The sequence below is a fragment of the Mobula hypostoma genome, chromosome 10, assembly GCF_963921235.1.
Source record: "Mobula hypostoma chromosome 10, sMobHyp1.1, whole genome shotgun sequence".
Lineage (NCBI taxonomy): Eukaryota > Metazoa > Chordata > Chondrichthyes > Myliobatiformes > Myliobatidae > Mobula > Mobula hypostoma.
Genome location: NC_086106.1, coordinates 78,176,320 through 78,298,215, shown reverse-complemented (window position 1 = coordinate 78,298,215; position 121,896 = coordinate 78,176,320). Strand labels below are relative to the sequence as shown.

Genomic DNA, 121,896 nt, shown 5'->3' with positions numbered 1-121,896 from the left:
ATGTATTCCTGCTGCTGCTAAGGCCACCTGTTTCAATTTTCTCACCATCATCAACTACACCTTTGCCTCAGCTCTTCCCTTGCTGAAGCTATCAATACAAGATGGTTATATTTCAACTAGTTTATTCCAATCCTTGACAATTTCCATTTTCTTACTCTCAGTCAGCTTGAATCCACCCACGCTGACCTGTATTGGATAAGCAATATTTTGTTTTTTTAAATTCTCATCTTTGATTTCAAATTCCTCCATGCATTCTCCTCTCCCTCTCTCTGATACCTCTTATAGTTGTGTAACGTTCTGACAACTTGCACTCTATGAGTTCTGTTCCCTTGAAGATCTCTGAATGTAATTATCTGGAATTCTCCCCCAAAAATCCCTCCACTAGTCATTTTACGTAAAGCCAATCTCTTTGACAAAGCATTTGGCCATTTGTGCCAAAGCCTCCTTACATGTTTCACTATCAGATAACGTTTGGAAATGCTCCTCTGCTTGTGATATTTAGGTACAATAAAGTCCATGCATTACTGATGACTGCAAAATCAAATTTGTTTTCATAGGGTGTTAGGTAGTGACTTTACACTATAATTTTACAAGTATATACAAGAACTGTTAAACAGCTGAGATTTGCATTTGGAACAGTACTATAGTAATTTTTGCAAACACATGAACTTTATTTCTCTCCAAAGAGTACAGTTAATGCTACTTGATCCACAGAGCATTTTCTGCTTTGTTTCAGAATGTTTCCATTTATTATCAGATCTTATTAATATTGGAGATTAAGGGAGCTAGGGCTTTACTCTTTGGAGAGAAGGAGGATGAGAGGAGACATGATAGAGGTGTACAAGATAATAAGAGGAATAGATAGAGTGGATAGCCAGCGCCTCTTCCCCAGGGCACCACTGCTCAACACAAGAGGACATGGCTTTAAGGTAAGGGGTGGGAAGTTCAAGGGGGATATTAGAGGAAGGTTTTTTACTCAGAGAGTGGTTGGTGCGTGGAATGCACTGCCTGAGTCAGTGGTGGAGGCAGATACACGAGTGAAGTTTAAGAGACTACTAGACAGGTATATGGAGGAATCTAAGGTGGGGGCTTATATGGCAGGCAGGGTTTGAGGGTCAGCACAACATTGTGGGCCGAAGGGCCTGTACTGTGCTGTACTATTCTATGTTCTATGTTCTATGTTCTGTGTTCTATGAAACACTAAAATGAAGTCTTCATAAAGAGACAATGAAGGCAAAACATATGCTGGAGACCTTCATGATATTAGTTGGAAAGCAAAATACCATGAGTCAAATTTTCTTAAAGCCAACCCCTTTAACCAAGCTTTTAGGCATCTGCTCCACAATCTCATACTGTGTTTCACTATCAAATAACATTCAAAAACACTCCTGATTTTATTCTCCACACTTTACCACAGCACAAGTGTACTTGCAATTTTAGACAATATATTGTGAGAAATGTACAACATCAGTTTAAATTCCTTATTGTTTAAGTCAAATCCAGTGTATTACTTTTAATTACAAAATGTAATATACTTATTTTGAACCAATGCCAAAATGCTGACCCAGTGTTCCTTAAGAGTTCCTGTCATTAACTGGTCTTCCTGGTGTTGTTTTGCTTTCTTCAAAAAAGGAGTTTAGCTTTCCGTAACCCATCCTAAATTCAATCGGCCGTGTTTGTAGACGGCAGGGAACCTGCAGTACTCACGGGACCATTTTGCAGGCATCAATTACCAAATGCAGAATGAAGGCACTGGCTTTCTATATGTTTTTAGTCTCTTGCCTGGTCAAAGACTCCTCAATGATAATTAGGAAGCACTACATTGCAGCAATGGAGTTTAACTGGGATTACAGGAGCAGCAATCTCCTATCATGGCTTGGAATTGGAAATATGAGGTAATCGATAAAATTTGTTTTCATGTGATTTTAATATGCTGTACCTATTACAATAGTGCCCAATACCACAGAACTACTACTTTAGATGGCAGTTGTCATTGTATTTAGAATTCTTCCCTCAGAGTTTAGGAATAGAATAAGAATAGTTCAATTTACAAATTGACGTTCTTTTTATATCCTTCCTCCCTTTACTGTTCTGTATAATTTATATTCTGTGTTTTGTCTGTACCTATGTGCCTGTGATGATGTTGCAAGTTTTTCGTTGTACCTGCAGTATACCTCACGCTAGTTGTGCATATGACAATAAACTTGACTTGACTTGACCTGACTTCATAACTTTTTACCGCAAGTGCTGTATTTTCTGTTCTGCCCATCCAAGGAGTGCTCGATAGGACAGTAAATTATTATATTAATTACTTAACCCATGCTCATACATCCCTCAATATTGTAGTAAATTGTTTGCTACACAGTCTATCCACAGGTAACAAAATGTGTTCTATTTTTACAGACGTTCACCTATCACCTTGTGTTTCATTTTGTTCATCAGTCGGAAAATACACAATAATTGCTCTAAATCATAACTATACCTCCACATATCATAATGAATGGCATCAAAAGCATATAATACTAATAATAAAGAAAGATAGTAGCTATTAAGGCAGGACAGAGTGAGGAAACTTGCTCTGATATTTGTAGGAATGAATGTATATACATCAAATTTTTGAATTTAATATTATGGAAGCGCTTTCATATGTAAGGGGTGTTCATAAGTCATGGCCTGTATCTAAGTATTGTTTTCTTAAAAGGCATGAAACAGCAGGTGAAACGCAGTTCCACAATCATACCATGAGCCCTGATAATGGTCAACCAACTGCGCGGAGAGACACATCAGGAAAGAAAATCTGACTGAAATGCCTATTCTATCTGTTTGGCTTTGAGGAGTTGTTTTTAGAGTCAGAGGTTTATCAGAAGTAATGAAGAATGCAGGATTACCAAACAAAGGATAAAGTAAATGAACGCTTACATTTGTTTTTATACAGACAAAAATTTACAACCAGATCCTTTCCTCAGTACAGAAAGGCTGTTTTTGTGGAATTCAAAGATTCTTCATTTCTCACACCGGAAGCAAAGCCCCTGTGGATGGGTAAGAAATATGTTTTCACTATAGGCCCAAGTACTTGTGGTACAACTCATTTGAAGAATCGTGCCTTTTCCTTTGATGGGCTTTTGTGTGCTACATTTTATACTGATTGCTAGAGGGTATAACTCCAAGCTCAGACCCATCCACCCTCTGATTTCTCACTCTGCTGTCATGGAATCATGCTTAAAAGTATAAATACTGGCAAGTTACATACATCAAACACATCATTTTTTATATTTATTTCATTTGAATTAAATTTATCTTCTTAACTAAAATATAGAAAGTGAAGAAAACCCATTTTATATTTCTTCTGATTTAGAAAAGGTTAATGTAAATAATTACAATGTAACAGCTACAGTGGTACTAGAAAGTTTGTGAACCCTGTAGAATTTTCTCTATTTTTGCATAAATATGACCTAAAATGTGATCAGATCTTCACAGAAGTTGTAAAACTAGATAAAGAGAACCCAATTAAATAAATAACACAAAAACATTATACTTGCTTATTTATTTATTGAGAAAAATGATCCAATATTACATGTATTTGTCAGAAAAATATATGTGAACCTTTGCTTTCAGTAACTGGTGTGACCCCCTTGTACAGCAATAACTTCAACCAAATGTTTCTGGTAACTGTTGATCAGTCCTGCACATGGGCTTGGAGGAATTTTAGGCCATTCCTCCTTACAAAACTGCTTCAACTCTGGGACGTCGGTAGGCTTCCTTGCATGTACTGCTTGCTTCAGTTCCTTCTACAACACTTCTATAGGATTAAGGTCAGGATTTTGACACGACCATTCCAAATGACAAATTTTCTTCTTTTTAGACCATTCTGTTGTTGCTTTACTCTTGTCTTTTGGATCATTGTCTTGTTGCATTATCCAACTTTTATTAAGCTTCAGGTGACAGGCCGCTACCCAGACATTCTCCTGTAAAATGTCTTGATACAATTTTGAATTCATTGTTCCCTCAACAATTGCGAGCTGTTCAGGCCCTGAGGCAGCAAAGCAGTCCCAAATCATAGTGCTCCTTCCACCATGCTTCACAGTTGGAGTGAGGTTTTGGTGTTGGTTTGCAGTGCCTTCTTTCCTCCAAACATAGCAATCTGCATTTCAAAGGTTTAAAGGTCAAATTTAATGTCAGAGAAATATATACAATATACATCCTGAAATGCTTTTTCTTCGCAAACATCCACGAAAACAGAGAAGTGCCCAAAAAGAATGAATGACAGTTAAATGTGAGAACTCCAAAGTACCTCCCCATCTCCTCCCTCCCATGTGTAAGTGGCAGCAAGCAATGACACCCCCCCCAGCAAAAAAAAACGTGCATCGGTACCATCACCAAGCCCAAGCGTGTGCTTAGCAATAGCAAAGACACAGATCAAAGTTACCCCGGAGGCTTCGCATTTCATCTGAAATTCGACAAACCACACGTTCTCTCTCTCCCTGGCAAGGGAGAGGGAGGTGTCCCTCATTTTCACATCGAGCGGGAGACATAACAACAACCCGCTGGTTTACAATGTTAAAAGTCTGTTTCATTACTTTTTTCGAACTCTGTGTCCAAAGTTCGCAAATTCCTCGGGTCTTTGGGACCACAGCAAAAGATTTTCCAGCCTCCCGACAACACACGAGTCTCCTGCCGTGACACCGACCCTTGATCCGCCATCTCCAGAGCCCTGAGGTCTTAGGCTTCCAAATACGAGCGAGACTCTCAGGCCAAACCCTTAGCATGTCAAATAACGGCCAGTCGTGGACCCCTGAGAACGGTTCCCATTCCCTCAAAGAACCGAAGCCTATGTGTCACTCCAGGTCAGGGTCTTCAAAAGAACCCTGAAAGGGAAAAATAAAGATATTAAAGTAGGAATAGAGCTGTTTCCGAAGATGCAAACAAAGGAGTCGCCGTTAGGCGCCATCACCTTTCTGCCAAAAAATTCAACTTTTGTCTCATTTGTCCACAGAACATTGTCCCAGAAGTGTAGAACATCCAGGTGGTCTTTTGCAAACATGGGACATGCAGCAATTTTTTTATTTGAAGAGCAGTAGTTTCCTCTGTGGTGTCCTTCCGAGAACGTCATTCTTGTTCAGTGATTTTCTTATAGTGGACATATGAACAGAGAGATTAGCAAGTACTAGAGATTTCTGCAGGTCTTTTGCTGTTACCCTTGGGTTATTTTTCACCTCCTTCAATATTGCACATTGTGTTCTTCGTGTGATCTTTGTAGGCTGCCCACTCCTAGGAAAAGTAGCTATAGTACTGAGTTTCCTCCATCCTTAAACAATTTCTTTCACTGTGGACTGATAAACTCTTAAGTCTTTAGAAATGCTTTTGTAGTCTTTTCCAGCTTCATGCATCTCTACAATTCTTCTAAGGTCCTCTGAAAAGTTGTTTTGATCAGGGCATGGTGCACATAAGCAGATTTTTCTTGAGAAGAGCAGGCTCTGTCAGTAACCTGACTTTGTGTGTCTTTTTTTATAGGGCAGGGCACCTCTGCAACCCACACCTCCAATCTCATCTCATTGATTGGAATATGTGACTCCAAATAGCTTTTTTAGAAGGCATTACCCCAGAAGTTCACATACTTTTTCCAACCAATACATGTAATATTGGATCATTTTTCTCAATAAATAAATGAACAAGTATATTGTTTAAAAACGCAAACATGAGGAAATCTGCAGATGCTGGAAATTCAAGCAACACACACAAAAAATGCTGGTGAACGCAGCAGGCCAGGCAGCATCTATAGACAGAGGTACAGTCGATGTTTCGACCCTTCGTCAGGACTCAGACAAAGGGTCTCGGCCTGAAACATCGACTGTACCTCTTCCTATAGATGCTGCCTGGCCTACTGCGTTCACCAGCATATTATATGTGTGTTGCAAGTATAATTTTTTTGTGTTATTTATTTAATTGGGTTCTCTTTATCTAGTTTTAGAACTTGTGTGAAGATCTGATCACATTTTAGGCCATATTTATGCAGAAATAGAGAAAAATCTACAGGTTTCACAAACTGTCCAGCACCGATGTTTAATACAATATCACTCTAAGGCATAAAGAAAACTTTGATTCCAGTTTAGCATATTTTTGTTTTTACAGAATTCTCTTTACTGTTTTGGTTTGATGCATTTATTGTCTTCTTCCCCACCTCCCCACATCACCAACCCTGATCACTGCCGTTTACACATTAAAGTTGAATAGATTTATCTAAATTTCGTAAACACTGAGCGTAACTTTCCTTCCAGTGTTTCCCACAATTCCTCTCACTCGTGGAAAAATGTCTGTGGTTACCACATCAGCTTCCTTACACATGTTTGACACAAGTAGCTGAGCTGAGAATACCAAACTGATATTGCTATACTGTAGTCAGAGGTACAAGCCAGACTTCTCTGCCGTTTGTAGGCTTCACAGAGTCTGCTCCTTTGCATTGATTCTCAATTTGGTTACAGAGTTTGCTATATAACTGGGTGGGGGGGTGGTGCCAGGTTGTGTGTGTGTGTGTGTGTGTGTGTGTGTGTGTGTGTGTGCAAGTAAGTTCATTCTTACACACAATGAAACATTGCCTTAGTGTGCTGAAATGTGTAATATAAACAGAACGTGATCTGAAATATTCAGTAGGTCAGGCAGCATCAGTGGAGAGAAGAACAGAGTTAGTTTCATTACAGAAATCCATGTAGTCCCGACCCATTACTTGCATTTAGAAATCTCCACCGAAGCTGACTCCAGTGTAACCTTGCATTGTTTCTCAGTATTTGGTTCAAGCTGACTCCCAAGTTGTCAAGGAAGCTACTGCCAAGCAAAATAAAGTCTTGTACAATTCAGTTAGTTACCATTTCAATCCATCAGATGAAAATGTTTCCTCTCAGAGCAGTCATAGAAAACAATCTAACAAAGAAACAAAAATGCTGTATTTGTTTTGGTCTTTGCTGAAAGTTCATAATGTTAACTGTGTTTTTGTTGATCGTTATTTATGTACTGCTGCCTAGAATTTATGTTTGAACCCTTTTATTTCCTCTCAGTTTTTGACCCTTACCCCATCACCTCCCACCAAATAGCCCCTGCAGTATGGTTTCCCTGTGCAACAATACCTTGCTTGACTGGCCAATCTCCAAATTTAGGCAGCAGTTATCTCTAGTCTCATAAAACAGAATGGATAATACAGAAGATCCCACAACCACTTAGACACACAGGAGTGGTCACCGAATATGAGTCAGGAGTGGAAATTATCTATCCACTAGTTTTGAGGAAACTTGAGATGCTCAAGCTGATACACTGGCTGACATTTGCTTGTTCAGAAGCAAATAATTTTATGAAATATGAAGTATTTCAGTTTGAAAATAGCAGTACACTAAGGTATCAGAATCATAATGTAATGTCTAGAAATAATAGAAGATAAGCTAATTTTCTCTGGAAGTTTTAGGTTTCATTTTTATTGCAATTGATCTATCATCACTGAAATGAAAAATGTATGCAAAAATGTCTTTCTCCTTGTCTGGTCTCTGGGTTACCTCCAAGATCCCTTATGAACCTTAGTCAAAACAGTAGACAGAAAAGATCCAGGTTGCACCCCTGTTTCTCCCATCAAGTGAAGTGTTAATATGCAGTACACCGAAGTGACTGGTGTCTCATAGGTTTGAGCCAAATGGACTGTCACTGCCTGAATTTTGAGAAGTAATCTCCCTTTGCCTTGAACTTAGACAATAAATCTATCATCCTGCATTTCCCCAGCTCCTTGCTGTTCCTGCAAATGATGAACAATTTTTCAAATAGCTACTGATCATATTCCAAAGGGAAGTTTTGAGGCAGAAAAATTAAATGACAATATATGGCAAATTCCCTTTGAAAATACAAGTATGACTTCAGAAATAAAGTCAGTTATTTTGGGTATTTGGAATGTACTTCACACCATTTCTAATTTTGCGTTGTTTACCTCTCTGGTTTTCTGATATCTTGATCCTTTGGGATGGCTCTTTTCTAGCAATACCAAGAGTTCATTTGACGTTAATTCTTTTAGTTGAAGCTCACAGGTAAATATTTGCCATATTAAAAGGTTTTCTTAGAGGGACTAAATGGTAAAACAGGGTCCTTTCTGTGTGCTGTTTTGACTCATGTTCATAAAGGGTATTGAATGCAATCTAGTGACCTGACAAAGCAAAGTAAATTGAAGTAATGTAGAAATTTTTCTCAGCATTCAGTAATTGTGAGGTGTTTGATTAAATTCTTACTATTCCGATAATGCTTCTTATTGTTCTGCTATAATACAAGCAAGTGGTTGTCATATTATTGTATTTTCTAGGGATTCTTGGTCCTACCATTCGAGCAGAAGTTAATGACAAAGTTGTAATCCACTTTAAGAATCTAGCATCACGGCCTTACAGCATTCATCCATTTGGGATCTCCTATTGGAAGATGTCTGAAGGTGAATCCAATTTTAGTTATGTGTTGAGATAATTGTCCTCTAATAGCACAAAGTATAAAAGAGGGTAAAAATAGTTCCCAGCAAAACCTACTGCTAGCATTTCAAGTATGATCAATCACCTTGGTCTGGAGTATGAATATTTGCATAATTTCAGATAGTACTTTATTTTATTATTTTTTACAACATAAAATGCTTTTTTCCACTTTAAATTTCTGGATATAGTGTTGAAGATTCTTATTCTAGGTATGATCATTCACCGTATGCCTCATCTGAAGATAAGTGATGAAAAAAAAGAACCAACTTAAAAGTTAATAAAGTCATAATGAGGTCCTTCTGAGCTACATTGTAAAGAATACAACAGCCTTTCACTGTATCATTTGAACTCCATCTAAAATGGACTCCATTTGTTAAGATTAACATAAAGGCTTCAGCCAATATATTCTTCACGTGAAATCCAGACAGGAGGTTTTGATTATGCAAGGCACCATTCCCCTAGGCTAACATTAAAGGCCACAACTGGAGATTGGCTCAATAGTTTACACCTTGTTGAAGAGTCTAGTATGCCATGCCCTTCACAATTTCTTAAGGAAAAATCGCTAATTTTAAAATGGCAAAACTCTGATGATCCACCTAATCATGTTTGGGGGTGTTAGTTGAAAGTGAAAGTCTATTCACAATGAGTTAATAGGTCGCTCTCCAAGTGGTACCATGACACCTTTCACAACCACAAATGATTGCAACAAACAAGGTGGCTACACCTTAAAGTTCCATCTAACATCGTATTCCTTGTTATGAAATGATCGTATTCATGTTTTGGAGTGGATTTTTTGAGAGCACAATCCTCTGAGCCTGAACTAGGCTCTCATTGTGCAGAAGTAACTTCAATGCGATGACTAAATAAATATCTTAATCAATTTAATAACAAAATGTACATATCTAAAACTGTGCATAATTTCTCACAAGGAACCAAGGAAACTTCCATTTTCCCCTCAGCAGAGTTGTCAACAGGTTTAAGATAAGGAGTAAGATATCTGAAGGGGTCAAGAAGAAGAATTTTTTTCACCCTGGGGCTGGTTGAAATCTGGAACACATTACCGGAGGATATGGTGAAGGTAGAAACTCCCACAAATTCAAAGAGTATTTAATGAGCACTTGAAATGACATTGCATAAGATTGATGGCTGGAAGCTGGAAAATGGGATTAGTATAGACATGAGAGATTCTGCAGATGCTGGAAATCCAGAGTAATACATACAAAATTCTGGAGGAACACAGTAGATCAGTAGGTAGCATCTGTGGAATATCAGTTGATATTTTGAGCCGAGACCCTTTATAAGAACTGGAGAGGCAGGAGCAAGAAGCTGAGGGGAGTGCAAAGGAGTACAAGGTGATAGGTGAAGCCGGGTGAGTGGGGGAGGGGAGGGATAGATGGAAAAGGTAAAGAAGAAGGAGTTTGGGAGGACTCATGGAGAGAAGCATTTAGTTACCTCGCCCCACTCTCAGCTTTTTCTGCAAGGAAAATACATCTTTACCTTCCCTCACTCTCTGCTTTCTGCAGGGCTCGCTCTCTCTGTGATTCCTTTGTTTATTCGTCCCTCCTCACTAATCTCCCTCCTGGCATTTATCCCTGCAAGCAGAAGAAGATCTATGCCTGTCCCTTCACCTCCTCCCTCACCTCTATTCAGGGCTCCAAACGGTCTTTCCAGATGAGACAGCTCTTCACCTGCAAATCCTTTGGGGTCATCTACTGTATCCACTGCTCCCAGTGTAGCCTCCGCTACATCATTGAGACCCGACATAGACAAGGGTGACTGCTTTGTCGAGCATCCTTGTTCCAGGATTTCCTGGTGGCCAATCTTTTTAATTCCAATACTCATTCCCATTCTGGCCTGCTGCCGTGGTGAGGCTACTGTCAGTATGGAGGAGCAACACCTCATATTGCATTTGCATAGCCTCCATCCTGATGGCATCAATGTCAATTTCTCTAACTTTTGATAATCTTTCCCTTTCCCCCTTCTCTCTTTATCCATTCCCCACTCTTGATCCCCTCCTACTTCCCTTCTCCTCACCTGCCTATCACCTCCTCCTTCCCTTTCTCCCGAGGTTCGCTCTCCTCTCCTACCACTTCTTCTTCAACCCTTTACCTTTACTACCTGTCACCTTCACCTTCCCCTCCTCCCAGTTCCTTATTCATTTCCATAGATGCTGCCTGACCTGCTCAATTCCTCCAGCAATTTGTATGGGATTAATACAGATATGGCCAGCATGGACACAGAGTGCTGAAGGATTGGCTACCACATTCCATGAGTCTATAGATGAAGAAGCAAGCACAGAGAAACTTTGATTCTCTGTAGTAATATATTAAATCATTGTAAATGAATCCCTGAACAGAGTAAATAACCAAGGACACACTTAGCTCAACAGAGTAAGGACTGTGAGAGTGTGAGAGGAGAGTTTGATGGCTTTAGGCCTGTACTCGCTGGAATTCAGAAGAATAATGAGGGGGCATCTCATTGAAACTTATCGAATGTTGAAGGCCTCAGTAGAGTGGATGTGGAGAGATACTTCCTATAGTGGAGGAGTCTAAGAGAACAGGACACAGCCTCAGAATAGTGGGACGTCCAGTTAGAACAGAGATGAGCAGGAATTTCTTTAGCCAGGGGCTGGTGAATCTGTGGAATTTGTTGCCACAGGTGGCTGTGGAGGCCAAGTTATTGGTTATATTTAAGGCAGAGGTTGATAGATTCTTGGTTAATCAGGGCATGAAATGATACGGGGAAAAGGCAGGAGATTGGGGCTGAGAGGGAAATGGATTCAAAGATTCACTGTATGTTTATTATCAAAGTATGTGTGCAGTATACAACCTTGAGATTTGTCCTCTCCATTGACAGACATAAACCAAAGAAAACTATGGATCTCATTCTAAGGAAAAACATCAACCTTCCCCCCCACCCCCCCACTTTGCAAAAAACAAATCAGCCATAATGAAATGGCAGAGCAGACTTGATGGCCAAATGGCCTAATTCAGCTCTTATATCTTATGGTCTGATGGGCTGCTAGGAAAGGGAATCATGCGGTGAAATGTGTGAAGCCGGAGTACAATGTTGCTGGGCCCATTGAAGCAAATGAATCACAGGAATTGACCAGCTGTTATTGTATTATAGGAATAATGACATAACTATTTATCACAACACTGCTTACTTTCAGATTAAGTGACCTGACAATATGAAAACAATCATTTCCCTTATTATTGTAATATTTAAAAAATCCAAATTTACACATTTCTTAAACAGTTAGAATACAAATATGCGCTAACACTTCTGGGCCAGTAAGAAGCAGATTCATCACAATTGTACACTGCTGAACAATTGGAGCTAATTATTTACCCCTTCCCAGTCCCACAGGAATAAATGGCAATAAAATTCAGTGTTGACAAACCTTGGTTGCAATGATGATGGAAGCTGGACTTATATTCAGATCAAGATTAAAACCAAAAGGAGTTGAAGGAAGATTACCCCATTAAGGCCATACAAAACAAATGGTAGGGCACTTATAAAAACACAGTGTTCAGATCCAAGGATCCCTGTAGGTGAAAAAAATTGGTGAAGAAGGCATACAGGATACTTGCCTTCAAACACCATAACCTAGAATATCAGAGCAGGGAGATTATGGTATAACTTTATAAAACTTAGTGTTTGGTCACAGCTGGAATACTGTGTTTCACTTCTGGTCACCATGTGATAGAAAGGTGCGATTGGTCTGGATATGATGCAGAGGAGATTCACCAGGATGTTGTCTGGAATGGCATATTTCAAGCTATGAGGACAGACAGGGTTTGTTTTCCTTGGAGTGAAGGAAGCTGAGGGGGGATGTGATGGAGGTAGATAAAATCAAGGAAGGGGCATAGACAGGGTAGATTGTAGGAAATATTTCCACATTAAATGGCATAAGCTTAGAATAAGGGACAAGAGATTTAAAGGAGATTTAGGTTCTTAATTTGGAGGTTAACTGGAATCTTAGAAGTACTGCCTGAGGGGTTAGTGGAAGTTAGCATTCTCTCAACATTTATGAAATATCCAAACAACCACAGGAATTACCAAAGCACAGAATGTTATGGACCAAATGTTGATAAATGGGATTAAGTTAAATAGATATATGATAGTTGGCATGAATGTAATGGGCCAATGAGACTGTTTCTGTGTTGTATGTGATTCTGAGGTTACATTTATTTATTTAATAAGTTCACAATATTCAGGAATAATTCTCACTACATTGTGCATGTTGCAAATACTTCAAATTTAAAATGATATTCAACATTTTAATAGTTTGGACACTTTAATGAACATCAGCACCAATTATTACAACTCCTTTGCTTTTCATTTCTCCCAAGCCTTTTTCTTTCTACTGTTACTAATAAAAACATTCTGTATTAAGGAGCGTCATACAATGATCATACTTCCACATATGAAAAGAAAGATGACTTTGTAGCACCCAATGAAGAATACGTATACGTCTGGGACATAAATTGGAACCTTGGTCCAATGAATGATGATGCTAACTGTCTCACCTACGCCTACGCTTCACGTGTGGACCCTGTGAGGGATTTCAACTCAGGTTTAGTTGGAGCAGTCCTTGTGTGTAAGCAAGGTGAGTGTGAGTGATAAGCAGGAGCAGTGTTCACATCGTAAACTGTTTAGCTGTACCTTCCATCGTTCTGAATTATGCTCTACAGTGTACTGTCCATTCTAAAATGTTATTAGATAAAATCGCTTCAGCAAAGATCACTTCTTTTCTCAGAACGAGACAGCTTTAGACTCTATTTCACTGAGTGACAAAACTAAAGTTATTTCTGGATTTATTCTACAGATATTAAAATGCACTAAGATGTTATTTAAAACAATTTTGGTAATTATATGTCACTTATGTAAAATTGAAATACTGCACTTTTAATTTGAAAATAAATATTTAAAAGTTATTATCTCTCTAGGAACTCTAGATCAACTTGGAAAGCAGATTGATCGACAAGAGTTTGTGCTTCTGTTCTCGACCATTGATGAAAGTAAAAGTATGTACCTTGAAACAGATAGAATTAAATATCGGATTTCTGGCGCTCTGAAGAATAAAGGGCTGATGTACACAATTAATGGCTATGTTAATGGTTCCTTACCAGGTGGGTACAAACACCTTCCATCAGCCACTGATGACAGCAGAATTTTGTGATAATAGAGTCAAACACAATTAAGTAAGCAAAGTCCAATGTCCTCTTATCTCTAAGGTGCTGGATATAAAAGTGATGAATAATTTGTCATTTGTTGTACAGACATTTGGCCGGAATATTACCAGTGCACTGCGACTTGGACGCCGTAGCTCTGGAAAAGATATTGACCTTGGCAGGGCTGTGAAACATGATCACCAGGATGTTATTGTTGTTAGGTTGTTTAAATTATGAGTCAGAGATATCCAATGTGAGGATTTGGTGTCCATAGCCACCAATGGTGAAAATCTAAGAGTCTTAATGTGAAAATGGAGAACCATGCAGATATTGCTGGTATGCAGGACTAGAGGAGATTACAGAGTCAAAGAATAATGTGTCTATGAAAGACTTTGAAAACAAGGAAGTGAATTTTAAAATTTAAGCATTGCTCCACCAAGAACTAATATAGTTTAGTAAAGAAACACATACAAAAAATGCTGGTGAACGCATTACAAGGATAAGTGCCGGGAGGGAGATCCCCGCCACCCCACTAGGAATAGGGTTCCCCTTGTCCTCACCTACCACCCCACCAGCTTCTGGGCCCAACAGATAATTCTCCGTAAATTCCGCCACCTCCAACGGGATCCCACCACTAAGCTCATCTTTCCCTCCCCTCACCTGTCTGCTTTCCGCAGGGATCGCTCCCTACGCGACTCTCTTGACCATTCATCCCCCCCATCCCTTCCCACCGATCTCCCTCCCGGCACTTATCTTTGTAAGCGGAACAAGTGCTACACATGCCCTTACACTTCCTCCCTCACCACCATTCAGGGCCCCAGACAGTCCTTCCAGGTGAGGCGATACTTCACCTGTGAGTCGGCTGGGGTGATATACTGCGTCTGGTGCTCCCGATGTGGCCTTCTATATATTGGCGAGACCCGACGCAGACTGGGAGACCGCTTTGCTGAACACCTACGCTCTGTCCGCCAGAGAAAGCAGGATCTCCCAGTGGCTACACATTTTAATTCCACATCCCATTCCCATTCTGACATGTCTATCCACGGCCTCCTCTACTGTAAAGATGAAGCCACACTCAGGTTGGAGGGACAACACTTTACATTCTGTCTGGGTAGCCTCCAACCTGATGGCATAAACATTGACTTCTCTAACTTTCGTTAATGCCCAACTCCCCTTCGTACCCCATTCGTTATTTGTTTGTTTATTTGTTTATTTATTTACTTTTCTTTTTCTCTTTCCTTTTTCTCCCTCTGTCCCTCTCACTCTACTCCTTGCCCATCCTCTGGGCTTCCCCCCTCCCCCTTTCTTTCTCCCTAGGCCTCCCGTCCCATGATCCTCTCCCTTCTCCAGCCTCATATCCCTTTTGCCAATCAACTTTCCAGCTCTTAGTTCCATCCCTCCCCCTCCTGTCTTCTCCTATCATTTCGGATCTCCCCCTCCCACTTTCAAATCTCTTACTATCTCTTCTTTCAGCTAGCCCTGACAAAGGGTCTCGGCCCCAAAATGTCGACTGTACCTCTTCCTATAGATGCTGCCTGGCCTGCTGCGTTCACCATTTTTTGTGTGTGTTGTTTGAAATTCCAGCATCTGCAGATTTCCTCATGTTTGCATAGTTTAGTAAAGAGGTGGGTTGATGAATAAAATTTAAATATCAGCAGCAGAGTTTCAGATGAGCTGATGTTTACAAAAGATGAAAATTCAAAAGCTGGCTTTCTGTGCATTGGAAAAGGTGTCAAAATGTTACGAATGTCTCCATTAAGAGCCTGTAGAGAGCCAGATGCTTTGAAGATTGTGGCAACTAGTTACCTTCACAGCCACTGGTAAGGCAGCCCTTGCCCTTCTCTGAAATTGAAGCTGTGGCTTCAGCAATGGTGTACAGTACATAGAGAGATACAGAACTCTCAGATACTTGTTGTCACTGAGAGTCATTTAGAGAATTTCTCCCTGGAAGTGCTGGATGGGAGTGGCTTTCTTTCAGAACGTCTTCCTCATCCTCCTCATCTTCCTCTTCCTGAAGCCATACTGCAGTTACTTACCTTGGTTTCTCTGAGAGCACCTCCCAAACTCGTGGCCTCTATCACCAAGCATGGCATGGGGAGCAGAGCATGGGAACACCACAGCTGTAAGCTCTCCTTAAAGTCACACATCACCTTAACTTAAAAATTTATTGCAGTTCGAATCTGGAAACTCTACCAAAATAATATTATGGGGGTTTCTTTACAAGAAGGGTAATAGTAGTTAAAGAAAATGGCTCAGCACTGAGGCAGTAAAGGATGGGCAACAAATATTGGCTTTCATTGTAATGCCCAGTTCAAACATAAATAAAGAACTTGTTCTGATAAATCGGGAATGGAAATCATCCTAGCTGTATTCAACAAGAAAAACCATTTGGAATATCCTGAGTGACTGTTTTATTTTTAGCCTTGAACCTAGAAGCTGCCAGCTCACTCCCTGTGACCTTGAAACAAAATAACTAAGGAAGGCCCCAATCCAGTCCTTGATCCAGAAGAAGGGTCTCAACCCAGAACATCATCTGTGCATTTCCCTCTACAGCTACTGCCTGACCTGCTGAGTTCCTTCAGCAGCTTGTAATTTCGCTCCTCGTTCTAACATCTGCAGTCGCTTTTGTCTCTAGAAATGTCCAGTTTTGTAACAAAGGAAAAATCAACCAATTAGCATATGGGTAGTTGGTGAAGAATTTAAACTGTATCATCGGAGATTTCTTCATGCCATTTTCTAAACAGTTCAGCTGTTTAAACGTAAGAGGGACTATAGTCAGAATTTAGAGTTCTAGAGTAGTAGTGTCCAACTTCTATCAGCATAAAATTGATTGACTTCATAGTCCATGCTACATAGATCAGCCTGCATACCTACGTTTGCTGGTCAGTGAGAGCATCCCACAGTATCAAAAGGATTCCCTGCTTGTTCTGCAGACTCTGGATTCCCAGAGTCCCTCTAGGTCAGAAAAGCATGATACTTTTACACATCATTGCTCAGCATCTATGAAATAGTTGACAGAAAATAGGGATTGTAACCTGGGAAAGATAGGGAGAATTTAGTAAATGCTTTGCCTTGTGGCATGGTTGCTGATTATGGCTGGAAAGCTTTGAAATTTCATGTTATGTTCAGTGCAATTTGACTTGGCTTCACTTGAATTTCAACTTTCAAACTTTCAGCATGGGATCAAAGGTTCAAAGTTCAAACCAAAGTAAATGTATTGTCAAAATACATACATGCCACCATATGTATTTAAAGTTGATGACCCTCTCCATTTCTGATCCCCTGATGAGGACTGGCTCATGGATACTGGTTTCCTCCTCCTGTAGTCAATAATCAGCTCTTTCTGATCTTCTTTAACAATTTGAGTAATTAAATCTTGATATTATAATCTGTCTAGTTCATGCCTGCCAATGTTATCGCTGTTTTTCAGATCTGAATATTTGCAAAAACAAATTTGTCAGCTGGCATTTATTAGCTATGGGCTCTACACCAGACCAGTACTCCATTTACTTTGGTGGATATGGCCTTCTACTGCACGACCACAGAGTTGTCTCCGTTGAACTGGCTCCAACTGCATTTGCAACAGCTGAGATGTTTCCCAGTTATGAGAATAAATGGTTACTGGGCTGTCAAAATCCAAACCATCAACAAGGTAAGAGGAACAGAAAGACCGTGCCATGTTGGCAGTGGCAATCTGTGTAATGTCTGGTCTGAAAAAGAAGGAACCTCGCCACCAGAACCCATTAACACATATGAGGAATTGCCAAGATTATAACTCTCCTTCATGTAAAAAGTACCTTGACTGTGTAATTGCACAGTGCCCCTCTGGTTTGGAGCAATTCAAATGTCATTTAAAATAGCTGAAAAAGATCTTACAGACACACTGACAACACAATGGTATATAGGCAGAAGGAAGAACTTGTGGGAGTCCTTGAATCGACTCCAGTATCTATGAAGTCTTGTGACATGAGGTAAAACTTGGCACGGAAACCCCTCCTTGTCAACCAGCTATCATCTTCCTGAACCTAGTGAATCAGTGCAGCCGCACTGGAAGGAAAGGGGTACAGAGTGTATCTAGGGACTTCAACGTCCATCACCAAATGATATTCGGTAGCATCACCCCTGACTGAACTAACGTGTCCTATGGATATAACTAGCTATCAGATGGAGTCTATAGCAGGAGGTGAGTGAAGAAACACGAGGCATGATCCTATTTCAGCTTGTTCTCACCTATCTGTCTGTGCTAATTGTGGTAGAATCAAAATAAATCTTGGCTATGATAATGCCATTGATTGCCAAAGTGTTCAAATCAAAATAGGTCTCGTCATCCCTGAGGACCTTTCCAAAAACCTTGGTAACGGAAGCCACACATATCCAAATGCAGCAAGAGCTGGACAGCATTCAGGTGTAGGTTGATAGGTGACAGATGCTGTTTGATATTTTCAACAGGAAAGAGTCCAACCACTTTACTTTGGTACTCCAGATATCCTTTGGATCACCACTGATCACAAATTCAACAGGACTAACCATAAAAACATTGTGTCTATACGAGAAAGGAAGAGGCATACTACCTTGCAGTGAGTGGCTCATTATTGGCCTTTCCACAGTCTTAAAGGTACTAGACAGGAGTGGGATGGAATATTCTCCACTTGCCTGGATCAGTGAAGCTCCACCAGCTCTCAAGAAATTAAACACCATCCAGGACAAAGCAGTTTGCTTGATTGATTCCCTGCACATCAACCTGATCTGGAAATGCTGATGCTCCATCATCTCTGGATCTCAATCCTGAAACTCCTTTCCTAATGGTGCTGTGGGACTGCATTCACCAGATCAATCACAACAATCAAGAATCTGGTTCATTACAGTGTCACAGAGGGGTGGACAATAAAAATGGGCCTTGTCAAAGATCCCAGGAAATGAATAGATAAAACAAACCCAGGTATTCTTACCAGTGATTTCACTCAAGCATCATTAAATTAGACAATTCAGGAAATAGAAACATTCTTTAAGGCAGGGAGTTTGTTTCTCTGGCTTTAATACTTTACTAAAAAGGATATAACAGGCCAGTACAAAAGAAACTAATGGGGAAATAAATTCCTGGATCCGGATTATTCAATGTGCTATCTAGAAGTGTCTGGGTTTTATGTTTGACTTCTGAAATTCATTGTTCCATTCATGTTTTTTGAATTCAAGACAGAATTTTGAAAGTGAAGTATATAGCTGCTACATTGCATGTTTAGCAGTTATATCCAAGGACAAATATATCTGGTATTTGGTCAAAATGCCAAACATAAATACATTTGGTCAGAAAATCAGGAAATATTCGATTGTCCAACACTTAGATTTCTCTTTGATGAGTATAATAGAATTTGAATGTGATGGAACTAAATCATTCTTGGAAAATCTAGTTTGTTCACCTAGTGAGAACAGATAAGGGATTGTTTTGCCGGTAAGAGCATACAAAGAAATTGAGGAGAAAATTTTGTGTCAAGCCTCAGACCTGCTTTGTGCTTTCAGCAGGGATTTAGGCATGGTCATGGGCTTAGACCATGTCTGATGCCAACTCTTTTAAGAACAAACACTGAGCCTTGACCTTAGCATTTTAAGATTGTAATTCTTTAAAAGACTTTATATAACCCTTGTGTACAACTGAACAACGTAGGCGAATTGATCTTTATTGAGTTAATAATTATTCTTGGACATTCATATAGCACAGAAATACTGTGTTGTAGGTATGAATCAGATGAAGTTTGCTTAATAGGGATGAGAGAAGGTTTTGTTCGCCCATCAAAGGATATGTGAAATATTTACAGTTTCCATCTTTATTTCCCCTCTGTTGTAACAGCTGGGATGACAGCCTACTTTAATATAGAGGGAATCTGTGAGGATGACATTGCATCCCTTCAGAAAATGGCTGAATCAGAAAAGGCAGAGGATGATTTTAATAATGAAACATATGACGACAAGGAAGACAATGAACAGGACTTTAAGATATCAATTAAATACATGTTACGGACAACTGTTACCAAAAGTAGGTCAATGGAATGGATTTACTTCATTGCTGCTGAGGAGTGTGATTGGGATTATGCTCCAACCATTCCAAGTGATGTGAGCAGGTACAGTCCTTCATGTGTTTTATATATTGATTGATGCATCTAAGGTGCCCAGTGATGTGACATTCTCTGAGGGAGTATTACTATTGGAGTTGAAAGCCAGGAGACACATCTTCTAGAATATTATCCTCAGCAATAGATTATTTTGCAGGAAGTCTTTGAGAGTGTGACAGAGCTTGTGAGTCAGATATACACACTGTTCAACTATGAGCACTGGAGTATCAATGGTCAGAGGAAATGGGAAGCAGCTGATGCTTCCTATTGGTCTATTCAATAAGTACATCCAGATTCAAGATTGTTTAATGTCATATCCAGTACACAAATGTAAAGGAGAATGAAATAATTGTTACTCCAGATCTGATGCAGCACAAAAACAACACAATAATAAAAAAACACAGTGAATGTAAATGCATAAGTTGGCTTATACACATAGGTTGATTGTATGTAAGCCCCATTCTTATTGGTTTTACACATAGGTTGACTGTACGTAAGCCCCATTCCTGTTGGTTATACACATAGGTTGACTGTATGTAAGCCCCATTGCTATTGGTTATACACATACGTTGATTGTATGTAAGCCCCATTCCTATTGGTTACTGCTGCCTCTGTCTCTAGAATTTTTCATTGAGCAAGTTGACAGAAAAAAAAGAATAGTCAACCATATTTGATCTTTGCCACTGAGCAAAGGATGCAATTAAACAAAAGCACCACAGGCAAAGTATTAAACAGAATGAAATTAAATATAAGGAAGTCTAAAGATCAGTGTCTGTGAGTGAAAATACCGCTTGATGTGAAACGTCATGCTATATATTTTCATGTTTCTTCTTACTTTCAGAAATTTAAGAGAAAAATATCTGGAAAAGGGGCCACACCGCATTGGAAAGAAGTATAAAAAAGCTGTTTACATTGAGTATACTGACCATACCTTTACAGTTGTTAAACATAAACCAGATGCAGGGTCATCAAAAGGGATTTTGGGCCCAGTTCTACGTGGAGAAGTTGGAGATCGCTTTAAGGTAGAATGCTGCTATATACTTGGAAAGATTTTACTGGTGGTCAAATGTGTATGGCGTGAAGAGCCCATCAATTATGAATGGGAAAAGAATATTTTTAAATTTGCATTTCTTAGAGATAGAATCTTATTTTTAAGGAATTAACTCAAGGTCATTCTTCTCATGAAAATTCTTTTGTCTACATGAGTTTATCTGCAAGATTTTCTTTCCGTTCCAGATATGAATTTATTTTGGCAGTAGTAGTCTGAAATGTCAATTGATTCGTCAGATAAGATGGCTGTCATTCAAAGAAGTTGTCAAGATACTTCTTATGAATAGATAAAGTTAATTAGCCACAGCTCATCAAAAACACAGCAGCTGATTAATCCCTGTTCTCTGCACCAAATCCAACATCCAGCCTGATGCTTTCATTGTTGCCTAAATTGTATCCGCAGCAAATAAAACTGCAGGATCACCATTAGCTATCAAAGTACTTAGCATTAACACCCATTATCTTACTGGCTTATTTACAGTAAATGCCTGTATAAATGATTAAACAGGCATGAGACCTAGGTCCACTCTTTAACCGCTGTCTTCCCTAGTAGTGCAGCCACACAGTTCCCCTTTGTGGCAGTACTTGCATTAGAGATATTAGAGGTATCTCACACAGCTCTTGGATCTCCATAGTAGCTAAAATCCCATGCCCTTGCCCTCATCCTCACCTCCATAGCTGGAGGTTGACTGGCCTGTATGTGGAGTGTAATTGGCTTACACTTAATAACTTAGTCAATTTATCAGCATTGGTGTGAGCATTGATTAGGGATAACAACAACACAGGTATGCTGTTGAAAGAGGTTAAAGTTTCATTGCATGACTCCCATTGTTACCAATATTCCGACTGTGATGTGCGAGGAAGAGCAGACTTCGGGGCACCTGTGAACCAATAGTTCTTATCTCATTGGTTTTTGAATCAGGCTTGGGGGTAAAGAACTTACCCAGAGCCGAATGTTCTGAGCATGCCCATGGTTGAGAGCTCATTATTGAGTGCAGTAGGTGTACCTTCATATAACTCATTGTGATGAATAACATACAAACAATTCCTCGCTGTAGAACTCTAATATATTCAGACCCATTACTACAGGGATGAATGTACACAGAAAGGACAAGGTCTTAGCCTTTCACTTTCATCACTCTCTAACTGAAGGACTTTCACCTTATCTCTGTCCTAAGTGCCGTACTCCATCGTCTGAGACTGTAAAGCCTGGTTCTAGACAGCCACCATCCACCTTCACCTCCCCAGGCAGAAGAAAAACCCTCCTGAGATCCTGGCATTCTTCTAAACTCTATTCCAATCATCTCAATCTCCCCTGTACTGTACTACAATCATGGTACCCAAGGAAGCAGTCCAGTAAACCTTCATTGCATTCCCTCAATGGCAAACACTTCAGATGTGCTCTCAATAAGGCTCTTAATATTTGTAGTTCGAGATCTTTGCTTCTGTACTCCAAGCCTCTTACAGTGAAGGCCAACATGCTGCTTGCCTTTTTAAATGCTTGTTGTTTATAGATGTTTGCTTTTGGTGATGGCTTATGGCCCAAGTACAGAAGGAGAAACACAGAAGTGGTTGAAGAGTTGACCGATTTTCAGTAAGAAACAGAATCAAAATTAGGTTTAATATCACCGGCATATGTCATGAAATGTGTTAACTTTGTGGTGAAAGTAATTATATTTATGTATATTAAGTAGTTAAGTCAAAATAAGTAGTGGAAAAACAGAAATAAGTTTCAAAAAGTAGTGAGGGATGAGAGAAGGTTTTGGTTGCCCTCGGTGCAGGTCCAGGAGTTGGTGAGCTGACTCCTGACCACATACTGGAAGATCAAACACTCTCTTGAACTCAACCATGAATTGTTTGAAGGACTGGGCTGTGGGGAACCTTGCTGAACAGGCTAAGTGGGTGCCTATCTAAGAGATTCACCATATAAGCCAGCTTACATGCATCATCACTGAATTGACTTGGCTGGGCTTGGAAATTCACCTCACATTGGGTAATAAAGTTCCTGCATCCTCCAGGTTTTACCAGAGTATCTGCCTGCTGGTGAAATACTTGGCTCTGATCCAGAAACTGCTCAGGGAATTGAGGAGTCAGTGGCTGAGGCTGATGAGACTGTTGCGAAGGAAAATGTGGGAGATGCCGGGAGTGGGACTGTCCTGGCTGAAGGCTGCTGCTGCTGAATTGTGACAGAGAGAGGGGTAATGGCTGCCTCCTGATTCTGGCTGTCGGCAGTGAGTTGCTGAACCATTGCTGTGGGTGCTGACATCTGTTCGTTGTGTTTGGATTGGGCTTGCTGGTCTGTAAACAATTGTTGTACTGTGTGCAAACAAGAGAAAATCCGCAGATGGCTGGAAATTGGAGCAACACACATAAAAAGCTGGAGGAACTCAGCAGGCCAGGCAGCATCTATGGGGAAAAAAAAGTATAGTTGACGTTTCAGGCCGAAACCCTTCATTTCATTTCAGCGAAGCGAGACCCCATTGACTTTAACTTCTCCTCCATCTGAGCAATGAACTTTGGTTTGGACGGGGCTTGCTACTCTGCGAGTAGCTGTCGCACCATACAAGCCACATCAGCCAAATCAGCCTCTACTGACCTTAGCTTCTCTCCTGTTTGCCCAATGGAATTCAGGGGCGCGATCAGCCGTTCTCTCTCCACTCAGGCCATCTTAGTGGGTAAGACTTGCTGACACAAATGTGTGGTTATGGTCCAGGAGACACAGAGCCGGTGAACAGTTCACTGACTTTTAATAACTTTGCAGAATTAAAGGAAAAACTATAAATGCTAGGCCAACAGAGCCATTAGCAAAATCTCTCAAACTGAAAGCTAATGTCAACGCCGCAGCTAGGAAGCAGTGCCTAAATATTAAAAGAATACTGCTCCTTTACAGCGTCATTCCTAAACAGTGGCTTTCTTTTCCGGAGCAAGGATGATCTTAAGTAGGGAATGTCGACATTGCTGTGCTTTTGGTCAAATCTTGACAAGACTGGAATGAGAAGGGTGTTAAATACCACCACACTGAAGCACTGATTGACTGGAACGTGCGTGGTTGCCAAACCTATTCCGTGTCCCACCTGGAAGGCTGCACAGACCCCACAGCAGAGTCTCTGGTTGCAACTGATGACTGACCTACAAGGACACCTGATCCTTTCAAACATTCAGATTTCCCAACATATCACCATTGAAGTAACACGTTGACTTTTTGTTTCTCACTCTATGTCCATGTAATTCTGCATCTGTCATGTACTTGCCACTCATCTTGCAGTTCAGTGCAGCCCTTCGCTAACCACAATTGCATACAGTTTTGTGTTGGTGGCAGACTGATTCCCTCATCCAAATCACTGATATAAATTGTGACTAGTAGATCCCAAGTACTAGTCCCCACTGTTGCTACAAGTCATTCTCTGCCAATTCAGTAAGACCCATTTGTTCCACAGATGCATTGCCAGTTCCCACAATTGGCAGCATGGAAGCCAGCACATACAATCTTTGCAGCTAGCCCTTAAAGGAATATATTACAATACAAGCAACACTTCTCTGGCTGCAGGGGAATGTTGTTATTTAATTAAGAGATGCTGCAATGATGGGAGGAGACATAAGAGTGCTCGCATGGTGAGTGGGACCTGGATGATTCAAAACACATTCAGTGACATCCACAGCATGCTTTGGGAGAGTATTTCACATTCACCACTCTCTAACTGAAGGAATTTCTCCTCATCCCTGGCTTAAGTAGGTTAATGGGAGCATTAAGAGTAAAGATCTTGTGAGTTTCAGGAGGGTGTGAACTAGAGCCATGGTGGGTTTAAAGTAAATTTGGTTACAGGACCATGGTGGGTTCAAAGGGACACAAAAGGTGGAACATTAGAGATTGGGCTAACGAGCCAGAGTCCCAGCCAACAAGATTCACAATCAATAGTTGATATTTTACTGTATGTTTGTGTATCTATAGTTTATATTATTTCTTATGACATAGGAAGCTATTCATCTCCACTGGATTCATGTCAGCTCCCAGAGCAATCCCACTAATGCCATGACATCCTCCTGCTTCTCCCCTCCAAAATGCTCAACTCCCTCTGATTTAGCCACATTCCACACACTCTGTTTGGACATTACAGTGTTCAGTTTGTTGCAATCCTTTTAAACTCACTGGAAATCTTATTATACTAAAGTACACCATCAGAAAAAAAGTGAATTAAAGGCATATCAGGGTAGTGATAGGAGTTATATTCAATAGTCCAGATTAATTGAGCTTTGCTTTGTTTACATATACTACAGCATTGAGATTTGAAACTCCACTGCAGGTTGTTTTGCATGTTCAGTTCTTTTGATGTAATTTGATGATGTTTTATGTTAAGTAAGGCATAGAAGTAAATTGACCTAATGCAGATTGGGATTTGTGTGGATAGGCAAAAGGGTCAGTATTGTCTTGATGGACCGAAGTGCCCATTTCTGTGCTGTACAACTCTGACTCTATCAAAAGAAATTCCACCCAGAAATGGAGAGACAAGGTTCTCAGGGCACGCAGACATCCAGTACTGCGCATAAAGTTCCTCTGTTCAGTTAAACCAGTTTTCAGTTGGACTATGTCATACTCCTGGAGGTGTAAACAGATTCTTAACCCATGATCTACAAGGCAGAACTTCCATTAACACTACTGATCCACACATCTGAATTCAGTGTCCTTCCCACTAAACTTCATGTCAGTAAGGAGAAATGAAGATATCCCAACCAATACATTAGTTAGGCTTTGAATCCTTAGTCTGAACTTCAGAAGCTTCCAGAATTTTACCCCATACTGTAGAAAACCTGTTGGCAAACTCACAGCTCTCATCTCCCAGAGATATTCATTTTGGCTAAACATTATTGATGCTTTCTGCTTCCTTAAATAAGGATCTATTTTCTTCTATACAGATCATCTTTAAGAATCTTGCCAGCAGAACATATAATATCGTTCCACATGGACTGACAAAATTAAGGATGGATGGTGCTGGAGGTAAGAAAGAAAAGATTAGAGTGTTCTAATCAAAGCAAAGTTTTTTACTCAAAAAACTACTGTACAGTTTCAGGTTTCCTTTGATCAGTAATAAACTGGTTTTGGCATGAATCTTTAAGCATTGTAAAAAGGTACATTTACTCCCCAACTGAGTCAAGCACTGAGAAACAAATTATCAAAAAACTTCAAATGTATATAAAATGACATGAGAAGAAGCAGCAACATCAGGTAAGAATTATAAGGATCTGAAATCAGTGCATGTACAATTGTCTGGTGACATTGTACAATTGCATGGGGCAGCAAGCCAGGCAGCAAAACTAATCACAGGGAAAATAGTTGCAGTGTGATTAAATGAAGTAGAGCGAATTAAAATTTGGACTCATGGAGCTGATTCTGTGAATTTGAATCCTTCTGTAGTGGCTATGTAATTTAATTGAAATAATTGAATAAAGTAGGAATAAAAAGCTTGCCTTAATAATGATAGCTATTAAATTATCAGGTTTTATTGTATTGTACAAAATAAAGAAAATTTGCCACTTTTACCTGGTTTGACTGACAAACAATCCCTAAGTCATAGTAATGTACAGTAAATTAATTCTTAATGTTTTTCTGAAATGGGCCAGCCAACTACGTGGTTTATATATTTAGAGACGGACAGGATATGCTGATGTAGCTGGTAACAAATAAATAAAATTCCCTCCTTCCATCTAACTGTGAATTGGCTTGCTTTATCAGTAACCATGGAAACACTATTCGGTAGCTCAGGTACCTCATCAGGTAACTGAAGAGAGCACTCCAGTGTATGGTGCAGGTATTACAGTGTGTTAAGTGACACGCATTATTGAAAAGCAGTCAGTCATTGACTGCCATGTTCCATTTGTCGAGATTATCCACAGAATCACACATGGGTAACAAGGAACTACTGTCAATCTGTTGGCAAAAACATTATTTTCGTTTCCCTCTACCTCAGATTAGAAACAAAGTGTGCACAAAAAGCCTGATTAACTGAGAAACATTGCTCAAGTGAGAGAAGAACCCACATTAACTCGAGTTGATGAAAATAGCCTTCTCCAAGGGTATAATTTCCTTTGTTATTGCTCAAACACTCACAGTTCCTCGTGATGATTGTGAAATACAGATTCGTCTCAGCATTATTTTCAAGAGAAAGAATAAAGATAATGCCACCTAATGGTGGACCTCTTTTTACACACACATGATCATGTCCTCTGAAATTTAAAAGTAATGTAGCTTGCATAATATTCTCTGAGAAACACTCATCTTCATGACGCTTTATTTATACTCAGGCTCTCTTCCCAGCCTCTCTTCCATACACAATTCCAAGATCTCATAGTCGAAATAAGCTTCATTTAAGTTAGGCTAGGTCATGTGTCCTGGTGACTATAGTAACTCGGTTTGTGGGTAAGGCTGTAAAGTAAGCAGAAGGGAAAGGGCTCAGGTGAGAAAAAAGATTGGAAAGTAAAAAAGTGAAAAGATAAGGCATAATGCAAGATAGGGGCATAAGAAATAATAAACAAAATGTGTCAGGAAAAGGCAGAGCATACATACGTGAGTAGATTTCCAATTAGGATAAGCTGACAGAAAAATGGTAACAAAGGATTAAACTGAAGAGTCTCTATGAATGCATGCAGTATTTTTAACATTCTCAAACTGATGAGAGAAGTAGAAACAAATGGATATAATCTAAGAGTTATTATAAAAACCTGATTCAAATTGGGAATCAAGTAGTCTTGGGTTCTTTTAGAATAAATAGGCAAAAAATGGAAAAAGAGGCAGGGTAGTCACCTTATTAAAGAAAGAGAGGAAGCTGTAGAGAGAAGCGATCTTAGTTAAGTTTATCAATAGAACTGATGTCGTTTGAGCTAAGAAACAGTTCACAGCAGAAAATTTGGTGCAACTTGTCCAAACAACAAAATAATATTGATCTTTTAGAGCATTAAATAAATTGGGAAATGTAAGAAACCCATGGCAAGAATAACACATAATCACTGGTGACTTTATGTGCAGGCAAATTAGTACTGATAATATGGAGGGCAACTTCATGAAGTGATTTTCTAGAACCGTACATTGAGAAACTTTTCAGGAAGCATCCTGATTGTGCAATAAGAAAGGATTAATTGATAACCATACAGTTAAGGAGCCTTTGTGGAAGAGTGATTATAATAAGAAAGAGGTTTATATTAAGACTGAACATGATTCAGTTCTATCCATAACCAGGACCTTGGATCAGACCAAAAATACAAAAGTCTGAAATGTAAGTTGCCATTGTCAATTGGGAAATTAGCCAAGCAATGGCTATCATTTAATGAACAAGAGTATATTACAACTAACATTCCTTTAAGACAGAATAACCCGATGGAAAATCTGTACCTTGAAGAAGGTATTACAACTAGTTCAAAGAAATACCTTCTATTATTGTCATGAGGAAGAGTAAGTCTCCTGAATGAGGGAAAAAATCACTGAAGTTAACACGGGTCTTTCAAAAGCAGGAGAAAATATTGGGGAACCAAGAAATGGCAGAAAAATTAAACAAATATATCTATTTTAATATGTGAAGATTAAAAAAAAACTCCCAGATGTATTGAAGAACAAAAAGCTGAGAGGAACTGGAAGAGATTAATAAAGGTAAATAATTGTATTAGAGAAATCAGTTACCCTTGTACTCCCTCCCTCTGTAGTCTGGGACTGTGTTCTCTTGAGTTCAGAAGAATGAGAGTGATTTCATTGGATGACACAAAACTCTAGCCGGACCTGACAGGATGGATACAGATATGATGTTTTCCCTTGTAGAATTGTCCAGAGTCATGAGTTAATCTCGAAGTAAGGGTACAAATTTTCTACCCATGAAGGTAGTGGAAGGTAGTTACTGAAGATATTCAGACAAAGGTTAATATACTGTATCTTAGATATTAAGACAATGAAAGGATATGGAGTTGGCCTAGGAAAACGACATTGAAGTAAAAGATCAGCCATAATTGTAATTGAATTGTGGACACAGTGAAGGATCTAAAATATTCGTCCTGCTTCAACTTCTTGCTTTTCCGAAGAGACAGCTAAATATTAAAATTGTGGATTAAGTCTTAAATCTTACAGTGAATAATTATAGCTGTTTTAAAAATGTTAAGCACCCTGGGTGCCTTTGCTCATATTCTATGTGTGCATTCTCTTTGGATTATCTCTTCAGATATCAATGTAAGAAATCATGCTGTTCAGCCCAATGAAACGGTTACTTATTTCTGGACCGTGGCACAAAGTGACGGACCCACCAGCTCAGATCTGGGCTGCCTGACCCGATTTTACTACAGCAATGTGGATATGGATCGCGATATAGCCTCCGGGCTCCTGGGACCTCTCCTGATCTGTGCCAAAAACATGATAGATTCCTATGCAAGGCCGGTGAGGAGAAACTCATTATTAATAATCAGACATTATCAACCTGTTGTTTGCAGTTGTGATGATATTATCAAAGATGTAGCTTCAATGACTGAGGAAACGATGGAGAGATAATAGACACAAGAAATTCTGCAAATGCTGGAAATCCAAAGCCACACACCAAAACTCAGCAGGTCAGGCAGCATCCATGGAAATGAGCGAAGAGTCAACGTTTCAGGTTGAGGCCTTTTTTTCAGGACTAGAAAGGATGGGGGAAGATGCCAGAGTGAAATGTTTGTGGAAGGGGAAGAGATAGAAGGTGATAGGTGAAGCCAGTTGGGTAGGAAAGGAAGGAATCTGATAAAAGAGGAGAATGAACCATAGGAGGAAGGGAAGAAGGAAGAAACACCAGCAGGAGGTGATAGGCAGGTGAAAAGAGGTAAGAGGCCAGAATGGGGAATAGAAGTAGAAGAGACGGAAATTTTTTTACTGGAGAGAGAAATTGATATTTGTGCCATCAGGTCAAAGGCTACCCAGATGTTGCTTTATAAGCTGTTGCTAGATAAGGTGGTGCTCTTCCACAATGAGTGTGGCCTCATTGTGGTACAAGATGAGGGCATGGACTGACATGTTGGAATGGGAATGAGAACTAGAATCAAAATGTTTGGGCACCAGGAGGTTCTGCTTTTGGCGAATGGCGCTGAGTTATTATGGGTCTCATCAGTGAGACTGCATCGGGAGCACTGGATACAATAGACAACCTCAGCAGATTCACTGGTGAAGTGTTGTCTCATCTGGAAGGACTGTCTGGGGTCCTGAATGGAGATGAGGCAGCAGGTGATTGGGCAAGTATAGCGCTTTGGCCACTTGCATGAATCAGTGCCTGGAAAGGGATTAGTGGGGAGGGACAAATGGAAAAGGGAATCATGAAGGGAGCAACTCCTGTCGAAAGCGGAGAGAATGGGTGCAGAAGTAAAGATGTGTTTGGTGGTAGGATCCCTTTTGAGATGGCGGAAGTTGCAGAGAACGGCGTGTTGGATGCAGAGGCTCATGGGGTGATGGGTAAGGACAAGAACTCTATCACTCTTAAGACTGCAAAAAGATGCAGATGTTAGGGAAATGGAGGAGATGTGGGTGAGGGCACCATCAATGGAGGAGGAAGGGAAACACCGTTCTTTGAAGGAGGACATTTCTAATGTCCTGCAATGGATGTGTTGGAGCCGAAGTGACTGAGAAAAGGGAACAGTATTTCTACATGAAACAGGGTGGTATGAGGTACAGTCAAGAGAGCCGTGGGAATTGGTAGTTTTGTAAAAGATGTCAGTCAGCAGTTTGTCTCCAGAGATGGAGAGAGAGAAATGGAGAAAAGGGAAAGAGATTTCAGAAATGGACCAACTAAACTTAAGGGCGAGGTAGAAGTTAGAGGCAAAGTTGATGAAATTGATGAGTTCAGCATGGGTGTAAGAAGCAGCACCAATGCAGTCGTAAATATAATGGGGAAGAGTTGGGGAGCATTACCAGGGAATTTACGTAGCCAATGAAGAGGCAGGCATAGCTGGGGCTCATGCGGGTGTCCATGGTTCACCCTCAAATCTGGAGATAGTGGGAGGAGCCAAAGGAAGAATTGTTGAGGGTGTGGACCAGTTCTGCCAGACGAAGGAGGGGAACTGGGTGGTTCTTTTATTGAGAAAGAAGTGGAGAGCTTTAAGGTCATATTGATGGGGGAATCGAAGTGTGTAGGGACCAGGCCCCACTCTGGAGCATCATAAAACTGTCTCCAACACCATCAATGATCCCATCAAATCTGAAGAACTCCCATCCACCACCTCCAAACTCATAGTCCCCTTACCCGCACGGATTGCTTCTACCTCCTACACAAGATCCACAAGCCTGACTGTATGGGTAGGCCTATTGTCTCTGCCTGCTCTTGCCCCACTGAACATGCTTCCTCATACTACAATTCCATTCTATCCCCCTTGGTTCAGCCCCTTCCCACCTATCCATGACATTTCTCACGCTCTTGATCTCCTCATTAATTTTTCAATTCCCTGGCTCTGGCCACCTCATTTTCACCATGTATGTCTAGTCCTTATACACTTCTATCTCACATCAAGAAGGCCTTAAAGCTCTCTGCTTCTTTCTAAATAAAAGAAGCAACCATTTCCCTTCTAAAACCACTCTCCTCTGTCTGGCAGAACTGATCCTCACCCTCAGCAATGTTTCCTACGGCTCCTCCCACTTTCTCTAGACTCAAGGAGTAGTCATGGGCACTTGCATGGCCCCAAGCTATGTTTGCCTTTTCATTGGCTATGTAGAGCAATCCATGTTCTAAGCCTTCCCTGATAATGCTCCCCAACTCTCACTCTACTACATTGACGACAACATTGGTACTGCTTCATGTAGTCATATTGAATTTGTCAACTTTATGAACTTTGCCTCTAACCTCCACCCTGCCCTTAAGTTCACTTGGTCCATCTCTGACACCTCCCTCCCCTTCCTTGATCTCTCTGTTCTCCATCTCTGGTGACAACTGTCGACCAACATTTTTATAAACCTTCCAATTCCCACAGCTATCTCGTTATCTCATACCATCCTGTCTCCTGTAAAAATACTACTCCCTTTTCTCAGTTCCTTCATCCCCACCACATCCGTTCCCAGGATGAGGCTTTCCTTTCCAGGACATCACCCTTTTTCAAAGAACGTGGTTTCTCTTCCTCCACCATCGACACTGCCCTCACTTGCATCTCCTCCATTTCCTGAATGTCTGTGCTCACCCCTTCTTCCTGCCGCCTTAGAATTCCTTTTGTCCTTACCTACCACCCCATGAGCCTCCACATCCAATAAATCATTCTGCGCAACTTCTGTGAACCCCAAAGGGATCCTACCTCCAAACCTACTTTACCTCCCCCCTCCCCATTCTCTGTTTCCACAGGGATTGCTCCCTCCATGATTCCCTTTTCCGTTCGTCCCTCCCTACTAATCTGTCTCCAGGCACTCATCCCTGCAAGTGGTCAAGGTGCGACACTTGCCCATTCAACTCCTCACTCAGGCAACACTTCATCTGCAAATCTGCCGGGGTCATCTATTGTGTCCAGGGCTCCCAATGTGGCCTCTTCCACATTGGTGAGACCCGTCGTCAATGAGGAACCACTTCACCTCCATTCCATCCGCCAAAAACAGAAATTCCTGGTGGCCAAACATTTTAATTTTGATTCCCATTCTCATTCCATGGCCTCCTCATGTGTCACAATGAGGCCACTTTCAGCGTAGAGGAGCAGCAGTTTATATTCTGTCTAGTTAGCCCCCAACCTGATGGCATGAATTTAAATTTCTCCCTTTGGTAAAAAAATTTTCCTTGCCCTTCTCTCTTCTTCAATTTCCGATTATGGTCTCTTATCTCTTCTCACCTCCCTATCATCTCCCTTTAATGCCTATCCTCCTTCCCTTTCTCATATAGTCCACTCGCCTCTCCTATCAGATTCCTTCCTCTCCAGCCCTTTACCTTTCTTAAACACCTGGCTTCATCTATCACTTTATCCTTCTCCCCCTCCCCCCTCCATTTTATTGTATTGTCTTCCCCCTTCCTTTCCAGTCCTGAAGAAGGGTCTCAGCCCAAAACATTGACCGTTTGTTCATGTCCGCAGATGCTGCCTAACCTATTGAGTTTCTCCAGCATTCTGTGAATGGAGGGATGACATTTGCAAAGTTGAATTGGGCTTATTTGTTTTATTTTCCATATACTGCATTGAAGTTTATTGCATTACATTGATGTTTCACTGATGATGAATGAGAGGGTAGAAGGGAGATAGGCGGTCAGTGTTGACAGAGGCATGACATATCCATACGTCTGATCAAGGAGCTGAGATTAGTCCTTAGAAGGCCAGTTCCTGATCCTTTGAGCAGCTGAGACACCTGACCTTCATGCAGCCCAGTTACAAACGGTAGAAACACTGAAAATCTCTATCTATTGATCAGTGCTGGATATTTATCCCTGGGGAGATTATCAGAATGTAATTAGTTGACATGATCAACATCAAGGAACTTCCCAGTATGTCACTGATGAAAAGGCATTAGCACCAACAGAACTGTGCACTCTATAAAGGGACAGTGTATTCATAAATGGAGAAACTTCAGAGGAAGAAAAATTCAAATTAAAAACTAAATAATAAAAAAAATTAAATATTAGAGTCCTGCATATAAATTTGATGCACTTTTTTCTTCTTTCCTTAATGCAAAATTTAAAATCCGGACTCTATATTGTATTCTTTCCTAATGGTCCTATTGTGGATGATACTTACAATGGACTTTAGTGGTTACACCAAATGCGATGTATTTTTGCAATGAGGAAACCATTTTAATATCCCTTGGGGAAAAAAATAAATGTGTCACTGGATTGCAATGTAGTAAAAATGTTTGTCATAGCTTTCCAGTAACTGCAATGTTGAAGCAATCAATGGAATAGGAATGCATTTCTCCTCAGGGAGTGAAATTTTACACAACACAATTGACTCACCCTGCACTTTAGAACTTCAAGTTATAAGCTCGTGTGCAAAGCAAAGTAGTGTTTCTTATTGATGACAACATTGGCCGCAATTATACTTCTATCTGGAGGCATATTGGTTTGGTATGACAACTACTTTGCATGAGCCCACAAGCAACTACAGAGAATTGTGTACATTGCTCAATAAATCACGGAGGACAGATGGACTCCGTCTATACTTCTCACTGCCTCAGGAAAGGAACAAGAATACTCAAGGACCCTATCCATTCAGAACATTCTCTCTTCTCCCTTCTTCTATCAGGCAGAAGATACAAAAGCCTGAAAGAACATACCACCAAGTTCTATCCCGCTGTTACAATAAGATTCCTAGTACGACAAGATGGGCTCTTGAAATAATTATATAGCTTGTTCGGATCTTGCACCTTTTGTTCACTTGCAGTGCACTTTCTCTAAAGCTGTTATACTTTATTTTGCATTCCATTATTGCTTTACCTCAATGTACTGCATAATGAATTGATCTGTATGAACCGTATGCGTCAAGCTTTTAACTGTATCTCAGTACATGTGACAATAATAAACCAATTGCAATTTTGTTTTAACCTACTTCACAGGTCAAGATTGACCAAGCTAAATATCTGTACTTTTCTCTGTTTGATGAGAATAAAAGTTGGTACATAAACGAAAATATTGAGAAATACTGTGAAGAACCTTTGCAAGTGAACCCGGATGATCCTGAATTTTACGCTTCCAATCTAATGTACAGTAAGTATTTGTAACATTTAAGTAACAACAGCTGTCCAGCCAAACCTCATTTAATTTGTATTACAAGAAATATTGGAAGCTTGCCTCTGACTTAAATCTCAGCAGTAATTTGGCATAACTGTATGTAAAACAACAAATCAGCAGCTCCTGGTTTGAAAAGGTCCTAATTAATGATAGACCAGTACTTAGGTTCTACTTTCAAAGTTCAAAGTACATTTATTTTCAAAGTATGTTTTTTGTATTCAATCTTGAGATTTGTCATCTTATAGGCATCCACAAAACAAAGAAATACAATAAAACTGTTGTGTCTTTGCAACTACATATCAATTAAATAAAAACACGCACACGGGAAGTGGCCTTAACTGGTGTGGAGGGGGAGGGGTGCATGCATACATAGACAACAGTCCATACATAGTGCTAAGCCGAGTCATTGCTCCAAAAGAAATGGATCCATACATTTCACTTCCTTCCCTTTTCCATTAATGTACCATAAAACTGTATATGTACAAAACATTCAATTCCCCTTTCAAAAACCATATTCCAAATAAAAATAATTTCACAATAATGGTCCATAACTAACTTCACTATACTAAAGGTCAGTCTTTTGGGTGGCACACTGATTCTTTCCAGGTAGCGCCTCGGGACCTGTGGAGAGCCATCAGGTTTGGCAGGGGTCTTGTCAATGATAATGTTCTCGTAGTGCCTCTGGACCTGTGGTGAGCCATCAGGTTTGGCAGGGGTCTTGTCAATGATAATGTTCTCATAGTGCCTCTGGACCTGTGGAGAGCCATCAGGTTTGGCAGGGGTCTTGTCAATGATAATGTTCTCGTAGTGCCTCTGGACCTGTGGTGAGCCATCAGGTTTGGCAGGGGTCTTGTCAATGATAATGTTCTCATAGTGCCTCTGGACCTGTGGTGAGCCATCAGGTTTGGCAGGGGTCTTGTCAATGATAATGTTCTCGTAGTGCCTCTGGACCTGTGGAGAGCCATCAGGTTTGGCAGGGGTCTTGTCAATGATAATGTTCTCGTAGTGCCTCTGGACCTGTGGAGTGCCATCAGGTTTGGCAGGGGTCTTGTCAATGATAATGTTCTCGTAGTGCCTCTGGACCTGTGGAGTGCCATCAGGTTTGGTAGGTGTCTTGTTTAAGACAACATTCTCAGTTGCCGGTGCTGAGTTGTTGTCAGTGACATGCTGATCACTGGGAGGTAAGTCCAGTGGCTGTAATGTGTCCACATTGTTGGATGCAATCAACCTTCAGCTGAGCATCCAGTATATTGTCCACATGACATCTCCATGTATGATCTCCAGCATCCGCTGTGTACATCTGTGATCCAGTTCTTCTAGCTATCCGATCAGGTGACTACTTGTCCTCTTGGTAATCGTGTGCTAGGACTTCCAGTCCAATCTCAAAGCTCCTTGCTGCTTCACTTAGCAACTGGCTGAACTGTTCGTTCTGCACATCCCTCCGTAGGTCTGGTTTTAGGAGGTCAATGCAAGATCTTAGATTCCTGCTCATGAACAACATTGCAAGTGTTTGATTTGTTGTTACATGAACAGAGCTCTGATACAGAAAAAGCAATTTGTCCACCTTGTGCTGTAGAGAAACATCCTCCTTGTCCTTTGCTTTAATGGACTTCCTGAAGGTTTGGATAAACCTTTCAGTCCACTCATTCATTGCTGGGTGATTGCTGACTTGAAATGTCTGATGCCATTTTTCTTCATGAACAGTTGGAATTCTTCTGACGTGTATTTTAGTCCGTTATCACTCACAATTTGTTCTGGTAAGCTGTCCCTGGCGAAGATAGTCCTCAGGTCTGCAAGAGTTTTTGCTGAGATGGTTGACTTCATTGGTAGGACCTCCGGCCACTTCAGATGAGCATCCACAGCAATCAGGAACATGGAGTCCATGAATAGCCTAGCAAAGTCAATCTGTACTATTTTCCATGGTGATGATGGCCATTCCCATGGCTGTAGCAGTGCCTGTGGGGTGCATTTTGAGCCCTTTGGCATCCTGAACAGCTTTTGGCCAAGTCTTCAGTCTGTTTATCTATTCCTGACTACCACACATAGCTTCGGGTGAGACTCTTCATCTTGACTGTACCCAGATGTCCTTCATGTAGATTTTCTAACACTCTGGTGTGCAGTTTAGAGAAACCACAACACGAGATCTACAACTCAGCGTTCTTTGACGTAGTGTCAGTTGGTCTCATCTCATTGAGAACTCTGGAAACAGGGTTACCATGAGCTGGCCATCATTGCATGGTGATTTCATAGACTTTTGACAATGTCGGGTCATTCCTTGTTTCTCTTTGTATTTTCAAATTTGTTACCAGAAATTGGTCCATCATTGCAGTGTGGAACACTTCTGATGGGTCACAGTATGAAGGGCTTTCTTCTTCAGTTGCTGACAGTGGAAGCCATGACAAGCTATCAGTGTTGCTGTGTTGTTTGGTACCTTGAACTCTATGTCATAAGAGTGAGCTCCTGGGAATAGTGCCCAACATTATAACCAGGTAGTAGTCATCACTGGAATTCCCTTCCTGGGATTGAAAATGGACACAAAGGGCTGGTGATCTGTATCTAGCATAAACTTTTGTCCATAAAGGTAGTGGTGGATCTTCTTTATTCCCCATACTAGACTAATGGCCTCTTGGTTGATCTGCATGTAGATGTGTTCTGCACTCACCAATGACCTTGAAGCAAACACAATCAGATGTTCAGATCCATTTTCATAGTGTGTGACAAAACAGCTCCAATGCCATAAGGAGATGCGTTACATATCAGTCTGATGGGCAGAGATGGGCCACAATGGGTGAGCATTTCATCTGATTATTAGTCTCTTTGTCTCCTTGAATGCTCTGTCACATCTTTTTGACCATTCTCACTTTGCTCCTATCTGCAACAGTGTGTTCAATGGGTGCAGCACTGTAGCAATGTTTGGGAGAAACTAGTGGTAGTAGTTTACAAGGCCCAAGTATGCCATGAGTTGTGACACATTTTTCAGTCTGGACGCCTGTAGCACTACTTCAGTCTTCTCTTGTGACTTACGCAAGCCATGCTTGTCAGTGACATGTCCACAATTTGAGATTTCATTCTTGAAAAACTCACATTTCTCTCTCTTTGTGCGCAGACCGTACTCACTCAACCTGGAAAGCACTTTACCAAGATTCTGGAGGTGCTCTTCATCATTCTTGCCAGTCATAATGATGTCATCATTGTGTTCCTGGGATATCCTGGAACATTTGGTCCATTGCTCTTTGCCAAATTGCTGGAGCTGATGCGATGCCAAAGACGAGACGATTATACTGGAACAGTCCCTTGTGAGTGTTGATTGTGAGGAACTTCCTGCTTGACTCCTCAATCGCCATTTGCAGATCGGCTTGTGACAAGTCAATGTTTGAAATCCTCTCCCCACCTGCCAAAGATGCAAAAGTGTCTTCTATTCATTGCAAGGGGTTACTGCACAGTACACAGCACTGAGTTGATGCTCACTTTGAAATCCCCACTTATGTGAACAGCTCTGACCTTCCCCTTCTTGATCACCAAGACAATGAACATGGCCCAATCGCTCCACTCAACCTTGGAAAGAGTTCCAGATGCCTCCAAGCTCTGAAGTTCAGCTTCCACTTTAGGATGTAGTGCATGAGGCACTGGACATGCTTTATAGAATCTTAGTGTTGCTGTTTCATCCAGTTCAATTCTGGTCTTCATGCCTTTGAGTTTACCAATCCCCTTCTCATTAGCATTAAGCAGCTGTGCCGGTCTCTGGTTAGTGCTTCCACTTGGGCTGCAGTTGCCTGTTGATGACACACTGAGAGCTTTGAATGTGTTTCAGTCTAGCTGGGATTTTTCTTAACCATTCACGCCTGAAAAGTTCTGACCATAGAAACCATAGAAAAACTACAGGACAGAAACAGGCCTTTTGATCCTTCTTGGCTGTGCCGAACTATTTTCTGCCTAGTCCCACTGACCAGCACACGGACCATATCCCTCCATACACCTCCCATCCATGTATCTGTCCAATTTATTCTTAAATGTTAAAAAAGAACCTGCATTTACCACCTCGTCTGGTAGCTTATTCCATACTCCCACCACTCTGTGAAGAAGCCCCCCCTAATGTTCCCTTTAAACTCCCCCCCCCACCCTTAACCCATGTCCTCTGGTTTTTTTTTCTCCTTGCCTCAGTGGAAAAAGCCTGCTTGCATTCACTCTATCTATACCCATCATAATTTTATATACCTCTATCAAATCTCCCCTCATACTTCTATGCTCCAGGGAATAAAGTCCTAACCTATTCAACCTTCCTCTGTAACTGAGTTTCTCAAGTCCCAGCAACATCCTTGTAAACCTTCTCTGCACTCTTTCAACCTTATTAATATCCTTCCTGTAATTTGGTGACCAAAACTGAACACAATACTCCAGATTTGGCCTCACCAATGCCTTATACAACCTCATCATAACATTCCAGCTCTTAATACTCAATACTTTGATTTATAAAGGCCAATGTACCAAAAGCTCTCTTTACAACCCTATCTACCTGTGACACCACTTTTAGGGAATTTTGTATCTGTATTCCCAGATCCCTCTGTTCTACTGTAGTCCTCAGTGCCTTACCATTTACCCTGTATGTGCTACCTTAGTTTGTCCTTCCAAAGTGCAATACCTCACACTTGTCTGTATTAAACTCCATCTGCCATTTTTCAGCCCATTTTTCCAGCTGGTCCAAGTCCCTCTGCAGGCTCTGAAAACCTTCCTCACTGTCCACTACACCTCCAACCTTTGTATCATCAGCAAATTTGCTGATCCAATTTACCACATTATCATCCAGATCATTGTTATAGATGACAAATAACAATAGACCCAGCATTGATCCCTGTGGCACACCACTAGTCACAGGCCTCCACTCTGAGAAGCAATTCTCTACTACCACTCTTTGGCTTTTTCCATTGAGCCAATGTCTAATCCAATTTACCACCTCTCCATGTATACCTAGCGACTGAATTTTCCTAACTAACCTCCCACGCGGGACCTTGTCAAAAGCCTTACTGAAGTCCATGTAGACAACATCCACTGCCTTCCCTTCATCCACTTTCCTGGTAACCTCCTCAAAAAACTCCAATAGATTGGTCAAACATGACCTACCACGCACAAAGCCATGTTGACTCTCCCTAATAAGTCCCTGTCTATCCAAATGCTTGTAAATTCTGTCTCTTAGTACTCCCTCCAATAACTTACCCACTACCGACGTCAAATTTACCGGCCTATAATTTCCCAGATTACTTTTCGATCCTTTTTTAAACAACGGAACAACATGAGCCACTCTCCAATCCTCCAGCACCTCACCTGTAGACAGCGACATTTTAAATATATCTGCCAGGGCCCCTGCAATTTCAACACTAGTCTCCTTCAACGTCTGAGGGAGTACCCTGTCAGGTCCTGGGGATTTATCCACTTTAATTTGCCTCAAGATAGCAAGCACCTCCTCCTTTTCAATCTGTACAGTTTCCATGATCTCACTACTTGTTTCCCTTAATTCCATAGACTTCATGCCAGTTTCCTTAGTAAATACAGACGCAAAAAACCCATTTAAGATCTCCCCCATTTCTTTTGGTTCCGCACATAGCTGACCACTCTGATCTTCAAGAGGACCAATTTTATCCCTTACAATCCTTTTACTCTTAATATACCTGTAAAAGCTCTTTGGATTATCTTTCACTTTGACTGCCAAGACAACCTCATGTCTTCTTTTAGCCCTCCTGATTTCTTTCTTAAGTATTTCCTTGAACTTTTTATACTCCTCAAGCACCTTATTTACTCCTGTTTTCCTATACATGTCATACAACTCTCTCTTCTTTATCAGAGTTGCAATATCCCTTGAGAACCAAGGTTCCTTATTCCTATTCACTTTGCCTTTAATCCTGACAGGAACATACAAGCTTTGCACTCTCAAAATTTCTCCTTTGAAGGCTTCCCACTTACCGATCACATCCTTGGCAGAGAACAACCTGTCCCAATCCACACTTTTTAGATCCTTTCTCATTTCTTCAAATTTGGCCTTCCTCCAGTTCAGAACCTCAACCCTAGGACCAGATCTATCCTTGTCCATGATCAAGTTGAAACTAATGGTGTTATGATCACTGGAACAAAAGTGCTCCCCTACACACACTTCCATCACTTGTCCTAACTCGTTTCCTAACAGGAGATCCAATATTGCATCCCCTCTAGCTGGTACCTCTATATATTGATTTAGAAAACTTTCCTGAACACATTTTACAAACTCTAAACCATCTAGACCCCTAACAGTATGGGAGTCCCAATCAATACATGGAAAAGTAAAATCCCCTACCACCACAACTTCATTTCCTGCAGTTGCCTGCTATCTCTCTGCAGATTTGCTCCTCCAATTCTCGCTGACTATTGGGTGGTCTATAATACAACCCCACTAATGTGGCCATACCTTTCCTGTTTCTCAGCTCCACCCACAAGAACTCAGTAGACAAGCCCTCTAATCTGTCCTGCCTGAGCACTGCTGTAACATTTTCCCTGCAAGCAATGCTACTCCCCCACCTTTCATTCCTCTGCCTCGATCACATCTGAAACATCAGAACCCTGGAATATTAAGCTGCCAGTCCTGCCCCTCCTGTAGCCAAGTTTCACTAATTCCACGTGTCAATCCACACCCTCAACTCATCCGCCTTCCCCGCAATACTCCTAGCATTAAAATATATACACCTCAAGATTTTTACCACCACTCACCTTTCTATTTGCGGCTTTACTTGAACTTTTAACATTTATTTTCACCCCAGCCACACTGTCAGCTCTGGCACTCTAGTTCCCATCCCCCTGCAAATCTAGTTTAAAGCCTCCCCAACAGCACTAACAAACCTCCCTGAAAGGATATTGGTCCCCTTGTAGTTCAAGTGTAACCCGTCTCTCTTGTACAGGTCCCACCTGCCCCAGAAGAGGTCCCAATGATCCTGAAATCTGAAACCCTGCCCTCTACACCAGTTCCTCAGCCACTTGTTCATCCTCCAGAGCATCTTATTCTTACCCTCACTGGCACGTAGCCCAGGTAGCAATCCTGAGATTACCACCCTCGAGGTCCTGCTTTTCAACTTCCTACCAAGCTCTCTATATTCACTCTCCAGGACCTCCTCACTCTTCCTTGCTATGTCATTGGTACCGATGTGCACCACGACACCTGGCTGATCACCCTCCCTCTTCAGAATGCCATGCAAGCGATCAGAGACATCCTTGACCTTGGCACCCAGGAGGCAACAAACCATCCTGGATTCTCTGTCATGACCACAGAACCTCCTATCTGTACCTCTAACTATCAAGTCCCCTATCACTACCACTCTCCTCTTTTTCCACCCTCCCTTCTGCACTGCAGAGCCAGACTCAGTGCCAGAGATCCGGCTACTGCAGCTTGTCCCAGGTAAGTCATCCCCCCCAACAGTATCCAATGCGGTATACTTGTTGTTGAGGGGAATGGCCACAGGGGAACCCTGCTCTACCTGCCCTTTCCTCTTCACTCGCCTGACAGTGACCCAATTTCCTGTCCTCTGCTCCTTTGGCGTAACTACCTCCCTGTAGCTACTATCTATAATCTCCTCATTCTCCCGAATGATCCGCAGGTCATCCAGCTCCTGCTCTAGTTCCCTAACGCTTTTTTTTTTAGGAGCTGCAGCTGGATGCACTTCTTGCAGGTGTCGTTGTCAAGGACACCAGAGGACTCCCTGACTTCCCACATCCTGCAAGAGGAGCATTCCAACATCCTGCCTGGCATTCTCTCTGCTCTAAACAATCTGGACAAAAAAACTTACCGGAACCTACCCTGACCTCTGCCTGTTCTCGCAGAAGCCTGTTGAGCCAAAGCCGTCCCACTCTGACTCAGTCCACTCCGACGATGGCCGCTGTATATGGTGGTCTGTTTTTAAACCTTGGTGCGCTACGTCACGCACCTGCGCAGTGCAGACCCTTCTCCCCAAGCAGTGTTTTGAAAAAAAGACTTTTTCTACCCGATTTCTCACACCCTTCTTCTCAGCTGCTTGCTTCGACTGAAACAAGAACCGTTGAAAATTCCTCTTTTTAAACCTTGGCGTGCTACTGCTCTACCTGCGCAGTGCAGACCCTTCTCCCCGAGCAGTGTTAAAAAAAAGACTTTTTCTACCCGATTTCTCACACACTTCTTCTCAGCTGCTTGCTTCGACCCTCCACTTTTCAATACATAAAGCTCTGACTGCTGTGCTTGGCCTCCATATGTCACATTCACCTTCAGTTTGCGTTTGCGCGACACTTTTTCACCTGTGTAGGTCTTTGGCATCACTGAGGTCTTCTCTAATGGTATTTTAGAAAACAGTCTGTTGTGGTCAGCCTCTGGAATTATGGACAAAGCAGACCCTGTATCCAGCTCCATTTTCAGTTTTGTACCGGACACATCTATTGAGATCCATATGACTTTGTGATCTGCTTCAGTTATACTATGCAGTTCTAGGCATGACAGCTCACCTTTGTCAGACTCTGTGTAGTCCGATTCTGTTTCACATTTGGTCATTTTATGCATTTGCTGAGTTTCGTGTTTGAAACTTTTCACTCAGTTGTGCTTTTTGTCTCCCTTCCACAGTCTCTCTTGGTGACCGTGTCAGTGGCACTTTCTGCAAACTTTTTCTTTGAACCAACAGTCATTTGCAATATGGAAGGATTTGCCACATCCATAACATTTCTGGCTTTTCGCACCATTCAGGGAAATTTAGTACATTTCACATTTCAAACTTTTTTTCATCGTTCTGCTGAATCCTTTGCTGCAGTCTCTATTGATATGGTAATGGTCAATGCCCATTCTAAGGTTAGGTCTCTTTCAGACAGTAGCCTCTTTTGAGTGCTTTGACTATGAGCCTATCCCTTAATACATCAGAAAGTCCATCTCTGAAATCACAATACTGGGAAAGTTTGCACAGTTCTGCAATGTATTCAGAAATGCTTTTATTCTTTGATTGGTTCCTTTTGTAAAATCTAAATCTTTCAGCTATTACCAGCAGTTCAGGGCTCAAGTAAAATTGTAACACTTTCATTGAATGTCTTGCTTACTGGTTTTTCATGGTTACTAAGTTTCATAAAAGACTGTACGCCCTTATACCCATTAAGCTAAGAAGAGTGCATACTTTTGTTTGCTCATCCACGTCATTCACCTTACAATACAGTTCAACCTCTCAATATATCACTCCCAGCCTTCATTAGCGCTATCAAATTTGTCAACTTTCTTGACTGAAGCCATCAGTAAAGTTTCACTTTAAATTTGCTAGTTGTGCCTTTCACTGTGTACTCATGTATCCCTTTGTTAGCGTCTGTGACGGCTTTCTCCGTACTGTTTAACTCTTTCCTCTCACTGTCTCGTCCTGTAACTGTCGGTGCAGTTCGTGATATTTTTTGACATTTAGGTTCATACTTGTCGCTAATTTGTCATGTGTTTACAACTACATATCAATTAAATAGAAACACGCACATGGGAGATGGCTGTAACTAGTGTATTCACATTGCAATGAGAGAGAGAGAGAGAGAGAACAATATACATGTGCAGACTGCAGATCAATATGCATGCGTAGACAACAGATCATATGTAGTGCTGAGGGGAATCATTGCTCTAAAAGACAGATACCCATACTTTACAGAAACCATTTTTAAAAAGCCACACAACAAAGACCATCAAACATCCAATGTGCAAGAAAAAGATCAGAAACAAACAATAAAAAAGTAAACAAAGTCACTTAGATCACATTTCTTCCCCATTCTGATGTTTGGTCTGAACTATTGAACCTGTTGACCATGTCTGCATGTTTTTATACATTGAGATGGTGCCACATGATTGGCTGATTAGATATTTGCATTTATGAGCAAGTGTACCTAATATAGTGGCCACAGAAGTTTATTGTTTTGCAGCAGCAGTACAGTACAATACATAAAAATATTATATAGTCATAGTCATAGTCATACTTTATTGATCCCGGGGGAAGTTGGTTTTCGTTACAGTTGCACCATAAATCGTTAAGTAGTAATATGTAAATTATGCCAGGAAATAAGTCCAGGACCAGCCTATTGGCTCAGGGCATCTGACCCTCCAAGGGAGGAGTTGTAAAGTTTGATGGCCACAGGCAGGAATGACTTCCTATGACGTTCTGTGTTGCATCTCGGTGGAATGAGTCTCTGGCTAAATGTACTCCTGTGCCCACCCAGTACATTATGTAGTGGATGGGAGACATTGACCAAGATGGCATGCAACTTAGACAGCATCCTCTTTTCAGACACCACCGTCAGAGAGTCCAGTTCCATCCCCACAACATCACTGGCCTTACGAATGAGTTTGTTGATTCTGTTGGTGTCTGCTACCCTCAGCCTGCTGCCCTAGCACACAACAGCAAACATGATAGCACTGGCCACCACAGACTCGTAGAACATCCTCAGCATCGTCCGGCAGATGTTAAAGGACCTCAGTCTCCTCAGGAAATAGAGACGGCTCTGACCCTTCTTGTAGACAGCCTCAGTGTTCTTTGACCAGTCCAGTTTATTGTCAATTCGTATCCCCAGGTATATGTAATCCTCCACCATGTCCACACTGACCCCCTGGATGGAAACAGGGGTCAACGGTACCTTAGCTCTCCTCAGGTCTACCACCAGCTCCTTAGTTCCAATTAAATACAATAAAATATTAAAAATATAAAATTCAAGTAAATTGTATTAAAAATATAAGTAAATAGTACAAAAAGAGAGCAAAATTGTGTTCATGGATTCATGGACTAGAAATCTGACGGGGGTGCTAAATCACTGTGTGCATCTTCAGGCTCCTGTACCCCCTCCCTGAATGTAGAAATGAGAAGAGGGCATGTCCTGAGTGGTGAAGGTCCTTAATGATAGATGCCACCTTTCTGAGGCATTGTCTTTTGTAGGTGTCCTTGGAGGGTTGTGCCCATGATAGAACTGGCAGAGCCTACAACCCTCTGCAGAGTTTTTCAACCCTCTGCAATGGAGTCTTTATGCCAGACAGTGATGTAACCATTTAGAGTCCCCTATGTTAAGCTGCTGTTTATTGATTACAGTTCAGTGTTCAATACCATCATTCGCTCAGAATTAATCAACATGCTTAAAAACCTGTACTTCCCTCTGCAATTGGATCTTTAACTTCCCCATCGTCACACCACAGTCAGTGCAGATTGGAAATAACATTTTCTTCTCAATGTCAGTCAATGCAGGCACACCTCAAGGTGCGTGCTTAGCCCATCTCTTCACTCTCGCTACACTCATGGCTGTGTGGCTAGGCACAGCTGAAACACCATCTGTAAGTTCATGGATGACACAACTGATTTTGGTGGAATTTCAGATAGTGACAAGGAAGCATACAGGAGTGAGATGATTAGCTGATTGGGTGGCTTTGCAACAACAACCTTGCACTCAGTGTCAGTAAGACCAGAGAATTGAAGGTGGACTTTATGAATGGGTAGACAAGGGAACACACAGCAGTCCTCATTGAGTGGTCAGCAGTGGAAATGGTGAGTAGCCTCATGATTCTGATTGTTGAACAGAGAGCCAGCAAGATTGCATTGCTGTACACCCGTTGTGGCGGTAGGCAAGTTGCAGCAAGTCCAGGCCCTTGCTTAGGCATGAGTTAATTCTAGCCATGGCCAGCCTTACGAAGCACTTAATTATGTTAGATGTGAGTGTTATCAGGCAATAGTCATTGAGGCAGCTCACCCTGCTCTTCTTGGGCACCAGAAAGATTGTTGCCCTTTTAAAGCAGATGGGAACCTCTGACTGCAACAGTGAGAGCTTGAAGACATGATGTGCTTCCATGAGCCATGATAGTGGCAGGAGAAACAGGCATGAGGAGAAATTTCTGCACCCAGACGTTAGGAACTCTTCCAAAATTTCCACCCAAGAGGGCTTAAGCCATTGAATATATTGAAGACAGAGATCAATAGGATATTAAATATTGAAGGAATCAGGAGATTTATGATTATGGCTGGAAATTGGCAATGTGGTAAAGATCAGCTATTATCTTACTGAATACTAGAGCAAGCATAAGGAGCCAAATTGCCAATTCTATTTCTTTTATTAACATACATACTTAGGGCATAATAAGTTTTGTGTTATTCAATACTATTCAAGTTTTCATATTTGTTATGCTTAAGATATTGACATATGTGTACCTTGCTATTTTGCAGGTATTAATGGGTTTGTATTTGAAAATGTCCCCAAATTGAAGTTTTGCTTGAATGAAGTGATTTTTTGGCATGTAATACTTGGCGCCCAAGAGAAGTTCCTTTCAATCTACTTCCATGGACAAACATTTAAATATGATGGTGTGTATGCAGATGTGTTAACTCTCTTCCCATTTTCCAGTGAAACAATCCATATGGACATGGATAACATGGGTAAGTAATGGAAATTCTAGTTCCACTTCTGCAGGAAAATGAGACAGTGAACACCCATGGATCACCGTGGATGTGATTCAAGCAGTTATGCCCTTTAGTGCTCCACTGGAGTTCATAGGAACAGCAATCTATTGTGTATAAAGCAGGAAGCACAAGTATTATTATGGTTGTGTCTCCAGGATTTATGTACCACACAAAGCCAGAAAATTCAGCAATGATCACAGAAAAGAGCCAATTATGGAAATCAACACTGTCACCTCAAGGCCTTTCTTTGGAGTGCAATTTGACCATATTAACTATCTAGCAGTTAGTATACCACATCCTGAGTCAACTAAGGCATTTCCCAAACTCTTTCCTGATGACAGATAACTATAAATTTGCTCTTTAGAAACCAAATCATCAATAAAAATAGAAATTGCTAAGATAATCACTAGGCCAGGCCTATCTGTGGAGACAGGGTTAATGTTTCATCAGAAACTAGTAATGAAGGATATATAATCTGAACTTCATTGGTACCCTCATAGTGAACATTAGTACAACCAGTAGGTTCTGCCATATTCTTGACCAGAGTTATGACTCTGGTCAAGAATATGGGTTATCATCCTCAGCTCAGATTTACGTAATATATCTATTAGTAAGTTGGTTTACATACAAGTACTTACAACATACAAGTACTTACATGGACTCTTTCTATGTTATTACTTCCTGCACAAACCATCCAAAATATTGTCATTTTTATTCTACAAGATTCAGTGCTATTTGTTGGGTTCATTTCAATTCATCTTCAGCAAGCATATTTTAGTCAATGGGGACTTTAATAAAAATCAGTCTTTATTGTATAAATTCATTGCTGAATTTGATATTCCTAGTTACTGGAAGTACTGAAAAATGGAAAACAAATATGAGAACGCAAGTCAGTGAAGGTGTTTACGGTAGCTTTATTCTGTCTGGAAAATGGCAAGGTTATATGAAGCTCCAATTATGTATACAGTTCATTGTCAGTTGCTCAGACAAGAACTTTGGAATTCCTATTAGATTATAGGAAATCTTAATTGGAGTCTGATATTCCAACATAACAGAGCAATAAATTAGTATCTCCATGGTTGCATTTAGATCAATTAATTTTAAGAAAAGATTTTTATGTGTTTATCATTTTATCAAGTTACCTCGTTATTAATCTCCCAATCTTTAGGTTTCTGGGTCCTGGAACCTCTCAATCATCATTACCAAATTCAAGGAATGAGGGCAAAATACAGTGTTCGTAACTGTGACAATGATCCAGATAACTCTGAAGAGTTTCTTATAGAAATTGATTCGGAAATAGATGATCTTGACTTGGCACATGGAAGTATACTTAGAGATGAAATAAGATACCCTTTTGCCGCACCACGTGGAATCAATGGATACAGCAATAATCTAACTGACTTTTATGAAGCAATTGATGTGGAGGAAAAAATTAATGTTACCGATGATGAACAAAACACAACTGAGATAGATCCAGTGTGGTCTCACTGCAAGCAATGGCAATATCCTGATTTAGAAGAACAGTTAAGGAAGGTAAAGAAAGACATTCAATTGCTAAATGATGGAATCGACAAACATATTTCCAAACACAACTATGATCTGAATCGAACAGTTAGAAAGGATTTCTATGCCCCGCCTAAAACTGGCGAAGATCCAGTCATAATAGAATCTGAAAAGATTTACAATAACTCTTTGTTCTCCAAGCTCAGCAGAATTAATAATGAGGATATTGATGAGTTAGTTAAAGTAAAATTCAGCTCAGATAGCCTTTTTCAGTCAAACAGAATGACAGAGATAACATTACATGACCTTCTAAAATCTAACCTGACCTCTGCTGGAGTTATAAGTAAAATAAATTTGCTCTTTGCAAATCAGACTCATGAAATGGAAGATGCTTTATCAAACAAACTGAAAACCAATGAAAGCCAGAAGCTGCTGGACAGGGTTACCATGGACACCAACCCTCTCAAAACTAGTACAATTGAACCTCTATTTAGCAATGAAACAGGGCGAATGAAATTCTTGGAGAATGAAACAGAAATAGAGTTTATGGAGTCTGCAGATATAAGACCAAACCAGACGTTACTAGACAAGAATTCAACCACAGAAGCTAAATTCAGTTCCATACTGGCTGAGGACACGTTATTTGATTATGATGACTATGAAGGAGAAGCAATCTACAGTGGAGAAGGTGATAAGTCCAACTATAATGATATGTATGATATCAGCATCAGAAAATACTCTAACAGAGAGCTATGCCTAGAAGAGGAGCCAAGGCATATTCTACGAACTTCCAATTCACAATCTAGATACTATTACATTGCAGCAGTAGAGATGGTTTGGGATTATGAAGGTGATAAAACAGATGGAGCTTCTGAGTACAGGTAAAGATAGATTTTGCATCTTTCCAGTGACAATGCTCTGTGTAGATGTGCTCGAGGGTGGGGAGTGCTTTACCCGTGATGGACTGGACCATATCCATTACTTTGTGCAGGATTTTCTGTTCAAGGGCATTGGTGTTTCCATACCAGGATGTGATGCAAACAGTCAATATAATCTTCACCATACATCTATAGGAGTTTGTCAAAGTTTTAAATGTCGTGCCAAATCTTTGCAAACTTCTATGGAAGTAGAGGCACTGCCGTGCTTTCTTCATAATTGCAGTTACGTGCTGGGCCCAGGACATGTCCTCCAAAATGATAAGACCGAAGAATTTAAATTTGCTGACCCTCTCCACCTCTGATCCCCCAATGAGGACTGGCTCATGGATGTCTGGTTTCCTTTTCCTTAAGTCAAATCATCTCCTTGGTCTTTCTAACATTGAGTGAGAAGTTGTTTTTGTGGCACTGCTCAGCCAAATTTTCAGTCTCCCTCCTATATGTTGATTCATCACTACCTTTGATTCAGCCAAGACAATTGTGTCAACATCAAACCTGAATATGGCATTGGAGCTGTGCTTAGCCACACAGTCATAAGTGAGTAAAGCAGGTACTAAGCACACAGCCTTGGGGTGCACCTGTACTGATGAAGATCGTGGAGGAGATATTGTTGCTGATCCGAACTGACTGGGTACTGCAAGTGAGAAAATCGTGGATCTAGTTGCACAAGGAGGTATTGAGGCCAAGGTCTTGAAGCTTATTGATTAGTTTTAGGGGGATGATAGTATTGAATGCTAAGCTGTAATCGATAATGAGCATTCTGATCATCTTTGCTGTCCTGATGTTCCAGGGTTGCAAAGTGGAGTGGATTGCAGTCACTTCTCCAGCAGGAGTTGATATGTTTCATCATCAACCTCTCAAAACACTCAACCACAGTAGATGTAAGTGCAACTGGGTGATGGTCATTCAGGCAGGCTATCATGTTCTTCTTAGGCACCAGTATAACTGAAGTCTGCTTGAAGCAGGTAGGTACGTCAGAATGCCAAAGCGAGAGGTTAAAGTTATCGGTGAACACTCCAGTCAGTTGATCAGCACAGGTCTTTAGTATTTAACCAGGTACCCCATCTGGGCTGGATGCTTTCCATGGGTTCACCCTCTTAAAGGATGCTCTCACATCAGCCTCAGAGACTGAAATCACAGGAACATCAGGGGCTGTTGGAGTTCGTGAAGGTTCCTCTATATTTTGATGGTCAAAGCAAACACAGGGGGGCTTTGAACTTATCTGCAAGTGAAGCCTTGTTGTCACCTATATCACTTAGTTTCACTTTGGAAGAGGTAATAACTTTCAAGCCTTGCCAAGCATCCCTCAGTGATTCAAGTTTAGTCTGGAAGTGCTACTTCTCCTGTGAGATGGCTTTCTGGAGATTGTACATGGACCTCTTGTATCTTACTTGGTCGGCAGACCTGAATGTCTCAGCAGATTGCAGATTTCATTAAACATCCAGGGCTTCTGCTTTGGGAAGAGTGAATGATTTTCTGGGGACACATTCACCTGTGACAGCTCTTATAGAGTCCAATGCAACTGTGGTATATTCATTCAGATCCCCTGATGGGTCCTTGAGCACGGCCTTGTCCACCAACTTGAACCAATCCTATACCTGCTCTTCTGCCTCCTGTGACCACCTTTTTGTAGTCCTTATCTCTGGAGCCTTGCCCTTTAGCCTCTGCCTGTATGCAGGTAGGAGAAGGAAAGCCTAGTGATCGGATTTTCTGAAATGTGGTCTAGGCATGGAATAGTATACATTCCTTATCATAGTACGGCAGTGGTCTAATGTGTTTGGAACCCTGGTGCTGCAGGTTATATGCTGATGATAATTGGGCAGAGGCTTCTTCAACCAAGCCTGATTGAGGTCCCCAACTATGATTTGAAATGGGTCGGGGTGGATTGTCAGTTGTTTGGTGATGGTGGCATTCAATCTCTCTCGTGTCTGATTACTGCTGGCTTTTGGCAGTATGTAAACTGTGATCAGGATCACGGAAGAGGACTCTTTTAGTAAGTAGAACGCTCAGCACTTCATCATTAGATTTTCCAGGTCGGGGAACAAGAGTATGGTAAAACCACCACTTCTGAACACCACAGAGAGTTTATCATGAAACACAGATCCCACCTTTTGCCTTCTCAGAATCAACAATTCGGTCCTTCCCATGTATTGACAAGCCCTTGGGTCTGACTGTCAAATCCGGCATGTTCAGAGTGAGCCATGTCTCTGTGAACACAGCAATTCCTCATTACCCTCCAATACAGCGATTTTGTCCTTAGGTCCTCAGTCTTGTTCTCTAGTGACTGTATATTTGCTGACAAGATGCTGGATAGAGGGGGCTCTCATCCTGCTGCTTTTCAGCCCGGCCTGGAGTACCCTCCCCCTCCCTCCCCTCCAGCCATGGCAGTATACCTTCATCTGCTTAAAGCTGCCGTACCTGCATGCCTGAGAGTTAAGTCCACAAAGTCCTTCAGAAGATTGTGAAATTGTTAGTTCATTAGGATGTTAAGAAGTATGTTGCCTAAAGGGAAATTACATGCTGCAGATTGCAGTGAGGGTAATTCAAGAGAGGTATATTTAGAAGTTTTATAAGCAGCCGACACCACGCCATTGCATTACACTGGTGCCATCGTGGCTTGTTAGATAAACCAATAATATAATTATTGATTTAAATCATATATAATTATATTATATTAAACATTGGAAAAAAGAGCAGGAATAGGTCGTTTGATTGTAAACAAATTCAATATCCTTTTGCAGAATTCTTCCCTTAGTCTTTGATCCCTCAAACCCATTGAAAAATACCTAACTCTTTCTTGAATATGTTTAATGCTTGGACTTAAGCTGCTTTCTGTGGCAAAGAATTCCACGGGTTCACTTCTCTGGGAGAGGAAACTTCTTTGCAACATAGTCTCAAATAGTTTACTCATGATGCTTCAACTGTGACACCCAGGCCTGAACCTCATGGCCATTAGAAACATCCTCCTGAATCCAAACCGTTCAGTCCTGTTGAATTAGGGTAGAAATACTAAATAAAGTAGCATATATTGTATATGTACCTAGCTATACATAGATTGCATATATAGTGTTCCTCCTTCAACTGTTCACCAAACAGATCTTTAGCAAAAATATGGTGTAGTCTGCTTTCACATTTATTGCTGCAAATCATTTGAATAAGATGCTAAATAGGTACTTGTCTTTCCTCCTGAATGGTCCTGTCATTTGCATCTATTGTTTGCATAACGTGTGTGTGTGTTTTTACCCTCTTTCTCTGCACTATGGTCTTTCCTTTTTTTAAAATCGGATTTTTCATGTTTCTTGCTTGATGGCTGCCTGTGAGCAAACAAATCTCAACATCCAATCTTTTACACATTCATTGATAATAAATGTACTTTGATTTGATGGTTAAACCACATTTGAAACGCCACCTTACAGAAGGAATGTGCAGGCTTTGGAGAGGGTGCAGAAGAGGTTCACCAGGATGCTGCCTGGATTAGAGGATACGATCTATGAAGAGAGATTGTATAAACTCCTTACCTGCCCATCACCTCCCTCTGGTGCTCCTCTCCCTTCCCTTTCTTCCAAGACCTTTTGTCCTCTCCTATCACGTTTTCTCTTCTCCAGACCCTTTTCCCATTTCACCAATCGATTTCCCAGCTCTTTACTTCACCTTTCCCCCTCTCCCAGTTTCACCTATCACCTACTACTTCTGTTTTGTCTTCCCCTCCCCCCACCTTCTTACTCTGACTTCTGATCTTTTTTTCTCCAGAGCTGATGGTCTTAGCCCAAAACATCTACTGGTTACTCCTTTCCATAGCTGCTGCCTGGCCTGCTGAGTTCTTCCAGCATTATGTGTGTGCTGCTTGGATAAACTTGGATCATTTTCTCTGGAACATTGAAGGCTGGGGAGACACCTGACAGAGGGTGATAAAATGATGAGAGGCATAGATCGTGTAGATAGAATACTTTTCCCAAGGTCAAATACTTGAAAATATAGTTTTAAGATGAGAGGGAAAAGTTTAAAGAAGTGGTGTGGGGTAGGGTTTTGTTCACACAGAGAGTGGTAGGTGCCTGGAACACAGTGGTAGGGTTTGTGGAGAAAACAGATAGACAGTGACATTTAAGAAGCATTTAATCACACACATGAATGTGCAGGGAATGAAGGAATATGAATCGCGTGCAAGAAGATGGGTTCAGTGCAATTTGGCATCATGGTCGACGCAGACATTGTGGGATGAAAGGAGTGATGCGTGCTATACTGCTCTATATTAGTTTCCTATGTTCTGAGAAACGTCGCTAAATACAGCAAACAAGTCAGTACAAGCTCCTGATCAGGAAACCTTACATGTAGTTATTGCAGTCAGTATCAGAACATGTGATTGCTACCCAATTCACTCAAATCCATTTAAAGAAAGGGATGGAATCAATAGATTCTGTGGCTAAATACAAGTTTTATACTTTTTTTTAGTGCTTCTTAATACTTTGCGTTTACGGAAGAGGATCATGGTTGTTTTTAAGAGAGCTTTGCAATGGATGATGATTAGGAATTTTGGCAGTGTACTAATGTACTGTATTTGAGGAATAGACGTACAATTTCATGACTTGATAGAAGTATATTGGGTGATTAGAGGCACTGATAGAGTGTAAAGCCTGTACCTTTTTCCCCAAGGCAGAAATGACAAACACAGGAGGGCACAATGTTAAGGTAATTGGAGGAAATTATAGGAGTATGTCAGAAGTAGGTTTTTAATACAGAGAATAGTTGGTGCATGGAACGTGCTACTGGGGTGATGGTAGAGGCATTAGAGAGACATTAGACTGCATAGGAGACATTTAAGAAGTTCTGAGAAAAATGGAGAGCTGTGCAGGAGGGAAGTGTTAGATTGATCTTGGAGTGGGTAAAAAGTCAGCCCAACATTGTGGGCTGAAGAATCTGCATTGTCCAGTACAGTTCTACATCCTATGTCAGTGTGGTCAGTATTGCAACGTGTGAAACGTGGCCACCAGTTATTACACTAGGAATTCCTCCCAACAACAAATTGAAAATGAGCAAGTAGTTTATTTTCAGTGATACTGGGGGAGTCATTGGCTAGGCATCATAAAATAGCTCTTGTTTTCCAAACTGTCTGAGATGTTTAAAATCCTTGTGAACAAGCTTAAGGTGCTTCAGTTTAAAGTCTCATCCAAAAGGTGACACATTCAGCAATGGAGCATTTTCTCAGTCCTTTATCTTTGTGCTCAGATTGTTGGAGTATGACTCATTCCACCGGCTGATTAATAAAGATGCAAATTCTCAACAAGTTTGCATCAGAGAGATCCGCTAATGGGCAAAATAATAATGCGGTCAGTTAGAAATAAAATTCAATTGTTTTCAATTTATTCATTAAATATGTTGATATGGGAATTATTCTGTAATACTGGAAGCTGTTAAGTTGTTAAACTCCATTCTACAGTCAATTGTAGAGAACTCTGTCTGTGGTCACCTTGATTGTGGATTGTTGGGGGCTAAAGACACCAGATTCACTGAATCAAATCAGGTAAAAATTGAACTCAAGGAAATATGTGGAAAGGTTGATAAGGTTTACAAGTGAGTGTATTTTAAATATGAGCTCGGAAGCTATGTTATCTATCATGTATAAAACTGGCAGGATATTTATGATATTTTATAGAAGTATCTGCAGCTACAGTCATTAATACCTTGAACTGAGGTAAATATCATCACCTCAATATCATATTTAATGTGCCAATGTTATGTAGCTGGAAACAGAAATCACGGAGGCGAATACTTGGCAGTAAATTCAAGAAGGCAGTGTTTATCCAATATAAAGACAGCATGTTCAAACAACCTGTGATTCGCAGAGAAAACGAAAAGCACTTGGGCATTCTTGGACCTGTTATCAGTGCCGAGGTGAATGACATAATTGTGGTGAGTCAACAGCTTAAAAGGAATATGCAGATTTATGAGTGAGTTTTTTTTAATACTCACAGAAATAAGGTATTGTCTCAGGATTGAGTTGAACATTAAGCTGAACTTCAGGAGATCAATCAACCTCACTGTGACTTTACACATTATTGTCTACCTGCACTGCACTATGTACTGTAACATTTATTCTGCATTCTGTTATTGTTTTACTCGGTACTACCTCAACACACTAATAAACCAATAAAAGTCCTTTCTTTTATTTTGAACCATTTCCCTTTATGGCTTTTCCTCCCCAGTTCCAGCACTCATTTTCTTAGTACCTCTTACTAATCACCTATTTACAATTTCACTCAAGCAACAAACTTCAACTCTTCAGCTCAGACTAAATAAGGTGTTGTTCAAACCTGCTCCATTGCACTGCCTTAATATTGTCAGAGCACTGCTTGTATAAAACTACCTGTTTATAAAAAGCTAAACACTGTCAACCAACAATCACTTTTGTTGTAGATCTTAAGTGCAGAGGAAAAGTAGGAAAATGTGTAAAGATGTAGATGTCCCAGACATATGAGGTTTCCCAGTGACATTTCTACATTCTGTACATGAGAAGAAATGGGATTATTGTTTGCTGTATGGTTCAACTAATTTGAACTAGATTTATTATTTCCAAATGCATTGATCCTCTAGTTCCAAAATTATTATCAGATCTTATCATACTGAAAATAACATGGTGAATTCCAAAAAATCAAAAGCCTGCAGCTGTGACATCAAATCTTAAAAAGAAATGAAGTAGAGAGGTAATTTAGTGCAAGGAATAAGTGATGTGTTTAACGAGAATCACAATGAAGGCAAAGAACAGTCACTTATTAATGCCTAATCCAAATAATAATCATGTACTAATGTCAATGCTCTGAGTTGTTATTAGCATGCTGCAGCAGAAATAGAATGATGGCTAATATTTGCCAAGAAGCTACAACCAGGTGACTCCACTGAAATAAATTTTCAGTCACAAGTTGTGGATCTTCTTTAAAAGAAGTACGAATATAAGAGAGTCATGCTGTGAATATTGTTTGGCATGACAAGATTTTGTAATGTGCATGCTAATTCAGGAAAAAGGGAGATCATTCTAGATTATCATTTTACAAGAAGACTATCTTCAATCTATGAATAAGGTATTTTTTTGGTTGAAAAAATGAATGAAGTGTAACAGAGAAAATAAAACACCGAGTAAAATATCTTTGCTCCAATTCTTGATGTAAAATTTTATTCACATAGGTGAAGTTCAAGAACATGGCCTCCAGACCTTTTTCTATTCACACTCATGGTGTACCACGTGAAATACCAAATGAATATATATTTGAAGAGAAAGAGTTGAAAGACTGGCCAAGAAAGGAAGAAGATATTGTTAATCCAAATCAAACAAAGGACTACATTTGGCATGTAACAAAGGGATCAGCACCCACTGATAAGGACTTTGACTGCAAAGCCTGGTCATATTACTCAGATGTCAACCCAGTAAGTTCATCCACCATTGCAAGAAGTTTATTGTTTAATTCCATTGCATACTATATTAGTTAGTCTTCTGGCTTGTGCTTATGGGGGAGTTCAAAAAAGTTTCAACTTAAGGCCCTTGTATTAACTTTAACTCAACTGAACTTCAGCATCCTCTATTAACAAACACTTATTTCACTTCAGAATTTCCAATGACGTGCCACACTAAGTGGTGCTGGCTACAATATCAGAGTCACATTGTGTTGTTTCTTCTAATCAGGAACGAGACATCCACACAGGGTTGATTGGCCCTTTGATCATCTGTAAACCAGGGACGTTGCACAAGATCACACATGGGACATCAAAGATTCAGGAATTCTCTTTGCTTTTCATGACTTTTGATGAAACCAAAAGCTGGTACTTGGAAGATAACATCCATACGTTCTGCAGTTCTCCATGTTATCTCAAACGAGAGAGCACTGTGTTTCAAAACAGTATGAAATTTCATGGTAAGAGCCATTCAGTTGACTTCGGCTTTTGCGAAAGAGTGATTGTCTTATTCCCGACGAGATCCTTGACGACAAAATATAAAATCATGCGGTCAAGGCTCAAATTCTTAGTGAGCGAATACCATATTAGACTTTATTCCTTGAGGGGTAGAATTAAGGGGAAGCTATGCAAAGTCCTGGTTATATCATACCTGGAGAAATATGTAAAATTCTTGAGAGTTACGCAGAACTTTGATGTCATCAAATGTAAGGTTACCACGAGCAGTTACAGAAACTGGGTTTATATTCCCTGAAATTTTTGAAGGCTAAGGGGTGATTAGGTTAAGGATTTTAGAGTTTGGAAATATTTTGCACGAGTGTGAAGTCTCGACATGAGAGACGTTGACCTTACAATCAGAGCAAGCCCATTCGAGAGAGATGTTATGAAATATTTACAAATACAGTTGGTAGAAGTATAAAACTCTATCCTCCAAAAATGTAGAAATTAATAATCTTAACTCTGAGATGGATTACCAGAAGATTTGAATATGGGTGCAAGGATATACTGTATTACTGCATTTGTATGGGGCCTTAGTGATACCTCATCTGGATTGTGATGCAAAATTCTGTTCCCCAGCTAAGAAAAGTTGATCTTGATATAGAGGGAGTGGAGCAAAGATTCACTAGTTTGTTCCTGGCATGTGGGTTTGTTATAGGTGGAAGGATTGAATTGAATAAGATAGTATGCTCTAAAGATCAGGGGAATGGAATGAAATCTTATTAAAATGTTTAAAGTTCTGACAAAGGTTATCTGGCTGCATGCAGGATGGTTTTCCCTGGCTGAGAAGTAAGGAGAAGGAGGCAGAGTTTTGGAATAAGAGTTTTAGACTGAAGCAAAGAGGAATTTCTTTGCTCAGAAGGTTCAATTTGGAATTCTCTATCTCAGGGTGGTAGTTATGCCAATGTTCATTCAAAAAAGTGATAGATTTTTGGACATAAGAGAACTGATGGATATGGGGAAAACACTGGAAAATGGCACTTATTAAAATTTAGACTAGGTCTTAATGAGGGAATAGATTTGAAGGGCTGGATAGCCTACACCTGCTTCCATTTCTCATGTTTATAGACTGCTAAAGGTATTAAGATTTTCAGAGCTGTGTTGGACAAATAAAATGGTTGCAAATCAGCCACAAATTAATCTCATTGACAGAAAATCTGAGGAGCTGAAAAGTTGTATATTGTTCCTGTGCCTGTAATTACAAGTAATCATTGTGGTGAGAAAAGCATCTTTTCTACTGTCTGTTGCTGTGAGGCATGAAGCTCAAATGCCTAGCACCTCTGAGCTATGATCTCATTAATGACTGAGCAGCCAATCAAATTAATAGATTTGTACATAGCTTGACTACACAGCATTTAATGTACTGTAATTTCTAAATAAATCACACCTCCTTGGGTTGAAGGTACAGATAAACATGTATTCCCTTTTAATATGACCACCTTACAACTCCATTTTATTTATCATCTTTTAGTTTTCATTTACATCAACAAAAGGATATTCTGAAATATCAAAAGTCATTATGTAATCTGCAAATAAATGAATCTTGAACTTTTTATATGCAAAGGAAAAACTTTTTCACAATAAGTTATTTGAGTTCATTATTTTGGAAATGGTGAGGGTTAAAATACTTGGCATGCACAACGAGCAAATCACATTGGTGTAATCATGTGCACAATGTGTGACAGAAAAGAATAAGAAAGAAGATGAAAAAAGTTATCAACTTTTACAGATTATTTGTCAAATTAATTTACATAAATTATATCATTATTTTATCTTGAGTTTATAATTCAGATGACTGTTGGAAGTATATATTTTTCCTAATTCTTTAGTGCAGTCTAATCAGTTTCTCACAGTTAATTACATCAAATCAAATCAAATCAAGTTTAACTAGCATTCAAACCATACAAAGATACAGCTGAACGAGACAGTGTTCCTCTTGACCGCCTCTTTCCTGCCATTGTTAATGAGCGGATTATCTAACTCATCCTTACTTCAACTAGCTGCATTATTACGCAGTCACTGAACAAGACAAATGATAGAGTTCCACCTTCTACAAGTCAGTAGACCCTATTGTAACTCCCCTCAGCATTTGTTTTTGAGAATCCTTCCAGTGGACGCAGGTAAGAATACAGAGGAAAGTTACTAGAATGTTGCTTGGATTGAAAGACTTCAGTTATGTAGAAAGATTAGAGAGGCTGGGTTGTTTTATCTGGAGCAAGGATGCTAAGGGATGATCTGATAGAAGTATTTAAGAATGTGACAGGCATAGAAGGGACACATAGACATTTCCCATAGTAAAACAAGGCGGCCTAGGTTGAAAGTGAGAGGAAGGAGTCTTAAAATGAATCTTCGGGTGTTATTTTCACATAGAAAGTAATAGATAACTGGAATGCACAACCAGAGGAGGAGGTAGAATCGGATGCAGTTAACATATTTAAGGGGTATTTAGATGGTCACAGAATCAGACAAGGCATTGAAAGGTGCTGTCTAAATCAGGGGTTCCCAACCTGAGGTCCACAGACATCCCCTTCTCAATGGTACTGGTTCATGGCATTAAAAAGGTTGGGAACCCCTGGTCTAAGTGCAGGCGAATGAGTTTAGTGTAGATGGGCAAAAAGGTAGGGATGTGGTCAACACACACAAGATGCTGGAGGAACTCAACAGGTCACGTGCTTCAATGGAGAGGAATGAACAGTTGGCATCTTGGGTTTCTTTCACCAGGGCTTGATGTAGATGAGCAAAAAGACATGGATGTAATCCACCTGTTTCAGTGCCATTTTTTATTGAACTATGATAGGATTCATATTATAAAGATGTAAGTAATATGGGATAACTTGAAAGTTCCAAAAATCTCCATTGGATTATGGTGCACGGGATAATGGACCAAACCACTATCATGAGGAATCATGGCTAAGAAAAATGTATTTTTTTGGGAATAAATCTCAGTGCAAATCTATTTGCCAAAGCACAGGATTTCTCCAAAGGTCGCAGCTATCCCATATTCATTGTATATTGATTGTCATTTTTAGGAATATTGACAATGTCTTTTTTGAAAGTAAATATTTAAATTAAACCTATTTTACCATATGTTCTTGGTTTATTTTTAATCACACTTCTACACAATGATTATAGAACAAGTTAATAGCTAATCAGTTAAACATAAATCAAGCATAAGACTAAAATTAAGTATGTGCAAGGAAGAATTCTCAAGACATTGATTGGCAGAAAACTGGAGTCCAAATATACTCAAAAGAATCTGAAACATTTCCTTCAGAACCCACATGAACTCAATTATTACAAGAAGGGATGATAAATGCATTTAACTAATTTTCTGTATGCACTTGCCAATAGGATACCTCGAAGGATAACCTTTTCCTGATATTGAGCAAACAACCAAAAAACATAATAATCTGTCAGATTTTGTCACTTGCCTAAGCTTGAGGACCAGTCTCCCTGTTTTTTGATGAAATTGGAGCATACACTCTACCAGTGTGATAGGAACTCTGACGATCCAGTTCAACAGCAGTTCAACTTGCTGGTGGCCAAAGGCAGAACAGTAGTAGTGTGAGCTTTTGAATGTCTTTAACTTGCTGAACCATTGATCAGAGCTGTAGTTTAGCATCCATCGAGTAACATTGCTTTAATTCTTACCTTGATTTCCCCTGTAGCGATCAATGGGCATGTGGCAGAATCACTGCCAGGCCTGGTAATGGCACAGAATCGGTTAGTTCGCTGGCATCTGTTAAGCATTGATGGATCTGCTGATATTTACAGTGTGCACTTTCATGGCCAGCCTTTTATAATGAGAAGAGCCAAAATGCACAGGATGGGAATTTACACATTACTTCCTGGTGGGTACTTCATAATATAACGTTTAACCTTCAAATCATTGCTATCATATTAGTTGTACTCTGTGATGTCCCCTTATAACACTGTGCACTGATATACCCTGTGTTTTTTACAATGGTGGAATCTGCCACACAAATGTCTCCGTTCCTGGATTAGACAGAAAATCGTGTTACTCCTCTAACAACAGATTCTTTACTTTCTTCCTAGAACATTAGATCTCATTTAGCATGTTGAGTCAGATAAATGATCTGATGAACCAGTACTGAAGTTTTGGAGCACTTAGTTTGCTATCTGTCTCTTTTATCAATATTCCCAGATTTCTGATATTGAAACTTCAGGAACTTTAGGAGAAGTGAAAGAAATGACTTGATATATTGGTATCAATTCAAGGAAATTCAGGTTACACTGGACTTTTGGTGCCCAAATGACAAGGTGTAGAGGAAGAAATAAAATTGGCCCAGGTTTCTACTTTCCATCACAATTCTGAATCCAAAAGGGTAAAGGAACATAGACATGAACAGCGAGTAGGATCAACCTTTGCTACATTACCCAATAGATAGTCAATAATAAGCAAATTGGATCTGTTGTTGAAGGAAAATGAGTATCTAGACTCAAAAGAGAAGTCAATCTCTACAAGAGAAGGAAGTTGGTGGAGGGAAGGAAAATAGCAATATGATTTTGTTATTGCAAAGTAAGCTTGATTTTTGTAGTTTTGTCCTTTATATTTGTTAATTAAATAGAAATGTTTAATGTGCTAATTGTCACAGGCTTATTTGGAACCATTGAAATGAACCCTACAAAAGTGGGCTACTGGCTTTTGGACTGTGAGACAGCTGAACATCTGCAGGAAGGGATGCGAGCCATCTTCCTAGTCTATGACTCCCGTGGGTATTAATTTCTCTTGTTAGTCATGGGCATGGGGGACAAATTAGGATAAATAACAAAATGTTAAAATAATTAACACATTGGTATAAGAATCTGTATCATTTTCTGAGTAAGACTGAGATTGAGTAAACACAGTATTCCCAAAAACATTTTCTCCTTTTCAATTTGTTGTTCAGGAACTATGCAGCGTCTGTGGAAAGAGAAACAGTTGAAATTTCAGCTCTGGGTTCCTTCCTGTTCTATTGTTGGTCATGGACCTTAAATGATAACTCTTTCTGTTTCCACAGATGTTGCCCGACCTGCTGAGTGTTCTGAGTAGTATCTTCAGGTTTCATTTCTAGTTTTCAGGAGCAGTAATTTTTATATAATTTACAGTACATACACTTTAAAGAAGACTAGACTTTTGTTGATTCTGATATTATACAGTGATCTTCCTTTCCCCTCTTAAGGCTGTGGCAATGTACTATAAGCTTTCATTCAGATGAAACAAAAGATGGCCATGTTGCTTTCTCCCAGAGAGATGTATTAAGGAGTGGAGAAGTTTGCAAATGGATTAGTTATCTGATGGGGCTACAATGAATGTTCTTCTCCTGGGCATTACCAGCCTGCTGATGCAGGATAATTTTATCAGCTCTTATCACCCACACTACAGTACCTTCCTGATCAATACTATTCAACTTAACATCAGCCTAAAGTCAAAACTAAAACTAAGGATATAATTTTATCCACAGATGTTCTAATCTAAAGTTATAATGTTTAGTGGTATTAACAAATTCTTTAGCAAAACATGGTTTTGCCATAATCTTCAAGCTGACTCTCTCAATACTTGAGGCTATAGAGAGGTTAAACCTCCCTTCTGAGGGGAGACAATTTCCATTTATAAGCCGCTGAAACAAACTTAAATCACATTCTGAATTTGGTTTCCCATCAAGAAAAGCATAAAGCAGCACAATGTGTCAGTGTGCAGACTGTAATTAATCTGACAATGTTATTCATGTTTCAGAATGCAAAGGGCCCCTGGGTCTTGAAGACGGAAGAATAGCAGATACACAGCTCACAGCTTCTGGCCACATAGGTCAGTGAACACTAATGTTATATTTTTAACAAGACTGAATTCCTCAGCAGGGTGGGAAGTGAGATGGTAATGGTGTTTACAGAAAATAAGTGAGCGACTCAGAGTGAATGAGAAGCAGGTTAACCTCAGGTGACTGCACTGCAAACGCATAATCACCTGAATTGCATTGCACAGAAACTTCTTTTGTTTGTGCCTGTACAGCTGCCAAGCTCCAAGTCGCTGCTGACTCATTCCCTGAGCGGATGAGAATGTGAGCCTTACACTCAACATTAACAAAACAACCTGCCCCCACAAGACAACACTGATCTTTCCCAATAAAGGTTCCTGGCATGATTCTAAAAATAGGGACCACTTCCCACATACTGGAAGCTACCACTCAGCAAAGCCAAACTTGATGTCAGAATTCATCAACACCCTTACTGTGTCAGCATAGTCTTTGGTCAATTGAGGAAAAAGAAACGTAGAAATTAAGACCTCAGGCACAAAGCTTACAGTGGTCCCTGGCCTCATGAAAGGTCTCACCAGCACTATCCCTGTGAAAGATCATCCAGCTTCACTGGAAGGATAAATGAACTAACGACAGTGTTCCCTTTTCATGGTTTTTAATCATTGTTCATCATTACTTCAGAATTAAATGTGATAAAGTTATTTATAATATCTTGCACTCCATATACAGATTCAGAATCAAAATCAGAATCAAGTTTGCTATCTTATAAGATGTAAAATTTGTTGCTTTGGGGCAGCAGCATGGAGCAAATACATAAAATACTATAAATCACAAAGCAAGTAAATAGTGCCAAAATGAGGAATAGTGAGGTAGTGTTCATGAGTTCATGGGCCGTTGGGCATCTGATGGCAGAGGGGAAGAAGCTGTCATTGAGTGAGGGTCTTCAGATGGCTAAAAAGATCCAGATGATATCAGCTCCTGGAATAAAAACATTTTCCTCTCATCCCATTCTACTTTCTGTCCATCACTTTAAATTTCGGTCACTTGCCCCTGAATCTACTAATGAGGACGCCCTCGCTTTGTTCACCCGATCTTAACCCATCACGATTTTTAACAAGCTATAGCAACATTCTCTCATGTAATTGTAACTGCAATGCCTTATTCCCTAGAACCATTTTAGGAAATTGAATGTGAAACTTCTCAAAAGCTTTCATATTATTCTTAATATCTGAGAGCCAGAATTGGTATCAAATTGTTTTACACGGGGCTCGTCAATGCATCCATTGATGAAGCCCAGGATTCCATATGCTATCTACTTTTGAAGATATTTGCATTAACATACCCTCACCAATGCTATTATCTTGTTTCTGTTTTGTAATTGTACCGTTTAACAAGTCAGAGTTGGTAATGATGTTATATAACCATTTCTGCTTCAAGTTACAAATTGAATTATTATGTCACTTGCAGCTCTTTAAAGGTCAGCTGATTATCTCACCTTACATCATGATCTTTCTCCAACTGGCAAGTTGCAGTAGGTTTGATAAAGAAGTTAAGATTTTCTTTTCTGAATTTCATAGGGAAATGGGCACCTCAATTAGCAAGGTTGCATAAATCTGCATTAATTAATGCATGGCGAGGAAAAGGAAGCCGGCCATGGATTCAGGTAAAATTGATGACAGTAGAATATATGGATTATATTTATTTAACTATGTTTAAACTATTATGTGAACCTACAACCACAACCTGAATTCAGGACAAATCTTTGCAATTTGTTATTATAGATAACACATAATATCACATTGTTAATTTGATATGCGAATGATCCTTGTGGCTGCAGCTAAAAGGAACTGCTTACTTTAAAACCACAAACACGAGGAAATCTGCAGATGCTGGAATTTCAAGCAACACAGGCACAACACCTTATATTCCGTCTGGGTAGCCTCCAACCTGATGGCATGAACATGAACTTAACAAATTTCCGCTAATGCCCCACCTCCCCCTCGTACCCCATCTGCTATTTATTTATTTATATACACACATTCCTTTCCTCTCTCTTCTTTTTCTCCCTCTGTCCCTCTGACTATACCCCCTGCCCATCCTCTGGGGTTTAGCCCCCTCCCCCTTTTCTTTCTCCCTGGGCCTCCTGTCCCATGATCCTCTCATATCCCTTTTGCCAATCACCTGTCCAGCTCTTGGCTCCATCCCCCCCCCTCCTGTCTTCTCCTATCATTTTGGATCTCTCCCTCCCCCTCCCACTTTCAAATCTCTTACTAGCTCTTCTTTCAGTTAGTCCTGACGAAGGGTCTCGGCCCGAAACGTTGACTGTACTTCTTCCTAGAGATGCTGCCTGGCCTGCTGCGTTCACCAGCAACTTTGATGTGTGTTGCTTACTTTAAAAATAAGACAAAATGTTTTCCTTTTTTTAAATTGGAAGTTTGAAGAAGTCAGGTTCATTGATGCAGAGTGCCACAATAGTTTTATAGGAGAAAGAACAATGTATACCGTACATGCAGCAGAACTGATTAATTTGTTAAATGCAGATAGAACTATTTATTACCTGAGATTCCTTCTTACCATGTATTTTCTGGTCCACCATACATTACAAGAACAATGATGAAAGTTACAGGCTTTTATCTGCACAAAAATACTCTCTTTTTGTTTCTTTGTGTAGCTTAAGACAAAACATTTATTAAAGGAAGTAAACATTTATTGACAGAAGTAAGCATTTTTCATCCTTTGTGATTCAATTTCAATGAAAAATTAAGAAACTCACTGTGAGTCGTGATTTTCTTCCAGCTCATAATGCAGAAATGCATGAAAGAGCTTGAACGTGCATAGTAGCGTCCAAACCCTGAGCACATCTTTGAGGACGTCCCAGAGTACGTGAATGACCCTGCCATTCGCTGACAACTGATGAAGATATGGTGCTTCTCAGCTGCATTTTAAGCTGAGCACCCTTAACTGCATCTTACAGGAGCATCTGTAAAAGGTGCTAACAAATTGCATCTCCATCTGCTTTGGGAGCAGTCGAGCATCAGACTAGAAGTCCCTACAAAGAACTGTGAGAACAGCTGAGAGGATCATAGGGATCTCCCTTCCATCCATCAGGGACCTTAGTAATCTCAAGGATCCCACCCATCCATCCAACATCCTCTTTGACTTTCTACCATCAGGCAGGAGACTACGATGCATAAAAACAAGAATGGTTGAAATGAGAAACAGTTTCGTCCCCCCCAGCCATTAAGTTTCTGAACTCCTGCCGCATCGCATTCAAAGTGTCGCTGGTTAATCTGTTCCATACCTTACAATATTTAATATTAACGCACTCTAGTTTGTTATTTATGTGTGATTCATCAGTAGAGTTTTTCCTTACCTTCATAAGTTATCATGTGCTATGTATGTTATGTGTATCTCTGTGCTATTCACCCTTGTTTGAAGAAACATTGTCTCATTTCTATTTACATTATATGGTTATATACGTCATATACATGTATGTAGTTAAATGACAATAAACTTGACTGGACTTGACTTGACTTGACTTTGGAGGACTGCTTCACTGATTTGGAAGGCAGCTATATATGTAGTTCCCAGCCCTTGGAATCTTGACACTTGAAGTGATCCGTAAATAATAATGTATTTGGCTCTCCCTCAGACCTATCCATGCAGCAACCAATTCAGTGTCCTGACACAGAGAGACCCTTTAAAATAAACCCTTCTAAACTAATCTGCAGTGGCTGACTAATGCTCCAGCCCCTTTACCTGCCTCCCAGCACAATAGTCTACAATCCTGGCCAGCCTCCCACTCTTTTGTTCCACAACCTTACTTCTCCACCTCAATCCCCTGTCTGTTTTGACCTGCTTATCGTGGCAGGCACCCACACAAAATCCTCATGGTCCTGACAGTTTAACGTGTCCAAGCATACAGCATTTTGTTTCTAAGCATGTTACGCTCAGTCATGCAAGGGAACACAAGCACGGCAATTAAGCACTAGTACTGTGTTTCTACTCGTATCAATAAATTTAATATTATTCCCAAAAATATCTGGTGTGTTTGTAGAAAAGCAATTCCACTCTTAAAACATCACCCTTCAAAATACAGAACCTATGAGCTCCGGAAAGATACTTCAAGGAACAGCTCTTCTTTAATTAACAAAAACCAAAGAAATCACAGTGTGTTTGAATTCCTAGACATACATCCTTACACCCACACTTGTTACTTCAACTTATCATAAATTACAGATCTTTGCTGATGCATTCCACATAAATAGTTTATTTGGATTTAAAACATTCTGACAATATGCATTGTTTGGTTTCCTTAATGACTCTTAATCATGTCTTCACAGGTTGATTTTAGAAAAACTATGTTGATTCATGGGATAATTACCCAGGGAGCACGTCATTACTTTAGACATTACTTTGTTGATCATTTCTATATCTCCTACAGTCTGGACAGCCACACGTGGAAAAATTACAAAAGCAATACCTCTTTAGACATACAAGTAAGTAGCTTTATTATGTATGGCAAAAGCAGGTTGAACTGAAGCACTGCGGCAGCTCAGATTGAGTCAAAGTTTCACAGTTCCTAAATGATCATGGAACTCAATCCCTTTTAAAAGTGGCCTTTGTGGGAGATATGCTATGTAGACAGAGCCAAGTGAATGAATGTTGATCAGATTTCATGATCAATCACATACCACATAAAGTAAAGGCATCCATTAGTCTTGCGAGACCATGGATCTGCGCCTGGAAAGTCTTCATTCTCCAAGGCGCAGGCCTGAGCAAGGTTGTCCGGAAGACCAGCAGTTGCCCATGCTGTAAGTCTCCCCTCTCCATGACACCAATGTTGTCATTAGGACCCGTACAGCTTGGCACCGGTGTGGTCACAGAGCAATGTGTGATTAAGTGCCTTGCTCAAAGACACAACACGTTGCCTTGGCTGGGGCTCAAACTCATGACCTTCAGGGCGCTAGTCCGATGCCTTAACCACTTGGCCACGTGCCCACTCTCATAAACATGTGTTTTCCAACTGAATGTCTAAAACCCTGGCTTTGTTAGCTACACAAAAACTAACCTGAGGCTTCCTCACTTGAAGCAAGGTATCGGTTAAAATCCTTACAGTATGAAGAGAACTGAGAAGAAATAAGAGGGTTAAAAGAAAACTTTACACTTCAAGTGAAGTTGTGAGCAAAAGTAAATTTATTATCAAAGTACATTATGTCACCACATCTCACCCTGAGAATCATTTTCTTGTGGGTATACATAATAAATCCATAATAAAATCGATGAAAGACCACACCAACATGGGTATTCAACCAGTGTGCAAAAGAGCAAACTGTGCAAATACAAAAAGAAAGAAGGAAGGAAGGAATAAATAAATAAATAACCAACCAACCAACCAAGCAATTCATATTGAGAACATAGGTAAGAAAAGGGAGGAGGTCCTGAAAACAGACTACAGGGAGTTAGGAAAGAAATTGAGAAGCAGGACCTCAAAGGTAGTAATCTCGGGGTTACTGCCTGTGCCACGTGTTAGTAAGTATAGAAATAGAGTGAGGTGGAGGATAAATGCGTGGCTGAGGGATTGCAGCAGGGGGCAGGGATTCAGATTTCTGGATCACTGGGACCTCTTCTGGGGCAGGTGTGACCAGTACAAAAAGGATGGTTTGCACTTGAATCCAAGGGGGACCAATATCCTGACGGGGAAGTCTGCTAAGGCAATTGGGGAGGGTTTAAACTAGAATTGCTGGGGGGTGGGAACCGAACTGAAGTGACGGAGGAAGGGATGGTTGGCTCACAAATAGAGAAAGCTTGTAGACAGTGCAAGAGGGAGGATAGGCAGGTGATAGAGAAGATACATGCTCAGACTGATGGTTTGAGATGTGTCTATTTTAATGCAAGGAGTATTATGAACAAAGCGGATGAGCTTAGAGCGTGGATCAGTACTTGCAGCTATGATGTTGTGGCCATTTCAGAGACTTGGATGGCTCAGGGGCAGGAATGGTTACGTAGAGTGCCAGGTTTTAGGTGTTTCAGAAAGGACAGGGAGGGAGGCAAAAGCGGTGGGGGCGTGGCAGTGCTGATCAGAGATAGTATCACGGCTGCAGAAAAGGAGGAAGTCATGGAGGGATTGTCTATGGAGTCTCTGTGGGTGGAAGGTAGGAACAGGAAGGGGTCAATAACTCTACCGGGTGTTTTTTATGGACCACCCAATAGTAACAGGGACATCGAGGAGCAGATAGGGAGACAGATTCTGGAAAGCTGTAATAATAACAGGGTTGTCGTGGTGGGAGATTTTAATTTCCCAAATATTGATTGGCATCTCACTAGAGCAAGGGGTTTAGATGGGGTGGAGTTTGTTAGATGTGTTCAGGAAGGTTTCCTGACACAATATGTAGATAAGCCTACAAGAGGAGAGGCTGTACTTGATCTGGTATTGGGAAATGAACCTGGTCAGGTGTCAGATCTCTCAGTGGGAGAGCATTTTGGAGATAGTGATCACAATTCTATTTTCTTTAACATAGCATTGGAGAGGGATAGGAACAGACAAGTTAGTAAAGCATTTAATTGGAGTAAGGGGAAATATGAGGCTATCAGGCAGGAACTTGGAAGCATAAATTGGGAACGAATGTTCTCAGGGAAATGTACAGCAGAAATGTGGCAAATGTTCAGGGGATATTTGTGTGAAGTTTTGCACAGGTATGTTCCAATGAGACAGGAAAAGATTGATAGGGTAAAGCAGTGGTCCTCAGCCACCGGGCCGCAAAGCATGTGCTATCGGGCCACAAGGAAATGATATGATTTGGCGATATGCACCTTTCCTCATTCCCTGTCATGCCCACTGTTGAACTTGAATGCACGCGAGGTCATCATTTGCGCGTCATCCATGTCAGCGCAGGAAGAAGATTAACTCCTCGAGCTTGCAAGTGATGGTGGGCTGAAAAGTATGTTTGACATAACATCTCTGCTGACATTCTGGATCAAATTCAAGGCTGAATATCCTGAGACAGCCACGAAAGCACTGAAAACGTTGCTTCCATTTCCAACATATCTCTGCAAAGTGGGGTTTTCTGCAATGAATGCAATGAAAACTAAGTTGCAGAATAGACTGGCCATAAGGAATCCCCTTCAAGTATTGTTGTCTCCCATCACCCTTTGATAGGACCGTCTTGTTGCAGGAAAACAAGCCCAGGGTTCCCACTGATTCAGCAGTATTGGTGTGTTGCAATGATTTTATATGTTCATACGGGGAAAATATGTGCTGTGTGTTTAATATCCAAACGTTACTTAAAATGTTATGATGCTATTGACTTATAAGTGACTTATAATTGACTTATCACTGTATTCATGCCAGGAAAATATGCGCTGTGTTTAATATTAAATCCGTTAGATAAACCCTTTTAGAAACGAAATTGAGTGTTTTAGCCACTTATAAGTGACTTATAGTTGACTTATCACCTATATTCCAGTTGTGATTAACACCCCGCCCCCCCCCCAGGGTTGCCAACTCTCCCGTATTAGCCAGGACATCCTGTATATTGAGCTAAATTGGTTTGTCCCATACAGGACTGCCCTTGTCCTGTATTTCCCCCGCTAAGGTAGAGCGTTCCTATGAAACCTTTTGAGCTGAAATGGCGTAAAGCGAAGAAGCAATTACCATTAATTTATATGGGAAAAATTTTTGAGCGTTCCCAGACCCAAAAAAAACCTATCATACCAAATAACACATAAAACCAAAAATAACACTAACATATAGTAAAAGCAGGAATGATATGATGAATACACAGCCTATATAAAGTAGAAATAATGTATGTACAGTGTAGTTTCACTGAACAGAATCGCCAAAAGAGATATGTAGAAAAAAATCGGCACGTACACGCGTGTGCACACAGGTGCCCACGCAAGGCTTCATGGTCATGGTAGTCTTTCTCGGGGTAAACACAACGTATTTGACTGTTACGTTTGTCCGTTGGCAACCCTACCCTCCCCCGCCCCGGGTTGGCCGGTCTGCAAGATATTGTCAATATTAAACTGGTCCGCGGTGCAAAAAAGGTTGGGGACCCCTGGGGTAAAGGAACTGTGGTGTACAAAGGCTGTTGTAAATCTAGTCAAGAAGAAAAGAAAAACTTATGAAAGGTTCTAAAAACTAGGTAATGATAGAGATCTCGAAAATTATAAGGCTAGCAGGAAGGAGCTTAAGAATGAAATTAGGAGAGCCAGAAGAGGCCATGAGAAGGCCTTGGCAGACAGGATTAAGGAAAACCCCAAGGCATTCTACAAGTATGTGAAGAGCAAGAGGATAAGACGTGAGAGAATAGGACCAATCAGGTGTGGCAGTGGAACCAGAGGAGATAGCAGAGGTACTTAATGAATACTTTGCTTCAGTATTTACTATGGAAAAGGATCTTGGTGACGGTAGGGATGACTTACAGTGGACTGAAAAGCTTGAGCATCTATATATATTAAGAAAGAGGATGCGCTGGAGGTTTTGGAAAGCACCAAGTTGGATAAGACACCAGGACTGGACGAGATGTACCCCAGGCTACTGTGGGAGACACAGGAGGAAATTGCTGAGCCTCTGGCGATGATGATTGTATCATCAATGGGGGCGGAAGAGGTTCCAGAGGATTGGATGGTTGTGAATGTTTTTCCCTTATTCAAGAAAGGGAGTAGAGATAGCCCAGGAAATTATAAACCAGTGAGTCTTACTTCAGTGGTTGGTAAGTTGATGGAAAAGATCCTGAGAGGCAGGATTTATGAACATTTGGAGAGGCATAATATGATTAGGAATAGTCAGCATGGCTTTGTCGAAGGCAGGTCATTCCTTACGAGCCTGACTAAACTTTTTAAGTATGTGAGTAAACACATTGATGAAGGTAGAGCAGTAGATGTAGTATATATGGATTTCAGCAAGGCATTTGATAAGGTACCCCATGCAAGGCTTATTGAGAAAGTAAGGAGGCATGGGATCCAAGGGGACATTGCTTTGTGGATCCAGAATTGGCTTGCCCACAGAAGGTAAACAGCGGTTGTAGATGGGTCATATTCTGTATGGAGGTCGGTGACCAGTAGTGTGCCTCAGGGATCTGTTCTGGGACCCCTACTCTTTGTGATTTTTATAAATGACCTGGATGAGGAAGTGGAGGGATGGGTTAATAAATTTGCTGATGACACAAAGGTTGGGGGTGTTGTGGATAGTGTGGAGGGCTGCCAGAGGTTACAGCGGGACATTAATAGGATGCAAACTGGGCTGAGAAGTGGAAGATGGAGTTCAACCCAGATAAGTGTGAAGTGGTTCATTTCGGTAGGTCGAACATGATGTCATAATATAGTAAGACTCTTGGTAAGACTCTTGGCAGTGTGGAGGATCAGAGGGACCTTAGGGTCCGAGTCCACAGGGCATTCAAAGTTGCTGCGCAGGTTGACTCTATGGTTAAGAAAGCATACGGTGCATTGGCCTTCATCAATTGTGGGATTGAGTTTAGGAGCTGAGAGGTAATGTTGGAGCTATACAGGACCTTGGTCAGACCCCACTTGGAGTACTGTACTCAGTTCTGATCGCCTCACCACAGGAAGGATGTGGAAACCATAGAAAGGATGCAGAAAAAATTTACAAGTATGTTGCCTGGATTGGGGAGCATGCCTTATGAGATTAGGTTCAGTGAACTCAGCCTTTTCTCCTTGGAGCAACCGAGGATGAGAGGTGACCTGATAGAGGTGTATAAGATGATGAGAGGCATTGATGGTGTGGACAGTCGGAGGCTTTTTCCCAGGGTTGAAATGGCTAACACAAGAGGGCACAGTTTTAAGGTGCTTGGAAGTAGATACAGAGGAGATGTCAGGGGTAAGTGGAAGCAGATAGGGTCTTTTAAGAGACTCCTGGATAGGTACATGGAGCTTAGAAAAATAGAGGGCTATGGGTAACCCTCGGTAATTACTGTAATAAGGACATGTTCGGCAGAGCTTTGTGGGCTGAAGGGCCTGTATTGTCCTGTAAGCTTTCTATGTTTCTAACATGAGATGAAGAGTCCTTGAAAGTGAGTCCACTGGTTGTGGGAACATTCTAATGAGGGGGCAAGTGAATTTGAGTGAAGTTATCCCCTTTGTTTCAAGACCCTGATGGCTGAAGTGTAATAACTGTTCCTGAACCTGGTGGTGTGGGTCCTGAGGCCACTTTAAATAAATTTAAAATATTGTTGTTATAGCAATACCAGAATGGACTGGATCAACCAAGTTTATGCTTATTAACCAGATCTTTAGTTCAGTTAGTCCTGACGAAGGGTCTCGGCCCGAAACGTCGACTGTACCTCTTCCTAGAGATGCTGCCTGGCCTGCTGCATTCACCAGCAACTTTTATGTGTGCTGCTCTAGTTTCATAATCATTTTCCCTTCTGACATAGAGGGATCACGTGCCATTCGTTGCGTATATGTTGGCTCACAAAGCAATTCTACTCCTCAATTAATTTTCCTAAAGTGACGAGTTTATATACCAACTTGCACTTATTTAGGATGTAGAAGGAAACCCACAATATCATATGCAAGTTCCACACAAATAGCACCGGAGGTAAGGATCAACTCAGGTCACTGGATATGTGAGGCAGTAACTGTATTAGCTATACCCTGTACCACCAGAAAAAACTCTAAGTGTATCTCATACAGAGTTTTACATTTTGTTTTTCTTCAATTCTTAGATATTTAAAGGAAACATTGATGGAACTGGGAAAGTGAAGAACTATTTCAATCCACCGATCGTAGCTGAATATATCAGAGTATATCCAAAACCAAATGGAGGACCACTGGCACTGCGAATGGAGTTGCTGGGTTGTGACCTGCAGAGTGAGTTCATTAAGGAAAGGTGATGATTGAAAGTATGAGGAAAAGAGATTCAGGCATATTGCCGAGTACCTAAAAGTTAAAACTGAAAAGGAAGGGTAGAATAAAAATACAATGCCTATAAAAAGTATTCACCACTCCCCTTTGGAAGTTTTCATGTTTTTATTGTTTTACAACATTGATTAGCAGTGATTTAATGTGGCTTTTTTGACACTGATCAACAGAAAAAGACTCGTGTCAAAGTGAAAAAAGATCTCTACAAAATGATCTAATTACAAATGTGAAACACAAAATAATGGATTGCATGAGTATTCACCCCCTTTTAAAATGACACAACCAAAGCATCACTGATACAGCCAATTAGTTTTAGAAGCCACATAATTAGTTAAATAAAGATCTGTTTTCGGAGACCTGTGTGCAGTCGAGGTGCTTCAACTGATTGTAGTAAAAATACACCTGTATCTGGAAAGTCCAACTGCCGGTGAGTCAGTATCCTGACAAAAACTACACCATGAAGACAAAAGAACACTCCAAGCAACTCCGCAAAAAGGTTATTGAAAAGCACAAGTCAGGAGATGGATACAAGAACATTTCCAAGTCACTGAATATCCTTTGTAGTACAGTTAAGTCAATTATCAAGAAATGGAAAGAATGTAGCACAGCTGTAAATCTACCTAGAGCAGGCCATCCTCAAAAACTGAGTGACTGTGCAAGATGGGGACTAGTGGGGATGCTTCACTGCAGCAGGCCCTGGAAGGCTTATGAAGGTAGAGGGTAAAATTAATGCAGCAAAATACGGGGAAATCCCAGAGGAAAACCTGATGCAGTCTGCAAGAGAACAGCAACTTGGGAGATTCGTTTTCCAGCAAGCCAATGACCCCAAGCATAAAGCCAAAGCTACACAGGAATGACTTAAAAACAACAACGTCAATGTCCTGGAGTGGCTAAATCAGAGTCCAGGCCTCAACTCAACTGAGAATTTGTGGCTGGACTTGAAAAGAGCTGTTCCATCACAATCCCCATGCAATCTGACAGAGCTTGAGCAGTTGTGTAAAGAAGATTAGATTAGATTATGAGGACACGCAGTCCTCTTTTATTGTCATTTAGTAATGCATGCATTAAGAAATGATACAATGTTTCTCCAGAATGATATCACAGAAACACAAGACAAACCGACTGAAAAACTGACAAAAACAACATAATTATAACATATAGTTACAACAGTGCAAAGCAATACCGTAATTTGATGAAGAAGACCATGGGCATGGTAAAAAAAAGTCTCAAAGTCTCTCGAAAGTCCCATCATCTCACACAGATGGTAGAAGGAAGAAAAAAAACTCTTCCTGCCATGAGCTTCCAGTGCCGCAAACTTGCCGATGCAGCATCCTGGAAGCACCCGACCACAGCCGACTCTTGAGTCCATCCGAAAACTCTGAGCCTCCGACACCGAGCACTGAGCACCATCTCTGCCAAATGCTTCAATCCCAGCCCCAGCAATAGGCAATGCTGAGGATTTGGGGCCTTCCCCTCCGGAGATTCTCGATCGCACAGTAGCAGCGGCAGCAAAGCGGGCATTTCAGAAGTTTCTCCAGGTGTTCCTCCATGCTTATCAAGGCTGTCTCCATCAAATCAGGATTGTGCATGGCCCCCTAGTTAACACATATTGATATCATTTAGAACGGCTGCGCACGCTGCCACCTTCTCCTCCCTCCTTTGGAAAATGGGGGAGAATGGGGGAAAATTACAGGGTCCAGATGTGCAAAGCAGATAGAGACCTATCCACACAGACTCAAGGCTGTAATTGCTGCCAAAGGTGTATCTACTAAATACTGACTTGAAGGGGATGAATACTTACGCAATCAATTATTTTGTGTTTTATATTTATAATTAATTTAGATCACTTTGTAGAGATCTTGTTTCACTTTGACACAAACGAGTTTTTTTCTGTTGATCGTGTCAAAAAAAGCCAAATTAAATCCACTGTCATAAAACAATAAAACATGAAAACTTCCTGGGAGGGGTGAATATTTTTATAGGTACTCTATATCATTACCATATTAGATTAGATTATGAAGACACGTAGTCCCCTTTTATTGTCATTTAGTAATTCATGCATTAAGAAATGATACATTATTTCCTCCGGTGTGATATCACAAAACACAGGACAAACCAAGACTAAAAAAACTGACAAAACCACATAATTATACATATAGTTACAACAGTGCACAATACCATAACTTGATGAATAAAGTCCGTGAGCACAGTAAAGTTCAAAGTTTCTCAAATGTCCAACATCTCACGCAGACGGGAGGAGGAAGAAAAACTCTCCCTGCCATGCCGACCACGGTCCGATTCTGAGTCATCCGAAAACTTCGAGCTCCGATCAGCTCTCCGACACTGAGTACTGAGCGGCATCTCTGCCGAACAATTCGACCTCCTTCTCGGTCGCCAAAAGCAGGCAAGGCTGGGGATTTTGAGGCCTACCCTCCGAAAGATTCCCAACCACACAGTAACGACAGCAGCGGACGGGCGTTTCAGGAATTTCTCCAAATGTTCCTCTGTGCTTTCTCCATCAAATCAGAATTGTCCATGGCCCCTATTTAACAGACATGACATCATTTTTCACCGGAGAGCTGCGCACGTGCAGCACGCTGCCATCTTCTCCTCCCGCTATATGCTGGACTGCACTTGCATGTCTCACTGTATGATAAAAGAGTATTTAGAGAAACTTGTGTTACGTAACCAGCACAATGAATATCAACCGAGACAGGTTATATAAAAACAACCAAACATTTATTAAACACGGATAAATGATAAGGAAAAAAACAAACAAAAACTTTAACCGGAAGTTAACTGCTATGCAGCCATTCAAACAACTCGTCACTCGGCACTGGTTACATAAAGCGTTAAATGTGAAAACAGTTCTTAATGCGATAAAGTCAAATATAGTTCTTAAAGCGATAACGTCGAAAGTCCAACAGATTTACACGTTCAATTGGGAGAGACTTCTCCGGAGAAGGATTTCTTCACAGACACAACTTTCCTGCTGGTTCTGTCCACAGGATTCACGATACCGAAAATAAACAGCTTAAAACAACTGACCTTAAATTCTTTTAGAGAGAGAGCAAACCGTTGCATGAACTCTTTGCTCTTTTTGGCAAGAGTTATCTTGATGCAGGTCGCTACTCCTCCAACGAAGACTCAATAAGGTCAATCCTTTGTTAAACTGCCAAACGATGCCAACTCCTCTTGATCCTTTGATCCGGTAACTTCGATAAAGACTTCACTCTCCCTTCTACTGTTGGAATTGAGTAAATTTCCAGTCCAATAATATGGTATCTTGCAACGCACAACCGTTTTAAAAATGAAATTGCGTCACAAAAACAAACACGCAAACAGAGACACAGCACGTTCTACCTGGAAATCTACAAATTAAAAAAAACTAACTGCGTCACCTGGGTCGACCCTTATATACCCGTGGAGCACATGTCATCACGTGGCCTCACATCGGCGGGAAAATCACATCAGGTGACCTCCAAAAGACCGTTACATCATTCTCACAAAAAAAAACACAGATCTCCTTGAGCATGTAACACTTGAGTGTTTTTTGGTTACCTGACCAGCTGTCTTGGACTTGCACTTGCGAAAGGTAAACCTATAAGGGAAATACAATTTAAAAAATGAAAATGTAGCTCTGGACAAACGCATAAGTTTTAGAAACTTTTGCTGAGCTCTACTGGATTGACACACTGTCTTTAATGCTATCAAATAATGACCCAAGGGGGTACATTCATCCAAGTAATTGTAATGCTAAGCTCTAGTAATGTAAGTGTGGCACGGCAACCTAGCGGTCACTGCAATACTTTACAGTGCCGACTGTAAAATTGATTGGGGTTCACTCCCACTGCCGTCTGAAGGAGTTTGAATGCTCTCCCCACGGTCCTGTCGACTTCCTACAGCAGCTCCGGTTTCCCCACACATTGCGTTAGGATTAGTAAATTGTGGCCTACCCTGGTGATGCCCAAAGCACAGAGACACTTGCGGGCTGTCCCTGGCACAACCTTGGACTGTGTTGGGCGTTGACGCAAACTACACAGCTCTCTGTCGGTTTGATGTATATGTGACAATTAGAGCTAATCTTTAGATCTTTCACATGTTGGGACTGCAACACTGTCACAGTCTCAAACAGATCTCTGTGCTGCAGTGCGTCGGCGTTGTAAATTCTACACTTTTCAATTTTATCATCTTAAACAGACTCCTTTCAGGAAGAAATCAATGAACCAAACCATCTGTAAAACTAGAGAACAGCTCTGTTAATCTTTTTTGTTTCGACTGTTACGGAATTAGTAACCAGAAATGAAGCACAGCCAGTGCTGAATTCTGACATGGGCTATGCTAACATTACTCACTGCACCATCTACCCCGAGTGACAGAAACATAATTAATTAATTAATAATACAAAAACAGGAAGTTGATAGTTCTTTGCAACATTGTAAAATTTTGATTGGATGCCACGGTAGCATAGCAGTTAGCTCAACACTGTTACAACTCGGAGTTCAGAGTTCGATCCAGTTCCTCTGGATACTCTGCATTCCTCCTACAGTCCAATTTAATAGGTTAGTTGGTCATTGTAAACCCTCCCGTGATTAGGCTGAGTGTTGAATTCTTGGGTTGTTAGTGGTGTGGTTCCAAAGGGAAGGGCTTATTCCACGCCGTATCTCTAAGTAAACAAAAATAATAAATATTATTCATTAACTTCTATCTCTGACATTATTTCTCCAAATACCATGGTAAAGTTCTTCAACGTGGTAGGAGACTAGGTCTTTATGACATAATGTGGATTGCATGGCCCTTTTAAACGCTACCTTGACAGATTGTCTAATGTTTTCATTGGTTGTAAGAATAGTTGTGGATGATTCGAAAAAATAGGGATAAAATTAAAATGCACTTAATTTTGTCAAGAAAATAAAATCACTTGAATACCTTTCCTACAAGTTTTATTACTTAGCAAAATTTTTACATTGCTTCAAAAATTGTATAAAATTATTCTAAAATAATTAACCATCTCTGTGTGGTCCATGTGAATATATTGTTCCAGTTAGGTTAGCTTGTAAAAGAAACATCAAGCCAATTAAAATCACTATGGATAAAATAATGCTCAAACAATGTTTGTTTCATTATTTAGATATTTTTGCACCTGGATTTCTAAAATGGAGTAAACCTTTATGTAGAAGCTTTCAATGAATTTTACCTAGTTGTCTCTACAACATAATGTTGGATTTCAGAAATTACTTATGTTCTTTAGGTTGTTCTTTGCCACTTGGAATGGAGAATGGGATCATTAAAGACCACCAACTCAGTGCATCCTCATTCTGGGTTAGCTTAAATGCCTGGACCCCATCATTGGCTCGTCTCAACCAGCGAGGGTTCACTAACGCATGGGTGCCAAAGGTATGACAAATATCAATTACTCATTCATGAGCCTGTATGGTAGAATCTTATGACTGCAGTATATAGGGCTTTGTAATGTGCTCAGTGGAGTTCAAGTCTAGAGACTTTAAGTAAGATGGATGCCAGTTGCTACTATAAAATTAATCCATCATCAAGGACACCATCAAGGTGGAGACTGGTTAAAAGGGGATTTCAGATCAACATCAGGAAGCATTTGTTTACACAGCGAGCTGTGTAGTTGAGAGTTGTACCTTAGAGACTTCCAAATCTAAACTCGATAGTTATTTCAACACACTATGTGAACAGGAATTTGGCAAGCTTTGTTGGGCCGAAAGGCCTGTTCTTGTTAAAAACTTTCTAATGTTCTAATTACAGAATGACCAGGTTTTTGCCTTTTGTATTCAGCTTTAATCATTGTTTTAAGAGTTAGAATGCCAATAATCAGTCAAATTGTGGAATTAAAATCCTGCATATTCTACGCAGAGGAACAATCCGCATGAATGGTTACAGATTAACTTTCTACAGAGAAAAAGAATTACGGGGATTATAACCCAAGGTGCCAGCTTCCTGAAACAGCCTATGTTTGTGAAGGAATACATCATCTCATACAGTGATAATCGTAAAAACTGGACTGTTATTAAAGATACTTACAGCCTGGAAAACAAGGTAAATTTTGAAATTGTAAGATGCTTCAGAACAGACCTTAAAAAATATTGCAATGAAATCATAATTGTTAATCAAGACTATTATCTTTAAAAACTGGACACATGTTCTGTATCGCAAGAAGCTTTCCCTACAATTTCAGCACCCTATCAAACCCAAGGCAACTTTATCCATTTTTCTCACTTATTCGCCTCTCCCCTTTACACAGCGGAGATGAGAAAGAGCCAAATTTAGTGAGTGGATAGAACCTGCATCTCAGAAATAACTAGCAAAGTAGGTTCTACCAAAGTGCCAATTTCTCCATTTGGCTGTTTGCTGTTTATTTGGTCACTTATTCAGAAAACCTAAATGAGTTTAAATTATTATTACATTTACTGTTGTATGTGTCATTGAACTGAAGGACTTTTGGAATGAGATTGAGTACAGAGTGAATACAAAGCAGTTTCAAACTAGATGGCAACATTCAATCCAAATCATCTCTAATCTGACTACTTTTCCCATTTTTATCATCACGGCATCCACTGCTGAATCATTCCCTCCTTAGCTTAAAGAATCTCTTGGGTCCCTATTTCAAAACAAAAAGAAAAACCATTCTCTACACCTCCCAGTCTAAACCTGGTGCTCTAATATTGCTTGTTACCATAGAGAGATTTCTGGGCTGAGAAGAGCCGAGTAGGCAACAAAAAAAGGAGTCGATGGGAGATGTGCTATGACAAATCAGCTCTCTGCAAGGTAATTGGATACCTGTGCAGCTTTCACATTGTGAACAGAATAGGGATGGAAATTTAAATACCAATAGTGCTTTAAAAAAAATGTCTAATAAGATTCTTCTGTGTTTGTCTCTCATCTTTTTTGTCCAGATGCTTATCAATATTTGAATTGTTCATTTTGCAGATATTTAAAGGAAACGTGGACAACAATGGCCAAGTTCAGAACACCTTTGACTATCCCATATTTGCACAGTTTTTAAGAATCATTCCACAAACTTGGCAAAAAAACATTGCCCTCCGCATTGAAGTATTGGGATGTGATACAGAGCAGAGAATTTAAAGACAAAAATATATGAAAAAGATTTGAATAAGATGTAGCAATAAATAACCAGCCTTCCAAATACTGTCTCCCTTTCTAAGTTTTATGTCATTTCACTGTTGTCCAGAGTCTGTTGATCACATTAATTTTTGTTACCAAAGACTAAGATGAAATATTCTTGTAGATAAATATTAAAGAATATTCAGTGCATTGTTTAAACTTTAAGTAACAATTTCCTCAAGCAGCCATACTTTGCAAAATCCCTCCTTCATTAGTGTACAAATGTGGGTTCCTTAAAGAAGTCAGCACAATAAAGTATGCCCAGGGATCTGAGACTGGTTTAGATTTCCTACATTTCCTCAATTGCAAACTTGTCTGATGATATCTTACCCTCTACAGCCTGCATGAACAATTCTTTGAACTCAAAGTGTCAATTCATACTGAATCCATGCACCTGCTTTCACATTCTTTAATCATTTTCAATTATTTGGAAATGTGGAGTCATTATGGTAATCACAGATGAGCTGCCAACAAAGTAATAACAAGTTTAAAATTGTAATCGTGAAGCCAGTGGCAAACAAAACAAAGATAACTGCTGACTACTTTATTAATCACACTTTTTCTGGTAAACACTCACTACAATCAATAGCCTTTAACTTCCCTGTCGGAGTTGAGCTTTTGAATCACCTGTACGACCTGGCATTTTTGCCGTGTGAACTAAAGTTTCAAAGTTGTGGGACATCGTGGCAAGGTGTGTACAGGCTGAATGGAGGCAGCGGCGTCTCGGTCCACGAGTGGAGAATGAGCCGGTGTTTGGACTTTGCTGGAGCAGTCTTGGAGGTAATTTGATGCAGCAAAACTGAAGCGGAGCCTGGGCCCAAGAGTGAGGGAATACCCGAGATTTGATTGATTTTAACGCCAGGCCGAATTAGAAATGTTGGGTATAGGTCGAATCGAGGCAGCGGGAACCCGGCCTGAGAGCGTAATGAAGCGGCAGGGCCTGAGAGTGTAATGAACCGGGCCTGAGAGCGTAATGAAGCGGCAGGGCCTGAGTCCAAGAGCAAGCAATGACCCGAGGTTTGCTCGATTTAAGCACCGGGCCGGATTGAAAAAGTCTGGGTGTCGGGAGTAGAGGCGAAGGGCAAGCCAGTTTAGTTTGTTTCTCTGCAAGGTTTACTCATCTCTGTGCTGAACTGAGGCAAAGGCCTGCAACTAATGAGCTCTTGAATCGGCTGCTGGCTCCATGTCTGTGGACACACTTTCGTGAACTTCATGAATGCTATTTACTTCTTTAATTGTTTGCACAATTTTGTTTTTATTCTACACATTGTTTAATGGTCTTTTTTAATGGCTTCTATTTGGTTTCTTTGTTTGGTGGCTGCCTGTAAGGAGATGAATCTCAAGGTTGTATATAGTATGCATACTTTGATAATAAATGTACACTTTGTACTTTGAACTTTCAATAAATAGTGTGTGTCCAGTCTTTCAAGTGAATAGTTACTGAAACTCTCATATGGGTCAGAATGTTGTTCAACAGTCAGATTTCTGCATGTCTTCGAGTTCTAGGGGGACGGACAACAACATTACACCAGGCCCTTTCTTTTATTTGTGCTTCAGAATCAGGTTAATTATCACTGACTTATTTGACATGAAATTTGTCTTTTTTTGGTGACATCAGTACAGTGCAGAGACATAAAAATTACTATAAATTACAAAATTAATAAATAGTGCAACAAAAATGAAGAACAAATAAGTGTTCATGCATTCATGGACTAAACAGGATCTGATGGTGGAGAGGAAGAATCTAAATCAGTGCATGTGGATTTTCAGGTTTCTGGACCTTCTCCCTGATGGTATTAAGCAGAAGAGGGTATGCACAGATGGCGAGGGTCTTTAGGCACTGCCTCTTGAAGACATCCTCGATGGTGGGGCGAGTCATGCCTGTGATGGAACTGGCTGAGTGTAAACCCTCTGCAGCCTTTTGCGATCCTGTGCATTGGAGGCTCCATACCAGGCAATTAGAATGCTCTCCGTTGTGTATTTAAATTCCAGTAATATTGTAGCTATATTATTTGATTAACCATTCTTTCTTTGTTTAAATAATTCATTACAGGTTTTTACGTAAAAGTAGGTGAATGGCATACGTCATCACACCACCACATTCATACATTCGAGCCTCGCTTAGTGGAAAAACAAAACTAAGACACGCATCTCCTGGCCATGTTTTACTTTCAATAATTTTATGTTTTGGTGTTACAAAACATAACACTTTCCACTATGTATCTATAGAAATCTGTAGGAGATTTAGTGACATACCAAATCTCCTCAAACTCCTAACAAAGCCACTGGCATGCTTTCTTCATGACTACATCAATATGTTGGACCCAAGACAGATCCTCCAAGATGTTGGCACCCAGGAACTAGAAACTACTCACTCTTTCCACTGCTAACCATCAAATCCGGTCTGGTGTGTGTTCACCTAACTTCTTCTTGAATGCGAGGCTGTTGTTACAACATTAGTCAACCAACCAACCTATCTCCTGCATGTCTCCTTATTGCTATCTGAGATTTTACCACCAACAGTGGTATCATTAGCAAATTTATAAATGGTCTTTGATCTGTGCTTACCCACACAGCCATGAGTGCAGAGAGAGCAGAGCGATGGCTAAGCGTGTGTCCTTGAGTTACACCTTTGTTGATCGTCAGCAAGGGGGTGATGTTATTACTGATCTGCATGACTTTGCTCTCCTGCTAAGGAAGATGAGGATCCAGCTGCAGAGGGCCAGTTTTTGAAGCTTGGCAATCAATCCTAAGGGGATGATGGTGTTGAGCCCTGAGCTGTAATTGATAAACTGCAGCCTGAAGTATGTTTTGCTGTCATCTAGGTGCTTCAAAGCGGAGTAGAAGACCAATGAGATAGTGTCCACTGTAATCCTGTTGTGACAGTAGGTGAACTGCCGTGGATCCAGATCCTTATTCACCTGTGAAGTTTCATGAACTTTTTCTATGACATGGAACTTTGAAACAGAATTGAATTGACTTTATTTCTTACATCCTTCACATACATGAGGAGTAAAAATCTTTATGTTACTTCTCCATCTAAATGTGCCATGTGCAATCATAGTAATTTATAATAAATAGAACAGTCAATGTAATATAGAGTACACTCAAATCAGCGTGAGTTCATCAGTCTGATGGCCAGGTGGAAGAAGCTGTCCCGGAACCTGTAGGTCCTGGCTTTTATGCTGTGGTACCACTTCCCAGTTGGTAGCAGCTGGAATAGATTGTAGTTGGGATGGCTTGGGTCCCCAATGATCCTATGGGCCCTTTTAAACTGTATGATTCCTCTGTGGTTTCCACATCCCATTCCCTGTTATCCCATCAGAGATGACCCACCTCACCACGTTCGTTCTCTGTTACACTCCCAGTCTGCCAATGGCTGAAAAAGCTCCATCAGGTCAATGTGAGTCCTTAAAACTTCCTCAGTATCACAATTAATGATATGTAATATGTCCAGCAGTTTCTTTCATTTTAAATTTCTAGAAACTTGGGTGTTTTACATTTTATTGCATTTTCTGTTCTCTTGTTTTCATTCATCTTCCATTTACTTTCCTCTGCTGTTACAATTTATATATTTTCTCCTTGGAGCGACGGAGGAAGAGAGGTGACTTGATAGAGGTGTATAAGATGATGAGAGGCATTGATGGCATGGATAGCCAGAGGCTATTTCCCAGGGCTGAAATGGCTAACACAAGGGGGCATAGTTTTAACTGCTTGGAAGTAGGTATAAGGGGGATATCAGGTGTAAGCTTTTCACACAGAAAGTGGTGAGTGTGCGGAATGCACTGCCAGTGAAGGTGGTAGAGGCGGATAAAATAGGGTCCTTTAAGAGAATCTTAGACAGGTACGTGGAGCTTAGAAAAATAGAGGGCTATGCAGTAGGGAAATTCTGGTCAGTTTCTAGAGTAGGTTACATGGTTGGTACAACATTGTGGGCCAAAGAGCCTGTAATGTGCTGTAGATCTCTATGTTTCTATGTTAACTATTCTGCAGACTTCACCACCACCAGCTCATGGCATTTAGCCTCCACCTCTCTCCCCTCTCTGCAATTTGAATCATGTTTGATTTCTAACCTTCCCTAGTTCTGTTGAAAGGTAATCAGCTTCAAAGTTGATATACATTATAACAGAGGAGAGCATTCAGCCAATCCAGTTTAAGATGGTGCTGGTGATGCCCAGTAACTATTTATTAGTGGCAAAAAATCAAAACAAAGGAAACTACTAAATACTTTATAAATAACGATCAATGCTCACGATAGAGAGGCGAGATAGTGGTTGTGCAGGGAAGGCATGGTCAAGGCAGGCAAAGGTAGAAGCAGGGTTGAAGAACAGTCAAGGCAGAGTTGTGGTGTCCCCTGGAAGGCGAAATTTGTAAAGGTCTCGTAAGGGTCAAATAGTGGTGGCATTGTTTAGGTCCCAGAGCAGTCGAAGGGCGAGGAACAACCCAACATTTGGGTGACTTAAGCACAGGGCCAGATTGAAAATGTCAGGATGTCAGAACTAGAGGTGAGGCGAGGGCCAATTCTGCCCAGATCTGCGTGCTGCTCTACAACATTTACTCAACTTCATAATAAAGGAAAAAGAAAAAGAGAGGAAACATCATTCATGAACTTTGAAGCATTAGAAATGGATGGAAATTTTGAGAGAAAGTTAAATGTGAGGTTCACCATGACAGAATTGAATAGCGTTCCTAGAAAGGCAAAGAAAATACCCCCAGGAAGGATCAGATAAGTTATCTAATTTGAGTGAGAAAAGGAAGGAAGTTTTTTTTAAGTTATTTAATTATGTATGGGAAAACAAAAAACTTCCTAAAGCATGGAAAGAAACAATCATATTTCCAATGCGTAAACCAGGAAAAACTCCTAACAATCCAAGTCATACACCAAAGGTATTAACCTCATATTTTTGTAAGACCATGGTAAAAATGATTACTAAGATGATCGTAACAAGATAGTGTATTTTTAAATATCAGAGTGAGTTTAAGAGAGGAAGAAAAACCATAGATCCAGTTTGATGACGTCAAGAACATGAGATGAGGAGGGTTCAATTGAACAGAGAAAGTGAAGCAGCTGTTTTGTTTGACGTAGAGAAAGCATATGTATGTTGTAGAAGGAAAGTTCATCACCAAATTATGTAAATTGGGAATTAGAAGTCAAATGATAATGAATAAAATATTTTTAATTTGGTAGATCTATCATGGTGTGAGTAGGAAAATCTATGCTAAGTAAACGATTTGTAGAAAATGGAGCTCCTCAGGTAAGTATTGTTAGTCTGTTGTTATTTGCTATAATGATAAATTATATATTTTCTAATATAAATAGTATCACTATTTGTGGATGATGGAGCTATGTGGAAAAGGGATAGAAATGACTAAGTTATAATACAGAAATTTCAAGAGGCAATAGTTAAAGTGGAAGATTGGACATTAAAACGGGGATTTTCAGCAAAGAAATCCGAAATAATGTTTTCAATAGCAAGAGGATAGAATCGAAGTCATAGACCAATAGTATTAACCTCATATTTTTGTAAGACCATGGCAAAAATGATTACTAAGATCATCGTAACAAGATAGTGTATTTTTAGATATCAGAGTGAGTTTAAGAGAGGAAGAAAAACCATAAATGTTATCAAAAGTGAAGAAAACAATGGGATGAAGAGAGAACTGGAAGACATCTTTATAATATCCAAAAAGAAGTGGATGGTCAAGGATGCAGGAAAAAATTATGAGGAGGAGGTGATAATATTGAGGTTGACTAGTGGGCAGACAGGGTTAAATAGTACATTTTTTCTAAATGAAGAAACACAATAATAGGAGGTGTGCGTAGTGTAATCAACAAGAAATGGTTGAGCACGTACTGGTGAGGTGTCCAAGGTAAAATCGCAAGAAGGCGGCTGATTTTAAAGTTATTATGGAATAAAGTACAATTTAATATTAACAATATTGTGCTGAAATTATCACAGGATTATTGTTGCTTTAAATATATAGTGCGGGTTCTTAAGAATACTGGCTTTTGTGGAATTTGAATCAAATATAAATGTACAGCATTAAGATATCCTGACCTACACTCCAGTTCAGAAGGTGGCGATTGTGAACCTTAAAGCTGTTTGCTAATTGCCACAACAGCTCAGGAGAAGAATGGGTGATGACTTACTTCCTTGGATGAGACAGGATGTGGCCATAGGGCTACTTTGTGAGGAACTGCCCAATTTGGTCCAAGGACAAGAACAAAATAATTTTGTTAATGCACTTTGAAATTTAAGATAGATTTTCCAATCTCCCTTCAGGCTAATTCCTGTTTGGTGTAAAATGACCCACCCACTGAAAATTATTCTTCTTCCTCTGATGTTTATTGGTGGTTGGCAGTTGAACTTAAATGTACATTACCACCACCAACTGGACTGGAATGTGGTGTACAGAGTTGGGAAATAAAACCCCTACGAGTTCTTTATCAAATGAAAACTAAATTACCACAAAACCCCCAATAGATTGAAAATAATGAAAGACAATATTGTAAATTAAATTTAAATCACTTCCTTAACAAAGTTTTTAAGTGAACCCAAAGCTAGTAGTGCAGTCAGCATTTGCTTTCTTTGAACCTTCTATGCTTCACATTGTAAAAGAACATGTTCAATTGTTTCATAATGACGACAAAACCTACACACCCCAGAGTGATGTTTTCCAACAAGATATAAGGAATAATTAGGCAAAATATGCACAATTCGAAGTCGAGTCAATACAATTCCTTCCCTCCTTTTACCCCCTTCTCCCATCAATCCAACAGTTTTATGTACTCTGTATGGTGCCTCACCTTATGCCCATTACCCCACAGGTCTTGCCATAATCCCCACATTCTTAGCCCCACCAACTCCGTTGCTTCTAATTCGCTAAGTGGAAGGTCTATATCCACGCTTGAACTTTTAACAGCTTTTTGGCCAAACAATCAACTCACTCCTTCCCCTCAGCACCTTTATGTACAGAGACCCATAAGAAGCGGACGTGTAAACCAATATTTTGAATATGAAATAAAGTTTGAAGACTAGTCAAAACCGAAAAAATCTGAACAAATTACAACTTTGCAAGGACAAATTTCCTCTACCCACTGTAAGCCCAAAATGATAGCAACCAATTCTGCTGTATATACTGATAAAAATTAAGACGTTAACTTATTGTTACCTGCAAGTCAGACACAAAAACAGCCACACCCACGTTCCCAGTTAAAATATCTTTTGATCTATCAGTAAAGATGGTTAACATATCACAATAATTTCCTTAACATATTGACGAAGCAACCGGCTCTCGGGCGTATCAGCTGCGCCCGTTTCGGATACTTTCTCCCTTTGTGACGTGCGATCCCGGTGTTCGGGGCTTTGTGACGTCACAACGATTGGCGTGGAGAGCGGCGGGTGGAACTCCGGACTGGGTTCCTGGAATAACCGTAATTGTTCGTAAATTATTGCTGCTTATGGACCATTCACTTGAAGGAGGAAACGAAAAAAGATCAAACGCTTTCTTTTGAATAATATAAAATAACAGCATCTTAATCATCGCCATTGAGACCAAAACTGAAAAGGGACAAGAGAACGTTTATTTTACGGTACTTAAAATAAACTGCGCAAGCAGATTTGATGCGACTGTATCCATTTGCTCAAAACTACCAGGAGGCAGTTATATTTGCCACCTTTGGTCATGCACCTTTTCTGTGGGTTTTTATCATTGGATTATCTTCGGTGTCAACAGTAAGCACATCCTGTTTCAAATGTAAGCAGGCTCTCTTCACCCCGAAGCACACGAAACATGATATCCGCGCATATCCAAACGAAGAGGCGCAACTTCATTTCAATCGTGATTTCCTGCAAGGAAGAAGGAATAAGTTGCCTCCCGTTGCAAAGGGCATGATGATCATAGATAACATTGATAACAAGTTGGTCAATGTTACAGAACTATGTAAGTGCTGTAATAAAAACGCCGAAACAGTCTCCAAAATCGGCCCACGTGAAACTTTTAAGCGATAACAATGTAATTGTTTCAGATTCTTAAAATTATTGATATAGGGAGACTAAACATATTTTAAACTTCAGCTGTTCCATCAGTCCTGTAGATTCAATTGTATAAGGTAGATTCGGCATGTATTTTACTTTATATCTGTTTTAGCGCAAATACGTGAATCTCTCTCCGTTTTATTCAAATATTGGCTGATCATATTACTGTGCAAAATTATGCTTACCTGCACAGCCCTTGGCCTACTGCAGACCACTTCCGAGACATTAGTGAAAAAAAAATCACAATCAAACACAAATCTATAGTAGCCCAAGTGGTCGGCAGTGTTCAGTTTCTTAGAGTGGACCATGGGCGAAAGGGAAGGAGGTGGGGCACCAGAAGGGGTTATGGATATGAACATTGATTTCTCTAACCCTTCCCTCCCCTCCCCTGACCAGCACACCCCTAGTGCCCCTCTTCCTTCCCTTTCTCCCATGGTCTACTCTCTTTTGTCAGATTCCTTCATTTTCTTCTTCTTCTCCGTCTTGTTTTACGGCGGTTGGCACCCAGCTTAATTGTCCATTACCGCCACTTTCTGCTCCGCAGTGTGCAATAGACTTACATTCTAAATCCCTTTACCCAATCACACACCCACACATACTTTGACCATCCTAGTACACTATTCCTGCTTATTCATCATATCCTATAAAAAAAACCCTGTACCCCTTGAGAAAGCTAAAAATACCTGGACGTGCTCTCTCACCCATGCCCAGCAACCCTTTTAATGTGAATTCCTGCACCCGCAACTCCCTTAATTTAATTCTCATCATCTCTCTCTGTATCCCATACTTCCTGCAACTCAGAACTGCATGTTCTACTGACTCCTCTTCCTGACATTCCTCACACAATCCTGTCGGATGTTTCCCTATCACTTTCAATGTTTTGTTTAACGTACAGTGCCCCAGCCTTAACCTAGTCCACACAGTCTCCTCTCTTCTGTATCCACTACCTACCCTAGTACCTGCAACACTTTTTTGTATTCGATATAAATGCCTCCCTTTCCCCTCCCTGTCCCATCTTTCTTGCCACATTTGGTTGATATTTTTTCCCAGATTACACACTTAACCTCTGCTTTACTGATTCTAATGTGCATTTCTATATTTTCTTTCTTGAACGCCCTCTTTGCCAACTCATCCACCCTCTCATTCCCCTTCACCCCTACGTGTGCTGGAACCCATAAAAATTTTACCTGACCTCCCTGATTTGCAATTCTTGTGACTGACTGAAGGACTTCATAAAGTACATCTTGCCGACTGTTTGAGTGAAAAGACTTTAAACTTGTTAGAACTGAGGATGTCAACACTTTGACTTGTCTAACTTTCTCCACCCATCGCAATGCAACCAACACTGCCAGCATCTCCACTGTATCACCCCTAATTTATTAGATGATGTTCTGCTGATTCCAATTTCTTTTGCTGGTATAGCCACCCCAACCCCAGATTCCTTCATCATTAGACCTTTACCTTTTCCACCAATCACATCCCAGCATCCCCACTCCCCCCACCTATCACCTGCCCGCTTGTGCCCCTCCACTCTTACTACCTTCCTTTCTGATGAAGGGTCTCAGCCCAAAACGTTGGCTATTCCCCTCCCGAGAGATTCTGTCTCACTTTGTGATTACATCTATTTGCTGGGCCCAGTTATCCGAGATGTTAATACCCAGGAATTAAAGCTGTTTATTCTCTCTTTTGACTCACCATTGAGAGCTGGCTGGATGGTCTCCTAGTGTCCCCTTTCTGACGTTAACAATGAGCTACTTGGTTTTGATGACGTTGAGCATGAGGCTGTTATCACAGACCACTTACCCAGATAGTCCGTCTCACTCCTGCATGCTGACTCACCACATAACAGTGGTGTCGGGAAATGCGTAGATGAAATTGGACTCTGCTTAGCCAGAGTTCTAATTCCATTTCAGAACATAAAGAGTAGAGCAGGAAGCCACGGGTACAGCACGATGTGTGCCTGTGCTGATGGTCATTGAGGGGGAGCTGCTGTTACTGATCTGCACTAACTAAGCTCTGCCAATCGGGGAGTTAAGGATCTGTTAGCAAAGGGAGGAACTGAGGCCCAAGTCTTGGACCTTGGTGACAGGCTTGGAGAGAATGATAGTGTTCAACACTGAGCTGTGCTTATTGAACAGCAGCCAGGCGTTTGCATTACTGTTGTCCAGGTGATTCGGAACAGAGTGGAGAGCTAGTGAGACAGCATCTGTTATTGATTGCTGTGGCAACTGGAAAATTGAAGGGCATCCAGCTCTTTTCTAAGGCTGCAGTTGGTTCACTTATTAACCAACCTCTCAATACTTCATTACAGTGGGTATAAGTGGTGCTGGACAGTAGACATTGAGGGAGACCACACTGCTCTTCTTTGGTACATTGTACTATGGATGTCCTTTTGAAGTAGGTGGGAGCCTCAGATCACATGCAGGAAGTCGAAGATGTCCTTGTGTACACAGCCAATTGTTCTACCCAGTTCTTCAGCCCTAGCCCAGCACAACATTTGGATTATAAATTCCTTAGATTCTTGTGCTTTCTCCACTAATCCTCAGGTGATAACTTGCATTTTAATTATTTTATTAAGTCCAGTAGCTTTCAAAAGAAATCAGTGAAGGAGAAATAAAATTCCATTGAACAGTTACATACAGTATAGATTATCAATCTGCTGTGGACTGTGGATTCTGTTCATAATTTATTTATATTAAAGCTTTAAATACTGTTGACAATAATAGATAATATTTCCATTTATTAACTAGTTTGAGGTAGTTGTAGCCTGTTTAAAATAAATGGCAGATAAGTAGGAATCCAAAAATCAGTTTCCTTCTACTTTAATTTTTCGGTTGTAAGCCAGCAACGAGAGAAGTCCTTTTTCTCCTTCCCCAACCCCCTACGGATTTGGGGACAATATTTTTATTCAAATATAGTCCATAAATAAAACAAGCGGTGTTCCAGAGATAGATGATGTAATTCAGAACTTTACTGTTTGAAAATGCCAGTGACTGCTGGACGTTGCACCAGTGTAAATACATTTGCGGATGTAGCAAAGGAAACGGGTTGCAGGAACTGTATGCTTTTATTGATAGGTACCTTGGCAACCCTCCCCATGGGCAGCTTATCACCTCTATTCCCCTGACTTTCACCTTCGTCCCAATAGAGAGTCCAAACAATCAGGAGGGTCTAAAACATTGCTGGAAATTACGCAGCTCATTCCGGTACTGAAAAAGAAGTTACAATCTCTCACGCCACAAATAGGCATGGGACATTGATTTGGCTTGGCTGAAGAAATCACAGGCAGCAAAATGTTTTCTCATGAAATGCCAGTAAGCTTACTCATGGTATATGTAGGCTGGCAGCTGGCAAGGGCAGATAAATCTGAATTCCTCATGTATGTGATTTAAAGTAAAGTTTTACTTTCCATTCACTGAACAAGATCAAACAGGCAGCACAGACCTGCAACCTGTCATCATATTGGAGAAATTGAAAGGATATTTAATCCAAAAAGCAAATCCGTATGAAATTTCTTGTCATTTTAAGAAGATCAGAATTTCTGCTTTCAATATATTCTGTAATGCTTGATGTAAGTGATTTGATTGTGGGAAGTTGCAAACGGGTGTTCATCCTCCCACTTCCATACTAGTGTAGGAGGGAGAACTTGGATTTTTGCCTCATGACATTAAGGAATCCTACACCTGCCTCTCCAAACACACGAAACTGAAACTAGCCCATAGGCCTGCATTTGATGGCAGCTATGAATTCTTCTGCAATGAGATGTGGGCATTCTGATATTCTTAAAGAGGAGGAGAATTTCTTGTTGCTAAAGATTCTTTATCGGCTGAGGTTCCCTCATGATCAGAAAAATGTTAATTCCAAGTTAGTGAACTGTTTAAGCATCACATTTATCATCAAGAATCCCCAATAGCTGGGTCATGTTCTCTTCTTGCTACCACAGTCAGCCAGTAAGTACAGAAGCCTGAAGTTCCACATCACTTGGTTCAGGAACAGTTACTTTCTTACGTCTGCCAAGTTCTTGAACTGACCTCTACAACCCTAACCCTACCTCAGCATTGGAACGTTATGGACCTCCTCTGTCGATCTGCCTCTCTACCAGAGGACTTTAGGTTCAGACCCAGGGAATAATTGTCAAACACAGTTTACTTAAAGTTACATACTGTTTATTAGCAAGCTTGTGTTTCAGTTGGCACAGTAGAGCCTGGGAAAATCTGGGGCTTTTTGTTAAACATTTGTTATCACATAGATACGCTGATGTTGCGAAGCATCCTTGGTTAATGGTTACACAAGCAGCTTTCTCATGCACAAGCACTCCTTTGTTCCCTGCATGTGCCTCACGGTTAGCAGGTTAGTTATTGTACAATTTACGAGCCAAGCTGCAAATGTCAGTTAGGTTTTAACCCTTTAAATTCTGCATATAATTCCTCATTCCCTCCTTTTGCACATTCCATGACAATCAGGATTATCAATGTCGGGGTTGCTGTACGTCTTAATTTTCATACTCGTGTAAGAAGGGTGGACAGTAACCCTTGGGTTAGCATTACTAGCCAAGCTGCGAGTGTCAGTTAGGTTTTAGTCCTTTTAATTCTACATATAATTCTTCACCTCTTGCTCTGCTGTGAGCTTGTCTCTGATTGTGTCTTGTTTTATTTTCTTCGGTGCCTGGTATAATTCATGTTTTGTGTGTTATTTAAACCTCTGTGCCTGCAGGCAAGTTTAATATTTTACCTGTTCCTCAATGAGCTTATGCCCTTGACAATAAACTCAACTTGACTTGATTTATTAAATTAACTTTCGGTCAATAGATGCAAGGCCGTTGGGGATTGCAAAACATGGCGTGTTAGACTGAAAATGGTTTAAAAAGCCAATCTATCCATCATCCTTGTAATAAGTTTGAAAGTGACGTAGACAGAGGGAAAACAAAATTCACTTGTTTTTGAACAAGACAATTTCTATTTTAGCACTTAATAAAATAAGAGACTAGATAGAGCATTTTCACTGCAATACTATAAGAATTTTTTGCAGCACAGAGGCTAGTGTTAAAGTATTGTAAACTGGAAGACAATCCAAAAACTGCACTCAGCTAAGAATGCATATTTAAGCATTATTGAAGCATTAGAGTATATAATCTGTGAATACATCCAAAATCCCACTGAGGATTGCTCAATGAAAAGCAGCAGTGGAACCACACACGGAGGCAGGAGGCAGGAGCCAGGAGCCAGGAACTGGTCATCCTAAAGCATATGATTCTTTTTCATCGCAGGGAATGCTTAAAGGAAATTGTTCTGGAAGTCAAGTTGTATTACTTGCCTGTAGTTGGATACAAATAGTGCAAATTAGTCACAGTTATAAAGCTTGTAACTATAAACAGTCATCCACAGATATTTTCACCAACCAACAACGTCTTGTTAGGAAGAAAACCAATAAATAGTAATATCTGCTACAAGCACAGAAAGTGGGATTGGTTTAGGCACAATTTTATTGAAAGATGAAGGAAACTCAAGGAGTCAATTAAATTCTTCCTCATGGGACTTTCAGGGTACTTTTGTCATAGGCACTTAGTGGCCACTTTATTAGGTATGAGAGTGGAACCCAGTGTGGCCTTCTGCTGCTGTAGCCCAAGGTTCGACATGCTGTGAATTTTGAGATGCTCTAACATGTGGTTAGTTGAGTTACTGTTGTCTTCTTGTCAGCTTGAACAAATTTGGCCATTCTCGTCTGTCACTTATAAGGCATTTTGCTCACAGAACTGCCACTTATTGGATGTTTTTTTGATTTTTGCATCATTCTCTGAAAACTCCAGAGACTGTTGTTCATGAAAATCCCAGGAGATCAGCAGTTTTTGAGATACTCAAACCACCCCATCTGGCATCAACAATCGTTCCAGGCCAAAGTCCCCTGAGATCACATTTCTTCCCCATATTGATGTTTGGTGTGAACAATAACTGTATCTCTTGACCTCGTCTGCATGTTTGTATGTATTGAGTTGCTGCCACATGATTGGCTGATTAGATGTCTGCATTAACGAGCAGCTGTACAGAAGTATCTAATAAAGTGGCTACTGAGTGTATTTACATAGGTGAAGGACCTTAGCATTAGGGAAGACAATATTTTTCATTAAAGAGCACTGTGGTATCAAGCATGGTTCTATCAGAAACTTCTCTATGGAATCTACAGTGGTGCAATAGTTGAGATAAAAGCTCAAAGGAATCTGTTCATTCTGGTCCTATAGTCATAGTCATAGTCATAGTCAAACTTTATTGATCCAGAGGGAAATTGGTTTTCGTTACAGTTGCACCATAAATAATTAAATAGTAATATGTAAATTATGCCAGGAAATAAGTCCAGGACCAGCCTATTGGCTCAGGGTGTCTGACCCTCCAAGGGAGGAGTTGTAAAGTCTGATGGCCACGGGCAGGAATGACTTCCTATGATGCTCAGTGTTGCATCTCGGTGGAATGAGTCTCTGGCTGAACTTTGTGAAGCTGGGGGCACCTAGAGGAGACACATGCACACACGGGAAGAACATACAAACTTTCTTACAGAGGACGCCGGAATTGAACTCCAGTCTCTGACGACCTGAACTATCTTTGTGAACACACACTTTGCTTTATCACCTAGTTTTCTTAGCATCAATTTGTCCAAGATTAGCTAATTCAGACATCTATTGATGATAAAACTACTAACCATCTTGATTTGTATGGTGTAGAACCAAACTTGACAATAAATTAAGACATATTTTTAAAATACATTCATGAATGAGTATATTACGCAGATCTGCCTGTGTAGAGGAATGGCATTGCAATCACCTGTGCCTCTTGAGTAAGCTATTTAACTATTCAACATTTTTGCTTTCAGCCTCAAATGGCCTTACTTCCATAAGAAGAGAAATGCAAAAATTTTTGAAGAATATATTTAACATTGAACGTAAGTTCAGATCTTATTTCTTATTTGTACCTTGTACTTTATAAAGAATTATCTTAGAAGCATACGAAGAGTAATATGTCTAATTAGTTGTTAGTGTTACCTTGACAGATAATGTATGCAAAGAGAATCATGATCTTGGTTACAGCGACGCAATCTGCACAGCTTGTAACCCTGTTACATCAGATACAGTATGTGTTTAGTTATGTCAGTGGAGAGACTGCAACAGTACATTAATTTGAGAGTACAGTGACCTCGAGGTTTACCAAATGAACATTGAGAGCCAGGGAGTGAAGGCAAGGAGTTTTAGTAACTTGGAGTTTTAGCTGTAACGTAAAGGAAGCTATCTCCTTCCAGTGAAAGTGAGAATATTGTAGGGGCAAATAATTGCTTTCAAATTAGTATCGTTCTGGAGTGCCTCACCTAATCACCCTCTCTGCTACAGAAAGCCCATACCTAGACAACAATATGTCAAAAGAAGAAAATACATGATAAATCAGACAGTTGTTTTAAATGTTTTTAAGCCTCTAATACTCAAACACAAAATTAACTACCTCAATTCAAGACTACTCACCAATTTTAAATAGAACTAATTCTAACCTGCCCTAACGTAACCAAAACAATCTTTATTTACTTAGAGGTAGAGCGTGGAACAGGCAGGCCCTTTATGACCCACCGAGACATGGAGCCCAGCAATCCTGGCCTAATCACAGGACAATTTACAATAACCAATTGACCTACTAACTGATTTGGATTGTGGGAGGAAGCTGGGGGCACCCAGAGGAGACACACGCACACACAGGAAGAACATACAAACTTTCTTACAGAGGACGCCGGAATTGAACTCCAGTCTCTGACGACCCAAGCTGTAATAGTCTTGCGCTAACTGGTACGCCACCATGGCTCCCCAAATTCTTGCAGCCTAACCAAGACAAGCATTGGTAGTTTCTGAGCCAAACCAGAATCCACCATCAGGAGACAGAATAATTCATGAATTGAAATGTTGCAAATACTCGGGAGCAGAGGCAGCATCTCAGGGGTGGTAGGGGATGGTGGAGGAAGGAGTGTTGTAAAAGGTGAGAGGGAATCACTTATATTAAAGGTCGTTGGAACAATCTTAATGAAGAATTTCATTTGAAGTATTGATAATGTTTTTTCTTTCCTCAGATGTTTTCTGACTTGCTATGGTATTTTCTGAATTTATTTCAGGGACTGTTGAATGGTCTGAAGCCATGTGCATTCTGTCAATGAATTATACCAACTCTCCAAATATTCAGATTATATTAGAGTTTGTGTTCAAAGTAGACCTGCTTATTTAAAACTGGAACGTAAAAGCTCCCCAAAATAAAAACAGGAAATGCTGGAAACACTCAGCTGGTCAAAGCAGTATCTGAGGAAAGAAATGCAAGGAATGATTCGACTCAAAGATGCTTAGAGATTATTACATTTGGACGTGGTTCAGTTCTCCTCCATTGCCACCTGTCCTTGGCCAATGAGAGCAGAGCACATTGTAGGTATGATCTGTGTCCTTTTTTTATTGGCTGTTTGTGGGCCTGGGCACGTTACCCATTTCTCATTTTTCCTGAGTTGCCTTCCTGAACAATACAAGATGTGGTGAAGGCTATCAGCAATACTTTTGGAATTTTAAACCCCTGATGAAGATGCATGGTTGAGACACATTTTCTCCAGTCTGTTCTTTTCGTGAAAATAACAAGGCTTTGGGCTTTATCCTGTTTATCAGTTCCATTGCCGTAACCACCTCTTGATGAACATAGTTGAGCATTAAAATGCTGATAAAAATCTCTGCTGCTGACATATCATCTCAAATTACAGGCATTTTAAAGTTTTCCTATAGTTTTAACAAAATAGAATTTTGTAAGTTGTGGCAAGCAATCTTTCTTAATATGACAGCTGCATATCCCTGTCAATCATAGCATTTCACAGAACAAAACGAGAAGTAGGATTTTCGGGTGGAAATATCAAAATGAAGATGTTTGATAAGTCCAAGTTTAAGATGCCTCGGTCTGTGCTATACTCTATTCCGGCTGTTGTCATCATTGTCCTTTTCCTCTGCTGCCTTACGTGAGTAATATGCACTAGACCTTTTTTAGTTTATTTGTTAGAAGTGAAATAACGTGAATTCCGATTAATTGGCCATCAGTTAATTGGGGCAGCCATATATTTGGACAACTCTAGAAGGACAAAAGTTAAATTGAAAAAAATAGTCAGGATTCCCTTCGTTAATTTGGGACACAGTGCCACTTAACTGGGCCGGGAGGCTGTGACTGAACAGTATCTAACTAGTGTCAGTCACGAGAACTTGCGTGGCCATTTGACATTGCACCATGCGTAGAGTGATCAGTTTTTAAATAGTGTCAGTTGTGTGTGTTTGTGTAACACGCACAAAATGCTGGAGGCTGGGCAGCATCTACAAAAAGAGTACAATCGACAGTTCAAGCCAAGACCCTGCAGCAGGGTCTCGTTTCAAAATGTCAGCTCTACTCTTCTTTTCCATAGATGCTGCCTGGCCTGCTGAGTTCCCCCAGCACTTTCTGTGTGTTGCTCGGATTTCCAGCATCTGCAGATTTTCTCGTTTGTGTGTTTGTGTTGATTTTTGTCACTGTTAGTTGCTGAGAAAAAAAACAGTAGAGCAATTCGGAACTGTTTTCTTCACCACAGTTTCAAGTATTTAGGTTTGGAGAGGCCAGAATTGGCCGGGAGTTGTATTAATAATCACCTTGAATGTTACAATGAAAATGAAGATTTGGAGGATGCAATTATCTAAAGGCTTGTGTGAAGGCCGTGCATTATCTGCACTAGGTGTCTGGGCTGATTTTGTTCAGTTACAGTGAAACAAAAGAAAACAGCAGATGAATTCTTCCATCAGTAACTATCAGGAACTAATTCTGTTTTATAGGACTGTAAGTGTATTAGTAATGTTCTATATTTCATTTAAATACATATATTCTTCCTCTGTTAAATGGTAGTTTGATTCTATTATATCTTTAACTATTTCTATTTCTATGAAAATTAAGTTAATTAGGACAGCCACTTAATTAGGCCAAAATATACTAGGGCTCACCATATTTGATTTGCTTATGTTTTAATTCATTTCCTGAAACAATCCAGAATAAATTTGAAATACCACTAGATTTGCTGTAACAGTATGTGCCTGGTCTGAGGGAAGAAACTTCTTTTCAGCAAAGTATCCTATGAACAAAGTGAAACTATGTTTGAAGTTGACTGCCCTTTCTGAGGGCTGAAAAATTATTTGCTGACAGCCCATCCACTGCCTTCAGAGAAATTCCATAGTTAGATACACCCAAGGCTGTTTGAACATTAATTGTTTTTGTCTAGGGTAATTGAATCTGGGGCCAGCATGACAACAAAATCCTCATTTTACTCTGGGAACTGACTAGGTTACATAGATCAGAAAGATGCTGCAGGAAACACCTGGTTTCTTTCCTGATTTTTAACATTTTTAAAGATTTTCTATAGGAATTTGTTCCTGCTGTATAACATAACTGACATCTGTTGGAGAAATGGAGCTGCAGCTGGATGAACTTCAGCTTGCATGGGAGAATGAGGAGGTGAAAGATAAGAGCTACAGAAAGGTAGTCACCCTTAAGTTGCAGGAGGCAGGTAGCTGAACAATCTGGCCATTTGAATAGACCTCTGGGCTACAGAATTCAGGAGCTTCATTAATATTTGAATGTTCTTAAGCACGTCAGTTTTAAGTGTTGCAATTGAACCTGTATCAATCACTTCGGTAATTCATTCCATACTTAAGCACTCTCCAAGTAAAGGAGTTCCTCCTCAGATTCCCCATAAATCTTTCACCTTTCATCCTTAACTTATGACGTCTAGTTTTAGTTCTAGTCTCACCCAACCATGGGGGGGGGGGTGGGGGGTGCAGGGGAAGCCTGCATATGCTCACCCTATCTGTGCTCCTCATGATTTTGTAGACCTCTACAAGATCTCACCTCATTCTCCTATTACCCAGGAAATGTATTCATCCTTTTCCCTATGATTCAGGTCAAGTCCCAGCAACATTCTTGTATATTTTCTCTGCACTCTTTCAAGCTTATTGATACCATTCCTGTTGGCAGGTGATGAGAACTGCACACAAGAGTCCAAATTAGGCCTCACCAATGTCTTATACGACTTGAACATCACATCCGACTCCTGTACTCAGTGCTCTGATTTAAGGCCAATGTGCCTAAAGCTCTCTTTACGACCATAGCTATCTGTGACATCATCTTCAATGTATTAAGAATCTGTGTTCCTAGATCCTTTTGATCATACCTCAGTTCCCTACCATTCACCATGTAAGTCCTACCCTAGTATTTTTCTGTAAAGTGCAATGCCTCACACTTGTCTGCGTTAAATTCCATCTGCTATTTTTCAACCCATTTTTCTAGCTGTCCAGATCACACTGCAAGCTTTAATAGCCTTCCTTACTGTCCACGACTCCCCAAATCTTGATGTCATCAACAAACTTGCTGATCCAGTTTATCACATTATTATAGATGATAAACAGCAACAGACCCAGCACTCCCTGCGGCACACCTCTAGTCAGAAAGATGAGCATCTTCTACCACTCCTTGTCTTCTTGCACTGAAGCAATACTGAATGCAATTCACCACCTCACCCTGAATGCCAAATAAATTAACCATCTGGACTGGCCTCCCACGCGGGACTTTGTCAAAGGCTTTACCAATGTCCATGTAGACAACATCCACTGCCTTTCCTTAATCAACCCTCCTCACAACCTCCTCAAAAGCTCTATAATATTGGTTAGACTCGAGCTATCACAAAGCCATGTTGACTATCCCTAATCAGTCCCTATCAATCCAAATACTTATATATCTGGTCTCTTAAAATACCTTCCGATAAGTTACGTACTGACTACAGGCTTACAGGCCTGTAGTTTCCTACTTATTCTTAGGGCCTTTCTTGAACAACAGAAATACATTGTGATCTTCCAGGCCTCCATCATCTAACCGGTGGCCAAAGACATTTTAAATATTTCTGACGGGATTTCTGAAATTTCTGCACTAGCCTCCTGCAAGATCTGATGGGACACCTTCTCAAGCCCTGGGGATTTATTCATGCTAATTTGTCTCAATAGAAGCAAACATCTTCTCTTCTGTAATTCAGATTCAGTCCGTGACCTCACGAATCTTTTGCCTCAGTTCTATAAACCCAGTAACTGTTTCCTGAGTAAGTACATATGCAAAACATTAATTTAAAATCTTCCCCCATTTCTTTTGACTCCATACAAAAATGACCATACTGATCTTCAAGAGAACCAATTTTGTACCTTGCTATCCTTTTGCTCTTAATATAGAAGCCCTTGGGATTCTCTTTTACCTTGTCTACCAGAGCTTATTTAGTCACCTTGATTTCTCTCTTAAGTGTTCTCTTGAATTCCTTATACTCCTCAAGCACATCATATGACCCTAACTGCTTATACCTGATTTGTGTCTCAATATTGCTTGAAAACAAATGTTCCCTAAACCGTTGTCCTTGCTTTTCACTCTAACAGGAACAAACAAACTCTGTACTCTCAGTACTTCACTTTTGAAGGCCTCCAACTCACCAAGCATCCCTTTTCCAGAAAACTAACTATCCTGTCAGATCTCTTCTAATGACATCAAAATTGGCCTTTTTGGCCTTTCACCAGTTTAGAATCACAATCTGAGGTCTAGTCCTGTCCTTCTCCATAATTATCTTGAAGCTAATGGAATTATGACACACACACACACACACACACACACACCCACACACAGACACACACACACACACACACACACACACACACACACACACACACACACACACACACACAGACACACACACACACACAGACACACACACACACACACACACACACACACAGACACACACACACACACACCAGAGATCCAGTATCATGTCCTCTCTAGTTGGCAGCTCTACATATTAAGGAAACTTTTCTGAACAAATTTGACAACCTCTTATCTCATCCTGTCCTTTTACAGATTTGACATGTTTCAAGCTCCAAAGAATATGGATGTAATTTCTTTAGCTGTTCTTTATAGAACAAGCTCGACATCCCAGGAACTAGTCCAATGAACCCCTTTTGAAATTCCTCTGATACCACTATCTCTTTCTTAACTAAGTGCACAGCACTACAAATATCGCCTCACCTCTACCCTTGTACAATTGTAAGAATACTTCCATATTTCTAAATCCCTATGCTTCTAGCTATAGATATTATGCTATTTGCTTTGCTAAGCATTTGCTGCATTGCGTGCTAACTTCTTTGTAAATCATGTATGAACATTTGGATCCTTCTGTACCTCCTTATTTGCATTCTTTCTCGATTTAGACAACTTCTTTTCTCAATGCGCATAAGCTTGCGTCTCCTGCATGCTGGATGCAATAGCAGTGCAGCAGTTAGTGCTGTAGTGGCTCCATTTCAGATTTTGATCCTAACCACGGGTACAGTCTATGGGCAGTGTGTGTGTTCTCTCCATGACTGGGTGTCCTAAAGATGTGAAGATTACTTCTTAGTGCAGATTAAGTGCAAGGACCAAAGAATGGAATGACAGTCCCCTGCATTGTTACAAACAGAACAGAATTGGGTGTTCTGATACAACCATTTCAATCAGGTAAAAGCAAAGTACTGCAAATATTAGAATTCTGAAGTAAAACAAAAAAACAATGAAAGTATTCACAGATTAGGCAAACAGAAATGAAATTGAAGCTACAGGACACTATATTATGAGTAGTATTTTGATAAAATGCCAAGACCTGAAATATGACTCCATTCCAATTGAGAATTGATAGCCATCAAGAAGGAGGTCAAAGACATTGAAAATATTCAAGAAATCTTGGGGAACTATGTATCTAATGTGAGTTAGGAGCTCAAAGAAATTAGCGGTAGCTTAGAAAAAAATATTGAAAAAAAATTATGGAACTGAAAAGCAATAAATCCCCAGATATGATCACCTGCATCCTAAGGTTTTATAGAAGGTGCATAAGGGGATGGTGAATATACTGGTTGTACTGTTACCAGAGTAAAGATTCTGATTCAGTATGGAACTCGACCAAAAAAATAGTTTTACCTTGTTCGTTGGTTGTATTTATTGAAATGTTTTCTTGATCTTGGATACTTTCTTTACTCTTACAGCATAAACTCATTTCCAATCTATTTACTAACAAACAACACTCTTATATCTCTGAGGTGTTATTGTATAACACTCACAATAGAGCAGAGTTTAGGACAAACAACAGGAATTCTGCAGATGCTGGAAATTCAAGCAACACACATCAAAGTTGCTGGTGAACGCAGCAGGCCAGGCAACATCTCTAGGAAGAGGTACAGTCAATGTTTCAGGTCAAGACGTTTCTCTCGGCCTGAAACGTCGACTGTACCTCTTCCTAGAGATGCTGCCTGGCCTGCTGCGTTCACCAGCAACTTTGATGTGTGTTGCCAGAGTTTAGGACAATTTGCTTTCCAGGTTTTTCTCACTGTTTGGCATTCAATCCACTCTGCAAAACATCCCAGCTGTGATCAAAAATCTATCTATTCTCTTTTTATCCTCAACATTTGTTGCTTGATTCATTTTACTCTACTAGTATTAATCAAGTATTTTCTCTTCCTTTCAGGTTTTATTGTGATGTTCCTCACCAGTGACAGATGAACTGAAACGATCATCAGTTAATTAACGAGTGTCAATGCTGCTGAAAACCGAGACTCTCATTTTGCACTGTAAATCTTTGAGGTGATGCATTGCTCACACCAGCTGACATTTATTGAAGGTTTTCAGAAATGTTTCATTTTGAACAACCAAAAATGGAGCCACATGCTGAGAAAAATATCGAAAACATCTATGGATTCAACAGTAGGACAAAATAGAGATTATTAAAGATCCGTCATTTAATAAAATATTTATATTGCAAGCAGTTATAAATATATCACACAGCAAGACAAAATGTGTATTGATCCTTATGTGTGGAGAACCGTTGTCATTCCCTTTGATCAAAGGAAATGTTTGTTTCATCAGCCTATCCAGTTCCTCTAATTCCAGAATAGTCTACCTGGCAAAACTGAACATGCTACTGTTTGAGTACTGTTGGGGGGGGACAGCTTACCCGGGGGAAGCGACAGTGGCTGTGCCTCCGGCACAGAGTCTGACCCTGTAGCTCAGAAGGGTAGGGCAAGGAAGAGCAGGGCAGTTGTGATAGGGGACTCAATAGTAAGGGGGTCAGATAGGCGATTCTGTGGACGCAGTCCAGAGACCCGGATGGTAGTTTGCCTCCCTGGTGCCAGGGTCCGGGATATTTCTGATCGTGTCCAAGATATCCTGAAGTGGGAGGGTGAGGAGCCAGAGGTCATGGTACATATAGGTACCAATGACATAGGTAGGAAAAGGGATGAGGTCCTGAAAGGAGAATATAGGGAGCTAGGAAGGGAGTTGAGAAAAAGGACCGCAAAGGTAGTAATCTCGGGATTACTGCCTGTGCCACGCGACAGTGAGAGTAGGAATGCGATGAGGTGGAGGATAAATGCGTGGCTGAGGGATTGGAGCAGGGGGCAGGGACTCAAGTTTTTGGATCATTGGGACCTCTTTTGGCGAAGGCGTGACCTGTACAAAAAGGACGGGTTACACTTGAATCCTAGGGGGACCAATATCCTGGCAGGGAGATTAGCGGGGGCTACTGAGGTGACTTTAAACTAGAATGGTTGGGGGGTGGGAATCAAATTAAAGAGGCTAGGCGTGAGGAGGTTAGTTCACAACAGGGGGATGGGAACCAGTGCAGAGAGACAGAGGGGTGTAAAGTGCGGGTAGAAGCAAAAAGTACTAAGGAGAAAATTAAAAGTGGCAGGCCGACAAATCCAGGGCAAGCATTAAAAAGGGCCACTTTTCAACATAATTGTATAAGGGCTAAGAGAGTTGTAAAAGAGCGCCTGAAGGCTTTGTGTGTCAATGCAAGGAGCATTCGTAATAAGGTGGATGAATTGAAAGTACAGATTGTTATTAATGATTATGATATAGTTGGGATCACAGAGACATGGCTCCAGGGTGACCAGGGATGGGAGCTCAACATTCAGGGATATTCAATATTCAGGAGGGATAGACATGAAGGAAGGGGAGGTGGGGTGGCGTTGCTGGTTAAAGAAGAGATTAACGCAATAGAAAGGAAGGACATAAGCCGGGAAGATGTGGAATCGATATGGGTAGAGCTGCGTAACACTAAGGGGCAGAAGACGCTGGTGGGAGTTGTGTACAGGCCACCTAACAGTAGTAGTGAGGTCGGAGATGGTATTAAACGGGAAATTAGAAATGTGTGCAATAAAGGAACAGCAGTTATAATGGGTGACTTCAATCTACATGTAGATTGGGTGAACCAAATTGGTAAAGGTGCTGAGGAAGAGGATTTCTTGGAATGTATGCGGGATGGTTTTTTGAACCAACATGTCGAGGAACCAACTAGAGAGCAGGCTATTCTGGACTGGGTTTTGAGCAATGAGGAAGGATTAATTAGCAATCTTGTCGTGAGAGGCCCCTTGGGTAAGAGTGACCATAATATGGTGGAATTCTTCATTAAGATGGAGAGTGACATAGTTAATTCAGAAACAAAGGTTCTGAACTTAAAGAGGGGTAACTTTGAAGATATGAGATGTGAATTAGCTAAGATAGACTGGCAAATGACACTTAAAGGATTGACGGTGGATATCAATGGCAAGCATTTAAAGGTTGCAGGGATGAACAATTGTTGTAGTTCATCCATGCAACCTTTAAATGCTTGCCATTGCATATCCACTGTCAATCCTTTAAGTGTCATTTGCCAGTCTATCTTAGCTAATTCACGTCTCATACCTTCAAAGTTACCCCTCTTTAAGTTCAGAACCTTTGTTTCTGGATTAACTATGTCACTCTCCATGTTAATGAAGAATTCCACCATATTATGGTCACTCTTACCCAAGGGGCCTCTCACGACAAGATCGCTAATTAACCCTTCCTCATTGCTCAAAACCCAGTCCAGAATAGTCTGCTCTCTAGTTGGTTCCTCGACATGTTGGTTCAAAAAACCATCCCGCATACATTCCAAGAAATCCTCTTCCTCAGCACCTTTACCAATTTGGTTCACCCAGTCTACATGTAGATTGAAGTCACCCATTATAACTGCTGTTCCTTTATTGCACAGATTTCTAATTTCCTGTTTAATACCATCTCCGACCTCACTACTACTGTTAGGTGACCTGTACACAACTCCCACCAGCGTCTTCTGCCCCTTAGTGTTACGCAGCTCTACCCATATCGATTCCACATCTTCCCGGCTTATGTCCTTCCTTTCTATTGCGTTAATCTCTCCTTTAACCAGCAACGCCACCCCACCTCCCCTTCCTTCATGTCTATCCCTCCTGAATATTGAATATCCCTGAACGTTGAGCTCCCATCCCTGGTCGCCCTGGAGCCATGTCTCTGTGATCCCAACTATATCATAATCATTAATAACAATCTGTACTTTCAATTCATCCACCTTATTACGAATGCTCCTTGCATTGACACATAAAGCCTTCAGGCGCTCTTTTACAACTCTCTTAGCCCTTTTTAATGCTTGCCTTGGATTTGTCGGCCTGCCACTTTTACTTTTCTCCTTTGTACTTTTTGCTTCTACGCTCACTTTACACCCCTCTGTCTCTCTGCACTGGTTCCCATCCCTCTGTTGTGAACTAACCTCCTCACGCCTAGCCTCTTTAATTTGATTCCCACCCCCCAACCATTCTAGTTTAAAGTCACCTCAGTAGCCCCCACTAATCTCCCTGCCAGGATATTGGTCCCCCTAGGATTCAAGTGTAACCCGTCCTTTTTGTACAGGTCACGCCTGCACCAAAAGAGGTCCCAATGATCCAAAAACTTGAATCCCTGCCCCCTGCTCCAATCCCTCAGCCACTCATTTATCCTCCACCTCATCGCATTCCTACTCTCACTGTCGCGTGGCACAGGCAGTAATCCCGAGATTACTACCTTTGCGGTCCTTTTTCTCAACTTCCTTCCTAGCTCCCTATATTCTTCTTTCAGGACCTCATCCAGACATAGATTACACAAACTTAGAAGACAACACCTGCTCTTTCAGAAAACATTGCATGATACCCACTGTGCACCAGGAGTATTCACCTCCTCTAAAAATAAATAAAGCAAATAAATAAGTGGGGGAGAGAGCTTTTAAGCTATGAACTCCAGCAGGCATCATGAGCTCAAGGAAGCAATTTAGGACTAAACATCAATCACAGGTGGATGTTCAAAATCTGTAGCAGAGCCTGCACAATATTACTTGCTACACTGAAAGATCAGGTAGCATAAATGACAATGACACACCACTCCCAGATGAGCACAATGCTTTTCATGCCTGTTTTGTTAGAGAGAATTATGACACCTACACTCATGCCCAGAGGTCTCTGTATTCTCAGTTTCCGAGGCCAACAACCAGGCAATCTTTAAGCAGGTGAACTCACAAAAGGCATCTGGTCCAAATGGCATATTTGACTACCAAAGATCTATGCTTACCAACTGGTGGGTGTATTTGCAGACACATTCAAACTCACTGTTGCAGTCTGAGGTTCCCATCAGCCTCAGAAAGTACCAAGAAGAGCATGGTGACCAAAGGCACCATCTGTTGGCTTATATTAACTGTACTGAAGTGTTCTGAGAGGTTGCTTATGGTGCAAATCAGTATTACTCAATATAAGATGTATTGTGTTTGATGGCAGACTGCTGCAACATTGATGGACTCAGGGACTTGGACTATGCTTTTTTTGTTTGCCTGTATTTTACTGCTGTCTTATATGTTCTGTGTATGACTGTTGATAATGAGTTTTGCACCTTATCCTATTAACAAAGTGAAATTATGTTTGAAGTTGACCGCCCTTTCTGAGGGCTGAAAGATTATTTGCTGACAGCCCATCTACTGCCTTCAGAGACATTCCACAGTTAGATACACCCAAGGCTGTTTGAACATTAATTGTTTTTGTCTAGGGTAATTGAATCTGGGGCCAGCATGACAAAATCCTCATTTTACTCTGGGAACTGACTAGGTTACATAGATCAGAAAGATGCTGCAGGAAACACCTGGTTTCTTTCCTGATTTTTAACATTTTTTAAGATTTTCTATAGGAATTTGTTCCTGCTGTATAACATAACTGACATCTGTTGGAGAAATGGAGCTGCAGCTGGATGAGCTTCAGCTTGCATGGCAGAATGAGGAGGTGAAAGATAAGAGCTACAGAAAGGTAGTCACCCTTAAGTTGCAGGAAGCAGGTAGCTGAACAATCTGGCCATTTGAATAGACCTCTGGGCTACAGAATTCAGGAGCTTCATTAATATTTGAATATTCTTAAGCACGTCAGTTTTAAGTGTTGCAATTGAATCTGTATCTATCACTTCAGTAGTTCATTCCATACTTAAGCACTCTCCAAGTAAAGAAGTTCTTCCTCAGATTCCCCATAAATCTTTCACCTTTCATCCTTAACTTATGACGTCTAGTTTTAGTTCTAGTCTCACCCAACCATGGGGAGGGCGGGGTGCGGAGGAAGCCTGCATATGCTCGCCCTATCTGTGCTCCTCATGATTTTGTAGACCTCTACAAGATCTCACCTCATTCTCCTATTACCCAGGAAATCTATACATCCTTTTCCCTATGATTCAGGTCAAGTCCCAGCAACATTCTTGTATATTTTCTCTGCACTCTTTCAAGCTTATTGATACCATTCCTGTTGGCAGGTGATGAGAACTGCACACAAGAGTCCAAATTAGGCCTCACCAATGTCTTATACAACTTGAACATCACATCCGACTCCTGTACTCAGTGCTCTGATTTAAGGCCAATGTGCCTAAAGCTCTCTTTACGACCATAGCTATCTGTGACATCATCTTCAATATATTAAGAATCTGTGTTCCAAGATCCCTTTGATCATACCTACCATTCACCATGTAAGTCCTACCCTAGTATTTTTCTGTAAAGTGCAATGCCTCACACTTGTCTGCGTTAAATTCCATCTGCTATTTTTCAACCCATTTTTCTAGCTGTCCAGATCACACTGCAAGCTTTAATAGCCTTCCTTACTGTCCACGACTCCCCAAATCTTGATGTCATCAACAAACTTGCTGATCCAGTTTATCACATTATTATAGATGATAAACAGCAACAGACCCAGCACTCCCTGCGGCACACCTCTAGTCAGAAAGATGAGCATCTTCTACCACTCCTTGTCTTCTTGCACTGAAGCAATACTGAATGCAATTCACCACCTCACCCTGAATGCCAAATAAATTAACCATCTGGACTGGCCTCCCACGCGGGACTTTGTCAAAGGCTTTACCAATGTCCATGTAGACAACATCCACTGCCTTTCCTTAATCAACCCTCCTCACAACCTCCTCAAAAAGGACTCTGCTCTCGGCCTGAAACGTCGACTGTACCTCTTCCTAGAGATGCTGCCTGGCCTGCTGCGTTCAACAGCAACTTTGATGTGTGTTGCCAGAGTTTAGGACAATTTGCTTTGCAGGTTTTTCTCACTATTTGGCATTCAATCCACTCTGCAAAACATCCCAACTGTGATCATAAATCTATCTATTCTCTTTTTATCCTCAACATTTGTTGCTTGATTCATTTTCATCTACTAGGCTTAATCAAATATTTTCTCTTCCTTTCAGAATTTATTGTGATGTTCCTCACCAGTGAGAGATGAACTGAAACAATCATCAGTTAATTAACGGGTGTCAATGCTGCTGAAAACCGAGACTCTCATTTTGCATTGTAAATCTTTGAGGTGATGCATTGCTCACACCAGCTGACATTTATCGAAGCAGGTACCTAGGATTTGAGAAATGTTTCATTTTGAACAAACAAAAATGGAGCCACATGCTGAGAAAAATATCGAAAACATCTATGGATTCAACAATAGGACAAAATAGAGATTATTAAAGATCAGTCATTTAATAAAATACTTATATTGCAAGCAGTTATAAATAAATCACACAGCAAGACAAAATGTGTATTGATCCTTATGTGTGGAGAACCGTTGCCATTCCCTTTGATCAAAGGAAATGTTTGTTTCATCAGCCTATCCAGTTCCTCTAATTCCAAAATAGTCTACTTGGCAAAATTGAACATGGTACACCTGATTTTTTTGGGGGGCGGTGCTACAAAAACACTTGGAAATCATTGAAAACTGCACCTGCAGTATATGTACATTGACATGTTCACTGGAAATTTATAGATAATAGTATTAATCCGTCCATCAGGCTGTGACAATGGAAACATTATCACTGCATCAGCTAGTACTTTCTCTGAAACAGGCTCAGTTGAGGAATGTTGGTAAGCAAGATGAAAGTAAACTATGAGAATAATCTAGGAAAAAGATAAAGATGTAGTGCAGAAACTTCTTCCAGTAAATCTTTTTCTTTTTACATATATAAACTTATTGTCATTCCTTTACAAACTAAAATAGGAGAAATTATATTGGAGAATATGGAAATAAGAAGTTAAATGAGTACTTTGGGTGACTTCACCTAAGACATAAAGCAACATCAGGAATAATAGATCTTGATGGGTCTACTGCAAATCAGGAACTCAAAGAAATTAACATTAGTTTTAAAAAAAGTAGTTGAGAAATTGCTGACAGTGAAGACAATAAATCAGTGAATATGGAGAAGGAGAATGAATTTGGAGACGTCCAAAATGTCATGGATCACATACATTGAAAGGTAGTAAACATAAAACCCCTTTATTTAAGAAAGGATGGAGAGAGAGAAAACAGAAAACTATAGACAAATTAGCCTGACATCAGTAATATCAAAATCTTGGAATCTATTTTTCAGGATGTGTTAGCAGGGTACTTGGAAAATAATAATAATAATAATAATAATTCACTTGTCTTCGTCCATACCTATTTAGACATATCAATATTTTCTTAAAAATCCTGAAACAGTGCCCTAAATTTTGACAGAAGGTAAAATAAATTTCTTACCAAGAGGCGAAATCAAAAAATTGTCCTATTACTTGTTTACAAACTATATATAAAATTGTAACATCAAGCATCTCGCAACTAATCACCACTCACAATATACAGAAGAGCAGAAAGGATGCTGTAAGGGTATGAAAGGATGTGAACAACTGATAATAGGTGCTGTAATTCTAAATCAAGCCCAGAGGAAACGCAGAAATCTTTCATGCTGTTATACTGACTACCAAAAAGCATTTGATTCTGTCCCACACTCATGGTTAATAGAAGTTCTTAATATACTGTATATAAACTACACCCAATACTTGTAAAATTCCTACAATATCTGTTGTAGTGTTGGCATACTATAATCACCCTATCTATTAACAAACGAAAAAAAGACAACCACCATTATCGAAAGAATCCGGTGCATTTGTCGGGTGACTTCCTAAGCCCACCATGGTTTTGGCCAGCTTTAAACCCATTTACTGAATTGGATGAAAATAGGGTATCAAATCAGAAACAACCAAATTATACCTTGACACGCCTTCTATATATGGACGATTAGAAATTATATGCTTCATCAGTAAATCTGCAGCAATTAATTCAAATAGTAGAAGTATTTTCTAAAGATATAAACTTGAACTTTGGAATGGATAAAAGTAGAACATTAAACGTAAAGAAGGGTGCAATAGAGTTAGTAGAACATAAACCAGAGCAGCTGGATACAATACAACCGATGGATGAATATGAAACATTTAAGTACCTGGGATATCAACAAGCAAAGAAAATAGATGATAGTGTGAGAAAGGGAACTTTATCACAACGGAGCAAGTGCCACTCCTGCCCCTACAACTCCTCGCTCACTACCATCCAGGGCCCTAAACAGTCCTTCCAGGTGAGGTGACACTTCACCTGTGAGTCTGCTGGGGACATTTACTGTGTTTGGTTCTCCCGGTATGGCCTCTTGTACGTCGGTGATACCCGACGTAGATTGGGAGACCGCTTTGCCGAGCATCAATGCTCCATCTGCCAGAACAAGCAGGATCTCCCAATGGCCACCCATTTTAATTCCACTTCCCATTCCCATTCCGATATGTCTATCCATGGCCTCCTCCACTGTTGTGATGAGGCCACAGTTGGGTTGGAGGAACAACGCCTTATATTCCGTTTGGGTAGCGTCCAATTTCTCAAACTTCCTGTAATGCTCCTGACACCAGTCCCCGACCCCTTCTCCGTTTCCCATCCCCTTTCTCCTCTCTCATCTCACCATTCAACTTCCCAGCTCTTCACTTCACCCCTCCCCCTCCAGGTTTCACCTATCACCTGCTGTTTTTCTCTCTCCCCTCCCCGCACCTTTAAAATCAACTTCTCAGCTTTTTTTCTCCAGTCCTTCCAAGGGGTTTCGGCCCAAAACGTTGAGTGGTCTTTTTGCCATAGATGCTGCCTGGCCTGCTGAGTTCCTCCAGCGTTCTGTGTGTGTTGCTCCGATCGCCAGCATCTGCAGATTTTCTCTTGTTTGTGATAAAGGGAAAACCTTTGACAGAATTCACTTCAAGGCTTAAGAAAATCTGCCACATGGAGCTCAATATAACGAAGGCGATAAACACTTTCACTATACCCATTTTAACATATTCTTTTGGCATAATAACTTGGTCCAAAATCCATCTGGAAAATTTACAAAGAAAAATAAGAACTGAAAACGATAAATTTTAGAAAACACTACATACACTCAAACACACTTAGGTGAACCCTACCTAGGACAAAGGAGGAAGAGGTATAGCAGATATAAAATATTTACACAGTCAATTAAAACTTCTAAGAATATATTTTCATCAACAAAAATAGAATTCCACATTCCATGTGAGCATATGCAATTCTGATAAGAAATACACACCACTGAACTTAAATGAAAGCACATAGCAGAAAAATGCAGAAATTATCACTATAGAAGAAAAGTTAACCGAGCGTGACCCTGCATGGAAGACATCCCCACAATCTGAGCAGACTGGATGTCGACAAGGGAGTGTCAAACACCTGGCTCGGAGGTGGAGACTGTTTCGCAGAAACAGCGGCGTTCCGTGGGGCAATACAGGACCAGGTGTTTAACATAAAAAAGCAACAGTACATAATAAAAGAACAAAAAATTCAAGATGATAGATGCAGAAAATGCCAAGAGACATTCTATCATGATCAGTTTGGGAGAATAAATTTACTCATCTGAAAAACTTGCTTTTATTTTATCTGGTCTATATATGGGTCCAAAATCACTATTCGAATTCAATTCATCACATGACAACCCTGAAGAAGGGTGTCGGCCTGAAACATTGACTGGTGTTTATTTATTTCCACAGATGCTGCCTGACCTGCTGAGTTCCTCCAGCATTTTGTGTGTGATACTATCTGTACTCATTTGCATGATTCTGATGAGTAGTAAAGCCCTCATGTACTTAATGTAGATTACATAGATTATACAAACTTCGAAGACAACGCCTGCTCTTTCGGAAAACATTGCATGATATCCACTGCGCACCAGGAGTATTCACCTCCTCTAAAAATAAATAAAGCAAATAAATAAGCGAGGGAGAGAGTTTTTAAGCTATGAACTCCAGCAGGCATCATGAGCTCAAGGAAGCAATTTAGGACTAAATATCAATCACAGGTGGATGTTCAAAATCTGTAGCAGAGCCTGCACAATATTACTTGCTACACTGAAAGATCAGGTAGCATAAATGACAATGACACACCACTCCCAGATGAGCACAATGCTTTTCATGCCTGTTTTGTTAGAGAGAATTATGACACCTACACTCATGCCCAGAGGTCTCTGTATTCTCAGTTTCCGAGGCCAACAACCAGGCAATCTTTAAGCAGGTGAACTCACAAAAGGCATCTGGTCCAAATGGCATATTTGAAAAAGATCTATGCTTACCAACTGGCGGGTGTATTTGCAGACACATTCAAACTCACTGTTGCAGTCTGAGGTTCCCATCAGCCTCAGAAAGTACCAAGAAGAGCATGGTGACCAAAGGCACCATCTGTTGGCTTATATTAACTGTAATGAAGTGTTCTGAGAGGTTGCTTATGGTGCAAATCAGTATTACTCAATATAAGATGTATTGTGTTTGATGGCAGACTGCTGCAACATTGATGGACTCAGGGACTTGGACTATAGTTTTTTTTGTTTGCCTGTATCTTACTGCTGTCTTATATGTTCTGTGTATGACTGTTGATAATGAGTTTTGCACCTTGGACCTGGAGTAATGCTATTTTCGGCTGCATTCATGGATGTTAACTTTCTGGTTAAGATGACGTTTGTGGACCTCTGTGACTTCGGGCTGGTAGTTAATGAAACATAGATGGCAACTAAGTACTTTGTTAACCATACTTTTTCTGGTAAACGATCATTGTAAGTAATGGTCTGTAACTTTCCTTTGGACTTGGAGGTAATTCAGTGTGGCAGAACTGAGTCAAGACAAGGCAACGGGTCCATCGAAGCCATGGGATCCAGGCGTCAGATGCGACTGAGCACGATGTGCGGAGATTTACAGGCCAATTCGAAGTAGCAAAGTCCCATGACTCCAAGTGGCAGAACCTGTTGTTCTGACAGAGAGTTAAGCTCTGGCGCAGTTCAGATTGCTGCTCAAAGCAGCAGAACCTGATGTTATAATGGAGAGTTACATACCGGGCCAGATTGGACAGGTCAGGGTGTCAGGGCCTGAGGCAAGGTACAGGCCAATTAAGATCGTGCCTCCATGATGTCTACTCAGCTCTGCGCTGAACTATGGGACTGATTTGTGGACTTCAGTTCAGAAACACTATTTGCTTGCTGTTACTGTCTGCATAATGTTTTTTTTCATTGCAGATTGGCTGTTCGACAGTCATTTTTATGGGATATTTTCTTTTATTTTCTTATGGACATGGTGTGCTTTCTTATTCTCTGCATATTGAGTGTTAGACAGCCTTTTTTCATGTATATGGGCTTTGTTTTTGGGTTTCCCTGTTTCATGGCTGCCAGTTAGGAGACGAATCTCACGGTTGTGTAATGTATATCTACTTTGATAATAAATGTATTTTGAACTTGGCTCATGGGTGGTTGAGTGGCAATTACACTTGAACTTGAATCGACTCCTGCCTCAGAGATGAACTGCATCCACTCCACTTTCTTCTCTTCCATCCACAATAGATGAACAGCGGATGTGATTCCTCTGGTTCTTCACTCTGCTCTGGACCAAATAGACAACAGGAACTTAAATGTCAGGCTGTTGTTCACAAACTACAGTTCAACATTCAAAACTATCATCCCATCCCAACTCACCGGCAATCTGCAAGACCCGGGCCTCTGTACCTTCCTCTGCTACTGGATACTTAAAATCCTCATCAGTAGACCTCAGTCAGTGTGGACTGGTGGCAAAATCTCCCCACTGAACAGATTCACCTGTGTGCGTAACTTCCTTCTCTAGTCCCTTAAGACATGTGATTGTGGCTAAGTACAGCTCTAATGCCATACACAGAGTCGGAAACGACACTACTGTTGTTGGACAAATCACAAGTGCTGATGAATCAGCATACAAGAGCAGGTTCGAACACCTGTTTGAGTGGTGCTGCAACAACTTCTCACTCAACATCAGTAAAACTAAAGAACTGATCGTTGACTTCAGGAAAGAGAAAGATGGCAAATGTGTACCAATCTGCATCAGTGAATCAGCAATGGAGAGAGTCAGCAGCTTTAAATTTCTGGGTGGTAACTTATCGGATCAATTGTTCTGGGCCCAGCACTGTGATGCAATCACAAGGAAGATGTGTCAATATCTTTACATCTTTCAAAGGTTAAGGAAATTTGAAATGTCACAGATCACGCTCGCAAGCTTCTGAAGAAGGGGTTGACTGGTGGGGAGTTGTCTATGTGTCCACCCTTGCCGGGGTGATAGCTCCACCACAGGAAAACCGGTCCCCCTGGTTAAAGTCACAGTCGGTGACTTGTAAAGGTTTTCGGAGGACGATGAGAAGATCGACAGCATCAGCTTACCTGAAGACTCAACTCACTCTCTCTCTCTCTCTCTCTCCATCACTACTCAATTAAATACCACGAACTGAACTGAACTTTACGCAACATCGTAAGACTGTATCTTTTCACCCCTGACTTAAAGAAGCTTGGTTTTCATACACATATATTCCACCCTTACTTTTATATATAATCATTGCTAACCTGTTTGATTTATCTACATTTATATTACTGTATTGCATAGTTACTAATAAATATTATTAGTTTATAGCAATATTGGACTCCAAAGTGGTTCCTATTTCTGCTGGTTTCTTAATCCCCGTCACGGGGTCTGTGACATTAACTGGGGCCTGTGTCCGCGATATGAACAAATTGGTCGGGAGGCTGGTTTGAAATTGATTTGGGAAAAATCCCTTTTGATTTGGTTGTGTGGAAAAACGGCAGAAATGGATGTTAGAGACTCTCTGAAATCACCAGACCTGTTGGCTTTGAAGTTTGCTAAAAAGTATGAGATGCGGGACATTGCTAAAGAATTGAGAATTGAAGTAAAGAAGGGTGTGACTAAGGTAGAAATTCAAAGAAAAATAGTTGAATATTATATAGATAAGGGAACATTTGATGAGGAGGCGTTAGAGGTGTTCGTGGAAGGTGAATCTGCTGAGGATGTGTTTCAGCTTCAGTTGGAAATATTAAAGAGGGAGCATGAAGTGAAATTAAAACAGCTTGAGAGGGAGGCTAGAGAAGCAGCAAAACAGAGAGCAGAGGCAGAAAGACAGAGACAGCTCGAGAGGGAGAAATGGCAACGTGAGGATCACGTGACAGTGAAGCACCTTAATAACTCCAAAAAACTGAGGTTTGGTAAAATACTGAAAGGCTTTTATTCACTATACAATACGACCTCCACAGTGAGTGTCTGCCCCCAGACTGAGGGGGAGGGGCAAGGCGAAACACCTTTATACAGGACTCTGTGGAAGGAGCCACAGGAGCAGTCAGCAGAGGGGCATGTCCAGACAGTTAACCCAGTCACAACATATATATATGGTTTACCACAGGCAGAAAGCCAGAGACAGTTTAAAAGGGAGAGGTTGCAGCAAAGAGGTTTAGTGTCGGACCCTGATGATTTTTACAGCTCGGAAGGGCTAGTTTTGTGTGATGAATTTAAAAATTGTGTTCCTGATGAGGTAAGGGCATACCCAGTGGCAGAGGATGCCCCTATCCTGAAGGAGTTTGTTGAGAAAGCAGACGAAGAAGTTTTAACCCTCGAGGTTGAGGTAACTCCAGAAGAGTGTTTGCCAGAGAGTAGCTGGGAGGTTCGAGATGACCTTGAATTTGAAACTGGGACAAGTGATGACAGCCCAGAAGAGGCAGTTGTTCCGATTGCCTGTGTTCAGGTTGTTGAAGTACCTGTGGATTCACAGGGTACTGAACCTTGTGTTGAAACTCAGTTAAGGTCTGAGGTGTCTGACATGGTTGGAAGGGAAAGCAGTTTTTGTGTGTCAGATGGACTTGGTTCAGTGTGTAAGGGGTTAACCTTGGTACCAGTGGAATGTGAGGATTCGCAGTTATTTGTAGTAGACCATATTTTAAAAGCTGGTGAGGTCAATGTTGCTGGAAGTAATGGGAAAAGTGCTGTTCCTGGACTTTTGGATGAAGTGATGGAAAAGGTTGGATTGGTTGTGTGACCTTTGACCCTGTTTGCAGGACAAAGGCCTGCTGAGAGTGGATGTGCCACTCTGTTGGATTCTGTTTGGACATTTGGAAGTAAGCACCTGCAAGATCATGCTGTTATTCAGAGTGATATTATGGAGAGGAGGAAGAATTGTGGTTTTGGAGTGGAAGTTGCTATGGATACAAGTTGAAGTATAGGTCGTAATCAGATAGGTATTTTATTTGGTCTCTTTCATAATGTATACATGATTCTGATCAGCCTGATGATGGTACTGAGTTTAATAAACAATGGAGGTATGTTGACAGCTCTCTAAGATAAGAGTGTTTCAGCAATTCAGCTAATGAGAAAAGTTGCTATTGAGGCCTATTGCAAGACCAAAGATTTAAATTATGATGTGTCGCAGACTTTTCTACCTTCCAGATTTCAACAGGGCTTAGAGGGTAGTACAATTGATAAGGGTAAAGTGTATAAGAAAGATTTGTCTTTGTTGAGGAAGGATTTTACGGAGGAACAGAAGCGAGATTCTGGAATGGTGGCTTTAAGAGAGATGGCTCTCACAGGAGGGGAGGTTCAGAGAGAGTCAGTGGGATGTTACCTTAAAGATGGGGTGTTGATGAGGAGGTTGAGACCAGCCACAGTGCCTGCAAGTCACGTGGTGGTTCTGAAAGGTTACAGGGCTGAAATTTAAACATGGCTTACAGTGTGCCTTTAGGTGGACATCATTGTGTGAGAAATGAGGAAAATGGGAACGAGGGGATTCACCTCTTCTTATTTAGTGGTGGAGATTCGACTCAGAAGGCAGTAAAGGGAAATTTGTTGGAACCTGTGTTCAGTTACAGGCCAAAAGGACCTTTGACCCTACTCAGAGAACTCTGGAAGGGCTGTAGTAGGCTTTGTGATTTTGCTAAGGAAAGTTTACAAAATGGTCAAGTTAAAATAAGACACGTGTTTACTGGAATTGCAGCAGGGAGAATTGTTGAAGTACAAAATGGAGTCGTGAAATCTGATAATGGAATGGAAAGGCATGTTTGCTCACTGAATCTAGACTCACCAAAATGTCAGAATTTCATTGTTTTGAAAAATATTACTGATAAGGTCCATCAGTTGGACCCAAAGCCAAAAAAACAAGTAAAAGGACTAATTGGTGTTTTGAAATGGTGCACAGGTGCAGTGAATGACATCATTATGAATTTAGCCCAGCTTATGAAATGGCATCTTCACAGAGTGAACTTTGAGGAAAGTAAAAGGGTTGAACAAGGAATTAGAAACAAGAAAGAACAAGGAAAGAGAATGGATGACTGTTTTGATAGAGTGGGGAAGGCTAAATACCTTATTAAGATTGACTTGTTAAAAGGATACTGGGGTGTTCCTTTAACAGAAAGGGTTAAAGAGATATCAACATTTGTGACACCGTCTAGACTGTATGAATACAATGTTTTACACTTCGGGATGAGAAATCCTCTAGAAACATTTCAAAGAATGATCAATTCTGTGAGTGGAGGGTTAGAAAGCACAGGAGTTCATATCAATGACTTAGTGGTCTGGAATGACACGTGGGAAGAGCACATTGCAGCTGTAGAAAAATGGCTTGACAGACCTTCCAAGGCCACTCTTACTGTGAACCTCGCTAAAAGTGAGTTTGGCCGTGCCACAGTTACATGTCTGGGGTATGTGGTGGGCCAAGGCCAACTGGCTTCTGTACAGGCCAAGGTTCAAGCGATTGCTGAAGTTCCTGTTCCAACTAGCAAGAAAGCTTTGAGAAGGTTTTTAGGAATGGTTGGATATTATCTTAAGTTTTGTAAGAACTTTGCTGACATTGCTCTCCCCCTAACAAAACTCCTAGGGAAGAGTGAAAGATTTGAATGGAGTGACCTTTGCCAGGAGGAATTTGAACATCTGGAAACCATCCTGTGTTATCATCCTGTGCTCAAAGCACCTGATTTTTCAAAGCCATTTTCTATAACATCCGGTATTAATGACGAAGCTGCTGGGGCAGTACAGTTACAGAAGGGAGTGGATGATATTGAATGCCCAGTAGCTTATTTCTCAAAGAAATTTAATGTGAACCAGAAAAATTATTCAACTGTTGAAAAGGAATTACTAGCACTTATTCTGGCTTTACAACATTTTGAGGCCTATGATCAGAGACCTCAAAACCTTTCTGTTGCTCGGAGACCACTTGTGGTTTACATGGGTTATAATCAGTTGATGTTTCTAATTAAGATGAAGGATAAGAATAGAAGGTTGTTAAATTGGAGTCTGATATTGCAGAAAGGTGACTTAAAAATCAAACATGTAAAAAGTACTGACAATGTCATAGCTGATTAGTTATCCAGATGTTAAGTTGGAAACTGTAACCATTTTTGCTTTGTCATCTGATGTTTTTCCCTGTATTGTTTAAAACCCTGTGATGGACATTTTTTTAAAAATCGTCTTCAACAATTTTTTTTCCCTGAGGAAGGGAAGTATGAGGGGATCCAGGAGTGCCCCTATTAACTGTTTGGAGAGAGACATTTATCATTGATGGTTTGTTTGGAAAGGAGAGAGAGACAGAGTTATTTATCACCGATATGTTGCTTTTGAAAAGAGAGAGAGAGAGACGAAGATTAACAGTTGGACTGTCACTTTAAGGTATTGGAAGTAACTTTGGATTTTTACTGAGTTTGGAGTTGGAGACAGCACCAAGCAGCTCGAAAGTTGCTACGGTGACCAAAGGCTGATTGTTGATGTTACTTTCAAGGACAGGTTGCCTGCTTGTGCACTTCTTTACAGACAAAGGAGGGAGGGACTCTTAATGACAGGTGATACTCAGCCTGGTGAAATAAATGGGAGGTCAGATGATACAGACCTCAGACACTTGATCTGGACACTGAATGAGCATTGTTGTGCCCGCAGAGAAAGTGGGTTTTGGAGGATTGATCAGGCGGATCGATCCAATTTGCTATTCCATCTGTGGAAAAGGGGTTGACTGGTGGGGAGTTGTCTACGTGTCCACCCTTGCCTGGGTGATAGCTCCACCACAGAAAACCGGTCCCCCTGGTTAAAGTCACAGTTGGTGACTTGTAAAGGATTTCGGAGGATGACGAGAAGATCGACGGCATCAGCTTACCTGAAGACTCAACTCACTCTCTCTCTCTCTCTCTCTCCATCACTACTCAACTAAATACCACGAACTGAACTGAACTTTACGCAACATCGTAAGACTGTATCTTTTCACCCCAGACTTAAAGAAGTTTGGTTTTTCATATATATATATATTCCACACTTACTTTTATATATAATCATTGCTAACCTGTTTGATTTATCTACATTTATATTACTGTATTGCGTAGTTACTAATAAATATTATTAGTTTATAGCAATACTGGACTCCAAGTTGTTTTCCATCTCTGCTGGTTCTTTATCCCCATCACAGGGTACATGACAGGAGAGAGTCAGCAGCTTTAAATTTCTGGGTGTTAACTTATCGGATCAATTGTTCTGAGCCCAGCACTGTGATGCAATCACAAGGAAGATGTGTCAATATCTTTACATCTTTCGAAGGTTAAGGAAATTTGAAATGTCACAGATCACGCTAGCAAGCTTCTGCAGATGTACTGCTGAAAATTTCCAGACTGGCTGCATCATGGTCTGGTACGGGAAGTCGAATGCGCAGGAATGTAATAAGCTGAAAGTGTAGTGAACTCAACCCAGCACCTTACGGGAAGATCTCTCCCCACCACTAATAGTATCCACATGAGGCATTACCTCAAGGAAACAACATTGTCCATCTGGGCCATGCCATTTTCTCACAACTTTCATCGAGCAGGAGATAAGAAGCCTGAATTCCCAAACTACCAGCAGGGACTTTTCTTCAACCATTCAACTCCTGAACCAACCTGCACAACCCCAGTCACTACTTCAGGATGGCAAAACTATGACCACGTGCACTACTATGAATGTTGTTGATTTTTTTTGGCCTAATTGCGTGCTTGCTTGTATAATATTTGTATAATTCATGTTTTCCTTGTGAACACTGTGCATCTGATTCTATGCACTCATGACACCTCTACAGGTAAACTTTTCATTGCATCTCGACATACAGTTGAAGTCAGAGGTTTACATACACCTTAGCCAAATACATTTAAACTCAGTTTTTCACAATTCCTGACATTTAATCCTAGAAAACATTTCCTGTCTTA

General features: G+C 40.6%; 1 protein-coding gene and 1 long non-coding RNA gene across 3 annotated transcripts; one reads left to right on the top strand and one right to left on the bottom strand.

Moving 5' to 3' along the window:
- The first annotated feature begins 1,565 nt into the window (after positions 1 to 1,565).
- Positions 1,566 to 81,104, top strand: f8 (coagulation factor VIII, procoagulant component). 2 transcript variants are annotated; one of them, XM_063060670.1, is made up of 25 exons: positions 1,571 to 1,895; positions 2,936 to 3,039; positions 8,327 to 8,449; positions 12,883 to 13,095; positions 13,436 to 13,618; positions 17,091 to 17,312; positions 19,506 to 19,776; positions 20,609 to 20,789; positions 25,729 to 25,810; positions 29,013 to 29,224; positions 34,313 to 34,463; positions 46,679 to 46,888; positions 48,081 to 49,296; positions 55,089 to 55,257; positions 56,527 to 56,766; positions 57,023 to 57,251; positions 60,957 to 61,139; positions 61,905 to 62,021; positions 63,026 to 63,097; positions 64,622 to 64,707; positions 67,388 to 67,543; positions 73,733 to 73,877; positions 79,180 to 79,325; positions 79,809 to 79,991; positions 80,883 to 81,104. In XM_063060670.1, the coding sequence occupies exons 1-25, from the start codon at positions 1,744 to 1,746 to the stop codon at positions 81,036 to 81,038; spliced, it is 5,202 nt and encodes a 1,733-aa protein (XP_062916740.1). In that variant the 5' UTR covers positions 1,571 to 1,743; the 3' UTR covers positions 81,039 to 81,104. The 2 variants fall into 2 exon arrangements, 1 of the variants encoding a protein (XP_062916740.1); XR_010019515.1 differs by lacking the exon at positions 80,883 to 81,104 and having other exon boundaries at positions 1,566 to 1,895; positions 73,733 to 73,896; positions 79,809 to 79,945.
- LOC134352968 (uncharacterized) lies at positions 75,058 to 90,943 on the bottom strand. The gene is made up of 4 exons (XR_010019516.1): positions 90,812 to 90,943; positions 88,251 to 88,927; positions 76,977 to 77,529; positions 75,058 to 76,574 (listed from the first exon to the last, which is right to left on the bottom strand). It is a non-coding gene; the product is annotated as an uncharacterized LOC134352968 (long non-coding RNA).
- Positions 90,944 to 121,896: the final 30,953 nt, after the last annotated feature.

What these genes read in the sequence shown, in the direction of transcription:
- f8 (XM_063060670.1), top strand. Translation starts at nt 1,744, where the DNA reads ATGAAGGCACTGGCTTTCTATATGTTTTTAGTCTCTTGCCTGGTCAAA. An exon ending in AGGTGAATGACATAATTGTG is followed by an intron (nt 55,258 to 56,526) that starts GTGAGTCAACAG and finishes TTATTCACATAG; the next exon opens with GTGAAGTTCAAGAACATGGC. An exon ending in AAACAGTATGAAATTTCATG is followed by an intron (nt 57,252 to 60,956) that starts GTAAGAGCCATT and finishes TTTCCCCTGTAG; the next exon opens with CGATCAATGGGCATGTGGCA.